General features: G+C 42.1%; 1 protein-coding gene across 3 annotated transcripts; it reads right to left on the bottom strand.

The window, feature by feature from the left end:
• Window positions 1-41072: 41072 nt before the first annotated feature.
• Window positions 41073-114783, bottom strand: LOC147900226 (sodium/hydrogen exchanger 1-like). Of its 3 annotated transcripts, none has more exons than XM_087377560.1 (15): window positions 114763-114783; window positions 113913-114544; window positions 113642-113760; window positions 88209-88306; window positions 88062-88118; window positions 87914-87960; window positions 87629-87823; window positions 87079-87125; window positions 75659-75725; window positions 75441-75541; window positions 47603-47704; window positions 42212-42350; window positions 42022-42084; window positions 41785-41868; window positions 41073-41580 (listed from the first exon to the last, which is right to left on the bottom strand). In XM_087377560.1, exons 2-15 carry the CDS (start codon window positions 114102-114104, stop codon window positions 41269-41271), a joined length of 1623 nt encoding a protein of 540 aa, XP_087233686.1. In that variant the 5' UTR covers window positions 114105-114544; window positions 114763-114783; the 3' UTR covers window positions 41073-41268. The 3 variants fall into 3 exon arrangements, with proteins under 3 accessions (XP_087233686.1, XP_087233687.1, XP_087233685.1); XM_087377561.1 differs by lacking the exon at window positions 114763-114783 and having other exon boundaries at window positions 113913-114050; window positions 114313-114713; XM_087377559.1 differs by lacking the exon at window positions 114763-114783 and having other exon boundaries at window positions 113913-114713.
• Between the last annotated feature and the right edge of the window lie 15496 nt (window positions 114784-130279).

Genomic DNA, 130279 nt, shown 5'->3' with positions numbered 1-130279 from the left:
AGGAGTCTCACTTGCAACTTTCTCACATACACAATGGGGGAATGTACACAAAGGTGGAGGCTGAAAACAGTTTTCCTCTTCTTAGTTGTGTAAGCCAAAAGAACTCTAAGTACAAAAGAATAGGTGAACCCTATATGTGGGTCTCAAACCAAACTCAGCTAACTAAGGTGACATACTAATTGAGCCATAACTAGAGTACATAAAGATAGCTGTCATCCAGCTATTATTCATGAGTGGTGTACCAACCGCATTTGCAGCTAACAAGTCAGTGGCATAAATGCACAATGATCACTCTGGCATATCACGAGTGGAGCTTGATATCTCAACACTCCCTCTCGAGCTCAATCCCAACTCCTGCACAACAAGCAGGTCTCTGAACTTGCGCACCTTCTTTGCACCCAATGCCTTTGTGAATATGTCAGCTACTTGATCCTTTGTACTGACATGAACTAGATCAATAAAACCTACTGATAATGCACCTCAATGTGCTTTTTTCTACTTCAGTCCAAAAACCACTAGAAAGACTTGCATTGGAAAGCATGCATTGCAACCTTTCTTGAATGGTACGGTTCATCTTTTCTGCAACTGGATTTTGCTCTGGAGTACGAGGGGATGTGAGCTCCCTCTTAATCCCACATGTATCACAGAAATGCTGAAAGTCATGAGAAAGATACTCTCCACCATTGTCAGTCCGTAAGCATTTAAGCGTTCTACCTGACTGATTCTCAACCAAGGCCAACCATTTTTGAAATACCTAAAACACATCACTCTTCCGAGCTATTGCATAAGCCCACACTTTCCTAGTTGCATCATCAATGAATGTCACATAGTATTCAGCCCCGCCTAATGACTTATGTAAGCATGGGACCACATACGTCTGAATGCACCAAATCAAGCTTTTCAAACTCTTTCTTTCCCCTTCTTTTATGGGCTGATTTAATCTGCTTCCCATAGAGACAGTGCTCACAAAATTCAAAATCAGAGAAACTCAAATGCGGTACATAACCCAAACGACATAAGAGTTTCATTCCATTTTGGCTCATGTGCCCCAACCTGCAATGCCACAAAGAAGTGCTTGGCTACTCGATTATTGCAACATGATCAAATACCCCTAATACATGTAAGGGATACAAAGTCCCACACTTGGCACCCCTGGCCAAAAGCATAGAGCCCTTCTGAATTTTCCAACTCTGAAAGCCAAAAGTGTGAAAACCAACATCATCTAGCTGACCCACTGAAATAAGACTCTTGGTCAGCCCTTATCCTTTTGCTCTCTTTTTAGCTTGTAGCAATCCTTTTTCATATGGCCCTTCTTACCACAATGGTAACACTCAATGTTCCGTGCCCTGGATTTGCTACGAGACTTCCCTGTTTCTTGGGACTTCCCCCTGAACTGTGATCTGCCCCTTTGCACATTTAAGGCTGCATCCTGCTTTTTGCCATCCATAGACTTCCGTCTAATCTCCTCGGCCAACAAGCTACCCACAACATCATCAAATTTCAGTACTCCACCTGGTACAGAGTTACTGACAGCTGTACGGAAGGTATCCCATGAGGATGGCAATGAACATAAGAGAAATATTGCCTTAGTCTTCGCATCAAAATTCATCTTCTGAGCCTGAAGCTGGCTGAAAATAATATTGAATTTATTCAAGTGAGAAGCAATGGAGACCCCTTCCTTCATCTGCAGCTCAAACAACCTCTTCATGAGGTAAACTTTATTAAAGGGTTTTCCTTCTCATAAGTAGCACACAGTTTCTTCCACAAATCTTCCGTAGTCTGCTCATTTACTACTGTGAAATAAACTGACTCTGCAAGATGAAGTCTAATAGTAGACTTTACTAATGCATTCAACTCATTCCAATCATCCTCAAACATATCTGCAAGCTTAAGTTCAATACCTGCCAAGGGTTTAATCTGCTTCTTTTGAATAAGCACATCCCTTATTTGTTCTTTCCACAAAGAAAAGTTTGTCCCATCAAACTTTTTAATGTTGAAAAACTCATTTTCAGACATGGAAGAGGATGCCATGATGCAAATGAAACAAAATCCCAAATGCTAGTGCATACAAGAGAGAATCACACTAAATACCAAGTGTACCCAAATGTGTATGCCACAATAGAGTGAAATATCACCGAAACTCGTGTCTCAAAGCATCCAAAGATGCATCTAACTCATGTGCATATACTATGCATCCATATGAGCAAATCTGGCCCAAAAGAAAATGCCAATAAGTGCCAAATGACTCAAGCATAAACACCGTCCACTGGCATATGCATCAATAATATCTCATCTAAGAGAGCATAGCACTATCAGTGCATCACCTGCAATGTGTCAAAGCTGTCCCTCAGCTTAAAATAGCATCCATGTGCAAAGCGTCCATAAAAAATAGCATCCCACAAGGCAATTTGAGCCTATCAGCGCATCCAATAAGGACCGCAATGCATCTAAATGGCCTATAAATCATCCACTATAACCCAATGCACACCACGAATGAGCGCACATTGCTCAAACTGCAACCAGAGTGCTCTGCATAAGGTATGCTCAGGAAATCATGGTCCCACACTGATGACCGCTATTGAAAATAGAACCTGAGATGCCTCAAAACATGGGCGCCATTGCATAATCGGACTCAGCAAGAAAATTTACAAATATCTCTCTTCTGCCAGAACTCCAAAATCCCAACCAATGAGTGAGAAATGAGAGTCAACACTTATCCACTGCCATGTGGCATAAATCTAAGGTTTCAAAATCTTAGAATGAAAAATGCATAACACAGAGACGAAATCGAATACACAGAGATCTATAACTCTGAAAATACTCCACCAAATCTTGCAAGAACTAATAGGCAGGGGTTTTTGGGTGTCCGAAACGCAATGGGACAAACGGTTGTGAAAACCGTGGTCTCAATCACTGGGTCCAACACACGGATTGAAAAACGTTTTTGAAAACAGAGCTGTTTGTAAACTCCACCGGAGTGCGAATGATAAGCAATATAGAAGTTTTAGGACCTCCTGAGTCCACCGAAACTGACAGATCTACAAATGGTTGCTCCAAACTTGAGTTCCAACACCCGAGCAAAAAACGTAGAAACTGACACAGAGCCAAAAATCCAATGAAATGATCTCGGATTTAAGAATGAAGGTGTTTCCAAGCTCCTGAAGTGAAGTGGACACCAAAAGCAAGCAATAATTACCTCTACAAGTCAATACGGAGTCTCTGTCATCAAACGGAACAGGAAAAAGCTCAAAAAAACGACTTTCTTTGAAAACTCTTAACAAGCTCTCAAAACCACTTCGAAAAGCCAAAGTGACTTTTCCAAAGGTTCCTCCAAGGTCTCTGCACACTCGGATGCAAGTAAAGTCACCCACAAAGCTTCCCACAGAGCTTCTCCTTTCTCCCACAGAGCTGCTGAGCTTCAAGCATTCACACACGCTCAGCTAGATCACCCGAGCTTTGATACCAGTTGAGAGTGCTCTCAACGGAAGCAAGAACGGAAGAAGGAGAGAGAGAGAGACAGAGAGCCACACAAGTTTTGGTGGGTGTAGAACCACCCTAATCTTCTTTTTCATTCATTTATATATGTGTTTGAGTATTGTACATAACCGGGGTAAAGGCACAGTGACCTTTAACCCCTATACACAATAGGAGAATATACACAAAGATGGAGGCTAAAAATAGTTTTCCTCTTCTTAGTTGTGTAAACCAAAAGAACTCTAAGTACAAAAGAACCCTATATGTGGGTCTCAAACCAAACTCAGCTAAGGTGGCATACTAACTGAGCCACTAACTAGAGTACATAAAGATAGCTATCATCTAGCTATTATTCATGGGTGGTGTACCAACTGCATCTGCAGCTAATAAGTCGGTGACATAAATGCACAACGATCATCCTGGCATACCACGAGTGGAGCTCAATATCTCAACAGCAACATGAGGAGAGAGCCGATAGACCAAGCTACAAAGAAGTGAGGGAGTCGCGAAGTACGACCATGCTTTAAGTTGATGAGTAGGGTAGATGACTTCGGTGAGGCAAAGGGTAGACGACTTCGGTGAGGCAAAGCAAGAAGGCCAAAATGCAAGAGAGGAAGAGCGTTGAGGAAGGTGTAGAAGTAAAGCTTGTTGAAAAGAGGTGTAGCAATAGTATAGCAAGAGGGCAAAGGGAGGCCAAGGAGCCGTATGAGACTTGTAGGGAGACAAGGGCACAAGAGAAAAGATAAGAATGTGACGGATAAGGAGATCATAACTACGTAGAGGTACACACCCACTACACAATCGTGGGTGGTGGTTCCAGCATGTACTTAGGGATTTTTTAAAAGGCCCATGAATAGTATTTTGCCAAGCTAAGCCATGTTGTCCATATTTAAAACCACTTTTTGCCAAGGGGATAGATTCAAGATACAATTATAAATTAATTCTAGAATTTTTAATAATCATGAAAAAAACCAAGTTCAGTCACAGTAGCCTTATACAAAAGCAATTGCTATGAGATACCAAAGTAAAAAATTAAAACACATCTTGTGTATGTTTGAACATATGTCATTATTAAATTAATAAATTGTTATCAGATCCCCATTAGAATTAACTATGGTACCATCACCTTAAACATAAGTATTAGTATGTGTAAATGTGTAAAAGAGTGGAGAGAGAACAAGATAAAGAGAAAGAAAAAAAACAAGAGAGAAAGAGAGACACAGAGACAGAGAGAGAGAGAGAGAGAGAGAGAGAGAGAGAGAGAGAGAGCTTAACCCAATCTAACAAATTAAGGGTACATAAAAAAGACAGAGTTAAAAGAAAGAAGGAGAGAGAGAGAGTGTGTGTGTGTGTGTAAATATGTGTGTGGGGGAGGGGGGGGCTGGGGAGGGACACCCCCAACCTAAAGGATAAGACCACATGGTAAGGAGTAAGCCCACCATGTGGAACTTACTCGCCACCTATGTAATAAAAAGGTTGACACTCTTTACTGTGATAAAGTACATAAGTGGTACTTGTGTTGGCATAATAGCCCATTTCCATTCACTATAAGAGTGTTTTCATGTGTTTTGCACAAGAAATATAGTAGTTAGCATCGAAGATAAGGGCCAATCTTTGATCTTAATAGGTCACTGATCCAACACTCGATAACCTTTCAAGAATCGACTGATTAATGAAAGATTGAGTTGGATAAGCATACTAGTACATTCACTATATATAATCGATAATCTCCCAAGAATCGACTGATTAATAAAAGATTAGAATTAGACAAGAATGCAAAACAACTCATCGAGCCCAAATACAGTAACCTTATCAACAATCGGTTGATTAATGAGAGGTTTAGTTGGACTATATAAAGCAAATCAATAAAAGTAGAGGGAGTAATAACTAAACTAAATCATGATTGTATGATACTAGTCCACCTAGTAGGAAAAACGAATTTGTGTTTGCATTTAAAAATTCCTTCAAGAATGAACCATACAATCATATTTAGACTAGAGATTACTCAATCTAATAATAAATTGCTACTTGGAAAAAATAATAGAATTGATTGCATCATTGCATTACAATGATTTACCAAATGGTATTTATAATAGTTTTGCTGGAGTCATTAGGTCTTTTTGTCAATTAATGGAGTGGTAAACTATACCCGCCAACCAACCAGACAAAAAATCATATTTAGAAAATTATGATATTTGTGTGGGCGGCCAAGTATCCACACATCCCCCACACTCTTGTTATCGATGTCAGTTAATTTGCAAAATAAGCATTAACTATCCAAGCACTAAAGATTTGAAAAATCACATTCATCTTAAGTATGTGCTACACATTGAGCATTGAAGTGGGGGAATCAAGACTACTTGTCACACTAGAAGAATTCCAAGTGTACAAATAGACTAGACAGTAATATATATATTCTATTATACATTATTTCAATGGAATGATTCTAAACCAGATTGAAAGGTTAAAGAAGGAACAACCATAAAGAATAAATTACTAGGACTGAAGAAATTTTATTTTTATAGAAAAATTAAAAAAACTCAATTTAAAATTTAATGAGAAATGGATCCCTAGGAAGCATAAATCTAATTCTAGCTGAGTGTGTGTGTATATATATATTTATTTATTATGGAGTAAGTAAATCTGTGAAATCCAAACTATTCTAATTATCATTAGAATAAACCTTGTAATCTAATCTAAATTAAGATTACGCATATATATATATATATATATATAAAGTAAGATTATGCATTATATATAAAGGCTATTGACACATAAGCAAACCTATCAAAATATAAAAATATACATAAGTCTTTAATTATATGTATATATATAAGGTTCTACTAAACATATGTATAAGTCTCTATATATGCATATATATAAGACTCTATATATACGTATATATAAGTCTCTATATATACGTAACTATGTAAGTATCTATTTATACGTAAAGAGAAAAAAAGCCCAAGCCAAGCTATGTAAAGCAATCATCAAGTCGAAAGTGTTGATCAGATCCATCCAAAGTTGTGGGAACCAAACGTACTAATAAGCCAAGAAAGCACACCGTCTGATAGCACACGAGCTGCCGTTGATACAAGCAATGCCTCTCATAAACATTCCATTGACAAGAAGAGCCAGTTATTACAAGAAACCGTGGAAGATCACACAATCCCAGAGAGCAAGTGAGAGCCGATTGTGGCAAGAAGGGCTACGGTGGCACACATAGTGTCAATCGTAACTACTACGACCAGTAAAAAGAAGTGTTGTCTGCACACAAAGCAAAACATGACACAATACAATACAAATCAATTAATAAAATATAAGAATTATGGATTTTTCAAGTTGATGTAGAATAAGGATGATAGCACTAAGATTTGAATGAAACTCCAGTTTATATACAACAAGCAAGTATGTATCTTTCTATGTTTTGTAAGTTTAAGAACAAGAAAAGAATGTCTAGAATCTGTGCTTCTTATTTAGAAAATTTTAAAAATAAATTATGCTAACTTTTGAGAATTCAAAGTGAGTCAATCCCCATCAACATCGTTGTACAAAATGTTACGACTTATATAACTAGGAAAATAACTTCTCGTCCTAACAACTAGATTTATTGAACATTAGCGACAGCCAAGTTTGCTTCCATAATAATTTAAGTATGCATATCATACCATCATGAATGGTACTTGTAAGACAATGACTTTACAAAGGTCATGCATGATAAGCCCTTTTATACTACTTAAATATGAAGTAGGCTTTATCCATCAATGAAATCTAAATAAATTAGAATCACAAACCACCCTTCTAAAGACAATAGCTCCTTTCATCCCCTACCAAAAACAAGCCTCCAAAGATACCACAACAAAGCCTCTCCCAAAAGATGGAGCTTTCTCTTGTGTATTCATGAGATATATAATTATTGTGTCTAAGTTTAAGATGTGCTATTTTACAGCTCAAGGCGTCATTAGAGGCAATTATCCTCAACTTCAGTTAATTTTAATCTAAAGTTTAGCTTTTATCATCGACGTGATTACCATTGCTTTCACTCTTGATTACATATGACCTAATGACCTTTGGCCACATTGACTCTCCGCTAGATTCTTGCTGCTTGCCCGTCCAACCAAAAAAAGAAAAAACCTTGCTCCTCTCGCTACATCTTCTCATACATGCTCCACTTCACAAGTTCTCCACTCCTCTTTCCTCTCTCTGCCCTTTTCCCTCTTACACAGCTCCTATTAGCAAGGTGGTTGACACAATCCCCCTCCACCATTTGCCCACTCCTCTTCTCTCCCTCTGCCCTTCCTCCTCACACAGCTCCTATTTTCTTTTGCAGGGCTGAGTATATTACTGAAAAACCCGAGAATACAATGAACAGGGAACGGCCAAGAGGCCAAGCACTTCCAACAAGTTCCGTTATGAAATGGAGTTACCGAGGACGTCAGCGAGCATGAAACCCATCAAGAACAAGCACGAAGAAAAGATACAACAAGGATTATGGACTACCCAGGTTTCCCTTGTGCATGTTGCCTTACGTTGTCCTTCAAAACAAAACTAATTAGGTTAATCCCTACAGAGAAACAATTCCCTGGGCGGCTGGCAACTGATCTGCCTCCGGCCTGTCCAGTAGCCGCTTCCTTATGGTACGCATCCGACATGTCCGAAGAACTACTACTACAAGGGTTCTGGTTAGTATTCGCTCCACTGCGTTCCTACAGGGGACGACGTGTACCTCCGTCATTGCTACCTGTGCGGGCGTCGAGCTCTTGCCTTTTGCAAAATCTTTGAGTCCAGGGTCCGGAGCAAGGGGAGCCGATTGAGGAGGACACTCGGACAAAACAACAATTTTAGCCTTACCTTTACGGCCAACCACTCTCCACTGTTCATCATCCTGCATAGCTTTACCTTCATCAGAACTTGAGATCTGTGCCTGAGCCAAGGTTGCGTGACCTCCAGGCTCCAAAATCGGCGATGGCTACCTCTGATGCTTCTTCGGTGTCGACCCTTCGTCTGCATGTGTTTCCATCGATTCGATCTCTTTGCCATCTTAACATTTTCTGCACGACGGGCAGTTTCTGACGAAGTGAGAGGTCTCCTTGTAGTAGATGTAGCACGCTTCAGGAAAGGCACCAAAGCGGACTTTGCAAAAGGGACTCCACTGATGTTGTGCCGGCTCCTCGGGTGCCTTGCCACCAGAACCTCCCTCAACTTCATCAATGCGTTTGTCTACCTCCTTCTCTTCTCCGGGGTCAGTCTCACCTGACATGGAGGTCTTGTCAGTGTCCTCCTCTATCAGCTCACAACATCTCGGGCGCTTTGCCCGAAGTCTCGAGACTCGCCCCTGACCGGAAGGAGGACCCGCGTTCATGCACAGAGTTCAAGACCTCTCCAAGCTCCTATTCCAAGACTAAATAGTAACTACCAATGACACATTGATTCATGGTATTTACTCCAGCCACCAAGTCATCGACTTCCAAGACAAACCAATTGATGTCGCACCAAGTGAAGGTTTCTCACCCATTATCATTTTCAAAGACACGCACTCCAAAGAGCTGTCATTCCCAACACTTTACTATGGCTCGCCAAGAAACTACCAACATCCCCGAATGCACTTCATACGAACGAATTGCACAGCACGAGCTAACTAATGCCGACACCAAGTTTGTTTGTTTCATAGAAAATGTATTCTTCAAAAGACAATGAAAGTCTTGGGTAGCTACATGCTCTCTTCCACGTGGGTTTGAATGCGGAAAGGACAGCTCCAAGGGAATTCATTGCAAGCAAGCCAAGCTACGACATACACAAACATTGAGAGGCTATTACAATCGAACATAGGCTTCTGTGACTTCACACGCCTACGCACATCACAAAAATAAGCTAAAGAATAACTTGTTCGCGATGGTCAAACAACTAGGACCTCCTTGTTTTCTTATCACTCTTTCCGCAGTAGCTGAGAAATTGCTTGACTGCCTTTGTGCTCTCCACCCAGGTGGTTTTGGCATTGCTATTGCAACCCCTGCTCAAATTTGAGAATTGATTCGTTCAAACCCTATTGCCACCTCACGGTATTATGTCTACAAATTTCAAGCATTGAAACACTTGCTTAAAAATGATCCTTCAATATTGGGCAAAGGTGACTGATTACTTTTTCGTCACAAAATTCCAAAACAGGGGGAGCCAGCATGATAATGGGCTTGTTTGGATTGACAAAGCCCCAATCTATGGAAATGCAACAGCAGCTAAGATCGAGGCTTTTGTCGACAACATTACAACAGACAACTCACTACTTTGACCTAAGCACATTGATATTCAAATGCACAAGCATAAGAAAACTTGCAAAAAAAAGAACAAAGCTTGCCGCTTTGGTTTCCCATGTGCTCCGATGCATTGTACCTATGGACGACACCACAAAAAAGAAAAGGCACAAACAAGCCCACGCCAAAAGTGTCAGAGCAATGGAAGACACGACAATGTTGTCACTTGACTTCGACGAATTTCTCAACAAATTAGACCCCACAGAAGAAGAGTACTTGCTTACTTTAAGATCTCACATATCACAACCTACACTTATTTTAAGAAGGAGACCAAAAAATGTTGATACAAATCATTTCAACCCGATGTTGTCACGACTTTGGGGAGCAAACACAGATATACAGTTCATTCACATGGCTCTGCAGCATATTGCACCTCCTACATGATGAAAGTTGACAGTGCAACAACAACAACAATACACAAAGCAATGGAATCTTGCTTGTCTGATTATACTCCTACAAATGAAAGAATACGCAAAGTGGGCAACACAATTTTGAACACTCAACACATTAGTGCACAACAAGCAATATACCTATGTCTATCGTTGCCATTAACAAGCACACCACGAGAATTCTCTTACATTAACACAAGCAAATTCAAAGAGCACATTTTCTTGATTAAAAGGAAATCACAACTACAAAAACTTGACCCAAAAATCTTGGACATATTCTTCGATGACATTATTACAAAGTACTTAAAATGCAAAGATGATTTGAAACATATTTGCCTTGCAACATTCGCAAGCAAATATATGTCACCCTCTAAAAAGCAAGACAAAATACGAAAAGGCACGATAATCAGGTTGAACAATTACAACAAGACAAAAGATCCGAAAAATCACTATAGAGAATAATGCCTACTATATTTGTTGTTCGACCAAGAAGAGCATAAGCTAGATGAAACCCTTCCGACTTGGCATGACATGTACTTAAAGCACAAAGCCACAACAGACAAGGAAAAGTTTCCATACAACAAATTTAACAAGCTATGCTGCGAAGCCATTATCAACACCTCGCAATCACCAAGTTCATCAACAAGCCAAAGTGCTCTACAATCAAGCTACAAGTACGACATAGGAAAGGACATGGACTGGCAAGACTTACACATTGCTCTTGATCGTGCAAGCTTTGTTGTGCCACTACAATCACTATGATGTATCGAGCGCCGAAGCAGCATGCGTTATACTTTTAGCATACACTGGGAAAGCCGCTCGTAACATTGGCAAGAATACAATTCACTCAACTTTGTACTTGCCTTTGCTTACCTCAAACTACCTGCCCCTCACCGATGAAAAACTATAAGCTCTATCAACAACATACAAGGACCTTGAGCTTATTGTATTCGATGAAATTTCACTTGTAGGGAAGAACACATTCATAGCTACAAAGATTCAAATGCGCGAAATAAAGCACAACCACTACGAATCCTTTGGAGGAGTTGATGTCTTACTCTGTGGAGACTTGTGCTAATCAAAAGACGCATGGGTCTTCTCAACCAAACCAAAGCAAATACCATCCACTTGGGCAAATCATGTTCTTTACTATGAATTGACCAAGCCAATGCACCAACATAACTCTCCTTAGACATCCTAAACATGACATTGCATCGAATCAAGCTTTTTAAGCTCTGTCCTTCCCCTTCTTTTATGGGATGATTTAGTCTGCCTCCCATAGAGACAATGCTCACAAATTTCAAAATAAAAAAAAATCAAATGCAATACGTAACCCAAATGGCATACGAGTTTCATTCCATTCTGGCTCATGTGCCCCAACCAACAATGCCATAAAGAAGTACATGGATGCTTGGTTATTGTAACAACATGATCAAACACCCCTGATACATGTAAGGGATACAATGTCCCACACTTGGCATCTCTTGCCAAAACCATAGAGCCCTTCTGAATTTTCCAACTCTGAAAGCAAAAGGTGTTCTGAAAACCAGCATCATCTAGTTGACCCACTGAAATGAGACTCTTGGTCAGCTTAGGCACATGTCTCACCTTTTTTAAAACAAAAGTAGACCTATTTGCAAAAGAAAACCTTATGTCACCTACTCCCACTATGTCACATGCATAGCACACAACTTGTCTTTCCACTTGTTGAGAGACCACGCATTTCCTGCGACTACAACGGCTACCTCTACAAACTAGCCCGACCAGTCGGCCCATCTATAGGCCTGCATCTCTATAGCCAGTGCCTCCATAGTTTGCTCCATGCCCGGCTCCTACAGACTGCAACGACCTTGAACTTATAGCAACCTCCAAACATAGCAGCAACGGCGACCAGACGAGTAGCTGCTTTCAAGGCAATCTTCATGGGTTGCAGCTCGATTGCACCTCACAGTGATGCTCACAAGCAATAAACGGCTTCCAGCTAGGAAAATACACAGGAGATAGATGCACCAATTACTTAGTCATCTATAAAAAAGTTTGATGAAGAAGAGCAATAATTACCAGAAGCACCCTGAGAAGAACTACAGCAACCCAGACGGTCTACTAGGGAAAGCAGACCTCTAGCCAGATTGACATATGCTCAGAAAGGCAAAGCAATTCAAGTTGAAACCAGTAACTATTCTCTTATGACTACCATCATGGCTACAGAAGAGCTAGTGGACTTTGAAGATGCGACTGACAAGCTAGAATGGAAAACTGCTATGAATGAAGAAATGGAAGCCTTGTACAAGAATAATACTTGGGAATTATGCGGCCTTCCACCAGGAAAGAAGGACATAGCAAACAAATGGGTATACAAAATGAAGTACAATCCAGATGGAAGTATTGAAAGATACAAAGCCAGACTAGTTGCAAAAGGATTTGCACAGTAATACGAAGGACATAGCAAACAAATGGGTATACAAAATGAAGTACAATCCAGATGGAAGTATTGAAAGATACAAAGCCAGACTAGTTGCAAAAGGATTTGCACAGCAATACGATCAAGATTATGATGAGACTTATGCTCTAGTAGCAAAGATGGATTCCTTGATATCACTAGCGACACTCAGTAGATGGAATGTGTATCAGCTCGATGTCAAGAATGCATTTCTTAATGGTTACTTAGATTACTTAGATGACAAAGTCTACATGCAACAACCAGCAGGTTATGTTAAACCAAGAAAGGAGAATCAGGTTTGCCATCTTAAGAAAAGTCTCTATGGCTTAAAGCAAGCACCCAAAAGTTGGTACAATAGCTATATGGCTCAGAAGACTATTATCAAAAATAGATTACTTTGACGAATCAAAGCCAACACCAATATACTGTGATAATCAATCGGCTTAAGCATTGACCAAGAAATTTATCACTCCACGACAAAGCACATTGATGTCAAAAAGCACTTCATCAAAGAAAAAGTGTTACTTGGTGACATGACACTATAGCATTGTGATAGCAAAGAAAATGTTGCAGACATCTTTACCAAACCAATCGGTAAAGAGATTTTTGAGAAACACCAACAAGCTCTTGGTTTGACGTAGAGAAAGGACATTCCCATTAAAGGGGTGTGATGGAATGTAATACTCAGTCCTTCGATTCCCTAGAATCATCATCCAAAGGGAAGGCCTACTTCATGATGTTGATCTTGAGGAAAGGTGTTGAGAGACCACGCTCAACATCATGTGATCATATGTGCATATCACTAACCCAATAGAGTGCTATAAAGGAAAGGGTTAGATGCCCTAACCCTAACCCTAAATGGGTTTGTATATATTCTACATTTTCAACCAAATCTAGTGTACAGTTAGTCCTTTGTGATGTGCTCTCTAGCTATGCCCTCTCTCTCTCCCCTCTTCATATTTTGTCACCACTGTCATAAGTGGAGAACCAATCCCTATGGGAAGTAACATAGAATGAAGCACCAAAATCCAAAATCCAATCCTAGGAATATGCATCATCTGAAGTGGTAAGCAACTTTTTAGCTAGACTAGACATGAAGAAAACGTCATTGTCGCTATTATCCTGTTACCAAGAAGGTAATAGTAAGTCGCGATGTGGTCTTCTTAGAATAGCCGCATCAATTGGAGGAGGATGCTTCCTTCCCAAACAACCAGGACCAGGATATCCATCCAGTACAACCACCAACATCAGACTGAGCTCCCCCAACGGTGCTTGGGAGGATTTAAGATAAAGAAGAGGAAGAAGAGCCTGTAGAACCACAAGGGCAACAGCCATTCCCGAAGTGGGTAAAGCAGCTTTTGGACGGCAGCGAACCTCCAGCCATTGAGGAGGAACCATCCGAACACCGCCGGTCCAAGAGATTAGAGGAGCAAAGAAGGGCGCAAGAACACTTGGTCAACTATGCTTTGATGACAGAGGTGATCTGTGCTGAAGAACCCAAGTGTCTTGAAGAGGCACAAGGTGATGATAGGTGGATGGAGGCTATGCAGTCGGAGTATGGCTCCATAATGAAGAATAACACTTAGGACCTTGTGGATCGACCACCAAAACAAAAGGTAATCGGCACCAAGTGGGTGTACAAGACCAAGTACAAGTCTGATGGCATGTTGGATAAGTACAAGGCTCGGCTCATGGCAAAAGGATTCGCACAAGTACATGGTTTTGATTATCAGGATACCTTTGCTCCCACTGCTCGACTAACCACAATTCGTAGTGTTTTGGCTTTAGCAGCACAGGGAAGTTGGCCCGTGTTTTAGATGGATGTAAAATTCGCCTTTCTGAATGGTGATCTCAAGGAGGAGGTATACGTGGAACAACCACCAGGTTTTGTGATCCTCGGTTCAGAAGGTAAAGTCTATAAACTGAAGAAGGCACTTTACGGGCTGAAACAGGCCCCACGAGCATGGTACTAGCGGATTGATGCCTACTTTCTACAAAACGGGTTCAGGAGGAGCCCATCTGCTGCAAATTTGTATCTCTACAAAGAAGGAGGCAGGTGTATGATCGTGGTCCTTTATGTGGACGACCTTGTCATAATAGGGAACCATGAAGAAAAGATCTCACAGACAAAGCAGTTGCTAGGAAGAGAGTTTGAAATGACAGATACATTTCTATTTGGGGATTGAAGTTTGGCAAGAGCCAAAAGAGATCTTCATCTCACAGCTGAAGTATGCTGGAGAGATACTCAAGGCATTTGGCATGGCTGAGCGCAAGACAGTTGGCACCCCTATGGAGGTTGATGTGAAGCTCTCAAACGGATTCATCACCACTGGTGGACAAAGTGAAGTATAGAAGGCTTGTGGGCAGTTTGATTTACTTGTGCAACACGCGGTCGGACATCAACTTTGCGACTGGTGTACTAAGCAGGTTTTCCAATAAGCCCCGGGAGAACCATTGGAGGGCAGGGATGCGGGTGCTGAAATACATCAAAGGCACACTTGATTATGACATCACCTATACCAAGGGCAACATCTTGACCGGATTCTGTGACTCGGATTGGGTAGGAGACGTGGATAGTAGGAGATCAGTGACAGGTTACTATTTCTCACTTGGATCTGGAGCTGTGTCATGGGTCAGCAAGAAACAACCCAGAGTTGCTCTTTCTTCTACCGAGGCTGAGTACAAATCAGCATGTTTTTCTTCTTGTGAGGCAGTATGGTTGAGGAGGATTCTAGGGGACATGGGTGCAGTGTAGAACAAGCCTATGCAGTTATCATGTGACAATCAAAGTTGCATGGCAATTGCCAAGAACCCTATGTTCCACGCTCGCACAAAACACATTGAGATTCAATATCACTTTGTACGCGAGCTCATCATGGGCGGACCGGGTCAATCACCCAATTGGGTCTAACTGACTATGACTAGTGGCTATATAAGAGCAAGCCCGTGAAGCCCATATTCACCATTGGCTACAGCAACCTTGATTCCTTAGCAGCCTCCGTCCTCTACTGTTTCCAGCGTGCCATCGAAGCTTCTCTCACAGGAGCGCACGGCTGGGAGGCAACGCCATCTATTGTATCAATTTTACAGTAATCAAATTTTTTATTCTCCATACTATCTGCTTTTCTCTCTTGCATACGAGATCCTGCTATCTGTTGAGCACAGAAGTTGTATTGTTTTCTTACAACTTCCACCAGGTGCAAAGTTACTGACAGCTATATAGAAGGTATCCCATGAGGATGGCAATGAACACAAGAGGAATATTGCCTTAGTCTCTGCATCAAAATTCATCTTCTAAGCCTGAAGCTAGTTGAAAATAATATTGAATTCATTCATGTGAGAAGCAATGGAGACCCCTTCCTTCATCTACAGCTCAAACAACCTCTTCATGAGGTAAACTTTATTAGAGGCAGTTTCCTTATCATAGGTGGTACATAATTTCTTCTCGGGAGGTTCACCTTACAAAATTTTATTGTACCACATGCATTCAAGAGCAGGGCTATTTTAATTCAACTTTTTGAAAAAATTAAATAGGATTACACTAATAGGAGGGGTTTTTAATTTAATCTTACTAAAAAATCAATTAGTTCACAAGTAAAGAGGGGTTATTTTATTAAGGGGAAAATTTTAGTTGAGGGGTTTTTTAAATAGCCTTGAACACACGTGATACATATGGTTTCTTAGTAGTGCATCCCCTAAGAATTTCTTCCACAAATCTTCTTCCACAAATCTTCTGTAGTCTGCTCATTTACTACTGTGAAATAAATTGACTCTGCAAGATGAAGTCTAATAGTTGTGGGGGTTAAAGGTCACTGTGCCTTTACCCCAGTTATGTGCAATACTCAAACACATATATAAATGAATGAAAAAGAAGATTAGGGTGATTCTGCACCCACCAAAACTTGTGTGGCTCTCTGTTTCTCTCTTACTCCCTCTTCCGTTCTTGCTTCCGTTGAGAGCACTCTCAACTGGTATCAGAGCTCGGGTGATCTAGCTGAGCGTGCGTCAATACCTGGAAGCTCAACAGCTCTGTGGGAGGAAGGAGAAGCTCTGTGGGAAGCTTTGTGGGCGACTTTACTTGCATCCGAGTGTACAGAGACCTTGGAGGAACCTTTGGAAAAGTCCCCTCGCTTTGCGAAGTGGTTTTGAGAGCCTGTTAAGTGTTTTCAAAGAAAAAGTCGTTTTTTGAGCTTTTTCCTGTTCCATTCGATAACAGAGACTCCGTATTGACTTGTAGAGGCAACTATTGCTTGCTTTTGGTGTCCACTTCACTTCAGGAGCTTGGAAACACCTTCATTCTTGAATCTGGGATCATTTCATTGGATTTTTGACTCACTGTGTCAGTTTCTGCGTTTTTCTACCCGGGTGTTGGAACTCAAGTTTGGAGTAACCATTTGCAGATCTGTCAGTTTCGGTGGAGTCAAGAGGTCCTAAAACTTCTATGTTGCTCATCATTCGCACTCCAGTGGAGTTTACAAACAACTCTATTTCCAAAAACGTTTTTCACTCCGTGTGTTGGACCCAGTGATTGAGACCACGGTTTCCAAAACTATATGTCCCATTGTATTCCAGGCGCCCAAAAACCCCTACCTGTCAGTTCTTACGCGATTCGGTGGAGGATTTTTAGAGTTATAGATCTCTGTGTATTCGATTTCATCTCTTTGTTATGCATTTTTCATTCTAAGGTTTTGAAACCTTAGATTTATGCCACATGGCAGTGGATAAGTGTTGACTCCCATTTCTCACTCATCGGTTGGGATTTTGGAGTTCCGGCAGAAGAGAGATATTTGCAGATTTTCTTGCTGAGTCCGATTATGCAATGGCGCCCATGTTTTGAGGCATCTCAGGTTCTATTTTCAAAAGTGGTCATTACCGTGGGACTATGATTTCTTGAGCATACCTTATGCAGATCACTCTGGTCGCAGTTTAAGCAGTGTTCAAAAGAAGCAGATTAAACCCTTGGCAGGGATTGAAGCTAAGCCTGCAAATATATTTGAGGATGATTGGAATGAGTTGGATGCATTAGCAAAATCTACTATTAGACTTCATCTTGCAGAGTCAGTTTATTTCATAGTAGTAAATGAGCAGACTACGGAAGATTTGTGGAAGAAACTGTGTGCCACTTGTGAAAAGGAAACTGCCTCTAATAAAGTTTTACTCATGAAGAGGTTGTTTGAGTTGCAGATGAAGGAAGGGGTCTCCATTGCTTCTCACTTGAATGAATTCAATATTATTTTCAGCCAGCTTCAGGCTTAGAAGATGAATTTTGATGCGGAGACTAAGGCAATATTTCTCTTATGTTCATTGCGATCCTCATGGGATACCTTCCGTACAGCTGTCAGTAACTCTGCACCTAGTGGAGTACTGAAATTTGATGATGTTGTGGGTAGCTTGTTGGCCGAGGAGATTAAACGGAAGTCTATGGATGGCAACAAGTAGGATGCAGCCTTAAATGTGCAAAGGGGTAGATCACAGTTCAGGGGGAAGTCCCAAGAAAGAGGGAAGTCTCATAGCAAATCCAGGCCACGGAACATTGAGTGTTACCACTGTGGCAAGAAGGGCCATATGAAAAAGGATTGCTACAAGCTGAAAAGAGAGCAAAAGGATAAGAAAAAGAATGCAAATTGGGGTGCAAATCAAAAGGAAGAGAGTCCAAGGGAGGACAAAGGAAAAGTGAAGATCGAGGAGATCAATGCAATCACACATGATAGTGACAAGGACGTTCTCTTTATGTCTAGTTTATCTGCAGAGTTGCTTACCACTTCAGATGATGCATATTCCCAGGGTTGGATTTTGTATTTTGGTGCTTCATTCCATGTTACTCCCCATAGGGAATGGTTCTCCACTTATGACAGTGGAAAGACAGGTTGTGTGCATCTTGGAAATGACTATGCATGTGACATAGTGGGAGTAGGTGACATAAAGTTTTCTTTTGTAAATGGGTCTACATTTATTTTGAAACATGTGAGACATGTGCCTTAGTTGACCAAGAGTCTTATTTCAGTGGGTCAGCTAGATGATGCTGGTTTTCACACCACTTTTGGGTTTCAGAGTTGGAAAATTTAGAAGGGCTCTATGCTTTTGGCCAGGGGTGCCAAGTGTGGGACTTTGTATCCCTTACATGTATCAGGGGTGTTTGATCATGTTGTTGCAATAACCGAGCAGCCAAGCACTTCTTTGTTGCATTGCAGGTTGGGGCACATGAGCCAAAATGGAATGAAACTCTTATGCCGTTTGGGTTATGTACCGCATTTGAGTTTCTCTAATTTTGAATTTTGTGAGCATTGTCTCTATGGGAAGCAGACTAAATCAACCCATAAAAGAAGGGGAAAGAAAGAGTTTGAAAAGCTTGATTTGGTGCATTCAGACGTATGTGGTCCCATGCCTACACGGTCATTAGGCGGGGCTAAATACTATGTGACATTCATTGATGATGCAACTAGGAATGTGTGCCCGGCTTATGCTATAGCTCAGAAGAGTGATGTGTTCAAGGTATTTCAGAAATGGCTGGCCTTGGTTGAGAATCATTCAGGTAGAACACTTAAATGCTTACGGACTGACAATGGTGGAGAGTATCTCTCTCATGACTTTCAGCATTTCTGTGATACACGTGGGATTAAGATGGAGCTCACATCCCCTCGTACTCCAAAGCAAAATCTAGTTGCAAAAAAGATGAACCATACCATTCAAGAAAGGTTGCAATGCATGCTTTCCAATGCAAGTCTTTCTGGTGGTTTTTGGGCTAAGGCAATGAAGACTGCAGTGCATGTGATCAATAGATCACCTAGTAAGAGTTTAGATGGTGGTATTCCTGAAGAGGCATGGAGTGGCAAGAAGCCCTCTTACTCTCATTTGTGTATATTTGGGTGTGAGGCATATGCACATGTGCCAAAAGAGCTTCGAAAGAAGCTAGATCCTAAGTCTAGGAAATGCATCTTTCTAGGTTATGGTGAAAGTGGAGAGATGGGCTATCGTCTCTGGGATCCAGAAGCAAAGAAGATCATACGCAACCATGATGTAGTCTTCAATGATAAGAAGATGCATAAGGCACCCATGAGGGATGTGGAAATGAGGAGAATCACTTTCCAGGATGTGAATCCACCTGCATATATTGATAGACAGCAAGCTGTCCATGCACCAAATGTGCAAGAAATGGTACCACCAAGTACTCCCACAGGTATACAATCAAGGGTAGATGATGGATCATCTATTGGTGGAAATGATGAGCCAAATGTGGCTGATATGCAAGTGGGACAGCAAGTTGAAATGTCCCTGAGAAGATCATCTAGAGTGTCTAGACCGCCTAATACGTTTGTTCCAGGGGTAGACTATGTGATGCTTACTGATTGCGGGGAGCCTTCTTGCTACAGAAAGGCTATGATGTGCGAGGATCAATGCAAGTGGGAGTATGCTATGCAATCAGAGATGAGTTCACTTATGAAGAATAAGACTTGGGACTTGGTTTCTTTGCCACATGGAAAGAAAGCATTGCCATGTAAATGGGTGCTTTGAAGAAAAGGGCAAAGAGCATTTAGTTTGCAAGCTGAAGAAGAGTATCTATGGTCTTAAGCAAGTACCTAGAGAATGGTATCAGAAGTTTGATGCTTTCATTCGGTCCCAGGTTTTAGAAGGAGTGAAATTGATCACTACCTCTACACTAAAAGGGCTAAGGATAATAGCCTGATAATCTTGGCACTATATGCATGTAACTTGGCCTTTAATGCATCTACCTCATAAGTATTCTTGCTAGCCAATAGCATATCATCCAAGGCCTTTGATATGAAGGATTTGGGACTTGCAGGTCATATTCTTGGTATGCGCATCATGCATGATCGGAGTAGGAAACTCCCTTGGCTTTCACAAAAAGAGTATGTTACAAAAGTATTACAGCGTTTCAATATGGAGGGGGGGGAGGCAGTGAGTATTCCATTGCCTCCATATGTGAAACTGAGTCATACAGATAGTCCCAAATCAGATGAGGAAAGGGCCATGATGGCCAAGGTTCCTTATGCATCAGCAGTTGGGAGTCTTATGTATGCTATGATAGCTACTAGACCAGACATTGCATTTGCAGTGGGAGTTGTTAGCCGATATATGGCTAATCCAGGAAAGAGGCATTGGGAGGCAGTTAAGTGCATCATGAGGTACATGAAGGGTACCAAGGAGATGTGCATCTGCTTTGGTAAAGGAGACATATGTGTACTTGGGTACACAGATTCAGACTATGCAGGCCATGTGGATAGTAGGAGATCCACTTCTGGTTATGTGTTCACCTTTGCAGGTGGTGCAGTGTCGTGGATGTCTCGCGCACAGAAGGACGTTGTAAACAAAACTGATGCCAAGTTGTTGCACTCCCATGCCATAGTACAAGACCAAAAGTGATGAGGAAAAGTTTCCAAGCTGCCCTTGCAGAGGATGCACTATGGAGCCTCAAAAGCTTTGCCATGAGAGGAAGATAAGTTACTGAAAGAGTACCTTCTAAAGAACTGAAACTTAGCCAGAGCGCCCAAGCTGGATATGGCTCCCTGCAGGCTACACTCGCCCTCCAACCGTGCTCAGGAACCTAATTCTACCGAGTCTAAGAGAAAGACATCTCCATGGATAGCACCTCGCCTCTGAAAAGAAGCTCCTTGAGAGAAGGGGAAGAGAAGCGTGGAAAAATCCTCATATGCTTGCACTTGGCAAGGCCTCAATTCTGTAAAGCACTGGCCTCCTCTTGATTCAGTTCATTTTCTCCTTGTTCCGAATCAATCTTATTTTTGCACAGCTTCCCATGTGCCTACAAGCTTACATCAAACCAATGACGTGACAAAAATCCTTGTGCAATTCATACTCATTTTGCTTGTGAGGCAAAGAAAGCTCATACGATGATGATGAGCATCATTTTAGGTGTCTATATGGCAAACACATATTTGTGTAGAAGAGGTGTGAGGATCAAGAAGTTCAATTCAATTCAAATGCTATTCATGTGATTGATATCCTTGTCTCCATACTTGAGCATAACATTATAAACATGTGATTTCTATTCCTAATTTTTCTCTCTTCTTCCATCCCTCGAGCATCCCTCTTTTCCATTTTATTTAGTTGCTACTCCTTTTCTAATCTCATCTTGAGAGGATATAATCAATCAATATACTGATATCAAAGTAGGTTGTAGTGAGATTGAAATCTACCACTCAACCAGCACCCATGAGCTTATATTAATAATGTTGAGGATAGTTGCTGCTACCCATTAGCTTATATCAAGAATGTTAACGGTAGCTATATTACTATAATATGTGCACTAGACGCAAAAGGATGTTCTTAAAGACCTTAAATGGATGACAAAATAAAGAGGAAACTTTGCCCACTGGGAAATTTAACAAATGAAGCTCAAAGAATATACTTATGACCCAAAATGATTAGCAATTTTGAGTAAAATTTATGGTCCACAATAATTGTTGGATGGAGTATATTAGCATTGTAGTGGCTCCAAACGAGGTAGCAAATGATATTTAGGCGAATTAAGAGCTTGAGTGGATCTAGAACTAGGAAATAAGGGTTATGACACTCATAACTTCTTCTTAGATGTTCAAACATATAAAAAAACCAAAAGAGAAAGATTTAGAAGTCTAACACCTCTACCTTATGATATTTGAAGACACTCACCCTGTGAGATTTCATGACCATAGGAGCCACCAATTTTGTTCTTCACTCGAAGGGAAATTCTTCCATCGTAGCTTTATGGACCTCATTCAATCGAAAATTGTGTTAAGGAACTTTACAAATCCTTTAGATGTCAAATACAAGGTTGCAAAGTTTCTTGCTTCTTCTTTAGAGAAGGATAGATGTTATGGGGGTCCATAATCTCATCAAAGGTCAAAAGCCAAATATGCCTCAAGGCTCCTTTTCTTGCATTTCTTTTTGACTTTAAACTACACCGCTACTCGAATGGGAGCTTGAAAGAAGCATCTTATCAATTATGGAAGATGAGGGTGATAGATAGCTTAGCATCTGTAGGGGTGGGGCTCTAAGAAGGGTTGGAGAGCAAAGAGAAACAACATGTGGGTAAAATTGTAGAGGTATCAAAAAAGGGTGTTCGGATGGGTGGTGCAATTAGAGTATTGAGTGCCAAGGAGGCTTATAATAAGTAGAAGATCATTGAGGGTTGTGGAAGTTCCGTGGCAATGAAAGAGCTATTGTAGTTATAGTTACTACTTGGGAAAGGTTGATAAATGGAGTTTATGGGAGGAGCACTACTAAGGAACTGATGTTGGAGGAGAAGCAAGCATGCCAGAAGAAAAAGAAGAGAAATGAGAGATGTAGGTGGTGATCTTTGAATGTCATGATGTGGGATGCATTGGATACTTCTACATAGGATTGTTTGAAATGGATTGCATTGGCAAAGCAAAAGCACAAGGTAGAACAAGCACAAAGAGGATCATGGTTTTTAGGATAATGTGGTTGCTTAATGATGCAATATAGTTTTGAGGGTTTCTTTTAGCTTCCCTTTAATTAGCTTACATGAATGTGTCTTTATGCTCAAAATTCATAGATTAGATGTGTAAGATTTGGAGGAGAAAAGGAGTGTAGAATGGTAAATGGTAAATGCTAGATGCCCTCGTGGTGGCAAAGTATGCCACCCATGGGTCCATGCACTAGTATATCTTTGAAGGAATACCAATCCAAATATGTTTAGAAAAACTTTTTGAATCAAATAGCATAAAAGTTTATGAAAATTGGCTGAAATTGGCAAATTTTCATTCCGAGGGACTTGGTATTTACATTTCTTGAATGAAGCATGGACAAGGCTTATAAATATTTAAATTAGGGGCTGTTTGAAAAAATACAACATTCTTGAAGTAGTAAATCTACAAAGGGGGTGTTTTAAAAAATACAACATTTCTTATGGGGTCATTATGTACACATCATTGGAACTTGGAGATGGGCCTAGAGTGACCAAAGTGCACTGGTTCTACAAAGCAACCGACCACGCTTCTAGATTGACCACTAGGTCTAGAATTTGATACATTTCTTTTGGAGGAGGGCATAGAGTAACCAAAGGGCACTAGTTCTATAGAGTAACCAACTCTTCTAGGTCCATAGTTTGATACACTTCTCTGGAGATGGGGCATAGAGAGACCTCTAGTTCTATAAAACTAAAGAGGGGGCTGATATGTGTTGTGAAGAAGTGAGAGGCTAATTAGGTCCCACTTTTGTTGTAAAGAATTGTAAGGTATTGAGTCTTACCTACTTTGCCCAAATCTCTTTTACAAATGTTAAATTACACAGTTCTGTGGAACAAAGAATAGAGAGTACACAGCAACGAACAATATTTTCCTTCAATACTGATGTAGTACAGATGATGGCTCCGTCCACCCATGCACTCCCACAGTGGAGCTTAGATGGCGATCTAGATAGATAATAGGTGAAGAGCTACTAGCTAGATCTGATCTAGTCTAAAGTGCAATGGACTAGGGAGGTCGCCTCTTTATAGCTATGAGGGCGGTAGTCAAATCAATGTAGTCAGTGGAACCGACCATTCAACCTAGTCGGTGGAGCCGACCAATCAACCTAGTCGGTGGAACTGACTAGTCATCCATGGAATATTCAAGGAATATTCCCTATACCATCGCCTCGGGGGCTCTCTGTGGGGGTTAAAGGACACTGTGCCTTAACCCCGGTTATGTACAATACTTAAACACATATATAAATGAATGAAAAAGAAGATTAGGGTGGTCCTGCACCCACCAAACTTGTGTGGCTCTCTGTTTCTCTCTCTCCTTCTTCCCTTCTTGCTTTCGTGTTGTGGGGGTTAAAGGTCACTGTGCCTTAACCCCGGTTATGTACAATACTCAAACACATATATAAATGAATGAAAAAGAAGATTAGGGTGGTTCTGCACCCACCAAAACTTGTGTGGCTCTCTGTCTCTCTCTCTCGCTCTCTCTCCCTCTTCCGTTCTTGCTTCCATTGAGAGCACTCTCAACTGGTATCAGAGCCCGAGTGATCTAGCTGAGCGTGCGTGAATGCTTGGAAGCTCAGCAGCTCTATGGGAGGAAGGAGAAGCTCTGTGGGAAGCTTTGTGGGTGACTTTACTTGCATCCCAGTGTGCAGAGACCTTGGAGGAACCTTTGGAAAAGTCACTTTGGCTTTGCGAAGTGGTTTTGAGAGCCTGTTAAGAGCTTTCAAAGAAAAAGTCGTTTTTTGAGCTTTTCCCTATTCCGTTCGATGACAGAGACTCCATATTGACTTGTAGAGGCAACTATTGCTTGCTTTTGGTGTCCACTTCACTTCAGGAGCTTGGAAACACCTTCATTCTTGAATCTGGGATCATTTCATTGGATTTCCAACTCACTGTGTCAGTTCCTGCGTTTTTTGCCTGGGTGTTGGAACTCAAGTTTGGAGCAACCATTTGCAGATCTGTCAGTTTCGGTGGACTCATGAGGTCCTAAAACTTCTATGTTGCTCATCATTCGCACTCCGGTGGAGTTTACAGATAGCTCTGTTTCCAAAAACGTTTTTCAGTCCGTGTGTTGGACCCAGTGATTGAGACCACGGTTTCCAAAATCGTCTGTCCCACTACGTTCCGGATGCCCAAAAACCCCTACCTATCAGTTCTTGCATGATTCGGTGGAGGATTTTCAGAGTTATAAATCTCTGTGTATTCGATTTTGTCTCTCTGTTATGCATTTTTCATACTAAGGTTTTTAAACCTTAGATTTATGCCACATGGTAGTGGATAAGTGTTGACTCCCATTTCTCACTCATCGGTTGGGATTTTGGAGTTCTGGCAGAAGAGAGATATTTGCATATTTTCTTGCTGATTCCAATTATGCAATGGCGCCCATGTTTTGAGGCATCTCAGGTTTTATTTTCAGTAGCGCTCATTACCGTGGGACTATGATTTCTTGAGCATACCTTATGCAGATCACTCTGGTTGCAGTTGTGCACTCATTCGTGGTGTGCATTGGGTTGCAGTGGATGATTTATAGGCCATTTGGATGCATTGCGGTCCTTATTGGATGCGCTGATAGGCCCAAATTACCTTGTGGGATGCTATCTTTTATGGACGCTTTGCACATGGATGCTATTTTAAGCTGAGGGACAGCTTTGACACATTGCAGGTGATGCACTGATAGTGCTATGCTCTCTTGGATGAGATATTATTGATGCATATGCCAGTGGACGGTGTTTATGCTTGAGTCATTTGGCACTTATTGGCATTTCCTTTTGGGCCAGATTTGCTCATATGGATGCATAGTATATGCACATGAGTCAGATGCATCTTTTGATGCTTTGAGCTTTGAGTTTTGGTGATATTTCACTCTATTGTGGCATACACATTTGGGTGCACTTGGTATTTGGTGTGATTCTCTCTTGCAGGCACTAGCATTTGGGATTTTGCTTTATTTGCATCATGGCATCCTCTTCCATGCCTGAAAAGGAGTTTTTCAGCATTAAAAAGTTTGATGGAACAAACTTTTCTTTGTGGAAAGAACAGATAAGGGATGTGCTTATTCAAAAGAAGCAGATTAAACCCTTGGCAGGGATTGAAGCTAAGCCTGCAAATATGTCTGAGGATGATTGGAATGAGTTGGATGCATTAGCAAAGTCTACTATTAGACTTCATCTTGCAAAGTCAGTTTATTTCACAGTAGTAAATGAGCAGACCGGAAGATTTGTGGAAGAAACTATGTGCCACTTATGAAAAGGAAACTGCCTCTAATAAAGTTTACCTCATGAAGAGGTTGTTTGAGCTGCAAATGAAGGAAGGGGTCTCCATTGCTTCTCACTTGAATGAATTCAATATTATTTTCAGCCAGCTTCAGGCTCAGAAAATGAATTTTGATGCGGAGACTAAGGCAATATTTCTCTTATGTTCATTGCCATCCTCATGGGATACCTTCCGTACAGCTGTCAGTAACTCTGCACCTGGTGGAGTACTGAAATTTGATGATGTTGTGGATAGCTTGTTGGCTGAGGAGATTAGACGAAAGTCTATGGATGGCAACAAGTAGGATGCAGCCTTAAATGTGCAAAGGGGCAGATCACAATTTAGGGGGAAGTCCCAAGAAAGAGGGAAGTCTCGTAGCAAATCCAGGACACGGAACATTGAGTGTTACCATTGTGGCAAGAAGGGCCATATGAAAAAGGATTGCTACAAGCTGAAAAGAGAGCAAAAGGATAAGAAAAAGAATGCAAATTGGGTTGCAAATCAAAAGGAAGAGAGTCCAAGGGAGGACAAAGGAAAAGTGAAGATCGAGGAGATCAATGCAGTCACACATGATAGTGACAATGATGTTCTCTTCATGTCTACTTTATCTGCAGAGTTGCTTACCACTTCAGATGATGCATATTCCCAGGATTGGATTTTGGATTCTGGTGCTTCATTCCATGTTACTCCCCATAGGGAATGGTTCTCCACTTATGATAGTGGAAAGACAGGTTGTGTGCATCTTGGAAATGACTATGCATGTGACATAGTGGGAGCAGGTGACATAAAGTTTTCTTTTGCAAATGGCTCTGCATTTGTTTTGAAACATGTGAGACATGTGCCTAAGTTGACCAAGAGTCTTATTTCAGTGGGTCAGCTAGATGATGCTAGTTTTCACACCACTTTTGGCTTTCAAAGTTGGAAAATTCAATAGGCTCTATGCTTTTGGCTAGGGGTGCCAAGTGTGGGACTTTGTATCCCTTACATGTATCAGGGGTATTTGATCATGTTGTTGCAATAACCGAGCAGCCAAGCACTTCTTTATGGCATTGCAGGTTGGGGCACATGAGCCAGAATGGAATGAAACTCTTATGCCATTTGGGCTATGTACCGCATTTGAGTTTCTCTAATTTTGTATTTTGTGAGCACTGTCTCTATGTGAAGCAAACTAAATCAGCCCATAAAAGAAGGGGAAAGAAAGAGTTTGAAATGCTTGATTTGGTGCATTCAGACGTATGTGGTCCCATGCCTACACGGTCATTAGGCGGGGCTGAATACTATGTGACATTCATTGATGATGCAACTAGGAAAGTGTGGGCTTATGCTATAGCTCGGAAGAGTGATGTGTTCCAGGTATTTCAGAAATGGCTGGCCTTGGTTGAGAATCGGTCAGGTAGAACGCTTAAATGCCTACGGACTGACAATGGTGGAGAGTATCTCTCTCATGACTTTCAGCATTTCTGTGATACTCGTGGGATTAAGAGGGAGCTTACATCCCCTCGTACTCCAGAGCAAAATCCAGTTGCAGAAAAGATGAACCGTACCATTCAAGAAAGGTTGCATTGCATGCTTTCCAATGCAAGTCTTTCTGGTGGTTTTTGGGCTGAGGCAATGAAGACTGCAGTGCATGTGATCAATAGATCACCTAGTAAGAGTTTGGATGGTGGTATTCCTGAAGAGGCATGGAGTGGAAAGAAGCCCTCTTACTCTCATTTGTGTATATTTGGGTGTGAGGCATATGCACATATGCCAAAAGAGCTTCGAAAGAAGCTAGATCCTAAGTCTAGGAAATGCATCTTTCTAGGTTATGGTGAAAGTGGAGAGATGGGCTATCGTCTCTGGGATCCAGAAGCAAAGAAGATCATATGCAGCCATGATGTGGTCTTCAATGAGAAGAAGATGCATAAGGCACCCATGAGGGATGTGGAAATGAGGAGAATCACTTTCCAGGATGTGAATCCACCTGCCTATGTTGATAGACAGCAAGCTGTCCATGCACCAAATGTGCAAGAAATGCTACCACCAAGTACTCCCACAGGTATACAATCAAGGGTAGATGATGGATCATCTATTAGTGGAAATGATGAGCCAAATGTGGCTGATATGCAAGTGGGACAGCAAGCTGAAATGCCCTTGAGAAGATCATCTAGAGTGTCTAGACCGCCTGATAGGTTTGTTCCAGGGGTAGACTATGTGATGCTTACTGATTGCGAGGAGCCTTCTTGCTATAGAGAGGCTATAATGCATGAGGATCAACGCAAGTGGGAGTATGCTATGCAATCAGAGATGAGTTCACTTATGAAGAATAAGACTTGGGACTTGGTTTCTTTGCCACATGGAAAGAAATCATTGCCATGTAAATGGGTCTACAAAGTGAAGGTCACAGGTGATGATGTGCCTAGGTACAAGGACCGTTTGGTTGCTAAAGGGTTCAAGCAAGAGAAGGGTGTGGACTTTGATGAGATATTCTCTCTGGTTGTGAAGATGACCACACTTAGATGCATGCTTGGACTAGTGGCATCAGAGGATATGGAGCTTATGCAGATGGATGTCAAGACAGCATTCTTGCATGGGGATTTGCATGAGGAAATTTACATGGTGCAGCCGGAAGGCTTTGAAGAGAAGGGCAAAGAGCATTTAGTTTGCAAGCTGAAAAAGAGTCTCTATGGTCTTCAGCAAGCACCTAGAGAATGGTATCAGAAGTTTGATGCTTTCATTCGGTCCCAGGGTTTTAGAAGGAGTGAAATTGATCACTGCCTCTACACTAAAAGGGCTAAGGATAATAGCCTGATAATCTTGGCAATATATGTGGATGATATGCTATTGGCTAGCAAGAATACTTATGAGCTAGATGCATTAAAGGCCAAGTTGCATGAGGCCTTTGATATGAAGGATTTGAGACTTGCAGGTCATATTCTTGGTATGCGCATCACGCGTGATCGGAGTAGAAAACTCCTTTGGCTTTCACAAAAAGAGTATGTTACAAAAGTATTACAGCGTTTCAATATGGAGGGGGGGAAGGCAGTGAGTACTCCATTGCCTCCATATGTGAAACTGAGTCATACAGATAGTCCCAAATCAGATGAGGAAAGGGCCATGATGGCCAAGGTTCCTTATGCATCAGCAGTTGGGAGTCTTATGTATGCTATGATAGCTACTAGACCAGACATTGCATTTGCAGTGGGAGTTGTTAGCCGGTATATGGCTAATCCAAGAAAGAGGCATTGGGAGGCAGTTAAGTGCATCATGAGGTACATGAAGGGTACCAAGGAGATGTGCATCTGCTTTGGTAAAGGAGACATGCGTATACTTGGGTACACAGATTCAGACTATGCAGGGCATGTGGATAGTAGGAGATCCACTTCTGGTTATGTGTTCACCTTTGCAAGTGGTGCAGTGTCGTGGATGTCTCGCGCACAAAAGTGCGTTGCTTTGTCTACCACAGAGGCTGAGTATGTTGCAGCCACAGAGGGTTGCAAGGAGGCTATATGGCTTGATCGGCTAGTGGGAGATTTGGGGATTCATACAGGTGTACCGACATTGCATAGTGATTCCATGAGTGCTATTCACCTAGCACGGAATCCGGTCTTTCATGCAAAGACCAAACACATTGAGGTCAGGTACCATTTCATGAGGGAGGTACTTGAGGACAAGCGCATAGAGCTTGTCAAGGTTCATACAGATGATAACCCTGTAGATATGCTGACGAAGAGTCTACCTAGTCAGCGGTTTGAGTATTGTCGTGTATTGATGGGCATTGGATAGTATGCTCACTAGTTATTCTCCCTTAAAGGCACATTGTCCTTTAAGTGGGAGGTTGTGGGGGTTAAAGGTCACTGTGCCTTAACCCCGGTTATGTACAATACTCAAACACATATATAAATGAATGAAAAAGAAGATTAGGGTGGTTCTGCACCCACCAAAACTTGTGTGGCTCTCTGTCTCTCTATCTCGCTCTCGCTCTCTCTCCCTCTTCCGTTCTTGCTTCCGTTGAGAGCACTCTCACTCTCCCCCCCAAACCCCCACCAAGGGGGCTGCTGGTGGCCCCCAGACCTAGAAAGAGCAAGGGGCTCCCATACAATCACCTTTCTACCATCAACAGTCTCATTGATAGACCTCATCTGACATGCAAGTCAGGATCCTACTATCTAGTGTCCCGGGCTCACACATGGCTTCTCCTCATATGGGGCCCTTACAACTTGAGCACCTTGGACCACTGGTGGATACCAAGAGGGTGGGGCATTGAGCATATCTTACAACAAACCCTAGAACCATCCATTACCAATCACAAAGATTGCTATCATCACCTTAGGAATATTCACCATAGAGAACAAGCATCAAATGAGTAGAAGGTCAAATGAGTAGATGGAAAAGCACTCTAGTGAGAAAATAGATTATAATTGACATGATTCTTACCCCAAATTCTTTGGAATGTTGACTTTAAAAATGGTTGCCATCACTAATAAACATGACTCTTACCCGAAATAATTGATGACAAATTAAATGGTTGCCGTCACTAATAGACATGACTCTTACCCCATGTGTTCATCCACAATGGTTGCTATCACTAATCCAAAGTCTCAAGGACTCTTAATCAATATTCATATATAGAGGAAGCATCAAATGGGTAGCTTCTCCTCTTTTTTTTTGGCGAGGAAAACCAACAAAATTGTATTTATAAGAGAGATAATATACATAAAAGGAAAAGTTATGCATCTCCAAGTAGAGGACAAGACCTACTCAGCTTAGCAAAGCTATTAACCTATACTGTTCATGTTTCCTACCAAAATACAGTAGAGTCTCCCTCACATCCTTGGTAAACTCGTGAGTATTTACAATTTCAGGAGAGACTTTCCGGAAGACCACTTCGTTTCTGTACGTCCAAATGTACCACATGACCAAGCCTCTAATTAGCTGCCACACTTCATAGAGTGTATCGTTACGAGAACCTTTATCTTTCTTACCCTTCATTTTTTTATATAAGTAAAATTTTATTTTCCTATACAATTCCACACCTAACCACTCAACTTAACCATTTACCTTAGACACTCTTGAACATACCCATACTTCATAGAGTGTATCTTTATGAGCACTATAGTAGTTACCCTTCTATATTGTTCTAGCTCACATGAGGATTGACCTAACTTAGGACCACCCATTAAGTGACATTAGAATGGGCCCTTGAAGTTGGCTATTGTAGACTAATACATTGATCAAGAGCTAGAGTTGGCCTATGTAGCTAGTGATCACTCTAAAACAACAAGCAATTTCCAAAAATGTCAAGAAGACTAAGCTTGTTACAATTTCCAAGCTTGCATGGGATGCTACCTTTGACAAACAAAGTATAAAGTTTCTAAATTAGAGATTGGTCTCATGAATAACATTTTGTAAGAACACAAATACTTTGGATTGGTAATGGCTACAAATGAGACAGCTTGCAACATAACCTTGATGAAGTGTTATCCAATGCAAATGGTAAATCACCTTGAGCTAATGTAACCCAATGTGTAAAACAAAAAGAATATCAATGACGTGCAAATGCAATGGACTGACTGTAGTATAAATTATTCATCTCACACAAGTACATGCTATTGGATATTGTGTTGATATCAAGAATGCTTTAGGCTTATAAAAATTATAAAAATAGAACAATGATATAATATACCTATTAAACTAATGGACTCACAAAATAATATTGTATCAAATACGAATCAACATTGAGAGGCACCAACTAAACAAAATACATAGACATAAATCACAAATACAAGGCCAAGATGAGCTAGACTAGCCTTTTCTAATTAGATCTAGTCATGCGAGGGTTGTTATCATAATGACACACACTATCATGTGTTTGTGTGTGTGTGTGTGTGTGTGTGTGTGTGTGTGTATGTGTGTGTGTGTGTGTGTGTATGTGTGTGTGTGTGTGTGTGTGTAGTCGGTATTAATCTTGAAGAATGTGTCAGAGAGTTAAGAAAGGCCTTAGTCAAGCACAAATTTCCAATGCAAAATCTAGATTACAGTACTTTATTTCATAGAATTGTGTGGTGCATGTGCGTGCGTGTGTGCATGTGTGTGTATGTGTGTGCGTGCATGCACATGTGTGTGTGTGTGTGTGCATGCACGTGCATGTACGTGTGCATGTGTGCATGTGTGTGTGTGTGTGTCCATGTGCGTGTGCATCTACATCTACATCTATGTTTGCATGTGCATGTGCATGTGCATGTGCATGTGCGAGTGTGTATGTGTGTGTGTGCGTGTGTGTGTGTGTGTGTGTGTGTGTGTGTGTGTGTGTGTGTGTGTGCATGTGCATGTGCACGTGTGTGTGTGTACATGCAACATCATACATGTATGTGTATGTGCATGTGCATGTGCATGTGTATGTGGATGTGTATGTGTATGTGTATGTGTATGTGTATGTGTATGTGTATGTGTATGTGTATGTGTATGTGTGTGGATAAAAAATTTATTACACGTTTGGGTGGATAAAAATTTATTTATTACACGTTTGTTCATACAACCAATAGTTGGTACAAAAGTGTAAAAAATAGTAACGCTGGTGTAGTCCTGACAAGCATCTCATTTACTAAAGTAGAGAATTTGCATACCTGCCACCATCCAACAAGAAAACATGATAAGAACCAGGCTAACTTAAGTTGGGAAGACAGGTGTCATAAACACTCCTCCCTTATTATCGGGGTCACAATAAATTAGAAGCTTAGCCATAAACTTCACCAGCACGATGTAGAAAATTAAATGAAAAAATATGGGTATGTTCAAGAGTGTATAAGGTAGATGGTTAGGTTGAGTGGTAAGGTGTGGAATTGTATAGGAAAAGAAAATTTTACTTATATGAAAAAATGGAGGGTAAGAACAATTACTTGGGGTAATTAATAAACAAAAATAATTTTTACACTTGGGAAATATAAAGGGGAGAATGAGGTGAACCAAGTTTGGAAGGACCCCTTACTTGGAAAGAAGAGGTGGGAGAAGAGATTGGAGGAAAAGGGCCAGTTACACAGATTTCTCAAACCATTTAACTTATGTCCGAATTATATACATGACATTGGACTCATAGGCCAAGTAGCTAGCCTTATTTTGTAAAGATTAGGATCTTCTAGAAGAAAGTAAAGTACAAGAATATACAAACAAAATTAAGAAATAACATTTAAAACATGTAGAGAGAAGAAGTTAAAAATGGAGCAACCATAGGTTTGAGACACAACCATAGGTTCGAGAAAGGGAGAGCCTAGAAGTTGTAGCAAAAAGTAAGACGGGTTTCCACCAAAAGGGACTAACATAGGTTCAAGAAGGATAGGAAAAAAACCATATTGAAAGGTAATTTAATAGAGAAGTGATTAAAGAGTTTTTTAATAGGGGGGGGTTAAGAATATGGAAAATAAAAAAATAAAATACCGAAAAAAGTAAAGGTATAGAAGACCTGATAGTCCTTTAGTGGGCGTGGATGTGGCGTTGCGAGTCGAATCGGTACATTTAGTACCGTAAGCTTGGAGGCTTGAGCCTTGTAGCTTGAGCCTTGAAGGCTGGAGCTTTGAAGTAGGGCAAGCATTATGGTCGAAGTTTGGAAGCACGTACACAGGGGCGTGGAGATGGATATTAAGGAAGCGGAGGGCACTGGACTCTAGATAGTCTGGAGGCGATATTAAGGAAGCGAAGGGAACTAGACTCTAGACAATCTGCAACATCACTGCAATGGGTGTTATAGGTCAGCTAGTGTAGGTTGTAGCCAGGCGAGCACTGTGGAGGAACATGATGCCAGGCAAAGAGCAGGAACCAGAGGATTTCAAGGCGGTGTGGCTCACGATTTTAGAGTAGCCTAGGCAGTGGCCATAGACCACCTATGCACCGAGGTCGAGCTTTGAGGAGGGTATTCATGGAAGATTTAGTCTATATAAATAGGGGAGGGTCAGTCAGGGAGACAGTCGGGACTTGAGAGTTGGGCGGAAGTGAAAACCTTGGGAGGCGGGGGTACCTATCCTAAAGCCACATGTTGATGTGAAAAAAAATGCTGTGGGGAAAATTAGGAGTAACTAATCTAGGGGAACTTAGTTTACTTGAGCTTGATGAGGTTAGGGAACTAGGAATTTTACTAAGCTATTATAGTTAATTAGGTAGAGTTAGTAAAAATTTTAGGATATTTAGAATGCAAGAATTAAGCGTAAGTATATATATATAGAGAGAGAAGGTAGACTAGGATATAACCAGAGTAATTAAAAACAAAAAGTAGATTAAAGAAAGGGGGTCTTAGAGGAAAAGATTGAAAAAAAAAAAGGGAAGGGCATAATACTAAACAAATAAATTAAAGAAAATTAAAAGGAAAAAATGAAGATTTGAAATTTTATTTTAAAGAAAACTAAAAAGGAAAATTGAAGCGAAATTAGGGAATATTTAAAATTTTTTTAAAAACCCAAGAGAGAGAGAGACGAAAAGAGAGAGAGAGACACACACACACACACAAAGAGAGAGAGAGAGAGAGAGAGAGAGAGAGAGAGAGAGAGGAAGCGAGATAGAGAGAGAAAGGGGGGCCAGGGTCTGCTTCCCAACAAAAGAGGAATGTGAAGAAGAATGTGTGTGTGTGTGTGTGTGTGTGTGTGTGAGAGAGAGAGAGAGAGAGAAGGGGACCACGGTCTAAACAAAAGGGAGGAGGTGTAGGAAGTGTGTGTGTGTGTGGGGGGGGGGGGGGGGGGGAGAAATATAGGAAGTGTGTGTGTGTGTGTGTGTGTGTGTGTGTGTGTGAATGTGAACATGAAGGTGAAGGTGGATCTGAATGTGAATGTGGACGTGTGCATGTACATGTACGTGTACGTGTATATGTATATGTATATGTATATGTACGTATATATGCATATGTATGTAGATGTAAATGTAAATGTATATGTAGATGTAGATGTAGATGTAGATGTAGACATAGATGTAGAGCAAGTACACAAAAATGAATTAAGGAGGAATTAAGTTGATGTATATGTAGATGTAGATGTAGATGTAAATGTATATGTAGATGTAGATGTAGATGTAGATGTAGATGTAGATGTAGATGTAGATGTAGATGTAGATGTAGACCAAGTACACAAAAATGAATTAACGTTATTTCATGTTGAATATAGGAGATCTTTCATCTACTCAATCATTCTAATTCAAGAGGGTGGTATATAATCCAAGTTGCTACCTAAAGTAAATCATCTTTTGAAGATAGAGACGTGGATATGAAGATACATCATAAGGACCAAAATTCCTTTCAAGATTTGGAACACTTCGGTAGAGGAGAAAAGCAACCACACAGAGAGAGAGAAAGAGAGAGAGAGAGAGATGGGAAAATATGTATAGTTCCATTTCATTCCAATTACAAATGTGAATACAAAGACTCCTTATATAAGGCTTACATGTTGTAGGTGTAGTGTAGGTGGCCATTGATTAAAGAAGAAAATTTCAAAATTAAACTTTAATTAATAAGTAAATAGCTCAATTTTTGGCACAAGATAGTCAGTGACAACCTTTGGAGTCTTACTACTTGGCATATGGTTTGATTATAGTCTTTCCCTTTTCAATTGATGGATCCATCGTGAAGGTAAGAAGTTTCTAGAATTTTGCTTTATGGTCTTGAGCACCTTCAAATTCTTTTGAAGCACTTTTTCCACAACATTTCCTAATCCACATCTAATTCACTCATTGTTACCTTTGTATCTTTTTTTTTTTTTTCAAGAAAGAGAATCATGACCATGAGGATAAATAAACCCCCTCAAAATAAGGTGGAAAACAACCAAGGATGAGGCTGAAAGTGCCACCTCAACCCTATAAGAGTCTCAGAGAAGAAAGGAGAATCCTTCCATTCCCTGAAGAAAGAAGCCCTCCTAGCTGAGGCTACACGGGAGTCTCTCTACATACTCGTCCATACAGCCATCAAGGTATGTATGGTATATGTCCAAATACTAGCCAATGTGTGCGAGGGATGAACCTAAGTTCCCTCCAATGCCTCTGTGCATCTAGCTCTCTAGATATGCCAGGTTGCTATGCTCGCTAGAATCTCCCAAGAGGTATCCACAGAAGCATGTATAGATGCAAAAGAAAGGTGTGGTATCACATTCAAAAAAATATTGAGACCCCCTTCCTGTGTAGGGGGATGAGGATCTCCCAAGCCACCCTGGCTAACGCATCTACTGTGCCATCAAACCCACTCCAAAGAAATTTTTTGATCGGTCTCCTGAGCTAAATGATGCAATCCCTAGAATGGCACTAGCAAGAATAAACAAATCAGCAGGCCATGGCCAAGAGGACCTGGTTGACTACCACAACTCTAGAGGCAAGATCCAGCTTAGCTGAGCTCCAAAAAAGGAGCTTCCTCCTAATGCTCTCCAACACGGGAGCAAACTGCTGCGTGGAAGAAATATCCAAACCGACCTGGCAGCCCAAATACCTGACTGGCACACCCCTCTGAACCCAAGTGAATCCCTCCCCTAGCCCTACAATAGTCCTACACATAAACACACACACACACACGCTTTTCATCCTACTCATACCCCCTCCACACATACACATGAGTTTACACACTCTAGCCAGCCAGCAGTCCAACGTCCTTGACAAGTCCTAATCCATTCCTCATGTGAATTTAATGAGAAAAAATTTCTTCTAAGGTCATTTGGGAGTTAAAACTCATGCGATTTCCCTTCTTCCCCTATCCCTACTCATTCCCCCCTTGCTTATGGTTTTACAAACAATGTATGCCACCCTATGGACTTATGAAAGAAACCTATGGGTTTTAACGGTTTATAAGAACTCATAGATTTGAACATTACTTAAGATTCTTTCAAATAGACCAAAAGTTGGGAAAGGATGTCATTCTTGGCCTAATATGTGGTGCATATGGAGTATGTTATATCCGTGAGAGCATGAGGATCTGCAGGCGCTTCACCTGTGTCCACTCTCTATCTCTGACATGTCAGGTCCCCAACAAGGGCTGCCATACATACCAGCTGGTCGGACCAAGGAGTCGAAGAGAAGAGCCTTGGTCCGAGGTTCCTGGAAGTGGTAGTGGAAGCATTGTCTCTCTAGCCGAGCTAGTGAGGCGTATCCCCTACTCAGTCTGGCCTGCATCGCTAGTCTCATCATGAAGATCGGGCCAGAGAAGATGACCCCCAAGTAAGTGTATGAGGATATGATCTCAACTGGTGACCCACTAAAAGTAAATTGCTTCCGTTGCATGTTTGCTTGAGAGGTGTTAAAGATCATGACCTTGGTCTTGCCAAGGTTGACCTCCAAATCATGGGATAAACAAAAAGCCTACAGTGCATCCAGGTGTCGCTGAAGGCCCTCGGGTGTGGACAACAAGAGTGCCACGTCATCTGCATAAAGAAGAATCCTGATGATGATCCCGGCAAGTGAGCAACTGGTCCCTTCGGAAGCCCCCATGAAAGTCTCAAGCTCATCGATGTAGAGACCAAATAGGGTTGGTGATAAGGGACAACCCTGTTTGACCCCTATGGTACTCAAGATCTCATCTGTCCAACCTGCGCTTGTCCGAACTCGGCCTAAGACTCTCTCATAAAGTGCCATGACTGCCCAGATGATCTCCTGATCAAATCCCAGTGTCTGTAGGTGTGTGATGAGACAAGCTCAAGGTACTCTGTCAAAGGCTTTGCGAAAATCCACAAAGCAGCAATATACCCTCTCCTTCCGTGATCTCCCCTCCTCAATGACACTCCTAAGTGTGAGTATGTGATCCATAGTCCCATGGTCTCGCCTGAAACCGGAATGACCCTCTGCTCTGAGCCCTCTCATCTCTGCGAACACGCTGACCGATGCATCTAATACAGCTGCATAGATCTTGGACATCACATGTCCAATCATGATAGTCCTGTAGTTACTCAGGTCCATGGGATCCCCTGCCTTGTGGATAGGCAAACGTCATTGAATAGCTTTGCTAGGATCGGGGCTAACGTGTCGATCCCATATGTGATAAACTCAGTGCATAGCTCCTCGTGATCCTTAGCTCGGCCATTATGCAATTTCAATGTCGCGTCCTTGACTCCCCCTCTGGTGAACAATGTGCAAGTGGTGGGGCGAGGTGTGTGTGTGAGATCAGGAGTGGGCTGGTGTGGGACATCATAAAGATGGTATGCATACATGTGCTAGACTCTCATGTCGGTGAGGGGTGATCGAGACCTACGCTCAGGAATCTCCTCCAAAAATCCTTAGAGTTGCTGCTGTACAAGATGTTCAGCAGTTGCTCCTCATTTCGACGAAGAAATGCCTACTTCTTCCAATGTACGAGATATCGGTACTTACGTACTGTGTCTGGTGTGTTCGGGAGGTGACATCTGGTTTCAAGTCGGAGTTGTCGACGATAAGCCTTGCACTCTGCATCGTACCAGTTGTTGCAAGGTACAGAACTAAGAGGTGGTGGTCTAGTGGACCGTGTGGTGTGGGGAAAGATTTGGAGGACAGCCTCGTGGAGTGTGTGACTGTCAAGGCAGCACGGTCCTCTATGAGTGGTATGTGATCGATGTAGGTTACGAGTCTATTTAGGCGTCCAGAGTAGGTAGGGGAGTGGCTGTGATCAAAGTGTATGTCGTGGTAGGTGTCGTTCTTCCTATGTGGTGTGTGTGGTGTGGCTAAGCGTGGGGTGGCGATAGTGAAGAATAGGTGTGTGATCAGCTCTTGGAGGGAGTGGTGCTACGGTGAAGTTGGTGATACATGCAGGTAGGGGATCCCATGATGTAATCTACTACACTAGCGCCCCCTCACGTGTGGGAAGCAAGTAAAACCACCTAAGGAGGGCCATAGGTCAAGCCCGTTGTAGATGATGAGATCATGCATCTTGGCCAAATCAAGGAGCGCATGTCCATATGGTGTAACAAGCCTGTGTCGGTCCGATGAGATCCTGGTCATACCTACTACGTCTAGTTCCATGTCTGATAGCATGATAGAGTCGTCTCGGAAGTCCAGGAGTGGTGTCTGGCGCATGCTCGTCCTGGTGTTGAAGTCCCCAACAAGGAGAACTTCCCCGCGGGCTGAAAGGTCTGGGATATCCTGATGTAAGGGTGCATATGGCGATGTCTCACCCTCATCTCGTGCCACTTTGGCGAAGTGGGATGTGTCTGACGGGAAGTAGCATATTGCTATGAAAAGGTCACGAGTGGCTGTGGGTCAGATCCGGATCCACATGAATCGGGAGTGCACGTCCTTCCTCTCAATGGAGATAGCTCTAGTGAGGGAAGACCTGTACAATACTGCGACCTCGCCTGATCCTTGAACTCCTCCTGTATCCAGCGAGGAGAGAGACTACACTCGCCATTTTTGCACAGGCTTGCCAAAAGAACCACACCTTCCTAACTCTAACATGCTTATATTCTATTTAAAATATATAGATTTGCATGTGCGCCACATTTTAGCAATTTTTTTAATAAACGATTTTATTATTTTCTACATGCATAAAGTTGGTTGATTTGTTGCTAATAAAAACTTTACGGAATCCTCTTTGCACTTAAAGTTGCAATGGTCATAAGATATTTAAGTATTATGGCATTCATATGTTAAGCTAAGTATATACCTTTTAAGTATCATGGCATTCATATGTTAAGCTATGTATATACCTCACCAAATATTTATCTTAAATCCTTCACTGGTATAGTCCTCGTATCTCATAAAAGACTGGGAAGGCACATAGAAAATGCTCCTTCATCTCGATCTCCTCCATCTCGCATAGTGTGTAAGTCCTTTGCTCTCCGGGTATGCCTGCAGCTCTCCCTGCCTCAATCCGCAGTTGATGTGATGAGACTTGCAACTCACCAATGGTGACCCTCAGTGCATGTGAAACTCTCCTGTCCTCTAGATACTGAGGTCTAATGAAAAGACCGGGCTCTGAGACCCTGATATTTGTGGGGAACTCCCCTAGATGTATGGAGTTTAAGGAGGTCCAACTGTATGATACGGTTGATCTCATCTCGTGGGATCATCTTGGGTGGTGCATCCTATACTGAAAAGGGAGAAGTCTGTCCAAAAGGTACGTCAACCTGCCTGCACCTATACATTTGCAAATTAAGGCGCATGCCTTGCTTAGAGGGATTGTAAACCTTACAATCTTGGATGGCATCAACTTTCCTTATCAGAATAACCAATAGTCCTCCAAAGGCAAACACACCAAATTGGAAGTTCTTTCTCATGTCATCCATTGTGTAGACACAAGAAGTCCTTGTACAATGTCACAAAGGTATCGCCCTAGAAGCAAAGGGGGGAGGCCTACACATGCTCCTGTCCTCGTCATCAAGTACCTTCTCATTTGGAGGAATAATATTTCCTCAAGAACTACTATCATGCTCTCATGGCAAGAAGCCCTACAACATCTGGACCTTGAAATCAAATCTTGATCAAACTCGAGTTCAATCTAGCTAGACCTCCAAAAACATTCAGGTCACCATGATTCGCACATCTTTACTATATTGCATGACTAGAGCTCCATCGACTGTTCAATTATACAGAGACGTGTTCTCAGCACGCTTCCAAGAGATATGTAAGAACAATCCTCCAAACAATCAAGGACAGGCCTTGCCTGTATCTCTGATACAAGAACACTGTCATATTTCGGTATCAAGGTTTACCATACAAAGACCACAAACTATATCCAATGCAATCCAACACAACTTCATGCTAAACACTGTTCATGAAAAGGAACAAAAAAAGTTCAATCACCAGTTGGAAGAGGAACAAAATACAACTGGTGAGTATACATAGTAATCCAGCTTGTTAAAAATGCTGAACTCTAAACAAATGTGAGTCGTGACAAGAATTTGCTCAGAAAATCGAATCAGATGGATCACTATACTTCTAGAGTTGCCGAGTTTTACATCTCATGAATCCTAAACTCTAAACAAACGGGACAAGAATTTGCTGAGAAAATAAAAGTAAAATATTATAGCAAATACAAGATCTCACCGTTGTCATCAAACTCACTCAGTCCGGGGTTCTTGCCTCGAAAGTATTTTCAACCCCTCTTCCACCAAACATGGGTCGCATGTAAGCATCATCAAACTTTCTCCAAAAATAATGTACAGTTGAAGTGGGAGCCCTCAAGAGCATATGTAAACTGCTGGATCTTGCTGGTATATTGTGGTCTGCCAGAGAATTCTCCCCTAATAGTGGAGCGAGAGATTCCTCGCTGTCAAACAAATCCTTAGGAGAAGATGGGGCTGAACCATCAGCATCCATCCTGAGATGATGAGGCAGTACCCATTGTACCAAGGGCTTTGTTAACATTCCGAATACCTAAAAAGTCACTCTTAAAATTACTTCAGAAGGCTCTGTTAAAACTGTAACTTTCACAATTGCAGCTTGCATAAGAATCTGTGCCCCCCCCCGCCCCCTTCCCCCCCCACACACACAAAAACCCCAACAACAATATAATAATAATAATAAATTGAAGCAATTAGAAATATTTGTTCTTGCAAATCTGACGAGAGTTTTGAATACCACTGTGCTGAAGACAACCACAATAATAGTGGTAGTGATCAAAGTAGCATGGACAGGACTCTTAGTTGTACCAGACACAGTAAACTGCAAATGAGAAAATTGGGAAAGTCAATCTTTCAATGAAAGCTCACAAAGTAAACCTGTTTTATGGGAAAGATACATGCCACAAAAGCAATTGCATAATCACAACAATGCAGCCACAAATAACTGATATAAACCTCAACATTGGACACCTACTTGATTATAAGCAAGGGCAATAGAAACTGCACCCCTCATCAGGCCAGACCACCAAATAATCACCTGTTAAAATCGTCATCAGTTCAAGCATATTACAACCTTTAAAATACCCATTTTATTTTATCCTTGTTAAATAGTTACTCTCTTTAAGCCATAAACACTCCAAATAATGCCTTTAAAAGAGTCATACCTGGTGACGAAAGCTGATTCTTGTACCTGGGGTTCGCCGTATGCAGTTTGAAAGAGCAGATAACAGGAATACAAATGCTGCTCGTCCCAAAATAGTTAAGAAAATAAGTGCTGCTGATAGTGCTGCAGATGTTGAAGGTCTGCATGCAACACAAACACAATCAAACTGCATAAGACCCAAAAGCACCAACTTATCAGGAAGTAAGTAGTGTACTGCAAAGCTTCCCCAGCCCCACGCACCCCCGCCCCCCTTTAAGAAAACAAACAAACAAACATTTTCAGAAAAGATCTTTCTTATAATTAAAACATGACATCCAGCTGTATCAGATGTGCTCCAAAGGGATCTCTCACCTTGGTCACTATGTAGCAATTATGGCTATTCCCATGAACAGAAAAATATTCGCAATGCCATGATAAAGTTACCGAATGAATGCTCTTGAATGTGAGTCACAGAAAATGGTCATGTATGATCTAGCACTATTCTATAGGAGGCTATCGGTTACCATGTATGAGGGTTTCTTTCCTCCTTCCTTTACGTATGTTTTCTTTTACAGCTTTCCACCATGACAGTCCTAGTGGTTTTACTTTTAGAGGTCATGTTAAACTCAGGTTGTTTTCATACTATATAGAAGGATACTTTTCTTTTCTAAAATAAGACACTCTTTTTTGTTTTAATGTAGAAAATATTGTGTGTTTTCAAAAAGATATCAGTCAACCTGAAGAAAAACGAATACCATAGGACGAGCCATTGGGCAATATCCACTTAATACACTATAACAGGAGGATGCCAAAATCTCTCTATGATTTGTCTTACAGCCTGGGAATTACTTGCCATACCTTTCGGCATATCATGTAGATTTTCCATCTGTTATGTTACTAGTTTATGCTCCGGTTGTGTATTCTCTGAAACACGCATCCAAGATTACTTCCCATGTTAATTATTCAAAAAGTTTGCTTGCCCACTTGCAACCATTTCACATATTAATGTCCTGCTCTTGGCCTCCACACTACCCTTTTAGAATTATCTTTGCTTAAAAGACTTTGCACTTATAACCTTAATTTGCTTTCATAGTTAGACACCAACATACTAAGATCTCTGTTTTGTATCTCTGTGTTGGTTTTCTGTTTCTTCAAAATCTGGGTCACATGAACACATGGACTGCCACATGCAGTAAACCGATTCTTGGGTGTAACACAATCTTGTCAATTTTCATTATCCAAACTGGAGATTGAATCTTCTTATTTAATTCATTTAGCTTGATTATGATCTGCACACATTTTTAAATCCCATTCTAAACATGCAAAAAAGGGGAGATAGTCTACACACAGCTCAAGCTCATGAATCTCCTTCATTCATTATAGGATGCCAGTGTATCTTACAACCACCTTACACTCTGCATACACACATTTTACAAGGAGAGTCCTTAAGCCTATTTACACTCATTCTTTAAAGATTCTACGTCATCAACTACACTCTATAACCAATATACCCTTGGTGTCTATACATCAACAACCTCCCCCTCAAGCTCAACATGAAACTTGGTAAAGATATCTGCAATCTGAGCATCTGTCGTGACATATCTCATGTCAATCTCTCCACTTATCACCTTCTCTCTGATGTAGTGATAGTGGACCTCTTTGTGTTTAGTCCTTGCATGGTAAATGGGATTCTTGGCCAGTATTATAGTACTTATGTTGTCACAGTATATCACACCTGGACCATCAATGCATACACCTCACTCATCAAGAAGTAATCTCATCCAAGTTTATTTACATGCTGCTATGGCAGCCCCTCTATACTCAGTTTCCATGCTAGACAATGTAACCGTGGGTTGCTTTTTGCTTCTCCAACTGATCACACCACTTCCAAGAGAAAATGCATACCCACTAGTTGATCTCCTATCATCAATACTGCCAGTCCAATCTGCATCTGTATACCCATGCAAGCACATTCCTCCCTTCATCACCACTTATGTCTTCAACCAAGTCGATCACGCCAAATAATTTTATCTCTATTTCTATGCCCAACAAACCTATATCATCAGGGTCTATACTACTTAAGACTTGATCCTCTAATTTGCTCTCTTCAATAATATGATGTGATACACGATCCCCATCTTCTTTCCCAATAGTTTGATCTCCACCTTTCTCTATTACATTGTCATTATTTCCACCTTCTTCTCAGCCCATATTGTGATCTTCATCTTCTCCCCTAGATCCATCAACCATCAACCAGGTCCATTGGCATCAACTAGATCCATATTGTGATATTCATATTCTTCCCTAGATCCATTGGCATCAATGAGAAAGTCTTCACACTATCAACCCTTTCTTCAAGCTAAGATGGTGGGCCTGTCATATCCATACTTGAAGGTCATACACCTGTCTTGTAGTGGGATCATAGCATTTATACCCTTTTCTTTCAGTGGGGGTATCCCAAAAAACACACATTTTATAGCTCTTAGCTCCATCTTCTTTCTTACTTCATCGGGCACATGTACCTAATAGACGCAGCCAAATACTTTCAAATATGCCAAGGTTGGCTTATACCCATAAAGCTTCTCATAGGGTGTCATCCCATGTATGGCATCACTAGGAGTCCTATTAATTATGTGCACCGTTGTGCGCACTGCTTCAGCTCAATAAGTCAATGGCATATGCATTTCATCCATCATGGCTCTAGACATGTCCCCAATCACTCTATTTTTCCTTTCTGAAATAGAATTTTGTTGTTGAATGTACCTACATGTAACCCATCTCTTTATGTCTTGACTATACAAGAACTCATCAAACTCATAAGACATGTACTCTCCACCATAATCCGTGTGAAAGCATTCTATTGGGCACCCAAGCTCCTTCTTAATCATTTTTTTCTATTGACACTTTAAAAGAATCACTCTTTGCTTTCAAAAAGTATACCCATATCATGCGGTAGAAATCATCTATAAAGGTCATGTAATACATTGCTCCTCCTAGGGTTACATTATCCGCAGGACCCCAAATACCAGAGTGAACTATTTCCTAAGGATATTTACTAATTCTCCCTCTCTTTGTAAATGGCAAGTGTGTTTTCTTGGATTGGTGGATGTAAGGTTGGTTTCTTAAACCTTTGTGCCCCCAATTCACAAGGGGACCGTGTCCTTTTTTGAAAGGAGTTGCTTTCTTGGTCATGTACTACAGAGTCTTGGATCATTGGGGGTGATTTCAACATGGTTGAAATGTCCACCGACAAAAGAGGTGGTAGGGAAGGTGGTTTACATTCCCTAGACCAAGCAGCCTGAGACGTCTTCCTTTTTCAGTACAGTGGCAGAGATGCTTGGCATGATGATGCTTTTCACACTCACCCGCATTCATTCCTGTTTTCTTGGTCGAACAGGAGGTTGCAGATGCCTATCCATGCACGGATCGACAGATTTTATGTGGATGATCAGTCTGGACAAAGGTGGGACAGTATGCATTACACTCAGGGTGTCCACTTCAGATCACTTTCCAGTTGTTATGTATGTTTCAGATCCTCATGTGAGGAGTCGCTATGCCAGTATCAGGATTCCAGATGCATTCTATGCAGAGGAGGGCCTCATAGAGGCAGTTTTGCAGATTTGGGTATCTCGCATGCATGATGGTCTGCTTTCCCCGTCAGATATAGCAGCAGCGCTGTCAGATATTAGCGACTTTTATCATTCAGTTGCTCAATTCAAGAGAGGTGAGATCCTCAGGCAAGAGATAGGTATCCGCCAGCAGTTGGCTACTCTTTAGAGGAAAGAGCAGAAGAGGCCTACAAATGCTTGGGTTCTTGAGCGCCTTGCTACAGCAAGGGCTCAACAACAGTCATTGTTGGATCAGAGAGCACAGTATGCCTTTCATGCCAGATTGTCATTTTGGACTCAGAAGGGAGGTAGGGTCAACAAGAAGTTCTTCTCTACTCTTGGCCCCAGACATAGTAGGGAGAGCGTTTCACAGTTTGTTGACTCAGACGGAGTTTTACAGACAAATCCAGATACCGTCTTGCAGGTAGCTACAGATTTCTATGCCTCCCTTCTTACAGCAGATTCCGACACTCAGGCCAGAGATGATGCTCGAGTTGTTATTTGGCAACACTTACCTATGTTGGTGACTGGAGATATGATAGTCTCACTTGATGCACCATTCACCAACATAGAGTTCAGGACTACTCTCTCTACCCTTCACAAGGGCAAGTACCCTAGGCCAAGATGGGCTTACACGCTCTTTCTTTATTTCATATTGGGATCAGATTGGGGATCACATTACCTCAGCCCCTGCAGAGTGTTTGGGACTCAGGTGAAATGCCAGTCTCACTTACTGAGGGCCTCATTCATTTAGTGTCGCAGCAGAGACCGATCACTTTGTTGGGCACCTTATATAAAATCCTAGCAAAAGCAATCAGCCTACGGCCCTTTCTTCCATATCTTATACATGATACACAGACGGGTTTTGTGCATGGAAGGAGTATCTTCAATAATATTTTCTCATTTTGGGAGGCTTCTGAATGGGCTTTGAGAAAGCTTATGATAGAGTAGACTGGGGTTTTCTAGAGGGTACCCTCGCTCACTTTGTATTCACAGATGCATGGATCAGAGGGTGTCATCTCTCTACAGATCAGCCCATAGCCAGGTTCTCATTGGTGGAGTCAGGGGAGACAAGTTTTAGATTACCAGATCGGTCCGTCAAGGATGCCCTTTAGCCCCCTTTCTCTTTTTATTTGTGGCCGAAGCTGTGAGCTACTACCTTAAAGCTCAAGCTGATATTATCGGACTGAGTCTTTCGTTGAGGACTTATGAGCTTTTGGATAGCGAGTTGGCAGATGATACAGGTGTTTTTTTGGATGCCACACCACATACACTCACCTCTCTCAGGACAGCCTTGGATTTGTTTTGCAATGTAGCAGGGGTCCATACTTTAGTCTATTTAAACTCATACTTTAAAGATTCCACCTCATCAACTCTCTACTCTATATAACCATATACCCATCGTGTCTTTGCATCAACATGGTCATGCCTTGATAATTTTCTTATTACCTTGTTTTGTCAATTGCAAATTCTTGTGTGACATGGTACTAGAAGATATACCTTGAACTAATGAAACAAACCAGGTAGGTGAAAACAATGATGGAAACAATTTTGGAATACCGTAGATGATAAGAAAGAAATTGTGTAATGGAGCTGTATATCCAAAAGATTCTAGATACGACTTGCCACTTTGTGATAATACAAACAAAAAGTTAAACATGGAAACAGTTTGAAACTTCAACCAAATAAGGACAATAGTCAATTGAGGACTTTGAAACAAACTATAACTCTCAATACAATATGTATAAAATTAAAGCTTGTGTATGGTGCATTTTAGCAAATAAACATAAATAATGTTGACTTACCCCATATATGTCAATTTCCACTTATCTTTGTCCAATGCATCCATACCAACATATAAAAAAATGAACGTTTCAGCAATGAACGACATGGTTGCAAAGGCATGCCTGCATACAATGTTTAAGAGTTTTAGTCCCCTGTCAATATGCCAAATACTGCCCTATGTTATCTCTTTGAAAATCAACTATATTCATGCGTTATGGACTAACAAACAGAATTTAAGATAAGGAGGAAAGAAAAACAAAGAGGCAGGAAGAAAGTGAACTAGAAAATTTTAAAAACTAAGCATATCTTGGTACACAAAAGAAGTGTTCAAACATGTAACGATGACCATGTCTATATAGCAAAATATTTCCTTTATACAATACCACACCAGAGTTTGGGTGAGGCAAATTTCCAGAAGAACCCACTGAGAAAACGGGCTGATTGATGATCGATGATCAGATAGCAGAGGAAATAGACATCAAGCGATGACTAAGTTTAGTTGGAGAGGGCCGACGCTGAACATCAACTGGAGGAGCTTGGCAAGGTAGGGAGCAAGGTTAGGAGACATGCTTAGATATGCAGAGGAGGCGCACGTTTAGGTACACAGTTTGGGAAACATCTCTACATGGAAATCACCATTCTAGAGCCTCCTGCACACCAAAATAGGCTAGGCCTTGCTAATATAGACGCTAGTACATAAATTAGCCTGAGTTCTAGGAAAGCCAGCCCCTAACCATCTATAGCCGTCCTCTATAAATAGGCTTTAAATGGCTAAATTTGTCTATGCGCATTGCATTCAGGCTAGTCCTCTGTATTCAGCACTCGCTCTCTTATACTGATTTGGTGGTAGTCCCTCTGTAACCTCTATGTGTATATACCCACAATGCAATTGTTTCAAAACTACCTATAATCGTTACAGAACAGCTCAACCTCGCCTCACACATTTTCAGTCTGGCATGGTCCGACAAAGTCTTAATCCATGATTGTTTGACATAGTCCTATCCCATTCTTGTCCAACGTGGTCAACCTGTCCACTATATCATTTCCATGGATGTGTTTGTGTATCAGTGTGGAAGGTTTGCTACTCTTTGTTGTTTCTCCAGCAGCCCATCATTTGACATTGACGGCCTATTGGTCTTGAAATGCACCAATTTTCCCCTAGCCGCTATTCATTCAACATCCTAGTGAATGAGTTGAGGGAATAGATGAGCTTGTTGGCTGAACATGGTAGGATAGTCCACTTGTTATATAAGGGGACAGGTACAAGTTACATCGATGCTACTTTGTTCTTAAAAGTTTTTGATGTTTTTCTTATTTTTGTCTTTATCTCTAGTACAATTTTATAACGTGTCCTTTTGTATAAGAATTATCTCTTCTTCTAGATAGCTTTGAACACTTAGCATTTTGCCTTCTCTTCTTGTTTTGTCCCCTCTCTCTTTGTGGACATCTTTTCCAAGGAGATAGTAGGACAACTTTTGGTAAGGTCAGAGGCCCACAGTTTGGTGGGCGGACCTCTCTTTTGTATTGTGTCCGGTTATGGATGAAAATATATTTTGTTGGTTCCATATCTCTAGTCTATTTACTGGCTTGCACACACGCTTATGGTTGGGAAGCACACATAAGTAAAGAAGTTTTGGATTCCATAGTTAACAATTTTGCATGTGATTCCTGGGATGCTCTTCTAGATCCCTAAGTCTGCGTGCTCCCATAGAGCTTGAGTTGGATTTGTTATTGTTCTTGCAAACATACCTCCAAGCTATCCCTCCTAGATAGCCACATGTGAGGATGTGAGTGATCCTATGATCTTTCCACCTTGCTGACGTGGAAGATAGCCAAGGTTGAAGCCTCCCTTTGAGCTATATCTGCAGCATATCAGCCTCTTTGGTCCTTCTTACTGAAGGCCCAAGGCATGCCCTTCTACTGCTTAAAATTGCTGTCCAGTATCTCTCTAAGGATTTTTTGACTTCTTCTAGGCTCTCCATAGTGCCCTCCAAAAAGAGTGCCATGTCATTTGTAAGCTCTGGGTCCAATAGATCCTCCTCCTAATGCATCAAGAGCCGTAACCTTGTGAGGCCTATTGCCTGAGAATGTAGAAAATAGCCCAAAGAATCTACCACAAAAAGAAAGAGGAAGGGAGTGATAGGTTGACCTCTATCATACTAAATGGGAAACTGCAAAGGCCTCCCTTGTGCAAACTCTAATAAGCATTTGCCTGGTTCTTCCTACATACATGGCCAAGACCCATAAAATCCACCTGTCTAAAAAATCCATCCTTTGAATGGCTCCATCCAAAAGAGATCACTCCACCTTGTCATAAGACTTCTTGAGATCCAAAAGAAGGTTTAGAATAGGTTGAGACTCCCCTTGAGTCTAATCCACTACCTCCCAAAAGGTGAGGATGTTGCCTAGAAGGTTATGATCCTATAAAACCCGTCTACATGTCAATGATAATGTCAATAAGGTGCACCTTACCTTATCCAACTCTAAATTTGCTATGTATGAAATGGAATTCTTTAAAACATGTCTTATCTATCTTTGTCCTACCCCCCCCCCCCGCCCCCCCTTTGCCTTCCTCTTTTGTGAAATACCCTTCTTGAGAAACCATCCTTCAATCAAGAGTTGAGACGTCCATAGATACAAAGATCCTTGAGTCCAGATTTTCTTGAGCCTCTGTACACTTAGTCCCTTGTGCCACAAAACACACCTCCAAGCTATCCTTCCAGACAATTATATGTGAGGCAATGAATGCCTAGAAGACTTGACCTCCTTTGTTGCCCTGATGTGCAGCCAATGATGAGGCCCAAGCTTCTCCTATTCCTTGTATTTTTGTACCTTGTTGTCCGGGATGACAGCCAAGGGTGCAACCCTTCCCAAAGCCCTTTCTCTCCAGATCCTTGCCACCTTTCTCAGCCTTGTGGAAGCCCTTCTTGCTAGCCGTGTACTACTCCAACTGTACTCCTTGGAAGATGCTACACTGAATGCCCAAATGGCTCTACTCGCTTCCAAACTCCTTGCTACCCTAGAGGATAGCAATAGGATCACCTCCCTTGTCCATGTCATGGTCCTTGAGGCAAGCTCCCTGTAGCTCTAATTTGCTCCTCAAATGGACTCCTAGTGAGTGAGTTATGAGGCTCCAAAGGCCCCTTTATATAGGGAAATCCCCCTCCAACAAAAGTGACTAGCCAGCCCTAAATGGGTTGAGTTTTTCTAGCATTTTAGCCGATTGGGGCCTAGCCCCTTGGTTTATAAAAGCCAATCTGGTTGGCTAGCTTGGACCAACCCAACCAGATGCCTTATCAGCCGACTGGCCATGTTGCATATAGCCAGTGGCCCAGCCCCCCATTAGGGTCTTCTTAAAGGCCATATACCTGCCCATGTACTTTTTCTTGTTTTTTGAAGTGTCCTTTTCGTGCTCAAAGTTGTCCTTGTTGGGCTTGCCTTTGCCAGGATTACCCTTCCCCTTATTGAAAGCGACTTTGTCTTTTGCCAACAATGCCTTGTCATCATCTTTATTATAAAACTCCCAAGTGTCCTCCTGCAGCAATAAGGGATCCAGTTCCTTGAAAGTTAGAGGCTTGTTTCTCTATCCTACTGTCATAGTAGTTATGAAGCCCGTGAAACTCCTTGGCAGCATCCCAAGTACCAACAAGGCCAACTAGCTTTTGTCAACCTTCTGACCAACTGATGTCAATTGATCTCTCACCATTTTCACCTTCATAAGACGGTCATGGACCATATCTTCATCCACTTTCACCTTCATGAGATGGTCATGGATTGTATCTCCTTAATCCATGCTCATACTGAACAAGAACAACTGATGATTTAGAGCTAAGATCTGGGATGCGTTGTTTGTCTTGTACAAATCCTTTAGAGTGGCTCATGCCTCAACTAACATATCCACCACTTGGATACCGGGCCCCAACTAAACTTAGTCACCTCTTGATAACTATTCCCTCTGTTGTCTGCTTCAGCCATCATCAATCAGCCCCTTCTTTTAAACTTTTGTCATAGATTCTCCCAGAGATTTGCCTAACCCCAAATTTGGTCTGACTTCTAGTAATGGAGTTGGTATCCCTACTCCCATGGGTATCCACTTCCACACATGTCGGAGCATGTGGATACTTCTATTAGGCAACTCAGAATTTGCATTCTCAATTTCAGAATCAAGCTTCACAAATACATGTGTTGCAAAATCAGCTTCCACTGCTATGATGGTGCTCAGGTTGAGTCTGAAGCAAGAAGATGAAATGATAGAATTAGCATTGTTAGAACATGAAGCCAAGTTGAGTTAGTTTGGTGTGTTCTGGTGAATTCTAGTGTGGCCTAGTTCCTACCGCTAGCAGTTCAAAATTGGGGTCCTCTAAATATGCCTATCAAAGTCGTGTGAGCTCTCCAAGAAAGAATGGTTGTATGTTGGACATATCATCACCATTGATGGTATTCATATATACCCTAAAAAGAAGGTTTGGTAGTTAATGAATTTTGCATATGGTATTTAGGATTCACTCAAAATTTTCTAGACATTTATCTGTAAGTATGCACACTACCACTCTCTAACCTTTTGAAAGGTCATAAGACGAGTTTTGTATAAGAAAATTAGGTACAAACCCGTGGTTGGACAAGTGATTTGGATGCATCCTTTAAGGAGATAGAGGATGCAATGACCACTGTTCAACTGTTGTATGGATAGGATCCACATAAACCATTCACAATTGAGACTGATGCCAACAAGGGACAATTTTTTTCGAAAATTAAGACCTGCGACTCCTTGAGTCAAAAGCTAATATCATATGCATGAGAAACAACTTTATGCTGTCGTCCATGCTTTAAAGCAGTAGAGACATTACCTTATGGATGTCTCGATAACACATCCATCTCTACTTTGTAATGCTTCGAAAGTACGTGGTTCAAAAACAAGATAGTTTGAGCTTATGCAAGACTTTCATTTCAAAATATGTTACCAAAGGGCTTCCACTAATGTGGTGGCACATCCCTTGAGTCACATTGGATATGTGAATATAGTATATTCCATGAGATCCATTCTAATGTCTTTTTTTGCCTTAAAGGCCGTATGTGCTTGATCGACATTGCAGTCATCTTTCAAGGAAGTCCAAGTTAAAGCATGCCCAATGAACAAATGGTGCAAGTGCACGGGTAAAGAAATATAAGATCCGTACTACTCTATTTGGAGTGGTCTTTTGTTCTCAAAGGGTAAATTTGTGTGCCAAATGTTTAAGACATGAGGAAAAAGTTCATTTGAGTGTCATGGCACCTCTTGTGTTGGACATCCTAGTATACAATGAAAGCCAAGTAGGATTTCTATTGGCCAAAGATGTGGATTGATATTAAAGTGTATGTTAGGGAATGTCAGCAATGCCAAGTAAATAAGACGAAATGCCTACAACAAGATGGCTTCCTGAATCCTTGGAAAGCTGAGTATAGGTTCATCTAATCATCCTGAATTAGGTGGTGGAGATATGGAGCTTGTGCATTAGATCCTTGACCAAATGCTGCAAGTGTATCTCTCTCGCAAGCAATTTGATCGGCAAAAGTACCTTCAGGTGGTGAATCACATATAATAGTGCAAGACATTCTACAAATAAGTTAAGTCCATTCGTATTCTTGTATGAATTTTAGTTGGTCTACGAAACATCGAGTTCAAGATGCTGCTGATGTTTTGCAATTGCAATAGAAATTGTTGCAATTTGCAAGTAAGACCTTTCGCACCGCTCAGGATAAAGCTTAGTTCTATGCAAATCAAAAGCACTTGCCTCTAAAGATTTTGGAGCATTACAAAATGGTGAAGTTAACAAGCTATCAACACATTATTAAGAGGCCTTATTTTTCCATTCATGCAATCAATAACATTGCCTATGAGCTAGAGTTAGCTTCTAGTGTGAGGATAACACCTTGTTTCTCATATAAAAAAGGTGATAGGTGCCGCTGATAGTTTTGTTTTCACTGAGGAGCTTGCGACTAGTATACATCCTCATGAACCAAAAGCAATGCTAGATTATAGTGAAAGACCTTTGAGGAATAAGATAGTTTACAATCTTCTTATGAAATGGAAGGGTAGGATTAGTAATGAGCTTCTAGTAGAGTGTCACATTCGTGTAGCGCCAAATTGTTGATTTCCTGCCCAAATTTTGCTAGTGTAAGGTGTCTTGTGATGGGAGAAATGGTATGGCCCCAAGTCATAGAATGCTAGCAATAGGATGGGGGGTTAGGTCCAAGCAGTGGTCCCATTTAAAGGGGTTCAGGCTATCTTTTTGTCCCAAATTCAGGAGTACAGGTGCCCTTAAGTTCGGGATGCCCCTTGTAAGGTCTCTATATATGAGCTGAGGGCTTATTTGTGGGCTACAGCAAGCCTAGGCCTAGTTTGGTCAAACACCTAGATTAGACTCCTATGGTATGGGATACATGGGTTGTGGCTATGGACATGGCTTGGTGCTTGGCAACCCTTAGGATAGGAGGTTTCTGGATTTATGGCTAGGTGGAAAGTTCACCAATGTCCCTAGGATACTCTTGCTAAGGCTTGGTGGTTTGTAGATGTTTTATCCAACATTTCACACTATGCCCTATCTATGTGCAGGTTTCAATAAAAGCTATTGGAATATGAAGCCAAAGTGAGTCTAAAATGGGTCTAGGAGTGGCTTTATAGTCTAGTGAGTCCTAAACATGCCACGTGTCATATTGGGAGATATCCCATAGACATTGTGACTTTCTAGAGTCTAGTGGCACACTATATAATGTTGTACTTGTCTATTGTCTAATATATCGGTCAACATCAAGCTCTTTGGTATCATTAGAGTACTTGTCCATTGCTTTCATTTTCTTTCCATTTCATTTCCATTATGCTCCTTTCCATTCCTATTGTTAGCTTGCTTGTCTCCTTACTACTATGATCTTTCATGTGGTATCAGAGCCATGTTCTTAGTCTTGCTCTCTCTTTCCCTTTTCCTTCCAAGAGGTTGAGGTGAGGGAGGCCAATGAAGCTACTCTACCTCCTGGAAGGTTGCCTTCTTCTCTCCTTCCTTGAGTTCTCTCCTCCACGCCATGATCTGCCACCTCTCTTCTCCTTCCTTCTGCTACATCTTTCTGTGACCTGCGGACGATGTGACGCTTCTATCCGGATCTCGAAGCAAAATCACCGCTTTGTGTCTTCAGCAAAGTTGTAGAGGACCTTGAGTACTACAAATTTCGTTTTTGCATCATTGCAATCCAAGTTTTCTGTGAAAAGTTACAGCCCTTGCAACAAGTGACGAAATTTATTTCTGCGCGCGAATTTTGTTCTTGAGCTCAATGATTTGACAGCCCAAGCATGATGCAACCAGCTCAACATGGAGCTGTCCATCCTCTTCATCATTTACCTCTGCTCCAGCCCGCCATTTGCTCCTTCTGCCCGACATTCTCTTGGAGCTGCTGCTCACAAGTTGGTGCCCGTAATTCTCTTGGAGCTGTTGTCCTTCTACTTCTGTCTGTCATGAAGAAGTTCCAGACTTGCTCTAGCTCATGAAGAACTATCAAGGTGATCTTTCCATAGTTACACTTGCTGTCCACGCTGCCCCTATCTTCTCTGCGTGTCACTTGATGTGAGCTCTTGACATTACATTGCGGTGACTCCTTCACGTGACTACTCCAAACTTTGGTGAAGTTTTTCCGAGCTAGATGTGAGTTCTCCGATACTACTCCGACACACTCTACTACAGTGATCTCTCTGATTAGTGCATTACATCGAGCTTGATGTAGACCACTCCACATCAACAAGTGACTTCTTCAGCATTGCTTATTCGATCGGTGCCTGAGGTACTTCGCATTGATTGACTTGTGGCCTCTTCTGATCTTTCCTCTACAAGGCTGCGAACTGTTGGCGAACACCAATCTCTTGTCTAAGAATCTCACATCTCCTGGTACTCACAACCAGATAGTAAAAGTCACTAATATCGGTGAGGGAATGTGCCAAATGTGATTGGAAAGACACTCCACCCTGCAATCGAGAAACCTAGATCTACAAAGCTGCCTCTGTGAGGTCCTCCTCTGCATAAAGGGCATCAAGAATCCTAGTACTGGCCGATCAACCTCTTGAGTGTGGCTCAGAAATCATCAGCACCACCGAAAAGTGGTCCAAAGTAGAAACCCTAGGGGCAATGTAAATTGAACCTCCTCTATCCAAGGCCCAATCGTCAACATAGAAACGGTCAATCCGTGCATGGATAGGCATCTGCAGTCTCCTCTTCAACCAAGAAAACAGGAGTGACTGTGACTGAGTGTGACAGGCATCATCAAACCAAGCATCTCTGCCACTGAAACTGAAGAGGAATGCATCCCAAGCTGCCCTCTCCAAGGAGTGGAGGCCACCCTCTCTACATTCTTTTTTATCTGAGGGCAACTCCACCATGTTGAAGTCTCCTCCAATGACCCACGAATCTGCAATGGGGACCCAGGAGAGCAACTCATTCCAGAACAAGACACGATCCCCTCTATTATTGGGGGCATAGAGGTTGAGGAATCCAACCTTACGTCGCCAAATCAAAAGAAGAATCCATTGGGAGGGGAAGATAACACCCTATCCAACAACTGGGGGGAGAAAAGAGTCCAACACTGAAATGCATGTACCTCCCCTGGTGCCCAAAGCAGGTGACCCAAAAGTGTGGCTTGAAAGCAATTTACCTGACTTTGTGCAATCTCTATCATCCAGCTTGTGCTCCTGACTGAATTAAGACATCAATGGAGCCACCAGTAACCACTGGATGAAGCTGATTCTTGATCAGCTGTCTACGGTGACGATGAGGGATGCCACCAAGTCCCTGTATGTTCCAACTAACAATCCTCATCGACGAGAGGAAGTAGCATAAAACGTCTTACCCAACCTAGTGACAGAAACAAACCCCTCAATAATGGGGAAAGACCTCCTACTCAATGAGCGAGGGAGGGAGCCAAGTGGAGGAAAATCCACAGGGGAAAAAACTCGTCCACCTGAGGAAGAAGACACCCTGTTAGCAGGAACCCCAACCACCGTCTCACCAAAAGTGGAGGGAACAAAGTCCTCCTCCGGCAAGTCAGTGAGATATGCCCAAAAGAGTTCCTGCAAACCAAACTAGGAGTGCAAAGAATCCCTTTAGGAGAAGCAGATCAATCCAAGAGGGGAGCTGAGGGAAGGGGCTGCTCTGAAATGCCAAGATCCTGACAAGCTGCGGAGGCCTCTCTAGCCAGAGAAAAACCTACCTGGCCAAGTGGAGGAGCCAGGGCTGCAACCGGAGCACTAGCGTCCCGAACCAAGTGATGTGCAAACATCACAGCCCGTCCCCTTTGAGGCATAAGAGAAAGAGAAGGCCAGCTGAGCCAAGGATCAAGCTTGGAGACAAGTTGTTCAAGTTCAACAAATACAAAAGCGAGGATCAGCCCGAAGTTCTACAGGCATGGATACAAAATATATATGTTGATAAGACACGATATTTGAAGATTTCTCTTTGATGGACATGTCTTCGATGTGGTCTTTTGGATTCTTCTTGAATTCTTTTTGAAAACTCCTCTTCTTTGGGTCGTGCTTGCGGGAGAAGATAGCTTCTTCTGAATCTTTAGTGCCACAAGAATAGTGTTCTCCAAAGTCACGAGGTTGATGATGTTGACTTCGTTTAAAAGCAAAGGTAATACTTCGAAGAGTGTGGCCACAATTCCTATAAGTCTCCCCAAAAGAAAGTGCCAAAGCCAACAACAACAAGGAGGTGTTGAAGAAGGAACCGGCAGTCCACAACATGGAAACTCCTCACAAAAAGCTAAGGACTTATCAACCCATAGTTTACTCAAAACCCCAAGTAAAAGCTCTTTTTAACACACTTTCTGCTTGATGATGGTGCACCACATAACCTTATATCCTATGAGTTACCACAAAGTCTGAACATAGCTACTGAAGGAGAAACAAATCTCAAGAGGCAATTGGTGCTTTCAAGTGTCACGAAGAAAAGATGAACCCTCTTATTGGCAAACTCGGGTTTCGCATTCAAGGGCATCTTGATAACGTATCTTTTATGATTGCTCCAATCCAAAGTCCTAATGGTATACGTGAAATGCATTGGCATAAGCAAGTCAATCCTTTAATTGATTACGCAAAGGATATCCTGACCGTTCAACACAAGGGTCGAGATGTAAGCATTTCATCTGAAGTTTCAAGAAATACTATTCCTATGGCAAATCATTCACCAAATGTTAGAAAAGGAATATGCTATGTCCTTATTTATGTTTCTGAAAAAGAAGTTCTAGAAGAGATTTCTACAAATCCACTTAGTCAAGATAGACTCTTCTATTGGCTAGACACGAAGAACGACACTATTGTTTCATTTCAGCAGAATGTATATCATGTCAAAAGGCAAAGTATGATAGAGGAAAATTCAAAGGACTGATCTAGAAAAACCATGGGTGCATATTACCATGGGATTCATTCCACGACTAAGCAAGGACATGACATGATTTGGACCAGAGTGGATAGGTTTAGTAAGCAAGATCATTTCATTCCATGTCGGAAACAATCAAAGGCTCTTGAAGCTGCACACCTATTTACTAGATACATCTTTAGACACCATGAAATACCCAAATTTATAGTTTTCGATAGAGATACTAATACAAGTAAATTTGTTTATTTTTCCAAAAAGATTACTTCATTAAGTTTGAATGAAAACCGCAAGAGCAAGCTCTAATGCGGGAGACATCATGCCATGCATAATTTAAAAAAACAGCTCAAAAGAGCTAATAAAGATCCAAGGTGGAGGCTGAAAAAGCCACCTCAACCCTGAAGGAGACTTAGAGAAGAAAGGAGATGCTCTCCAAACTCTAAAAGGAGTCTCTCTCCTGGATGTAGCTGCTCTGGAGGATCCCTGCATGCTCGCCCAAATGGCCGCCAATGTGTGTATAGTATTCGTCCATATATTGGCCATAGACTGGGAAGGGTGAACCTGGGAACCCTCCATCGCCTTCGTACATCCGGCCCTCCTACAAGTAATTTTTGGCAAGCATTGTTTGAAAATCTTGGAACCATTCAAGTTTTTATTTGGCTTTTCATCCTCAAATTGAGGGCCAAAGTGAGATTACTAATAGCACCTTACTTGATCTACTCAAAATCTATGTACATGACCAACAGACCATGTGCAAAAAGTATCTTCCCATAGTAGATTCTTTTACAATAATACCATGCGTTCTTCTACGAGAAAACTCCTTTTCAAATTATTTTATGGTAGGTCCTTAACAACTCCATTTACGCAAACTAAGAAGCATGATGTTCAAATGACATTAGCTCTTTATCTTGATAAAATCTTCTGATCAACTTGTAGAGGATGTGACTCTACTTATGCCAACGTCCGCACAGCCATCGAAAAGGATCAGGAAAAACAAAGGATAGCTGCAAATAAAAGATAGAAGGCCTTTGAGATCAAGGAAGGCCAATGGGTTTTACTAAAGTTGGAAAAAGCCAAACTGAAAACCAAGTTGGGATAAAAGAAGACCCTATTAGAACACAGTATTGGAGGTTATAAATCAAGTTTCAGGTCGACTGGATCTCTAACGACATTAGAAGATACATGTCTTCAATGACAGTTTGATCAAACACTATGTTGGGGATATTTCTCATGACTCGGTCTATGATGATCCACGAGAAGTAGAGGATAATGAGATAATTTTGGTTCTAGAACAGATAGTCTTCCATGACTTCATGATGGGAAGACGAGGAAAAGTTACAAAACACTATCCCTTGAAGCTCAAGCATTTCCATCTAAGATGCTAAATGGATGGAAAGAGCAATGTTCAAGAGCTTTCTGACGTTCTTGATGCTTGTGAGGAAGCATCTCAGTTGAGATCAATAGAATAAAAGAAAGAGAGGGAAAGTCTCTTCTCTTCACAACATATCCACTTAAATTCGTGCAACATTTGGGGCTTTTGTTCAATTTGCCCCTTTCTAGTTGCAATTTCAGGTCTATTTTGGGGCTTTTGTGTTGGAGAAGCAATTTTGGAGATTTCACACTGCCTTTCTTGAAGTGTTTTGCAGCACTTTTGGCAGATTCTGGAGAGTTTTTGATGCTTGGACAAATTTCTGACAGTGCAAGTGCAGAAGTCTGAGTTGCATTTACAACCAGTGCTTGGCTGTGTTTTTTGGGAGTTGTGCATTTCATTCCCAGTAAGGGAATTCAGTTTTGTATCTGCTAAAATCTCTTTCTCAGATATGGCCCAGCAAAATCAGAATGATTTCCCGTTCGGTGGTCTTTCACAGGAAGACAAGTTGGATGGTACCAACTACTCCCTATGGAGTTTTATGGTACGCAATATTCTGATTTCTCGCAATTTATGGGATTATGTGAATGGGGATGAGATCCGACCAGCAGGTATGGCACCTAATACCCCTCCCCAGCAAGGAGGTGGAAGAGGTCGTGCACAGGGTGCAGTTGCAGAGGACAGGTTGTTGGTGCAGCTGTAGCCACTACTCCAGAACAAAAGAGATGGGATTCACGGGATGCCTTAGCTTTGTCATGCATCTCTCTTTTAGTGAAAAGATTTATCATTCCGCATATCCAGTCGTGTAAGACCTCGAAGGCAGCGTGGGATATCTTAGAAAGCATGTATGCAGCCCGGAATGATGCAAGGGTATCTTTCTTGAAAAGAGAGTTAAGTAATACACATATGGAAGAGGGTGACTTCATGTCAGTCCACCTCACAAAGCTACAGGATCTCAGAGAGCAATTATTGAACATTGATGAGATTATTCCTGATTCAGAGATGATTACCACCACTCTGAATTCTCTTCCTGAGACTTATCTCAGCTTTCATACCTCACTGAACTTATCATTGAGGGGGGGTGCAAATCCTCTCACTTTTCATGAGTTTGTTGGGGTAAAGGCACTGGCCACCCTATGTAAATAGTACTTTATGTTGTACTTTAGTGTAGGACACTTAAGTACACTAAGTACACATTTGTACTTAGATGTACTTAAGGGTTACTACCTTATCCATAATATATATGTGTGTACTTGGGGAGGTACCACTCACTCATTGTGATTATCCCCACTAGTGTGTGTGTGCAGTGAGTCTCCCTACTCCCTACTCTCTCCCTCACAATCTATCAACTGGTATCAGAGCCAACGGGCTCTCTCCCTTCCTTTCATCCTCACGGGCTTTCTCTCTCTCTCTCGCAGCCAACGGGCTGGAACAGCGTCGTATTCCGGATTCTCCTTCTCTCTCAGCCAACGGGCTGGAACAGAGAGCTCCTGCTCTCTCATCGCGATGGCAAAGGCGCTGGCACACGCGATGGCAAAGGCGCTGGCACACGCGTAGACAAAGGCGTTGGCACACGCGTAGACAGCGCGAGAAAGGAGCGGGAGAGGCGTGGGCGGCATACGCGTAGACAGCGCGAATCGAGAGCGGGTCAGCGAGCTGCAAGGCCGAGCGGGATAGGCGTGGGCGAGCTGCAGCGCGCGGCCCAGCGAGCACAGCTGCAAGGACGATAGTCGTCGGCCAAGCCGTCGCCTCCTTCAGCCATACGCCTTCCACCTTCTCTCGTCCTCGATTGTTCCATCGATGCCGTGGCAGTGTTGGTCTGCCCACCTTTCGGGCGCAGTCGCTGAGTAGGCCTGGAACTTCCCGCCGCGGGCATATCATCAGGAGTTCAGACTCGATAAATTTTGTGCAAAATGAACGCCTTGCAGGTAGACTTTTCGGTCCGGAAGAAGAGTCAGGATGGTGGGACGAAAAATGCGTATTTCATCCGATTGTCGTGAAAGACCCATGCTCATCAGCGTGGAGAATGTACTACTATGGACGAGAAGGAGATTCGTGGCACTCGGGAGTGAGCCGTGCGTTGATTTCCAGCGGGCACACTTCTCTGTGCACCAACGAATCAGCAATTTTCTGTGTATTCCAACATTTGGCACGTTTTCCTGCGCAGCATTTTGCGGCACAGCAAAGTACTGCAAATGCATGTACAGGTGCTACTGTGGCAGGGCATCACTCAACTCTGAGGCTTATCTTATGCCGCAAACAGAGTTGAGACAGGTTATTCACTTGGCCAGTGAAGGGTGACACTGTGTATGCATTGTCACTTGCAATGTGTATGCTTGATACTTGGACAGAAACACATGCTTTTGTCAGGAATGTGACCCACACATGCAGTGGATGCAGGCAATTACCTTTCTCTTTGGGAGATTGTGAAGAATTTCACAGATAAATGCATTTCTAGAGCACATGCAGTGCTAAAATTTGGGGCTTTACACTTGTTCCAGTATATTTCAATTTGGGGGAAGCTAATGCTCTGCTCATTCGACATTGGAATCCATGCAGTGTAAATTGTGACAAATTTCTCAGAAATCCCGGTTCAAACAAGGGGCTTTTGTTGGCTTCCAGTCCTATACTGTATAGTGCAGTATCAGGCCTGTTTCAAGTAAATAAACGTCACTTTAAAATCAGGTTTTTTGGGGGAACCGTGCCACATGCAGGCCTGAAGATTGTACGACAATTTTGGGACTGTCATAACGCAGATTTCAAGTCTGTACTTGCTGTTATATCAGCATTGTATGCCTCGATATTGATCTCTATAGTTGCTGGGCTGTTTTGTACGCTGTTTTAGTACAGCTGTACCGCATTTTATGCGCTCTGGAAGTGAAAAACAGGTTGTTATACTGTTTCTGCAGCACGTGGGAAAAGTGGTTTATGCCACATAAACAGTAAGGGAATTATCTTGAAGCTTCCGCTTGTGGGAGATTATTTATTTGTGCGTGATTGCACATTCATTCAGGGAGTCAGGCGGTTCCATTGAGGAACATGAGTTCCGGTAGCGACGTGTCGTCCTTGTTTCAGATAAAGAAGCTCGAAGGAGCTAAAAATTACGACATATGGAGGACACAATGCTACAATGTGCTGATGCAGAAGGACCAGTACAAGCCTATAAAGGAGAAGGGTGTTAAGCCCCCCAACGTTACTGATGAGCAGTGGAAGAAGATGGACGGCTTGGCCAGGTCGACCATTATGCTTACAGTTGTTGATTCACTGGTTGTAGGCATCAGGGATGAACCTACTGCGTGGAAGATGTGGCAACGTCTTGAGGATACTTATGCCAAGAAAAGTGCCACGGGAAAAGCTTACTGGCTAAAAAAGCTTGTTGGTCTTCAAATGAAGGAGGGGACAGCTATGTCCACTCATATTATTGAGTTTAACAGCATATTCAGCCAGGTGATCAACCAGGGGTTGAAGCTCGATGATGAGCTGAAAGCTACACTCATCCTATGTTCTCTACCTGAGTCATGGGACACATTCAGGACTTCTACCAGCAACTCAAAAGCCATTCTGTTATTTGCAGATGTGGAGAGTGCTCTTCTACAGGAAGAGATGAACAGAAAGAACAATGCTATTGGGAAGTCAAATGCTTTGAATGCACGCAGCAGGTCCAAAACACATGGAAAAGACAAAGAAAGAGAGAGGAGCAAGTCCCGCTCTAAGAGTGATCTTGTATGCAACTATTGTGGCAAGAAGGGACATATTGAGAAAAAGTGTTTTCAAAAGAAGAATGACCAGAGAGCCAAAGAAGGCAAGGCTCAAGGCAGTCTAAGGGCAAAGAAAAAGAGGAGCTGAATGTTACTTATGTTAGTGACAGTGACAGTGGACATGAGATATGTTTCACCTCTTCACTGGAGGCTCATACACTTCATGCTGGTGATGGATCAGATATGTTTTCCTGGATTATAGATTCAGGTGCTTCCTTTCATGTGACATCCTACAGAAATCTGTTTGTCAAATATGCAGGAGGGCAAAAGGGAGTTGTCTTTCTTGGTGATAACCATGCATGTTCTATCATTGGCATAGGTGATGTCAGGCTTGTTCTTGAAAATGGCCAGCAGTTAATGCTCAAAGGGGTCAGGCATGTTCCTGAGGTGAAGAAAAACTTGATTTCCACAGGGTTGTTGGATGACGATGGTTATCATACCACCTTTGGCAGTCAGAAATGGAAAATCAGCAAAGGGGCAATGGCTATTGCCAGGGGTCCTAAGGTTGATACTTTGTACTCACTTCATGCTGGACATTGTCCGCATTCTGATGTAAATGCCACCGAGCTGCCAAAGATTTCATTGTGGCATAGCCGGCTTGGCCATATGAGTATTAAGGGAATGGAGCAATTGGCTCATTTTGGTTACTTGCCGAGTCTAAAATATTCAGATTTAAAGAAATGTGAATTTTGTCTCTACGGTCGTCAAGTACAAATACCTCATAAGAGAAGGTCAGATCAGAAATTACAGCTCTTGGAGCTAGTACATACAGATGTGTGTGAGATGCCTACACTCTCTTTAGGAGGTTCAAAGTACATACTGTCATTCATAGATGACGCCACCCGCAAAGTGTGGGTTTACACTCTCAGAAAGAAGAGTGATACGTTCAAGGCTTTCACTAAGTTTGTTGCACTGGTCGAAAATGAGACAGGCAAAAAACTGAAAGCCTTACGATCTGACAATGGTGGAGAGTATTTGTCCAAAGAATTTCAAGAATTCTGTGAGGCAAAGGGTATTCAAAGGGTGTTGTCTGCACCATATGATCCTCCACAGAATGGTACAGCTGAAAAAATGTTCAGGACCATTCAAGAGAAAGTCAGATCCATGTTGTCACATGCTGCACTGCCCCACACATTTTGGGCTGAAGCTGTAAAGACAGCTGTGCACCTTATTAACAGGTCACCAAACAAGAGACTATGTGGCGGTGTGCCTGAACAGGCATGGACGGGCAAGCCTCCGTCTTACAAACACCTACGGGTCTTTGGTTGTGTCGCGTATGTGCATGTACGCAGGGAGGACAGAACTAAACTGGATCCAAAGTCTCTTAAATGCATATTCCTAGGTTACGGTGACAAAGGTGAGATGGGCTACAGGATTTGGGATCCCAAGAACAGAAAACTTATACGCAGCAATGATGTCGTGTTTGATGAAACCATCATGTTCAAGGAACCTGTTGTACAGCAGGGACCTTTAAAAGTAACTATTGATGATAACAGGCATCATGGGCAACACGAACAGGCTGTAAATCAGCCACAACAGCAGCATAACCAGCCATTTAATGATGCTGCAGCAGGTCCTAATGGACAGCCAGGTATGGCAGAAGACATCCCAATGGATGAAGCACAGTTAGGTGATCTTCCTGACATGCAAATGCAGCCAGGAGACATGGGACAGCCACCTTATCTGGGTGATGAACAGGCTGGACAGCCAGCTCAAGACGATGGTCATTGGGTTAGAAGGTCAACTAGACCGACGCGGCAGCCAGAAAGATTTGTTCCAGGCATTGATTATTTGATGCTCACTGATTGTGGAGAGCCTTCATGCTACAGAGAGGCTAGGCAGAGGGCAGACAAGGTTCAATGGGATCTTGCTATGAAGGCTGAAATGGACAGCCTTCACAAGAATGGCACTTGGGAATTGGTATCCTTGCCTACTGGTAAGAAGGTACTGCCATGCAAATGGGTTTATCGACTTAAGGTCACACCTGGTGAAAAGCCAAGGCATAAAGCCAGACTGGTTGCAAAGGGGTTCAAGCAGGAATATGGTGTTGACTTTGACGAGATATTCTCTCCTGTTGTTAAGATGACAACACTCAGAACTGTATTAGCATTGGTTGCACATGCAGATATGGACTTGGTCCAAATGGATGTCAAGACAGCATTTCTTCATGGTGATTTACATGAGGAAATTTTTATGCAGCAGCCAGAGGGTTTTACAGTGAAGGGCAAAGAGAAGCTTGTATGCAAACTAAAGAAAAGTCTTTATGGTCTAAAGCAGGCACCCAGGGAATGGTATCATAAGTTTGATACATTCATGCGAACCCAGGGTTACAGGAGAAGTGACATTGATCACTGCTTGTATACCAAGAAAGCTTCAGATGGCAGTTTACTTATCCTCATTTTGTATGTGGATGACATGTTAATTGCTGGAAAATCTCATAATGAGATGAATGCCTTGAAAAAGAGATTGCACCAGACCTTTGATATGAAAGATCTTGGTGATGCCAACCATATATTGGATATGCGGATACTTCGGGATCGGGAAAAGCGGTTGCTATACTTGTCTCAGAAGGAATATATTGGCAAGGTCTTGCAGAGATTTCACATGGAGGGGGGGAAGAGTATTGGTACTCCATTGCCTCCTTATGTGAAAATCAGTGCTTTGGACAGCCCTCAGACAGATGCTGAAAAAGCTGAGATGTCAAAGATTCCGTATGCATCAGCATGTGGCAGTCTCATGTATGCTATGGTTGCAACCAGGCTCGATATTGCGTTTGCAGTGGGAGTGGTTAGCAGATACATGGCTAAACCTGGCAAAAAGCATTGGAATGCAGTAAAAGGTGTCATGAGATACCTGAAGGGTACACAGGACTTGTGTATATGTTTCGGCAGTCAAGATGCAAAAGTGCAAGGTTATACAGACTCTGATTATGCCGGTCACCCTGAAACCCGGAAGTCTACTACCGGATACGTTTTCACTTTCACTGGAGGTGCAGTGTCGTGGGTATCTAGAATGCAGCAATGCGTTGCATTGTCTACCACAGAAGCAGAATATATTGCAGCCACTGAGGCATGCAAGGAGGCTATATGGCTATCTCGGTTAGTGGCAGATTTGGGTTATCCATTGGAGATTCCATTGTTGCATTGTGACAGTCAGAGTGCCATACAGTTGGCACGTAATCCTGTCTTTCATGCAAAGACGAAGCACATAGATGTGAAATATCACTTCATCAGGGAGGTGCTTGAAAACAAGCAAATTAAGCTTGTTAAGGTGCATACAGATGACAATCCGGCAGATCTGTTAACCAAAGGGTTAGCTGCAGAGAGGTTTGCACACTGCAGATCTCTTATGGGTATTGGTTGAGGCCAATATTCTTTCTCTCCTTGAGGGCACACTGCCTTTAAGTGGGAGGTTGTTGGGGTAAAGGCACTGGCCACCCTATGTAAATAGTACTTTATGTTGTACTTTAGTGTAGGACACTTAAGTACACTAAGTACACATTTGTACTTAGATGTACTTAAGGGTTACTACCTTATCCATAATATATATGTGTGTACTTGGGGAGGTACCACTCACTCATTGTGATTATCCCCACTAGTGTGTGTGTGCAGTGAGTCTCCCTACTCCCTACTCTCTCCCTCACAATCTATCAGAGTTGATAGGACTTCTGCTTCAAGAAGAGCAGACCAGGAAAAACTTGGCTTCACGTGCAGAGGTGAACAAGCTATGCTCTCAAAGTTCAAGTCTAAAGGAAAGGGAGAGGCAAAGACATCAGTAAATCAGCCTTCCAATGGGTCAGGACAGCCTTCACAAAAGGCTAAGAATGATGCAAGTAAGCCCAAGAAGAAGGGTTTTTGTCATTACTGCAAAAAGCCAGGTCATCACATTACAGAATGCAGGAAAAGGCTTGCAAAAGAGAAGAAAAAAAGCTCTGGTATGGCTGTTTCAGATTCAGCTCCTCATGCATCTGACAGTGGGGATGCTGCAGCCAACTTTGTTGGACAGGATTATGCCTTTTTATCTTGCATTTCAGATTCTAGGCTGGCTACTCCAGATGCTCGGGATAGTACAACCACTTGTAATGATGATACATATGCCTTTTTGACTTGCAGTTATGATCCTTCCATGGATGCATCAGCTTTCAGTGTCAATGAAGCACTCAATACTTGGTATTTTGACGGCGGTGCCTCCAAGCATAGGAAGTGTCTCTTCACTTCCTTACATCCACCTCCCGTTGGTAAGAAAGTCACTTGTGCCAACAACTCGTCATATTCAGTACGTGGTACAGGAGAAGTTGAGCTTATCGCCATTGATGGCTCAGTTTTCAGACTTTCAGATGTCTTGTATGTGCCTGGTATCACCAAGAATCTCCTTTCAGTGTCCACTCTTAACAGGGCTGGATTTCAGGTCATCTTTGAGGATGACAAATGTGTTGTCTGAGACAGAGAAAATGATTATGCCTTGAGATTATCTGGTACTCTGCTGCGTGGGCTTTTTCAGCTTGATCTTTTTTAAAAAAGAGCAGCCCATGCTCTTGCAGTTTCTACTCCTACTGTTGCCATGCAGAATGCAGAGTTATGGCATGCCAGATATGGCCACATGCATTACAATAGCTTGATGACACTTCGGAAGCACTCTATGGTTAATGCATTGCCACCTCTTAAGATACCTCCTCCACATGCCTGTGAAGGGTGCATTTTAGGCAAGATGCATAGATTCCCCTTCAAAAAGGATGGTTCAGTTAAAGCTGTCCGAAAATTACAGCTTATACACAGTGATGTCTGTGGTCCCATGAAGACTCCATCATTGGGTGGTCATCTCTACTTTGTTACTTTTATTGATGATTCCAATTTCACTTGGGTCTTTGGGCTGAAGTGCAAATCAGAAGTGTTCATGGTGTTTAAACACTTTTCAGCCATGGTTGAAAATGAATTTGGACTCAAGATACAAACATTGCGCACAGATAGAGGTGGGGAATACTTGTCTGCAGATTTTGATGCTTTTCTGAAAGGCAAGGGTATTGTGCATCAGCTCACAGTGAGGCTGACCCCTCAGCAAAATGGCAAAGCTGAGAGGAAAAATAGAACTCTTATGGAGATGGACAGATGTATGCTGAAAAGCAAACACATGCCTCACAAATTCTGGCTTGAAGGTCTAATGTGTGCCAACTACATCTTAAATCGGTCTCCCACTAAGGCTTTGAAAACAAAAACTCCCTATGTGGGAGAAAGCCTTCAGTGGATCATTTCCGTGTCTTTGGATGCCTTGCATATGCTCATGTGCCAGTTGAATTTCGGCATAAGTTGTCAGATAAGGCAATTAAGTGCATATTTGTTGGGTACAGTGCAGAAAGCAAGGGGTACCGTCTCTACAATCTTGCTACACGCAAGATCATTGTCAGTAGAGATGTGATATTTGCAGAAAATTCAGCTCATACTCAGGCTGAATCTCATATGCCTTCTTCTTCATAGGATGTTTTTGAGGGGTTGCTACCCATTGCCTTGGGTTCCCCTGCTAATATTTCTGATGCAAATCAGAATTTACAGCCACCTCCCGATGCTCCAGTTCAGCCACAGGATGTCTTGCCACCTTCACAGGCAGTGGAACAGGTGGTTCAGCAAGAAATTGCAGACATACATGCAGCAAAAACAGTCCCAAACTGGCTGTTACAGACTCTTAGGGAGAGTAAGATTAATGCTCCATTACCTGGCAGGACTCGTAGTGCAGTAAGGCACATGGAAGGTGCTAATTCAGTGGAATCAGCATATGCAGGTACTCTTCTCGATGAGGAGGAGCCTGCAACATTCGAAGAAGCAAAGGACAATGTGCATTGGATGAATGCCATACACGATAAATTGCAGTCCATTCAGAAAAATCAGACTTGGGATGTCGTAGACTTGCCACCAGGTAAACATGCCATTGGTACGCAATGGGTTTTCAAGGTGAAACGGAAGTCAGATGGCTCCATTGACAGATACAAGGCAAGGCTGGTTGCCAAAGGCTATGCTCAGAAAAAGGGCATAGATTATGAGGAGACTTTTGCTCCTACATCCCGGATGACCACCATCCAATCTGTTATTGCAATGGCTGCACATTTTTAGTGGAATGTTCATCAGTTGGACATTAAAACAGCCTTCTAAATGGAGACTTGTTGGAAGAGTTTTATGTCAAACAACCTCCAGGCTTTGAAATTTCAGGAAATGCACTTCAGGTATGCAAGCTGAATAAAGCTTTGTATGGGTTGAAACAGGCCCCTCATGCATGGTATGCCAAGATTCATGCCTTTTTGACCAGCAAGGGGCTGCACAATAGTCCTACTGAGAGCACCCTCTAGATCAAGAAGGATGGGGGGGAAATTTTAGTCATCATTCTTTATGTCGATGACTTACTGCTCACAGGATCCAATGAAGATAATATTGCAGATTTCAAAGCTGATTTGCAGACCAACTTTGACATGTCAGATTTGGGGCTGCTTCACTTTTATTTGGGGATCCAGTTCTCTCAAGAGAGACGTGGCACTATTATGTCTCAGTCCAAGTATGTGCAGAAACTCTTGGACAGATTTAACATGCATGATTGTAAGCCCATAGCCACTCCCATGGAGCCGGGGCTGAAACTCACAATGCATTATGCAGGAGAATCAGTTGATGCCACATTTTACAGTCAGGCTGTTGGATGCCTCATTTATCTCTGCAACACTAGACCTAATATTCAGTTTGCAGTATCTCAGGTGAGCAGGTATATGCACAGCCCAAAAACTATGCATTGGCAGGCAGTTAAGCGCATCTTCCGTTATTTGCAGGGCACGAAGTCTTTTGGCTTGTTATTTCCCAGGGGGGGTAACTTGCAGATGCATGCCTACAGTGATTCAGATTGGGCTGGTGATTATGACACTAGGCAATCCACTAGTGGCAATTGTTTCTTTTTTGGTAAAGCTTGCATTTCTTGGCTGAGCAAGAAACAATCTACAGTGGCTACCTCATCATGTGAAGCTGAGTACAGGGCAGCTTTCACAGCAACAGTTGAATGTGTCTCGCTGCGTCGTCTATTTGCTGATCTTCATCTGTCATTGGAGGGTCCTTCTCCAATTCTCACTGATAATCAGAGTGCCATTGCAGTGGCAAAGAATCCAGTGTTTCATGCTCGCACGAAGCACATTGAGGTTCACTATCACTACGTCAGAGAGAAGTTGCATGCAGGAGAGATCAGTATGATCTTTGTGTCCACACATGACAATGTTGCAGATATTTTCACCAAAGCACTTCCACGTGAAAAGTTTGAGGCATTTCGTAGTGCCCTGAACTTATATCTGTTTGGTGATTAATCATCCTTGTACATGACATTGACACTGCAGGGGGGTGTTAGAATTATAGATATAATTCAGCAGTGACCAATGTAATTTAATAAGCTAGTTAGGGGCACTTTTCCCTCTTTAAGAGGTTTTTCCCCCAAATCGCAGTAGTCCACTAACTATGGTTAGTGACTACTAAGGTTTTGTCACTAGGACAAAACCTTATCTCACTCCTTCAGTTGTATCTCTCTCACTCTCATCTATTTTGCAACTAAGCTTTCAGCTCTCACTCTCTCCTGCTTCTTGCTCTCATTTTCTCTCTCTCTCCCATTCTCACATCATCTACATCCAGCACAGCTTCTTTGGGTCAGACTACAGACAGACAATAGACTGCTACAGCCCCTCCTGCTATTCCCATAGCATCAACGGAAGAGCAGAAGAAGTTTGACCACCGCAGTGCCCAAGCAATGTTTTTTATTGCCACAAATGTGAAGAGGCACATTATGACGACTATCAAGTCATGCAAGGACGCAAAGGCAGCATGGGAAAGATTGGCAAACATGTATCATGTTAAGAATAAGGCAAGGGCCATTGCCTTGATAAATCAGCTCAAGGATCTCGAGATGCAGGAAGGCCAGGCCATCACTGATCATATTGCCAGGATCACTGCTCTACATGATCAGCTCGCAAGTATTGATGAGGAAATACAAGACAAGAAGCTCGTCTCTATTACTCTCAATAGCTTAGCGCCCTCATATGGCACATTTTTTGTCACTTCATTGACCATTGTTCTCAGGGCAGCCCCACTCTCGTTCGATTAGTTAGTTGGGCTTTTGTTGCAAGAAGAGGAGAGATGCTCAAATTTTGCCAAAGCCTCTCGTCAGGGTGAGCAAGCGCTTGCCATGGGTGGAAAGGGCAAATTTCAGAAAAAGTTTGAGCCAAAACACAGCCATACAACTCAGCCCAAGGAGGGGAATTCAAGAAGTTCAAGCAAAAATTAAAAAAAGGACAAATGCAATTATTGCAAGAAGCCAGGGCATTACATCGCAGAGTGTCTGAAAAGGATTGCCAATGAAAAGAAGAGGCAAAGGGACAGCTCTAGCAGTAATTTTGTTGCCCCCACTAAAACTCGTGCTTCAGATGCACATGGTGAAGCTCATCTTGCCCAAGGTGATAGAGATTTTGTGTTTGCTGCATTTAATGAGAAGATGGATACCAGGGGGGATTTGAATGCTAAAAATCAATCAGGGGATGCTTCCCTTGTTGCAAGTGATACATGGTATATCGACAGTGGTGCTACTAAGCACATGACTCCTCGCCAGAAGTGGTTTGAGAGCATCACACCTATTCATGGCAGACAAGTTACCTGTGCCAATGATGCTTCTCAAGACATCATTGGAGTTGGGCACATTCCCATTCAGCTTGATAATGGGAAAGTTAAGTATATCCGAGATGTTTGGTATGTTCCAGATTTGAGGCAAAATCTGATTTCAGTTTCAAACATTGCCCATGTGATATCAACATATGTTGGTCGGATTTCAGGATAACCAATGCACGATCAAGGATCCAAAGAAAGGGTATGAGCTTGTACCAGCAGGCACATATGACAGAGGCTTATACAAGCTTGATGCTCAACTTTATAATCAGAAGGTATTGGCTGTAGCAAACACTTCCCAGGCTGATTTATGGCATGCCAGGTTTGGACATGTCCATCACAAGGCATTGTCCTACTTGTATAACAATAATATGACTCAGGGAATGCCAAAATTACAGCAACCAGCAAATGAAGTGTGTGAGCGGTGTGCACTTGGCAAATTGCATCGCTTGCCATTCAGAGTAAACAAGGCAAGAATTGGGTCAAGGCAACCAGAGTGTTGCAGATAGTGCACAATGATGTATGTGGCCCCATGACTATTCCCACACATAGAGGAGCAAGGTACTTTGTGACCTTTATAGATGACTTCTCCAGGTTCACTTGGCTTTTTCTCACGAAGGAAAAATCTGAGGTGTTCTATTGGTTTCAGGAGTTCAAAGCTATGGCTGAGAACCAAACCAATTCTAGAATTGGAACACTCAACTCAGATAGAGGGGGAGAGTACATGTCACATGCATTCCAGGGATTTTTGAAGCAACATGGGATTAAACATCACTTGACATGCCCTTACACACCACAACAGAATCCACTCCGTGAGAGGAAGAATCGTACTCTCATGGAAATGACGAGATGCATGCTGAAATTCAAGAGAGTCTCAAAGGAGAAGCAGTTGTGACAGCTACTTATAGTTAGAACAGATGCCCTTTCCAAGCTTTGGTTAATGTGACTCCATTTGAGGCTTTGTATGGCTTTAAGCCAAAGGTTAGTCATTTCAGAGTTTTTGGCTCAATGGCATATGCTTTGGTTCCAGGTGCACATCGGACAAAGCTTGATGACAAGAGTGTCAAATGCATTTTCGTGGGATATAGCACTGAAAGCAAGGGATTTAGGCTTTATAATCCCACTATCAGGAAGGTAATAATCAGCAGAGATGTTCTCTTTGCTCAGAATGAGTGCATGCAGCCCGCTAGTGCAGACTTGCCACCATATGATGACACCCCTTTGGACATCATCCAGTTTGAGGATGATGAGACGGAGTCTCTTGATGCTTCCCCTTCTACTTCTCATAGTTCAGATGGCTTGCCACATGTTGAGGATGGCTCTCCCTCAAATGTTTCAGATTTGCAGCCAATTAATGAGAATAGACCACCTCATGTTTGGAGGCATTATCAACGTCATGAGGCCACTAAAGATGTTGATGCAGCCCCAAGTGGTATAGCAAAGAAATCTATTCCACGTTGGGCAAGGTTGACCATTCAAGATGCTAAGGATCAGCCTACTTTAGGGAAAACCAGGGCCAGTACTCATAAAAATCAGAAAAAGGTCAATTTTGCTTTGATGACCTCACTGATGAAAGCTGAAAATGAGCCGCAGAGCTCCATAGATACTCAGCATAATCTGGCATGGTAGAAAGCTATGGAAACTGAGATTAAATCCATTGAGAAGAATGCCATATGGGACTTGGTTGATGTGCCCATTGAGAAAAATGTAGTTGGTACGAAATAGATTTATAAGGTGAAATACCATTCATATGGCACAGTTGAGAAATACAAAGCACGTTTGGTTGCCAAGGGGTATGCACAAGAGGAGGGGATAGATTATGAGGAGACATTTGCTCCAGTGGCCAAGATGACCACCATTCGTTCTGTCATCTCTCTTGCTGCGTTTTATGGTTGGTCAGTGTACCAGATGGATGTCAAGACCGCTTTCCTCAATGGAGATCTTAAAGAGGAGGTCTATGTACATCAGCCCCAAGGTTTTGAGGTGAAGGGACAAGAGCGCAAGGTATGCAAGCTCAGGAAGGCTCTATATGGGCTGAAGCAAGCACCTCGTGCGTGGTATCAGAAGATACATCAGTTTTTGCTGTCCAAGGCTTCGTAAATACTCATACAGAGCCAAATCTATATGTTCTGTAGCAAAAATCAGAATTGGTCATGTTGGTACTATATGTGGATGACATTATACTCACTGACAGCTTTTGAGCCAGTTCATGCATTGTCCCACGATCACACATTGGAATGCAGCAAAGAGGGTTCTCAGATATGTCCATGGCACTCTCTCTCTTGGCTTGCATTATGCTTCAGATTGTGATCTAAAGCTGAATGGTTTCACCGACTCATATTGGTCAGGGGACATTGACGACAGACGGTCCACTACTCGCTATTGCTTCTCATTGGGTTCAGCCTATATCTCATGGCTCAGTAAGAAGCAAGAGCAAGTCTCTCTTTCCTCTAGTGAAGTAGAGTACAAAGCTGCAAATTCAGCCACTACGGAGTTAATGTGGTTAAGGAAGCTTTTGCATGACTTGCATCATGCACAGGATGGCGAAGCAAACTCTATCTTCTGTGACAGCCAGATTTGCATTGCCATAGCCAACAATCTTGTCTTTCATGCTCGCATGAAACACATTGAAAATCATTATCATTATGTACGGGATTGTATTTCTGATGGCTTCATTGATCTCAACTATTGTCCATCTGAGGACAATGTGGCGGATATCTTCACCAAAGCCCGGCTTGGGAATCAGAGAAATTCTCACAATGTCAAGGGGGGTTGTAAAGTAATTCACAATGACATTGTTTTCATGTACTCCCATAGGTTGCATATCTATCTGGATGAATTTGTGCAACCATGGTACTTAAGGTACTGCAAGGTACACCTGAGATGTTTCCAGGGTACTTTCAGCCATATCTTTGAGGGGGGATTTATAAGAGATTACAAAGATATGGTGGTGTAGGCATAAAGTCAACCCTATGGTTGACCAGTAGTACTTGGGTACTATATATACCAAGTACTTGTATTGTTTCATTTGAACATTTCTATTGGAGCTTTCTTGTGTGTGTTCTGGCTCACTTGTGTTCACAACCTGTCTCCACTTTATTCCTACATGCATATGGGATATTGCAAATATTTGGGACCCTTTTCCTACACCTTTAATAGATCATCACGTGACTTGGAATGGCCCTTGAGGTAGGATTCTCCCTTGTGAAGAAGTCTATGATCTATATTGTCGGATGAGTATGCTTCTAAGTTGTGTGATCTTAAACACAAAAAACACGCATGTCTATGGCCTCACAAATCCAACCTGCTCCATCCTTGTAAGATCCACCCCTCAAAAGGCACCTACGTAGAGCACTACTGGAGTGATATCAGTGCTGCAAATTCTGGAAGGATGATATCAAGGGAGTGCATTCCTTCCTTCAGATCGCGTGAGAGAGCATCTGAATCCAAGAGCAGATAGCTTTTATCCTAGAGCCATAGGTAGAATCGTTTGCTAACCAAACATACAGATGAAGCCCCCTACCCAACGGTATTGATCCTATTTTAGCAATCGATCAGTTGTGCTCTCACAAATTACCCAACAAGTTTCATGGCTTTTATTGGTAAATTATCCAAAGAATGAGGCCTCTTGCAAGCCACAAAAGGTGCATATACACATATAACTATCGTAAGCGTACCTTGTAGTTATCCTTGAGCTCTCTGTCACATTGTGCCATGTGTAATGGGACATCACAATACCGCAAAAGAACACAGTAAGTATCCCACTCCAATTAAGTAGCTGCAACAAAGTGGCTTCTTTAGTTAAACTGACATGATATATCCTAGTTATATAAATAAGTTTCCTATGCCATCCAAAAGAATACCAAATAAAAAAACAATTTCATAAAGTAATTACCTCGGATAGCATATAAGAAAAGTAAGGCATGAGCATCATGATTGCTATTTCTCGATCAGTTGAATGCCTGCACAAATGAGTAAAATATCAATGCACATTTGATACTCTCTACATCATGTGAAGCACTCAATATTGGATAACAAAATGTGTACTAGATACTAGATCTTGAATGTCATCCGAACATTTGTTCTTTCAAAGAAAAAAAGATATAACTGATCGTCAAAGGAAAATAACCATAGAGTAAAAACTAGCAGCTAGCTAGAGTAATAAACCAATGAGGTGGTGTGTAATGCAACATCGTATCACACTGACAAAACAAAAGAGGATGGCCAATCTATCTCTAGCAATGTGGGAATCTCATAAACATCTGATCTATTGATAGAACTTGTGAAAATTATCTACAACCAAAATCTTATTAGCCCCCACTCGATTCCCCAACACTTGTCCTTTAGAGGATGTTACTAGAGATTGTCTCTAAAGGTAACTATCTCTAAAAGAGATAAGGATGGATCCACTTCGGATCAATGTGGATGATGCAGCTAACACAATTATTCAACTAAGTGACTATGGATTGACCCCCAAAAGTGACAAAAGTGTGTGCATGTATTTGTCAACGAATTGCGTAGCCCAGTTCCTGCTGCTCCTCTGTTTGCTGACTTGCTGGATGCTGAAATGAGGCAAGAGCCTCTGCATTTATAGGCCCCAAGGCATGGCAAAAATACCGACCAGTCTGTCCCAATCTGGCCAACTGGACAGACCAGGTTGGCTGGCCCAACCGACCTGGTTGGCTCAGCCCAACCAGCCCTTTAAGGGCTCCAAAAACCGGGGCCTTTTGCCCCACACTTCTAGGGCCTTTGGCCCTCCAATCAAGGTAGGGGCCCAGCCTATATATGGCATGCCTACTGCCCACTGACAGCCCCAATTTGCTGCTCCACCAGGCCTGCTGGTTCTGCCCTCTGCCAGGCTCTTCCCAGCCACGTGTCCTGCGCCGTACTGCCCTGTACATCTTGCTGTCCTGACCCGCCTGTACCACGCCATCATCAGGGTCTGTTGCAGGCCCTTCACCTGCCCACTACCCTCGTCATATGGCTTGCCATGCTGACGCCATCTGCAGGTCGCAATCCTGTGAGGTGCTGCCCATGTGGCAGCCCCCTCTCTTTCTTCTCTCTTGGGCACATCCTGCCCTAGGTCTCCCTCCCCCACGCACCCCTCATTTGGGGGCTTACAGATGGGGAGGTGACCTTTCCAACAAGTGGCTCCCCATTCTTCTCGAAGTCCCCCACAAGGTTGAGGTGGCACTTTAGCGGATTTTCTCTAGCTTTCTTATAGGCGTTTGATTTCACACTATTTGGGTATTTGTTTTCTCATGCCTCGCATGATGTACTTTTCCATTGAACTTTGTTATCGGAGTTTCTTTCATACTTAATTGAAGTGTTTTCTTTGGCAAACAAAAAACAAACTAGTGCCTCTGGTGAAATCCCGGTTACAGTTCGATGCTTCTAACAAATCACAATTTGCCTAAAGCATGCAAAGCCCTAGAAATATGATCCCTTTTGATGAATAAATCCTTAAATTATAGCAACAATTTGTGCTAGGGTGAATCTGGAGCACAAACTGAAAAACTACCGTCACAGTTATAGGATGGAGAAGAAACTGCAAGAGAAGTTCGGCATAGAGTGAATCTAGCAAAATGCAAGGTAGAAGGATGCCTTTACCAAATCATACACAGATTGCTTGAAACGGGTGCTCGAAATATGCACCACAGGCTGTGGATGCAAGTAAACTAGCAATTCAATTCGCTATAGAGAAGAAAATCATATCGCAATTCTCCAGGAGTGCCTTGGCGAAAACATAGCCAGATTCCTGGAACTGATTCGCAATATGCTGGGATTCACACACGGACTACATAGGTGGGGGTGGAATAGCAAGAAGCTGATTTATCTTTCAAAAGCAAGCTCCAAATTTCCACAAAACAGCATGTGAGAATGAAAAGAAACAAGCATGCATTCAATCTAAACATAGAACACTTAGAAAACTAAAAATAAACCAGAAAGCTAAAATATAGCTTTTATTTTGATTAGAGTAATCATATGTCAATCTAGACAAATAATTCTTGCCTACTGGATTGGGATTAGGATAAGCAATTTAAATAAATAGTATCTTAATATTTTGGTAAAGTTTGTGCCCCTCTTAGACAACTAAGTTTTGACCAAACTAAAACTAACGGTTAGTAGTGGTTGGTTTTAAATTGAAAACAATCAAATTATCGGTTTTGGAGATTACACCCAACTCTTGGTTTAATCCTATCTAATCTCATGCTATGCTTGTAAAAACCCAACATTATCACCTAGCACACCAAGGCCGATACTAGAAATTCACAGTGTATAAATCCTATAAATGAGTATGGAAACTTAGTGGATGTGCGGAGCAATCCCAGTCTCGTAAGGTAGATAACAACCAATCTTGCAAGTTGTAGATTAACTTCATATAGAGGCTGGAGTCCACCCCATGCACTAGCCCCAACATCTATAGCCTCTATATGGGGTGGAGCCCCAACATCTATAGCCCCATGCACTTCAGTTGTTGTGGCTACCCTTGCAAAAGGTGCCACCACCATAGCATGATGTATAACTCATGTAAAAACCATAGAAAAAGAAGAGATCTATGTAATGGCAATGACCATTCCACTGGTTTTGATGATGATAACCTGAAAACCTATAATAAAGAACCCACACAAACAGTCACACGTGTAATCAGTAACATGTGCACAATTTTAAATAAACAAATGCTTATTCTTTGAAAATGTATCTTTTATGGTACTATGATTTCAACTTCATCAATAATCTCTGGCTGAGGTTCATCCAAGAATGATGTGAGTGTAGGTCCCTCATAACGCTTTAATGGATTGACATGAAAAGCATATGGATCCTCCAATGAGGTGGTAACAAGAAACATCATTGATCCTATGCTCAAACTGAAAAGGACCAAAACATCGTAAAGCAAGCTTGGTTACCTGCCTTTGTTTTAAGCCTTTCTTTATGGAATCTCAGCAATCCAGTCAGCTTCTTTATACACTGTTGCCCTCCTCGTTTATTAGCAGACGTTTTGGTGTTCTTGTGATTAATGATGTGCTTTCTTACATAATCATATGCACTTTACCCTTGGCCTCTCTTGTGGCAACTAATAGAGAAAAGTTACTTTTTGTCTTGTAAACAACCTAGAAATAACTTTCAAATAGGCTCACCCAAGTAAAGGGTTTTACCTTTCCCTCATATGCTATGAAGGCCATCTTTTTGAGCATGCTCACATGAAGTTTATCTATGATCTACTTCGATGACTCTTGAACTTGTTGATGAGCTCCATAAGAAACACTGTTGGTGCTTGGGAAGCTTCCTTCCTAAGCTAGTTCTTTTCTTATTCTCCAATTATTTATGATGTTCTCCATATAATATGTTTCTAGAACTATGCATGTACAAATAGGAACGTAGCATGTCCACTTGGCATCTAAGCATGTGCATATGACGGTCAACAACAATAGTATGCTCTAATTGGCATCTCTAAATGGGTGCCCATCAAAATAACCAGGTAGAGCACTCTACTGTGAGACCCTACATAAGCTGATTTGTGCCGAGTCGAGCTTTGGCAGGATGGTGTTTCCATTGATTTGTTCAATTATCAAAATTTAAAATAGCCAAACGATTAAAATACTATTTAATCAAATTACTAATCCTACTCCCAACCTTTTAGGCTAGAATATTGTCTGAATTGGCATATAATTACTCTAACTGGTGTTTAGATTGGGGATGTATGCTTGTTTCTTTTTATTCTTCCATGCCGTTTGAGAGACCACTTGTGCAGCCCACGTGTGAATTCCTACTTTTTTATATATTGTGAATTGCTTCTAGCAGCATTTCTAGACGTCGATTGCAGGTGTCAAGGCACTTCTGGAGAATTGCGATTTGATTTGTTGTAAATTCAGTCACTAGTTTACTTGCATCCACAACAAGTGCATGTTCCACCTGTTTCAAGAAATCTACTTGTCCTTCATGAATTTCACTTTGTGTAGTAAGCCTTTTGCCTTGCATATTTCTATATTCATTGTGTGCCAGCCTTCTCTTGTAGTTTCTACTCTGCCCTATAATTGTAAAGGATAATTTTTCCAATTTGTGCTCCAAATTGTTGCAGGGATATTTCTACAATTTGAAAATTTATGCATTAGCTAGGATTAAGTTTTTAGGGCTTCTCGTGCCTCAAGCAAATTGTGATTTGTTAGAAGCATCAAATTTCACCGGAGGCACCACTACTAGACGATTTCACTTTCTATAGTGTTTTTCTAACGGTTCTTGGTTGTGGTATTGAGATATTGACAAGATTGAAGTGGTAAGTGTCTGTTTCAGTGTCTATGTAGAACATTATCTTCTATCCCAAGGGAACGGATTCAAGAAGCATATAAGAGCGCACTTCTTGTCACCAAATTTCGAGAGGCATATGTTTGTTGAATGGGACAGTTTTAAGCCAAAAAAAGGGAGAGTCTGTAAGAAACAATATAGGTGGATTTTGGGGTACCATGCTAGAAGCCAGAAAGCATATAAGAGAGCACTTCTTGTCACCAACTTTCGAGAGGCATATGTTTGTTAAATGGAACAATTTTAAGTAAAGAATGGGAGAGTCTGTGTAAGAGACTATAAGATGGATTTTGGGGTATTGGTCACACAAAGTGAGCAGTACCAAAAAAATTTTAATGGTTTGTCTAAGAGTATCCAGAGAGAAGTCTCATGCTGCGATGTAATATACCTGAAGAAAATAATTTCTTTGGCAAATAGAGTTGAAGGAACGAGGACTAATGGAGGAAAGTTTGGCATGAGAAGAGGTAGACTAAAATTCAGAAGAAAGAGGGACGGGACATTCTTCTTGTGAAATATAAAGTACAACTTTTCTTGTTTATCTAATAGTGTTGTAGCATCAAGTACTATTTTTTTATTATTGTTGCGGTATCACGTAAAAAGGAGTGTTTCAGTATTCGTGTTTATCTATTAGTGTTGTTGTATCAAGTAGAAAGAAGACAGAGAAAGTCATTTTCTTACACAAAGCCATTTTCACAAAAAATAGAGATAAAACAGTGCAATGTTTGTCAATGTGTTTGTCAATATGGCCCTTAAGGGGTCCCCTTTAGGAGCAAGGTCCATATTGACAAACACTTTGAAAAACATTTATCATGTGTTTGTCAATATTGACCTTGCTCCTAATGGAGACCCCTCAAGGTCCATATTGACAAACACCATATATTGATATAGTATTGAGATTGACATAGATCAGCAAAATAAACCAAGTTTATTTTCAGAATTTTGAACCAAATGCTGAAATTCAGGGGGCATGGGGAGTAGCAGTATCAAGTGTGATGGAGCCTTCTCCTTCAGTGCTAGCCTTTGTCACGGCGGAGTGCCGTCAGAAACTCGGTATGAAGATGGATGCTCAAGTATATGTGGGTGTGTGGTTTGTGTGTGTGAGAGAATATGATTATTGTCAAGAGGGCATGAGTTTGTACTTGCGTGATATAGGACCCTAGAAAACTAAAGGGCAAAGCATGGGAAGTGGATGTGCAAGTTTCCCCCCTAGGGAATTGTGCCTTGGGGGTAAATGAGAGGTTTAGGCACAGAGGGGTCAAAGAACTTAGGATCCAAAGTTGGCCATTGGTTTGGCTTTTAAAAGGTCCCACTAGAGAAGGCAAGGGGCAAATGAAGGGGGAATGCCACGTGGAATTTTCCCATGCCCTGATGCATTTGGCAAGGTTGCCTGGGAATCTCTTGGAAGAAAAGAGATCACGTAAGGCAAGAGGCATCTGGTCGACAGGAGAAGGGAGGAATCTGTTGTTGCACCTAGTGGCGTGCGGAAGGGCAGCATGAGGAGCACGGGGGTGTACGACTGAGCAAAGTGCTGGCTGTACTTTGGTGTACGGATCCTTGTGCAATGGTACAGAACTGCTATGCAGCAAGTCAACACGGGTTGCTGGCTATACGGATGGGCTGTACGGAATTGCAAACATATCATTTACCTAGTTGAGTACCACTTGTGGGCATATGTGATGTACAGTTAAAAATACTTAGCAGGTTGTACGATTTGCACAGCCTTTGTATGGGAGCTACCCATGGCTAGCTGTACGGATATTTGTTGACATGGCAACATTTCGAATTCCTTCTCCTTTGGTTGTGACCGGTTTGAGAGGGCCTAGTTGGCAGGGTGGTCCACCGTGAATGCTTGAGGTTGTGAACGGACCAATTACGCTCTTTCCCATTGCTTAGGTATTTCAGTGAATCTATGGACACCTGTGGTAGTAAGGGGAGTTGTGTGAGCCCATTTGGGCTGCTAAGTCTTATGCATGCGTTTGAACAAAAAGGAATGCCTATTGTCACTGGGAGAGAGAGCAGCAGGGTTATTCCTTGGGTTATTGAGGCCTACTGGAGTGTAAAGCATTGTTAATGGATGCTAGCTATGTGTCCATGCTTTATCCATGTTCTAAGAAGGTGAATGGTTAAGTGAACACTTGGGTCCATTGTGTGACCACGCATTGGTTGCTAGCAACAATCCTAGGTTGAGTATAAGACTTTTGGAACTGAAATGGATGCTCTTTTGCTATGCTTGATGGAGGACTCTTCTAGTAGTGATTACGGTATGGTTTTCCCCAAGAAATAGTGTAAATGCAGGTAGTGGTTGTTGCTAAGTAGATGACACATCATTGGTATAGCCTCGTTGCTGAGTAGGCAAGGGTTGGGAATCCATGCTTGGGATGGAGGGTATCCCTGGAACCCCGAGAGGGATGGTACAGGTGTGACTGCCATAGTGTTTGTTGTATTGTGATGCCAGGTTCTCTTATGGGAAACAAGTTGATGCATCAGGATATGTGCGACCCATAGGGTGAGAGACTATTGGTCATGGCAGTCCTAGACTGTGGAAAAGCTCCCGTGTGAGCTTTCTTTTTCTGCTGTGAGTAGATAGTTAGCTTTTGGGCACTAGTGACAACTATTGGGAATTGTGTGGCCAAGTGGTTACTAGGCTGAGTGCAATCAATCTAGAACAAAGATGGATGCTTATTGCCAGGTTTAGCGAGAGCAATGAATATTAGAGGTATGTGAATGCCTAATGGGATGTGGAATGCCCCAGATGTAAGAAAGAATGTATCCCTTATGGAGCCTGGAAGTTAGGACCTCTCACTTAATTAAAGAAATACCGAAAGGGACGCCAAGGTTTGGGGCCAATCTGTGTCTTTGTTTCTTAGCAAGGGCACTCTAGCTCCCAGTCTGCTAGTTGTATATTTGCTGAGTTGTTATTGTAATAGTGTTGGCTGGTTACTTGTTAGTTTTACTGCCCTTTAAATTTATTGAATTCTGGTTTCACTTATACTTTTGTCTACACCCATCATTGGGTGCTGATGATGTTGGTCGGGCTGTCATAGTAGCTAGTCCTTGCTATGCATATGGTTTCAACCTTATGAGTGACTATCATGAGATTGAAACTGCGCTATGTGTTGTGTTTCTAGACGATGAGTTGGGGCATGTTCCTGGATTCATCTAGATATACGTGATGGAGCTTATAAATATCTGGACTGCAATTTTGAAATTTGAGGGGACAAAAACCAGTATGTTCCTGCAATTTTATTTTATTTTTCAGGAAAAATACTTCTATTAAGTATGAAAGAAAACCGCGTGAGCAAGCTCAAAGTGGAAATACATCATGCTGGGCATGAGGGAAAACACTCTAGCAGAGTAAATCAAAAACCAGTATGTTCTGCAATTTTGAAATTTGAGAGGACCAAAAGACTGCAATTTTGAAAATTCAGAGGACAAAAAGCAGTTGTGGTTTAGAGGATGAGTTGACTCTCTTGGCATAGTTCTAGATTCAGATCTCAAAGGAGCTTCAGGAACTTTTCGTGACTTGACGAGTTCTTCACTTGTTCCAACTGGTAGCAAGCTGAGAATTCATCTTCTAGAGTATACGAGATATATTACGCGTGTCAGAAACCCCAACAGCTAAAAATTTGAACAACAAAAATCTGAAATTTTGTACAATTGGATATACTCTAGTGTTACATATTCTATCACCTTAGCAGACATGCTAATTCTTCGAATTTTTGTCCAAGTGGTGATCAACCATGCAACTATATCGAAATATCTTACGTAGGTGTAGAAGCCCCAACGGTTAAACATTTGATCAACAAAAATCCGAATTGGATATATCCTAGTCTTACAAAGGTATATGTATCTATGTATACACACACACTTCTTTTTTGGGGAAGAGGGGGGGGGATTTTTATGCTTTATATTAGAGAGTAGCTTCCCCTGAAAGGGCAGCTGAAAAGATATCAGCAGAAGATCTCACTATATGCGTGCGCACACACACACGCGCACGTGCACACACGCACATGTGTGTGTGTGTGTGTGTGTGTGTGTGTGTGCGTGTTGAAAATATAAATATATATACATATATATACTACTGAAAAAGATGTCTTAAAGGGTGAACAAGTCACAACAAGAAAAAACCCAAAAGCAGGTTCAAGAGCTAATGGAAAAAGGATGGATTCATTCTAGCAACTAAACGTTCTACTCTCCAATATTACAAAAGAATGTGTTTGGGAGAATGTGTGTGGATTATAGATCCTTGAAGAAGATGAAAATCAAGAACAAGGTTTCAATTCCATGCATAGATGAGATTTTTGACAGCTTAAGGGAAGCATGAATGGTCAGTTGGATCGACCTGAAAAGTGGTTATCATCAAGTGCGGTTACTACCATAGGATATTCATAAGACAACTTTTTGTACTTCGTAAGTTTGTATGAATATTTTGTTGCTCCTTTTGGATTAAGAAATGCTCCCGCTATCTTTAATTGATTGAAAAGAAAGAAAGAAAGAAAGTTTATTAAGGTCTACTAAAGATCGATGGGTAAATGAAATTGATAGAAAACCTGATACAATGGAACAAAAGGGTGGAGCTACTAAACGTGCATCCTAACCCATGCTAGAGAACTGTGTAGGACATAGTCAATGTCACCATGGTCAATATAATACAATACAGCACACACGCGGCATGAAACGTCAAGGCAAGCCTGGTGACAAATCTAGGCTGTGCAGGCAAAAAACCCATGATAGATCGATATCTACTATCTGGAAGTGTGTCCGCGGCTACTATCGTGATCTCTTGGCAACGGCTCTACACTAGCAAGCACCACAGTAAGCCCAGTCGGTTGTATCCTAGGTCTAAACACAGATGAGATGTCAACGAGTGTGATATGTGCATCTGTCCTCTGTCCAGTGTGTAGCGTCCTCTATCGAGTGTATCGCATCTGCGTCTCAAGGTCTCTGTCTCGGCTACTATCTGTGATCATGGGCTAGTGTGCTCTGGCTTGAAGAACTCCGTGATCACACTTTGAGATGGGTCTGTGAATCTTTCAAAAGCATCAATCTTTTGTGGGAACATTCCTCGATGATATTTATCTTAAGCAAGAAAGCTGAAGGAGCATACAAAGCACTTAAAAGTGGTATTTCACCTTCTAAAGAAGAATCAATTATTTATTATTGCCAAGAAGAGTACCTTCTTATCTGAGATATATTTTCTTGGTCGGAGGGAGAGATTAAGATGGATCCAGATACGTTGAAAGTTTTCCTTTAATGGCCTGATCTTCAGCACGTGCATGAAGCTAGAGCAGTTCTTATTTAATTATCAAATTCAGCATATGCTAGTTAAAGAAATTAATGCAATTACAGTAGCTCATCATGTGGGGCTAGCTATTCTGAAGGTTGCATATAAGGATGATCCTTAGTTTTTCACAGATTTTGACAGATTGTCGGCAATGGGCACAAAGATTATTATTTACGTGATGGGATCTTTGGAATCAAAACCACGTTTGTGTTTTCAAAAATTTAAGGTAGAAGATCATTGATGAAAGCCATAATACACCATGCAATCGACATACGATTTTGTCTCCCACCTTGGCACAATTGGAGCATCATTTTTATTGGCCTTGGCTTCAAAAAGATGTCTTTTGTTATGTTACATCTTGTCTGATATGTCAAAAGGAAAAGTTAAACAGGTCAAAACCACAAGGTTTATTGTAGCCATTTCCGGTTCTAGAGGCACCTTGGGAGTTCCCAAGTCAATTGTTTCAGATCATGATAGTAAGTTCGCTAGCAATTTTTGACAAGTATTATTTGATAATTCTTTCTTTCATTCCCAATTAGATGGCCAAAGTGAGGTAGCAAGCAAAGTATTATTGGAGCTATTGAGGAGCTATGCATATGATCACCCACATCTTTGGGTACTTACCCATGGTAGAATTTGCCTACAATCATACAGTTCATTCATCTACAAGTAAAGCATCGTCTATAATTATTTACGGTTAGCCTTTAGCTTGTAATGCGCACAAAAGATGAAGTTTTACAACTATAAGTTTATTGAAGATAAAAAATCAGCAGATGAAATGATTACTCTACTTTCCTTATAGGATATCTAGATGGAAGATTTTCACTTGGGGAACTTTTCCCAAGATATGAAGATTGATTCCTTCAAGGGTAAATGCAACATGATCACCTTTACTCAAAAATTTCAAAGTTGTCGATGAAGGGACCATGTGGACGTTACATCCCTTGATGGTAATCGTCCTATATTTTCAACACTAATGGTTGGTGTGGACATCGTGTTGACAAAACAAGTACCAGAAGTTGGTAAAAGTAGTAATACTTTCCACCTATGGTTGGTTAAGCACCTGTAGTTGGTGCAATGCAGGGAAAGAAGTAGAAAAAGTATACCATAGTAGATGGTTATCTAGTATATTGCACCAAGAACAGAAGTAGAAATAGAAAAAATATACCATACTAGATGGATAACTATCTCAAGGGTAAAATTTGTAGTCCGTATAATAAAGACCCTAGGCACCCGCTTTTAAACAATTGTAATATAGTCTGAGCATGGAATCCAAAAGACTCATGACATGACCGTTGCCAAATTCATGCTGGAAACCATCTTTTATTGCAAAAAAGAAACAAGTGATAGCATACATCTTGTATGATATGCAAACGATTTGTTTAGGCCAAACTGCCTGAATACTACATGCATGAATATTGCACTACTATCTGCAGGCATTGATCCTCTTCTTTAAAATGCCTCGGATTACCAACGAAATTTTGAGGGTAAGTTGTTTTCCATCCAAGAGGTAAAGGGATCATGTGTCCCAATTAGGTCAATAAGTGAAATAGATGGGAGTGCTTTCTAATTTCTTTCAAATCATGGCATGCTATTTTCTTGATTAGAATGTGATCGTTCCTTCCCATTCAAAAACCAAAAGACTAACACGATCCCCACACAACCAATTGAGCAACAAGACGACGAAGCATCCACCCTGATCAAGCATCCATTCTTTAAAAAAGTAATACCTGCCAACATACAGCTTTTTGATGATGAAGGCACTAAGCAAACCTACCTGCCAAAACAAAAGAAATTAAATGTACATTATAACAAATTAGCAGCAAGAAAGGCTTTTCTTTTACACCATCTAAACAACAAGAAGAGAACTTGATCATGCTAAATGATACTCTCGCATTGATATGCAGCCATTACTAGTAATTTGATCAGCTTGTAAGAAACTAAATATATCAAACGGAAACTGGTACCCACAAATTCCATCTTAGTCCATTGGAATTCACCTCATTATCATATCATGTAGGGAGCTTCTATTACTTTGTCAAAATAAGACACTAATCTAAAAGCCTCTCTAGTTTTCCAAGTTTCAGTCTAATTTCATCAATTTCTGATTCCAGTAGAATCCTCTCCAGCTTCCTCCTTTTGAATGTTGAATCTTTTCAAATTAAAAGTGCCATACGTTCCATTCAAAAAATAGGAGGAGAAAACATCTGGTAACAATTTCTGAAGCGGGATATGGAGTAGCAGTAAGCACGAAAAAAAGAAAGTGCAGTTCTAACTTACACTTATCCCAAGAACTGTACTTGTGGAGAAAAGGAATAAGAACTTTCCCACTAATGAAAGTATCGTCGTTGCACTTATCTCCGAAAAATCAAGATCCTGAACAGCATTGAATAGCACAATAGAGGAAGCATCATTCATGACACCTTCTCCAAATACCAAGCTGTAAAGAAGAGGGGTCTCATCTTGATTCAAAACCTGCAGTAAAATCCAGACCGTACAAGATTTAGACTTGGATTATAGCAAAAGTTCAACTAGAGTGAAAATTTCCTTGATGAACAAACTTACTTGCAATGTGCAGACGGAGTCTGTAGCAGAAAATATAACTCCAAGAGCTGTCAGATGGACAGTTTACACTCACTTAAGCTTGTCTAAAAACTTCCATTAGAGGAACAGGAATATAATAAAAACAAGCATAGGACCCCGAAAGGCTTACCCATATAGTCTGTGGATGATAATGGAAGATCCACAGCTGGAAATATAAAATTGCAACCTGCACCAGAGATTTTGGAAAAATTAGATTAATTGCATCAAATACAAATCAATTCTGCCAGTAAAACCCACTTTAAGATATGGTACTCACCTACAGTAATAATAGTGAATGAGATAAAAACACCGATCACTCCAAAGAGCATTATGGCAACAAAATTCTGGAAGAACTGTTTCTTCTTGACCTGGAATCTAAATGCATGATCATACAAAAAGGAGTTGGTAAGTATATTGTGTAATTTTGTTCTCTATGTATGCATTGAAAAATATATGCCGTAATGCCTGAAACAAAAGCATCAGAAGATGAATTAAATAACCCTCCCTCCTAGGTGTAGCACCTCGCAGCACCACCTCGGCTGGACCTACTTCACGATCTACTGCACATCCTACCACTTCTCGCGCTAACACGGCCAGGACCATTGGCACATCCTATTCTAGTCGTCCCCTGTTGGGTGCCAGTTAGAGTTCCTGAGCCAGTTCCACATCAAGAGGCTACTGATGGCACCACGGACCCTTCCTTACAGGTAGGAGATATTCCTATTGTCACGAGGGCGTGATTTCTAGTGCATACATGTTGACCTGCATGTGGGTAGGACCTTGGGAAAACAAAGAGCTAGGTCATGGGTTGCTCGATGTGCTAGAACCTTAGCATTTGTGCCTTGGGGGCAAATGAAAGGTCTAGGGTCAAGAGGGGCCCAAAGAACCTTAGGATTTTTAAGTTGGTCATTGGTGGGCTTTTAAAAAGGCCCCACTAGAGGGGGGCCTAGGGGCAAATGAAGGCCCTTGGGGGCATCCCAAGGCATGGGCTGCCACGTGGCAAGCCCATGCAAAACCATTTTGTCAAGGAAAACCTTGGAAGCCTCCATAATGGACAAAAGTCGACGGATGATCACGTTAAGGGTCACAAACGGGATCTCATGGGAGGATGCGTGCGGCCAGGCGGGAGCAATCGGTGACGGTATGACGGTACGGAGTGTAATTAATAGATGTGTGCAACCGTACAGAGCTTTCGGTCGATATTGGTATGGAATCGTACAGCTGGTCGTACGGACTGCCGTACGATTCGTTCATTCCCTGCAAGAGATGAAGGCCGTGCACGGATTTTTGTACGGACTTCCAAAGGTGGCACACGGTGCTTCTGGCTGCAGCTGAAGGTTCTCCCATGGTTCTCGTGTCAAAGCTAATACTTATGCATAAATCTGCCGTACAATTTACATGGGCTTGTGAAGGAGCTGGTGTTGGCCTATTACTCACCTAACGTAAGCTATTTGCAGAGACTTTGGGCTACGTGTACAAGCATTTGGGTCAAGGGTGCTTGGTGTAGCTAACTATGTGGCCATGTGAACATACAAACTACCAGGAAGTTGTGAATTGGCTCGTGGAAGAGCTTCGGATGAACTCCGAGCTGGTAGAGGGTTCACACATGCTCTCTTGTGTTTGTTCGTGAGCATTGGGCTGGTTTTTTTGAAGAGACTTGCTTGGCAAGATGATCATAATGAATGCTTGCAGAGGTTGTTCGTGCTTCTAAGCACCGTGGGCAGTTCAATTATGCTTTCACCCATTGTTTGGGTATTCCAGTGAGTCACTCGACACTTGGGGAGCGTGTGGCCTTGTTTGGGCTGCTAGTAATCACTCTCAGGTTAAATGCAGGTGTTTGCACTGTGAATGGATGACTATGGTCACATGGGTGTGAGAGCAGAGCCCCGCAAGGCTAATGTGTTCGTAATATTGATGCCTATTGAGTGTGGGAAGAGCATTGAATGTGAGCGGGCTCGAATTCATTGTGTATCCTATTTGCTGGCTTTGGCAAGTAACATGTTTCGTGCCAGAATATGTTTTTGGGTTCTCTAGGAGATGGGTCACATGCAGGCACTGATTGCTAGGCAAACGGCACATCTTTGGTACAGCCTCGTTGCTGAGTAGGTAGGGGTCGGAAAATACATGCTTGGAATGGAAAGTATCCCTGGAACCCCGAGAGGGATGGTACAAGTGTGACTGCCATTGTGTTTGCTATATTGTGATGCTAGATCTCTTTTGGGAAACAAGTTATTGTATCAAGATATGTGCGACCCATAGGGTGAGAGACTATTGGTCATGGCAGTCCTGGACAGTGGAGAAAGCTATGGTATGCTTTCTTTCTTTGCTTTGAGAAGATGGATGAATAATTGAGAACTGGTGACAACTATGGGGAGCTGTGTGGCCAAGTGTGGTTACTAGTGACAGTTTTGGGCTGTGTGCAAGCTTCTTGGACTAGGGATGGAGGCCTATTGCCAGGAGTGGTGAGAGCAGTGTGAATAGTAAAGGCTAAGCAGGGTATATGGATGCCCAATGGGATGTGGAATGCCCCAGTTGTAAGAAGGAATGTATCTTTTTGTAGCCTGGAATTCTGGGTCTCTCACTTAATTAAAGAAATACCGAAAGGGGCGCCAAGATTTGGGGCCAATCTCTGTCTTTTTCTTGGTGCAGGGGCACTCTAGCTCCCAATCTGCTGGTAATACTTTTGCTGAATTGTAGTTTTATTGCCCTCTGATTTATTGAAGGCCGGTTTCACCTGTCCTAGTTCCTAGTGCTGATGAGGTTGCTCTTGTCCCCTCTGTGAAGGAGCTTCCATCTATGCAGCAATTTGTTGCCGAAACCCGTGCCATACTCCATGCTAATGCTACTTATATGGCCGAGCTTCATCAGCGCCAGACCGAGCTTCATCAGCGCCCCCCTTTCTCTTTTGCTCCTCTTGACAGAGGCTCCACCTTCCGTAGGGATCCTCCGCACACCTGTGCCAGATGCATCACTCAGGAATTCTTTTGCAGTCCTGGCAGACATGGCAGAGTTTGAGTTAGAGGATTTTGTACCCTCTACCTTTGGGGAGCAGGCTGTTTAGATCACCATGGATAGAGATTCCCCTTCTGCAGGTGTGGGAGTGCTTTCCCCAGTTGACTTCCCTAGGAGGAATTTTTTCCAGGAGAGGGATGTCTCCGCTACCAGGTCGGGTAAGGTTTTGCATCCGGCCTCTTCCTCTCGCTGATGAGGATTGTCAGTTGGAATGTTCATGGCCTCGGAGGTCTACTTCACTGCCGCCGTAGGTAGTTGATTCGTAACCAAGTTCATCCAGGTGTTACTGGGGGCTCCATTGATATTCTTATGATTCAAGAACACAAACTACATGTCAGGGATTGTGCCAAGTCGGGTAAGCTTCTCTCAGACCATACTTTTTGGTCAGCCGCCTTGGACACCAAGGGAGGTACTTGCATTTCTGTTTCTTCTTTGATGCTCTCCTTGGTGATTGGACATGGGATCATAGTTCCCTCTAGAGCTCAATGGATCATTCTTTTGATTGGTGAGCGTAAGGTTGGTTTCTTAAACCTCTATGCCCCCCATTCAAGAGGGGACCATGTCCTTTTATGAAAGGAGCTGCTTTCTTGGTCTTGCATTGTAGAGTCTTGGATCATTGGGGGTGATTTCAACATGGTTGAAATGCCCACAAACAAAAGAGAAGGTAGGGAAGGTGGTATCCACTCCCTAGAGAGAGAAGCCTGGGATGCCGTCCATTTTCAGTATAGTGGCAAAGATGCTTGGCATGATGATGCTTTCCACAGTCAACCACAGTCACTCCCATTTTCTTGGTCGAACAGGAGGTTGCAGATGCCTATCCATGCACGGATTAACATATTTTATGTGGATGATTGGGCTCTGGAGATGGGCTCTGGAGATATGATAGTCTCACTTGATGCACAGGTTTCAGATTACCAGATCGGTCCGTCGGGGATGCCGTTTAGCCCCCTTTTCTTTTTATTTGTGGCCGACGCTATGAGCTATTACCTTACAACTCAAGCTGATATTATAGGGCTGAGTCTTCCATTGGGGCAGGAGGATGAGCTATTGGATAGTGAGTTGGCAGATGACACGGCTGGATGCCACACCACAGACACTCACCTCGTTCAGGACAACCTTGGATTTGTTTTGCACTGTAGGAAGGGATCATATTAATTGGAACAAATCCAATGGCTTTTGGATTAGTGATGAGGACACTCTAGACTGGGGGATTGACATAGGATTTACTTGGATTCAGAGGGGTGTTTCCATCAGGTACCTAGGATACCAGGTTGGAGTGGGCATCTCTCCAGCACAGCAGTCTGCTCCCGTGTGGAGAGCATCAGGAGGAAACACATTTTTTGGAGTTCTGTCAGACTTGACCTTGCATCCAGAGTAGTGGTTGTGAACCAGGTATTATTGGCTACTGCCTGGTTCATTTGCTCATGTTGGTGCAGATCTAGTGGTTGTATCTCTAAGGTCATGAGACCTATTAGAAACTTCCTAGGGAGTGGGTTACATGGAACCTCAGATGTGTAGCCAGGCTACTTGGGAGACCCTCATTCTTCCCACGGGGAAAGGAGGTCTCAATATTATTGATCCGCGAACTTGCAGTGTATGGCCTTGCTCTGCAAGTTTGTGGTGAGAAGATCAATGCCTGGGCAGAAGCCTTGGAAAGATTTTTTCTTACACAGCATTTAGTCTTGTACACCATCTCATGGGGGAGATTGGATGGACATCTCGAGATGGATTTTTACTTCAGCCCATCTTGGATCTCCCTCTTCCCCTCTCATGGCTTCCATTTTGGGACAGCTTCAGAGACACTCTACGGAGAGTTCCACCCTCCTCTTGCGAAGAAATAGACAGGCATCTAGTTATGTGGAATGACTCTATATTGGATCAGCATGGCAGATTGAGAGGGAAAGAAACAGGGAGAAGAGCAAAGGGGGAGAGAGTGAGAGAGTGAGAGACTCAAATGTGCGGGTGTGAAGTGATGAGCCACACCACAAACTCATTAGTTTTATTAGGATTAGGTTTTACCCTATGACTGTCTTAAGACAGTCATAGATGTCCTATCTTTAATAAAGGGGTGGCAATGTGCCTTTACCCCAACAACCTCCCACCTAAAGGCCAATGTGCCTAAAGGGGAGAAAAGAATAAAAATTACAGCAGTAAGTACTGTATACAAGACCATAAAATAAGAATGGTCTTATCCTAATCCCATGATGTGGCGGCAATGTGCAAACCGCTCTGTAGGCAAGCTCTTAGTGAGCAAATCTGTAGGATTATCATCAGTATGCACCTTCACAAGCTCAAGTCGCTTGTCTTCCAGTACCTCCCTGATGAAATGATATTTCACATCTATGTGCTTGGTCTTCTGATGAAAGACCGGATTCTTTGCCAACATGATAGCACTCTGACTATCACAATGCAAAACTGGCATATCTCCTGTAATGCCCAAGTCTCCCACCAGCCGAGTAAGCCATATTGCTTCCTTGCAAGCCTCAGTGGCTGCAACATATTCAGCTTCAGTAGTTGACAGTGCAACACATTTCTGCAACCGAGATACCCATGATATAGCACCTCCTGCAAATGTGAAAATATAACCGGTAGTAGACTTCCGGTTATCTGCATTCCCTGCATAGTCTGAATTTGTAAAACCATGCACCAATGCATCCTGCCTACCATAGCATATGCACAAGTCTTTGGTACCCTTGAGATACCTCAAGACACCTTTCACTGCTTCCCAGTGCCGCTTGCCTGGATTTGCCATATACCTGCTGATGACTCCCACCGCAAAAGCAATATCCGGACGAGTGGCAACCATGGCATACATCAAAGAACCAACTGCAGATGCATACGGAACCTTGGCCATCTCAGCCTTATCATCATCTGATCTGGGGCTGTCCTTACTGCTGAGTTTTAAATGTAGAGGCAACGGGGTACTAATAGACTTCCCCCCCTCCATTTTAAACCGCTGCAGTACTTTGTCAATGTACTCCTTCTGTGACAGAAACAAAAGTCCCTTGGACCTGTCACGAGTAATCCGCATGCCAAGAATATGATTTGCATCACCCAAGTCTTTCATGTCAAAAGACTTATGCAGTTGTTTCTTCAAAGCACTAATCTCATGCTGAGATTTACTGGCAATAAGCATGTCATCCACATATAGAATGAGTAGCATCAAACTGCCATCCTTTGCCCGTTTGGTGTACAAGCAATGATCGGTCTCACACCTATGATACCCTTGGGACTGCATGAAGGCATCAAACTTCTTGTACCATTCTCTTGGCGCCTGCTTGAGTCCATACAAGCTCCTCTTGAGCTTACACACAAGCTGCTCTTTCCCTTTAACAGCATATCCCTCTAGCTGACTCATATAGATCTCATCATGGAGATCTCCGTGAAGAAAGACTGTCTTCACATCCATCTGACATAAATCCATGTCGTCATGAGCAACAAGAGCTAACACTGCTCTCAAAGTAGTCATCTTGACTACAGGGGAAAAGATCTCATCAAAGTCAATGCCCTTCTCCTGCTTAAATCCCTTGGCAACCAATCTGGCCTTATACCTCGGTAAGGCATTTGAATCCACTTTGACTTTGTAAACCCACTTGCATGGCAAAACCTTTCTGCCTGCAGGTAGCTGCACCAAGTCCCATGTATCATTTTGAAGTAGGGAGTCCATTTCTGACTGCATGGCTTTCTCCCACTTCTTTTTCTCTGTTCTTCCCATAGCTTCCTTGAAGCTGGAAGGCTCACCACAATCTGTCAGCATGATATAATCAGCCACATTATTGGCTCCTGGAACAAACCTGGCAGGAGGCCGTTGTACACGGGTGCTCCTCCTAACAAAATGTTCCGGATTACGCTGCTGTCCAGCCTGTTCGTCATGCATGACGGGTGGCTGTGCCACCATATCTGGCTGTTCTACAGCCCCATCTGCTGGCATATCCAGTGGTGCATCATTGGCAAAATTATCTGGCTGATTTTCAGCCTGTATACCCTCTTGAACAGGGTTATCTGCAGCAGCCTGCTGCTGCATATAAATGGGCATTCTTTGCTGTCCAACATCATCATAAATAACCCTCCTGTATTCCACAGGTTGCACGGGTTCCTTGTGTACACTATCCTCTTTAAAGATGACATCATTGCTGTGTATAATCTTCCGTTTAACAGGATCCCATAACCTGTACCCCATTTCACCTTCGTCACCATAACCCATAAAGATGCATCTGATAGACTTTGGATCCAGTTTGGTGCGCAGTTCTTTGCGTACATGAGCAAAGCACTCGCAGCCAAATACACGTAAGTGCTTATATGAAGGTGGCTTGCCAGACCACACCTCCTCTGGCACTTTCAACTCCAAAGCCTTGTTTGGCGACCTGTTAATAATGTGAACTGCTGTTTGCACGGCTTCTGCCCAAAAGCCATGGGGTAATGCAGCATAAGACAACATACATCGAACCTTCTCCTGAATAGTTCGATTCATCCGCTCACTTGCACCATTTTGAGATGCATTATGAGGGGCTGTGAGTTCCTGTTTGATGCCCTTAGCTTCGCAAAACTGCACAAAGGCATGTGACAGATACTCACCCCCATTATCGGATCTGAGGCATTTCAGCCTACGACCTGTCCGATTCTCAACCTGAGCGACAAACTTCTTGAAAGCATCTAAGGCATCACCCTTATGTTTCAAGAAATAGACCCACACTTTGCGTGTGGCATCATCAATGAAAGTAATAAAATATTTTGCACCCCCTAGTGATAACTGTGGCATCTCACACAAATCAGTGTGCACTAGATCAAGCGGTGCTCTATTCTGGGGAGTTCTCCTCTTATGAGGAGTCACAGAATGCTTGCCAAATATGCAATGATCACAAGTAGGCAAATCTGAAAAAGAAAGAGACGGCAGATAACCCAAATGTGACAGTTCTTGCATTCCTTTAACAGACATGTGTCCCAACCGGCTATGCCACAATGAAACCTTTGGCAGCTCGGTTATGGCAACAACATGATTACCCACACTGGAAACATAAAGAGGGTACAAGGTATCACTCTTAAAACCCTCAGCCACTACAGCCTGGCCATCAGTAATCACCCATTTGGAATCCCCAAATGTGGTGTGGTAACCACTGTCATCCAATAAGCCAGTGCTAATCAGATTTTTCTTGATTTGCGGCACATGGCGAACACCATCAAGCATAAATATGCGTCCATCAGGGAATACTATCTGTATACTGCCAATCCCTGCAATCTGACATGCATAGTTGTTCCCAAGATGAACAACTCCATAAGTACCTGTGTAGGAAGTAAACCACTCCCTATGAGGAGTAACATGAAAAGAAGCACCTGAGTCCAAGAGCCAGGTGTGCATGTCATGGCCATCAATAACCAAAGCATGTGCTATTACAGCAGAAGAGCATAAAACATCATGTATGTCACTGTCACTGTCCTCTGCTGCAACATTCACTGCATCCAAGTCATCTGCCTTGGCCTTGCCTTTGCCTTTGCTTCCATTGCCTGCATCCTTTGTTTCAGCCTTCTTGGCTTTCTGATCCCTGTATGAACTTGAAGCACTTAGACTTCACATGTCCCTTCTTGCCACAATAAAAGCATTCAATATCCTTTTTGCCACGGGACTGACTGCGGGATTTGGACTTACTAGCAGATCTCCCCTTCTGCTGAGTCCTGCCTCTATCCTGTACCTGCAAGGCATTTGAAGACTTGCTGCTCGCATTATTCTTCCTGCTCATCTCCTCCATAAGAAGAGAGCTCTCTACATCAGCATACATAAGAGTGACATTCGAATTTGACAGGGTGGTCTTGAAAGTGTCTTAACTCTCAGGGAGGGTACACAGCAAGAAAGTAGCCTTGAACTCCTCATCAAGGTTCAATCCCTGTGCAATAAGCTGTGTAAAGATGGCATTGAACTCACTCAAGTGTGAGGTCATAGCTGTACCTTCCTTCATGCGAAGATCAACCAGCTTCTTCAACCAATAAACCTTACTGGCTGAGCTCTTTTGGGCATATAACTCTTCTAGCCTCTGCCATAGGCCATAAGAGGTCTTTTCAGCTTGAACATTGAACACAAGAGTATCAGAAATAGTGAGCATGATAGCTGCCCTTGCGGACAAATCAAGCTCTTCCCAGTCATCATTTGTCATGTCAGATGGCTTGACACCCTTCACCCTTATGGGCTTAGAAATCTTCTTTAACAGAAGTACATTCAAACACTGTTCTGCCCATAATGCATAATTGTGTGCCCCTTCCAACTTCTTTATGTTCAGAATTGATGATTCACTTCCCCCTGATGCCATATCAGATAAGGAAAGTACCTGACTCCCTGTAAGTCAAGAAAGACTGAATAAAATTCTGATTTCTCAGAAAAAACCTGCTCTATCAAGAGCCAGGAGCACTCACAATAGTGCTGTTTTTTACTGTCAAAAAATCTGCAGCAAAACAGAAAATTCCCCCCAGTTACTGTACCTTCTGAAACACTGTACCGTGCTCAAATAGGCATAAAAACAGTAATTTCAGAATGCTGCAGCTGCTCCACAAGTGCTTTAACAGTGCATAAACAGCTGACAAAGCACAAACACTGCTGTCCTGATCACTTCTCCCACCTCAGATGAGGTATTGCACTGATTTAATATGCATAAACCACTTGGCATACACCAAAAAAAAAAAAAAAAATCTGACACTTCAGCCTGTCACAAAACCTGCAACAGAAAATGGGATAAATCCCAAGCAATCACCCTTCTGCCAAGGGGATAAAATGCATCTGAAGATCTCTGTCGGTAACCCAAGTGCTCTCAAACAAAATCTGGGCAAAAGCCCCTTGATCTGACACCTGAACCAAGTGAAGAACACCTCAACACTGAGGTAGCATGCAATGTGAAAATCTATCTGACAAAATCAACCAACAGTGTAATGCAAATACTGCCCTGTGTAGAAAAGACATACACAGATCCCAACGTACAAACACTCAATGAGGAACCTTTTGAGCACTGTCAACGATGGACAGTTAGGGACTGAGTAAACTCGATGCGCCCTGGCCAAGCGTGGCTCAACTGAAGTTCTCTGAGTGTTGCACAAGAGAAATGTGACCTGCATGAAAATGTCACCTCCACACTGCGGAAATCGAGGCAAATGTGTGCTCTCTGGCACCACACTACCTCAAGGCATACAAAGCATCAACTGCCAGGCAAAAGCCCTGTGATCTGCTCACCCGGAAACTGAGATTCAAGCCCAGTAAAAGCATAAAAGTCCTCTGCAAAATCAAGGCATTTCCTTCACGAAAACAGATAACTGTGCAATCAACCACACACTGTGGTTCTCTTCACCTCAAGCACGAGGTAAATGAAGGTACTTGCTGTACTTTCAAGAAAACACAGTTTTGAGAACTGAAAGATGATCCTGAATGAAGAGCAGAGAGCTCTTTCTTCTTCTTTTTCTTCCAAAAAAAAAAAATTCTGTGCCTGCTGTACTTCCTGTACCTGCGCACATGTGCAGGGTACGGAATCCCAGAAGAGAATTTTTTTTTCGAAAGTTCTTCCTTGATGCACGTCCTGTACCTGCGCAATGTACGTCCGTACGGTACGGCTCCTGTACGGCGTCCGTACAGCAGGTACGAATGGCCGTACCTGGGCGCGCGCTGCGCGCTCTGGCTCTGCGCAGCCTGGTGCTGTGCGATGCATGCACTGGCTGCCCCTGCACAGCTAGCAGCAGCTAGCTGCTACTGTAGCTTTAGCTACGTGAGCAGCTGCGCTGCTCGTGCTGCCCCGCTCGCCGCCGCCCGTGCTCGCGCTGCCCCGCTCGCCTCCGCCCTTGCTCGCGCTGCGCTGCCGTTGCTGCCCGCAGATCTGCGACTGCTGTCCGTACGGATGTACGGACGACGTACGTCCGTACACCTGCGCGCCGCCTCTGTTGTCACGCTGGCCCGCGATGCACCCTCACTGCCCCACTGCAGCCCGTGCTGCCTGCGCAATTCCAAGCTCCGCCACGCTGCGTGAGGGCACGAGTCTCGAGGGGGTAGAGGACAGGAGTGGAGAGGGAGAGATGAAGGCTCTGATACCAGTTGAGAGGGAAAGAAACAGGGAGAAGAGCAAAGGGGGAGAGAGTGAGAGAGAGTGAGAGACTCAAATGTGCGGGTGTGAAGTGATGAGCCACACCACAAACTCATTAGTTTTATTAGGATTAGGTTTTACCCTATGACTGTCTTAAGACAGTCATAGATGTCCTATCTTTAATAAAGGGGTGGCAATGTGCCTTTACCCCAACACAGATCACTCAAAATGTCATATTATATGCAGTGGTCTAGATGGGAGAGGGGACCTGCTTCCACAGTAGGTGCCTGGAAGGATTTTAGGAAGCTTCCAGAGGATCAAAGACTCTTATAGGTTGGCCGCCTCAAAGAGAGTTGTCACATGCACCCGTGCACTTGGGTGCAAAGTGACACACTGACTACATAAACAAGTGCGTAATAGTTCCCTAATAGGAGATTTTGTTGTATGTTGTGACTCCTTTGTGAGCCCTTGTCCAGGGACAGTCAGGCACAAGCTACGTAAGTCAGTCTCTTAGCCTTAGGTCAAGTCAGAAGATCAGTCCTTGTTCACTAGTACCCACTGGAGAACCATGGGGTAGTGTTTATGTCTTAGGTTTAGGGATAGGTTTAGGTCCAGCCTAGGATAGGTGAGAGTGCTCTCAACGGAAGCAAGAACGGAAGAGGGAGAGAGAGAAACAGAGAGCCACACAAGTTTTGGTGGGTGCAGAACATCCTAATCTTCTTTTCCATTCATTTATATATGTGTTTGAGTATTGTACATAACCGGGGTAAAGGCACAGTGACCTTTAACCCCCACAACCTCCCACTTAAAGGACAATGTGCCTTTAAGGGAGAACAACCAGTGAGCATACTATCCAATGCCCATCAATACACGACAATACTCAAACCGCTGACTAGGTAGACTCTTCGTCAGCATATCTCTAGGGTTATCATTTGTATGAACCTTGACAAGCTCTATGCGCTTGTCCTCAAGTACCTCCCTGATGAAATGGTACCTGACCTCAATGTATTTGGTCTTTGCATGAAAGACTGGATTCGGTGCTAGCTGAATAGCACTCATGGAATCACTATGCAATGTCGGTACACCTATATGAATCCCCAAATCTCCCACTAGCCGATCAAGCCATATAGCCTCCTTGCAACCCTCTGTGGCTGCAACATACTTGGCCTCTGTGGTAGACAAAGCAACGCACTTCTGTGCGCGAGACATCCACGACACTGCACCACCTACAAAGGTGAACACATAACCAGAAGTGGATCTCCTACTATCCACATGCCCTGCATAGTCTGAATCTGTGTATCCAAGTACAGGCATGTCTCCTCTACCAAAGCAGATGCACATCTCTTTGGTACCCTTCATGTACCTCATGATGCATTTAACTGCCTCCCAATGCTTCTTTCCTGGATTAGCCACATACCGGCTAACAACTCCCACTGCAAATGCAATGTCTGGTCTAGTAGCTATCATAGCATACATAAGACTCCCAACTGCTAATGCATAAGGAACCTTGGCCATCATGGCCCTTTCCTCATCTGATTTGGGACTATCTGTATGACTCAGTTTCACATATGGAGGCAATGGAGTACTCACTGCCTTCCCCCCCTCCATATTGAAACGCTGCAATACTTTTGTAACACACTCTTTTTGTGGAAGCCAAAGGAGTTTCCTACTCTGATCACGCGTGATGTGCATACCAAGAATATGCCCTGCAAGTCCCAAATCCTTCATATCAAAGGCCTCATGCAACTTGGCCTTTAATGCATCTAGCTCATAAGTATTCTTGCTAGCCAATAGCATATCATCCACATATAGTGCCAAGATTATCAGGCTATTATCCTTAGCCCTTTTAGTGTAGAGGCAGTGATCAATTTCACTCCTTCTAAAACCCTGGGACCGAATGAAAGCATCAAACTTCTGATACCATTCTCTAGGCGCTTACTTAAGACCATAGAGACTCTTCTTCAGCTTGCAAACTAAATGCTCTTTGCCCTTTTCTTCAAAGCCTTCCGGCTGCACCATATAAATTTCCTCATGCAAATCCCCATGCAAGAAAGCTGTCTTGATATCCATCTGCATAAGCTCCATATCCTCTAATGCCACTAGTCCAAGCATGCATCTAAGTGTGGTCATCTTCACAACCGGAGAGAATATCTCATCAAAGTCCACACCCTTCTCTTGCTTGAACCCTTTAGTGACCAAACGGGCCTTGTACCTAGGCACATCATCACCTGTGACCTTCATCTTGTAGACCCATTTACATGGCAATGCTTTCTTTCCATGTGGCAAAGAAACCAAGTCCCAAGTCTTATTCTTCATAAGTGAACTCATCTCTGATTGCATAGCATACACCCACTTGCGTTGATCCTCGTGCATCATAGCCTTTCTGTAGCAAGGAGGCTCCCCGCAATCAGTAAGCATCACATAGTCTACCCCTGGAACAAACCTATCAGGCGGTCTAGACACTCTAGATGATCTTCTCAAGGGCATTTCAGCTTGCTGTCCCACCTGCATATCAGCCACATTTGGCTCATCATTTCCACCAATAGATGATCCATCATCTACCCTTGATTGTATACCTGTGGGAGTACTTGGTGGTACCATTTCTTGCACATTTGGTGCATGGACAGCTTGCTGTCTATCAACATATGCAGGTGGATTCACATCCTGGAAAGTGATTCTCCTCATTTCCACAGCCCTCATGGGTGCCTTATGCATCTTCTTCTCATTAAAGACTACATCATGGCTGCGGATGATCTTCTTTGCTTCTGGATCCCAAAGACGATAGCCCATCTCTCCACTTTCACCAAACCCAGAAAGATGCATTTCCTAGACTCCCATAAATGGCGGCCTAGGGAGGGGTGCAAGGTAGCCTATAAAGGCAGTCCTTCCCCTGCCATTCTCTTAACTTGTTCCAGCCGTGAGGGGATCCAAAAGGGCTCCTACCTAAACCCTATTCCTAAACCTAACACAGAAACACTACCCTATGGTTCTCTAGTGGGTACTAGTGAACAAGGACCGATCTTCCGACTTGACCTAAGGTTGAGAGACTGACTTATGTGGCTTGTGCCTGACTGTCCCTGGACAAGGGCTCACAAAGGGATCATGGCATATGACAAAATCTCCTATTAGGGAACTATTACGCACTTGTCGATGTAGCCAGTGTGTCACTTTGCACCCAAGTGCACGGGTGCATGTGACATTCCCTCCTTAACTTGGTAGTAGGTTCATTGCTTCCAAGTAGTCTGCCAATATCTAGGGAAACTCCTGGAAAAAATCTTCGTCCAACCACACTGCTTCATGGGTACCTCGATCACGGAACTTGGTGTAAAACTCTTGGATCCTATGTCCTGACCCATGCTTGAATTTATGAAGAAGGATCTTTTCTGGCTGCAAAACTTCGGCTTTATCAAGAACTTCAAGTTGTGCTCGTCGGAAATCTCTGAAAAAGGAGATCCAAAATATGGCTTCAACTAAGCTACATGAAGCACATTGTGCATAGTCCAACTGTCTGGAAGGCGTAACTTCATTGAGACATCGTTAATCTTCTGAATAATAGGGAATGGTCCGAAGCTCCTGAAGGATAGCTTAGGGCATCGCTTGTCCACTTGCTTCGATCTTTGCTTGATAATAGGTAAATACACCCATTGCCCCTCTTTATACTCGACATCTCAGTTGGATTTGTTAGCCTGGTGCGTATACGATGCTTGAGCTTTGGCGATGCGTCTTTTCACGGACTCCGTAATCTCTGCCATTGATTCCGTAGAGTGAGGTAAACCGCCGTCCAAATGCTGCTTCATAAGGTGTGCGACCAATACTTGAAGAATAGGTATTGTTCCGAATGGCCTGCACGAGCGGAAGAAACTACTCCAACTTTCCTTGAGCATCGTGACAATATAATTTCAAAATATCAAATGCCATACCATTATACTTTTCCCTCTCGCCGTTCGATTGCGGAAGGAAAACGCTGGATTTCTGCAGCTTAGTACCAAAATTATCAAACAAGGCTTGCCAAAAGTTAGACATAAACTTGGAGTCCGTGTCGCATGTGATGGTCTTTGGCAACCCTCCAATGGGATACCAATACTTGATAAACAAGCGAGTTACATCTTCAGCGCTGGCCGTTTGTTTGCAGGTAATAAGCATACAATATTTACTAAAGCGACAAACAATAGTAAGACATTGAGTATTACGCATACCTACGAATGCTGGAAGTGGCCCCACGAAATCCATACCTATGTTATGAAAAGGACCATCGGGGATTGACAATTACATAAGTAAGCCTGCCGCTTTCTTGTGGGAAGTCTTAACCTTTTGGTATACGTCCTTCTGCATCTTTGGCCAATAGAAATAGTGCTCTAACTTCTCCAAAGTCTTGTTGATACCTCTGTGACCACTGGTAAGGGCGTCATGGGCATCATGAAGAAGCAACTGCCGTTTGTCTTTGAGTACACATAATCTTTTCTTATAGAAAAGCCAACTGTCCTCTAATGAGTAATGGCCTGGAGCAAGCATCATGGCAAACTGGAACTGCATGCCAAATTCTGCTGACTCCACGTACTGTGCCTTCATGCTATCAAGATCCTTTCCTTTGATTTCGAGCATAGTGGCTTGCTCAATGGTCTGGATGGAACCTTTCTTACTGAGAACGTCTGCAACGGGGTTGTTTTTGCCCGAAACATACTCCATCATTCCCCCAAACTGCTGGAATATCTGGCTCCACCATTGCTGTCGATCGCTCCATTGTGCACTAGGCATTGTCTGAAGCCACATAAGGGCTTGGTGATGTGTCTTAACCGTGAAAGTCCGTCCGTATAGGAAAGGCTTCCAATGTTTTAATGCCTGGATGACATCGAGGAGCTCTCTATCATACGCTGAATAGTTCTAAGTTGGGGTGGCAGATCATCTCGGAGCATGATGTCTTGGAACTTTGGAGTAGATCCACCATTGCTTTCCCCATCGGAGGAGCAGCTTGAACTGTAGTGATTTGGCACTGGACATAGACAAGTGCACACATGGCACCCTTGCGGGCGGCGCAGCCTGCTTGAATATGCAAGATTAACAGAATCCTTGGTATGCTCCAATCGCCGCGTATCACAACGGGCTCAGGTAAACCTTCCACAATGGTAAAGGTGTCTTGCCGCCAATCAGGCGTCAGTACATGCTCATGGAACCACTGAATCCCGAGGATCATGTCACACCCCATCAAAGGAGTCAAAATAAAATCCCGCGTAAACATGGCCTTTTGAACTGAAAAAGTGAAATGGATGGCCTTATGCGGGATGTGTGTGCGCAAGCCGGGCGTGAACCGTCCACTGCAAGCTCATGAGGCACCAAGGTGAACCCCACTGTCTTGGCAAGTTGAGGGGAGATTGCATCTTCTGAACTCCCCATATCGAATAGGACAATAAACTGATGCCCATTAGTTGTGCTGTACGCTCAAATGAGCGCCTTCTTTTGATTTGAGAAATCGCCCTCCTTCTTACCTTGAAAGACCACCATGGGAACGACGTTCAAAGCAGGGAAGACGGCATTCGTAGGTGAGGATGGAGGCGGGGGCTGGAAGTGCCAATACATTGGCGACGGATGAAGTAGGCGCTTTCGCACCTTTTCGGCAAGCCGCTTCGGACAATCCTTCTTGCCATGCCCCACGATGTGGTGGCAATGAAAGCAACGATGTTCTTGGTGGTACCGCTTCTGCTCGTCGCGCTGTAGATAGCCTCCCGTAATGCTTGCTTTAGCCTTCTCATCCGGAGTCATCTTGGACTTAGACTCCTCCTTTTGACCATAAGCCTGGCCGTATTTCTTTTGGAACTGGTTGTCCTTCTTCTGATCCTTACCCACTGTGTTGTTTGGCTGCTGCGGGGCTTTGGAATCTTTCTGGACCTGCTTGGGCTGGCCCCCGTTTAGGATCATCTCCTGGTTCTGTGCGAGAGTCAACGCCCACTCGTAATCCGGCGGGTGGAAGTTCCAAATGGTATAATGGATGTTGGTGTCCAACCCTCGAATGAATTGCTTCATCTTCGCGCTCTACGCCAATCCTAACTGCTGCGCCAGCGTGATGACCTTGTTACTATATGTCAACACAAGCAAACCATTCTGGGAGAGACGAGAAAAATCATCCTCCAGGTTAAGCATATATTGGGGCGGGAGAAAACGGGCTTTGAGGTCGACCACAAATGTTGCCCAAACGAAATTCGTCTTAAATGTCATTGGGTCAGTATGCTTACTAGCCCAATGTTGCCACTAGGTCACCGCCTCACCCGTAAGATAAGGGGTTGCGAGGTGGACTTTGTCTTGCTCATCTTGAATCCACGCTAATGGAAAATGAGCTACAAACTGATGAATAAATTGCAAAATTACTGAATGGCCACACTTACCATCATACTTAACAAAATTTGGAGTGGACCGAGTGAGTGGTGTTACCTTTGTCGATGACGAAGCTATGACGGTGACGGTTGCTACACTCAAACTTGCCTGCATAGCGGCTACCATATGTTTGTGTTGGAGAAGAATCGCCTCTCGATCTAGCTTTTGTTGCCTCTCTGCCTGGGCAAGCTCTGCCCGTCGCAATGCCTTCTCATTTTTGGGTTCCTCACGCATCAACAAGAGCAGTTTTTCAAAATCTATGGTTGTTCTTCGAGTTGCTGTAGGAAGACCCGATTCTGCTCTAGAAGGTTCGCCATCACTTCTTGAGCACTTGGCGGAAGCGTATTCTGTTGGTAGTCTTTCTCCTCTTCAAAGTCTTCAAGGTTGAGTCCTTTTCCTAACCCTTCCATGGCGCTTGATTGTGTGTCCTTTCCGGATCTCAATACAACCATACACTCGCGGTAGTCAAGCTGGATACAGACTGAAGCTCTCATACCAATGTAATATGCAACGGTAATTTGATCGTGTAATTCACAGCAAGACCTTTTTTAAACCTTTGGTGAGAAATTAGCGTTGTTTACCATAGAGTGAGAAAGGAGATGAGGATAGAGAGAGAGTAGAGTTGACAACTGATTGGGTCCCTGTACCCACTGAGGGCCCCCTCCCCCTCCCCCAACCAGGGGAGAATTTGCTTTATACTTGGAGAACTGAGAAATACAAAGAACACTCTTCGAGGGAGCACGGAAACACACTTTTAAAGAGCTCACTGTGCACACGTATAGCAGACCCAAAGACCTGAGAGGCAACGTCGACCAATACCGAGACCTTGATGCTGTCCACACTAATGATGTAGGATACTTCTGCAAGGCAAGGGAGAGTCCACTGGATTGCTGGGTTATTGTGTGAGTGAGAGAGTAAAATCTAGGAGTGATAGATCCTATAAGAGAGTTGAGAGATGACTGAAATAAAGAGCTGAAAATGAGCTGTGTAAAACTGTAAGAGATAACTGAAAAGAGCTGCTGAGACAGACCCCAAACCTTACTCCATTTGCTCTCCCGAATTCCTGTCTGATGCGCTGTGTGAACACCTTCCCAGAGGGCTGAATTGATGCCAAAGGCTGAGGCTGGTCAGAGGGCCACTGGGGGTGAGTGTCAGGCTGTTCAGAGGGGGCTGAGGAGGAGCTATAGGAGGCTGAAGTGCTGGGAGAACTGAGTGAGGAAAGAGGGCCTGGAGGCCCCCTATTTATAGGGCTTTTGGGGCTGGTTGGCTGGTCCCTTGGCCTCTTAAAGGCAGCCATTAATGGCAGCCCTAGGCCCCATAAAGGCAGCACTAGGTCCCATAAAGGCAGCCCTAGGCCCCATAAATGGCAGCCTAGGGAGGGGTGCAGGGTAGCCTATAAAGGCAGCCCTTCCCCTACCATTCTCTTCACTTGTTCCAGCCTTGAGGGGGCCCAGAAGGGCTCCTATTGTGGGGGTTAAAGGTCACTGTGCCTTTACCCCGGTTATGTACAATACTCAAACACATATGTAAATGAATGAAAAAGAAGATTAGGGTGTTCTGCACCCACCAAAACTTGTGTGGCTCTCTGTTTCTCTCTCTCCGTCTTCCGTTCTTGCTTCTGTTGAGAGCACTCTCAACTGGTATCAGAGCCCGGGTGATCTAGCTGAGCGTGCGTGAATGCTTGAAGCTCAGCAGCTCTGTGGGAGGAAGGAGAAGCTCTGTGGGAAGCTTTGTGGGTGACTTTACTTGCATCCGAGTGTGTAGAGACCTTGGAGGAACCTTTGGAAAAGTCAGTTTGGTTTTGCGAAGTGGTTTTGAGAGCCTGTTAAGTGTTTTCAAAGAAAAAGTCTTTTTTTGAGCATTTCCCTGTTCCGTTCGATGACAGAGACTCCGTATTGACTTGTAGAGGCAACTATTGCTTGATTTTGGTGTCCACTTCACTTCAAGAGCTTGGAAGCACCTTCATTCTTGAATCTAGAATCATTTCATTGGATTTCTGACTCACTGTGTCAGTTTCTTCGTTTTTCTGCCCAGGTGTTGGAACTCAAGTTTGGAGCAACCATTTGCAGATCTGTCAGTTCCGGTGGACTCAGGAGGTCCTAAAACTTCTATGTTGCTCATCATTCGCACTCCAGTGGAGTTTACAAACAACTCTGTTTTCAAAAACGTTTTTTAGTCCGTGTGTTGGACCCAGTGATTGAGACCACGGTTTCCAAAACCGTCTGTCCCATTGCGTTCCGGATGCCCAAAAACCCCTACCTGTCAGTTCTTACGCGATTCGGTGGAGGATTTTCAAAGTTATAGATCTCTGTGTATTCGATTTCGTCTCTCTGTTATGCATTTTTCATTCTAAGGTTTTGAAACCTTAGATTTATGCCACATGGCAGTGGATAAGTGTTGACTCTCATTTCTCACTCATCGGTTGGGATTTTGGAGTTCCGGCAGAAGAGAGATATTTGCAGATTTTCTTGCTGAGTCTGATTATGCGATGGCGCCCATGTTTTGAGGCATCTCAGGTTCTATTTTCAGTAGCGATCATTACCGTGGGACTATGATTTCTTGAGCATACCTTATGCAGATCACTCTGGTTGTACTTTGAGCAATGTGCGCTCATTCGTGGTGTGCATTGGGTTGCAGTGGATGATTTATAGGCTATTTGGATGCATTGCGGTCCTTATTGGATGCGCTGATAGGTCCAAATTGCCTTGTGGGATGCTATTTTTATAGACACTTTGCACATGGATGCTATTTTATGCTGAGGGACAGCTTTGACACATTGCAGGTGATGCACTAATAGTGCTATGCTCTCTTGGATGAGATATTATTAATGCATATGCCAGTGGACGGTGTTTATGCTTGAGTCATTTGGCACTTATTGGCATTTTGGATTGCCATTGCAGTTGGCATTTTCTTTTGAACCAGATTTGCTCATATGGATGCATAGTATATGCACATGAGTCAGATGCATCTTTTGATGCTTTGAGCTTTGAGTTTTGGTGATATTTCACTCTATTGTGGCATACACATTTGGGTGCACCTAGTATTTAGTGTGATTCTCTCTTACAGGTACTAGCATTTGGGATTTTGTTTCATTTGCATCATGGCATCCTCTTCCATGTCTGAAAAGGAGTTTTTCAGCATTAAAAAGTTTGATGGGGCAAACTTTTCTTTGTGGAAAGAACAAATAAGGGATGTGCTTATTCAAAAGAAGCAGATTAAACTCTTTGCAGGGATTGAAGCTAAACCTACAAATATGTCTAAGGATGATTGGAATGAGTTGGATACATTAGCAAAATCTACTATTAGAGTTCGTCTTGCAGAGTCAGTTTATTTCATAGTAGTAAATGAGCAGACTACGGAAGATTTGTGGAAAAAACTGTGCCACTTATGAAAAGGAAACTGCCTCTAATAAAGTTTACCTCATGAAGCAGATGAAGGAAGGGGTCTCCATTGCTTCTCACTTGAATTAATTCAATATTATTTTCAGCCAGCTTCAGGCTCAGAAGATGAATTTTGATGCGGAGACTAAGGCAATATTTCTCTTATGTACATTGTCATCCTCATGGGATACCTTCCGTACAGCTGCCAGTAACTCTGCACCTGGTGGAGTACTAAAATTTGATGATGTTGTGGGTAGCTTATTGGCCGAGGAGATTAGGCGGAAGTCTATGGACGGCAACAAGCAGGAGGCAACCTTAAATGTGCAAAGGGGCAGTCAGGGGGAAGTCCCAAGAAAGAGGGAAGTCTCGTAGCAAATCCAGTGCACGGAACATTGAGTGTTACCACTGTGGCAAGAAGGGTCATATGAAAAAGGATTGCTACAAGCTGAAAAGAGAGCAAAAGGATAAGAAAAAGAATGCAAATTGGAGTGCAAATCAAAAGGAAGAGAGTCCAAGGGAGGACAAAGGAAAAGTGAAGATCGAGGAGATCAATGGAGTCACACATGATAGTGACAATGACGTTCTCTTCATGTCTAGTTTATCTGCAGAGTTGCTTACCACTTCAGATGATGCATATTCCCAGGATTGGATTTTGGATTCTGGTGCTTCATTCCATGTTACTCCCCATAGGGAATGGTTCTCCACTTATGACAGTGGAAAGACAGGTTGTGTGCATCTTGGAAATGAGGTGACATAAAGTTTTCTTTTGCAAACCACTTCTGGCTTTCAGAGTTGGAAAATCCAGAAGGACTCTATGCTTTTGGCCAGGGGTGCCAAGTGTGGGACTTTGTATCCCTTACATGTATCAGGGGTATTTGATCATGTTGTTGCAATAACTGAGCAGCCAAGAACTTCTTTGTGGCATTGCAGGTTGGGGCACATGAGCCAGAATGGAATGAAACTCTTATGCCGTTTGGGTTATGTACCACATTTGAGTTTCTCTGATTTTGAATTTTGTGAGCACTGTCTCTATGGGAAGCAGACTAAATCAGCCCATAAAAGAAGGGGAAAGAAAGAGTTTGAAAAGCTTGATTTGGTGCATTCAGACGTATGTGGTCCCATGCCTACACGGTCATTAGGCGGGGCTGAATACTATGTGACATTCATTGATGACGCAACTAGGAAAGTGTGGGCTTATGCTATAGCTTGGAAGAGTAATGTGTTCCAGATATTTCAGAAATGGCTGGCCTTGGTTGAGAATCAGTCAGGTAGAACGCTTAAATGCCTAGGGACTGACAATGGTGGAGAGTATCTCTCTCATGACTTTCAGCATTTCTGTGATACACGTGGGATTAAGAGGGAGCTCACATCCCCTCGTACTCCAAAACAAAATCCAGTTGCAGAAAAGATGAACCGTACCATTCAAGAAAGGTTGCAATGCATGCTTTCCAATGCAAGTCTTTCTGGTGGTTTTTGGGCTGAGGCAATGAAGACTGCAGTGCATGTGATCAATAGATCACCTAGTAAGAGTTTGGATGGTGGTATTCCTGAAGAGGCATGGAGTGGCAAGAAGCCCTCTTACTCTCATTTGCGTATATTTGGGTGTGAGGCATATGCACATGTGCCAAAAGAGCTTCGAAAGAAGCTAGATCCTAGCCTAGGGCTGCCATTAATGGCTGCCTTTATGGGGCCAAGGGACCAGCCAACCAGCCCCAAAAGCCCTATAAATAGGGGGTCTCTAGGCCCTCTTTCCTCATTCAATTCTCCCAGCACTTCAGCCTCCTAAAGCTCCTCCTCAGCCCCCTCTAAACAGCCTCACACTCACCCCCAGTGGCCTCTGACCAGCCTTAGCCTTTGGCATCACTTCGCCCTCTGGGAAGGTGTTCATGTAGCGCATCAGACGGGGAGTCGGGACAGCGAACGGAGTAAGGTTTGGGGTCTGTTTCAGCAGCTCTTTTCAGTTATCTCTTACAGTTTTACACAGCTCATTCTCAGCTCTTTATTTCAGTCATCTCTCAACTCTATTATAGGATCTATCAATCCTAGCTTTCACTCTCTCACTCATGTAGTAACCTTGCATTCCGTGGACAGCACAAGCCTCTCCCTTGCCTTGCAGAAGCGTCCTACATCATCAATGTGGACAGCATCAAGGTCTCGGTATTGGTCAGCGTTGCCTCTCATGTCTTTGGGTCTGCTATACGTGTGCATAGTGAGCTCTTCAAAAGTGTGTTTCCGTGCTCTCTCAAAGAGTGTTCTTTGTATTTCTCAGTTCTCCAAGTATAAAGCAAATTCTCCCTTGGTTGGGGGAGGTGCACCTCAATGGGTACAGGGACCCAATCGGTTGTCGACTCTACTCTCTCTCTACCCTCATCTCCTTTCTCTCTCTATGGTAAACAATGCTAATTCCTTGCTAAAGGTTTAAAGAAGGTCTTGCTGTGAATTACACGATCACATTACTTGCAGAAGCGTCCTACATCATCAGTGTGGATTGCTAGCATCAAGGTCTCGATATTGGTTGGCGTCGCCTCTCAAATCTTTGGGTCTACTATACGTGTGCATAGTGAGCTCTTTAGAAGTGCGTTTCTGTGCTCTCTCGAAGAGTGTTCTTTGTATTTCTCAGTTCTCCAAGTATAAACCAAATTCTCCCTGGTTGGGGGAATGGGCCCTCAGTGGGTACAGGGACCCAATCGGTTGTCGACTCTACTCTCTCTCTACCCTCATCTCCTTTCTCTCTCTATGGTAAACAACGCTAATTCCTCACTAAAGGTTTAAAGAAGGTCTTGCTGTGAATTACACGATCAGATTACCGTTGCATATTACCGTTGCATGTTATAGGAGTACAGTCAGGATGCAGCAGATAGAGGCAGCCATACCAGCAGAGTGGATAGATACCCAATCACAAAGTCCACCTGGTTGAGAACATTCACGGGACTGGTATGCCTTTATAGGTTATTGCCTTGCAGGATGCACATGAGAAGACCCTTGTCTTTGATGTTCAGTCGGGAGACAGACTTCTTAGATCTTCAGATGATATTCTTTTCGAGGTTGCTTTCTAGCCTGTTAGGATTGCAGGTTACATGAAGTGGGGCACGGACTCACAGTGGTATCTTGATCCTGACCCTGTTCTCTTGGAACTTTGGTCTTGGAGACTCTGGTTACATGGTGGTTCCCCCATTAGATTCTTGCAGTCGGATCTAGAGGAGTGGGAATGGATTGAGGAAGGGTACCGAGAGAAGAGCATCCCCTTCTTTCGTTTACACAGTCAGAAACGACTTCTCAGATCTTCATATGATATTCTTTTCGAGGTTGCTCTCTAGCCTGTTAGGATTGCAGGCATGAAGTGGGGCATGGACTCACAGTGGTATCTTGATCCTGACCCTGTTCTCCTGGAACTTGGGTCTTGAAGACTCTGGTTATATGGTGGTTTCCCCATTAGGTTCTTGCAGTGGGATCCAGAGGAGTGGGAATGGATTGAGGAAGGGCACCGAGAGAAGAGCATCCCCTTCTTTCGTTACATAGTCAGAAATTCCACGAGATTCCAGCTTAGCAGTAGAGGTTGGAGAATTCTGCAGAGGTGCAAAAAAACTTTTAGAAAAAACTCTGGTTAACTTCACTGCCTTGCGATGAAACCAAGGCATTCCCAAAACTACATCATGATGTTTAAGAGGGGAAATGAAGAAATCCTCATGATCTTATACATGAAGACCGAGCTTCCCAATCAAGGGAGTAACTGGCACAGGGTCCCCATAGAACATCTGGTCAGCATCAAGGGCCCTGCCCAACTCTTCCGTCTTTATTCCCAGCGTTACGGCTAAAACTTTTGAGATGAAATTGTTTGTAGCCCCTAGATCAAACAATATGAGCGCCTGCTGGTCTCTTATCTTGCTCAAAGAAAGTAGCAACTCTCTTTCCTCTAGATTTGTCACTTTGCCCAAAACGTCCGATATTGCTAAAGCCTTTGACATGGTGCAATGGGATTTCATCTCACAAACCATGAAGGTTCTAGGATTTAGGGAAAAAATGCAGCATCTCATTTATTGGTTATAAGCGTTTTTTCTCACCGCAAAACACTAAAAGGGATCTTTCTTGCCTCATGCGTGCATTACCTCTATGACACACCTTACGAGACATGGCACGGACGCAAACCAGAAATTTCTCATATGTGGGTGTTTGGGTGATTGGTTTATGCTCATGTGCCATCTCAGATGAGGCATAAGCTTGAAGACAAAGGTGTAAAATGCATATTCATTGGTTACAACACAGAGAGCAAGGGATACAGGTTGTATCAACCCACCACGGGCAAGGTCATTGTCAGTAGAGATGTTATCTACGCTGAAAATGTGCCTTTACCTTGGCTGGAATGCAAAAGACATCCTACTGTTGATGCCTCAGATGTCTTTGATACATTGTTGCCTCTCTTTCACTCGCCTATAGATATAGAGCAGCGAGTGCAGAGTGTTGTGCCATATACTGCTCATAGAAGGGTAGCTAGCGCTGTAGATTACAGATTTTCTACCCCATGTTCTTGCCCATAACGACATTGACCTTTAACTTTTTTCTGAGATAAGTACGCTTTGCATTGCTGCATCATTGTCCCTTGGTGAAGACAATTTCTCATGTACTTTGATCTTGATACTACAATCAGAAATTGTAGTCCTTTCTATGAGCTAAGCATGGAAGCCACAACTCTTTAAAAACATAATCCATGCTCATACATTGTTGAAATTAGCGTGCCAAGTATCAACAGGGGTTATCTAAGCCACACAGATACTAAATAAAGGATATAGTACGAAGAGAAGCTATATGCTCCCTATTAGTCCATGTTTATCATCTCTTTCAGGAACTGCATCAACTCAACTACGTTGGACAATTTCAGCTTAGTACAACAGTTGAAAATTACTCACCCAGCATTGAAAATTATCGGTGGCAGAAGATAGTAGAAGAAAAGATCTTCATCGAATTGCAAAACGTGTGAGTTCTGGCCCTTGCTAAAAGCGAAAACGATAGTGCCAGCAGCGAGTCCCTGCAGAACAATTAATCATGGATAAACTATGCAAGAAGTATTCTCCAAATGGCACTCACACTCCAATGATGCTCAATTCGCTTGTTGACATTTGCTATACTTGCTCTTAGCAACAAATCGGAGAGTTAACGTAACCGGTACAGGATACTCACAAGGAAAAGCGACGTGATTGATTCATTCACCCATCGGTTCGTATGGAGAAGGTGTCCTATTAACATGGAGAATAAAAGTAGAGCGACTGTCGCGCAGATGGCCGCCACGAGGCTTGGATTTTCTGTGAGCAACATCGCCTGCTCATGAAGTAGAACTTTGAGCGTACGCTTCGCTCCAATCATCGACTCCATCTTGCACACTAAGCTCACACTACTCCAAGAGCAGAAACCACTGTCGAGATTCACAATGCAAGAACGCGGAGGGGAGACGTAACGTTCAACCCATGGCGACAAATATCTAAGGAGTAGGAGCACGAGCTTGCAAAATCAAGCAGCTATTCAGAGTCGAATGAACGTTCGACCATGGCGCAGAACGTAAAAGTAAATCGGTGAACTATACATTATGAGTTTGTCGATCGTCAAACGAATTGAGACGTCGCAAAGCAATTGCGTAGGGGAAAGCAAGCGGAGAGCTGAAAGCCAAAATTGAGAATCCTGGATTGAAGCAACAAGATGAAGCGATATCCAGTTGCTGTGAAGAAAGCTAGATATGGCAAATCCGATGCTGATCCAAGGAAGAATCTTTTGCCGGTTTTGCGGCAAGTTTCAACCACAGGAATACGGGATTGCTCCTGCAAGGAAGCGAATTGCGAGGCTAAATCTCGGCAAGAGAGACAGGAAAGCATGCAATTCGAAAGCGAATTGAAAGATTGTAGATGTGCGATGGGATCAGCGAGCGAAGGTGCGTGGGGAAAGATTGTCGATGTGCGATGGATGTAAGAAGAAAGATGATCGCGAGAAGCAAACAGAAATTAAAAAATCGAGCAGAAAACAAAAGCAGGATAGAGACCGTGAAAGATCACTGGCGAGGACGACGCAGCGTCCAGACTCTTCGGGTTTCCATTAGCTACTTAACCCTCCTCATTAGCACCTTAATTACCCCCCTTAACCTTGCCCGCACAAAATAGCTTGTTCGCTCACCGCCTATCACCTCCCGCCGCGTGTCGTCTTACGGTCGGTTTTACCCCTGCCGCGTCATCGGGCCTTCCACATCAGCACGGCCCTTTTTGCTTCTCTTCGCACACAACGGGGAAAAGAATATACATACAAGCAAATGTAAGTAAAGTATCCATAGCCGTGATGATGGGTGCCGATCTTTTGCTACCGGGTCGTGCCCCTTTTCAACACCGTCTTTCACCATAACTTACACCTCGAATCCACTGCTTGTTCGACAATCTTTATGCACCACAACCCGGCCACTCACCAGCTCGACTTCAAATGTAAGTGGCTCTTGGTTTGCACCTTGTCAAGTCCAATCATGATTATTCCAAGTAAAAGTATAGTAAAAAAACTACTTTGAAAGAGAGAATTTAACAAGGCCCCATGTTGTCAAGTCCAACCATGATTATGCCAAGTACAAGTATAGTAAAAGGTGGACAAAAACTACTTTAAAATAAGAACTTAAAGGCCCCCATGATCTTCTTCTAGATCATAGGTCTCTCTCTCTCTCTCTCTCTCTCTCTCTCTCGATTCACTAGGTATAGTCTTTTTCCTTTTTTTAAAATACTCATAGTAACAAAGCTTGGAAAGATGCAGGCTACCCCATCATGAAATAGACATCCTAACAAGCCCCATCATTTGCCTTGAGGCCTTGTCCCCCCCCTCCCTCTCTCTCTCTCTCTCTCTCTCTCTCTCTCTCTCTCTCTCTCTCTATCTATCTATCTATCTACTTCGCCTCTCTCTGTCTATCTATCTACTTCGCCATCCATATGCTCCACACACACATAGAGACACACATACACATACACATACCTCTACTTTACCAACCACATCATATTCAAGGCTATATACACACACGCGCGCGCATGAGCTCACAAATGCAAACATGCACGCCACTTAGGTAGAATTGACTCCATCTTGTTTCCTCAATGATTTACTCATGTACATATAAGTTTTGCATGCTACACTACTAGAACTTCAAACTATCGTATTCAAGGCTCCAATGTACTTTGGATCAAATCTATGGTATACACTTGAATTCTATGTCTCAACGTCATGATTGGGTTGTGTGTAGCATTAGCCTTCAAGCATAGAGAAAAAAGTATATGTCAAATTGGAGTTTTCTTAAAGAGTCGTGAATCTCCAAGGGGAAAATAGAAGGAGCTTGAAAGTACGACAATATCACTAATATTACTCTATTATCTCAACAGCTAATACCCACTCTACATCATAATACTTCAATTGCATAATATAAAAAAGAGAAGCAATTCAATCTACCAAAGTTATACTTTTTTGGCTTGCCCTGAGGGGTAGACTTAGCAACGGCGGCAATTCGGCAAAGCCAAAAATCGGATTATTTGGTATTTTTTTGGTCTTGAAATTTTGATTGGTCCACGTGTACTATTGAAGTGCCACTTAAATACCTCTACATGTCAATGCATGCAAAACAATCACAAATATCTCTCCCGTCTCTCTCGTCCACACAGTTTTTGTTTGTTTCTTTGCCGAAATCCGTGATGTAGCCCTCCCGTCGATGCGCGCAAGCTTCTTCCTCTTGTCGTCCAATTGTCCATGGTGTGCTTTGTTGGTACTCTCCTCCTGTCGATGGAAAATTAATGCTATACAATCAATGGTCTAGTGGCAATCCTGGATGCATCCTTCCATCGTCGGATTAATCTACGAATTTTCCATGCTGCATCGCAATCAAACTTGTGGTCTGCTTCTGATTCGTATAAGAGGATGTCGTTATTTCCCTTTTTCGTTCGGGTTTCTACTCATTCTGATTCCTATAGGAGGATTTAATCAATCTGTGCATTGAATTGAGGAAGGTTTCGGCAAATTTCGGACGTTGGTTAACAAGGCTTCATTTGGCGCCGTCCACCCTGGCGAGAATTAAGATTGATTAATACGATATTAGCCGTGCGGAATCTAACGTGTTCTTCGTGTTGGCTAGCGCGAAAACCTTGCAACGTTGCAACTAATACATTTATATCTATATAAGGGATTAGAATTGCATGTTTCATATTGTTTTCTGCATCTTCGTCGTAGTCCTGCGAATAAGTGAAATGGCCCGTTCGACCAATGACATGGATACAGATAGCTCTGCTTTTGTGAGAGGTTTGAAGAGAAGTTTGTCGTTGCTGACGTATTTTGCTTGATTTTTTCTACGTCTTTCATTATTTCTTTCATTCTTCTATCTCACAACTTCTTGTCGATTGCAGGACTTGAGAAGGTTTGTCCAAACATATTGCAATCTGGTTGTACAATCTGGTTGTACTCTAGTCCTTGCAAAACTGTGCGCTTTTGAGGAAACACAAAAACTCGAAACTTCATCGAATGCAATCGAAGGTATGTGCATGTCACCGTGTTTGTAGCGATGTTGACGGTGGCCACTGGTAGCAATACTATAGTAACGTTTGAAAATAAGGTTTGGAAAAATGAGCAAGTGACTCAATTCTAGCATGCACACAGTACGCCCTCTCCTCTTCTACACAGAGTCATGCTTTCTCGTCCTTTGAAACGCAGATTGTTGACTGTGGTTTCTTTTGTCTTCTCTGCTCTCAATTGTGTAGACTCTTCCTTGCTCAACAAGTCCTACAAGGATCATTGTTTGCAGAGGCTGTCCTCACTTGGGCACACAGACTGTATAACGTTCAGTCCATCTTTTCATTTTATATTGAGGCCATCTCCAAACACGTAACTCTATCTTCTAATTACCATTTTCAATTTATATTGAGGCCATGTCTTAACTTCTGCGAAACATGTAACTCTATCTTCTAATTACCGTGCTTGCTTTCCTACATGCTTTCTCTCTTAAGTTTTCGTGCCTTCTCTTTTAATGTGTCACTGTTTTAGCTGAAATTGAGGTGTCCCTTTAGTTTTTAATCAGAACATAGTGTATTAGATTTCGGTAAACTGCAATTACATTTTCATATGAGTTTGTATTTTTTTTTCAGAACATAGTGTATTAGATTTCAGTAAACTGCAATTATAGTTTCATATGAATCTGTATTTTTTTTTTCTTTTTGAAAAGAGTTTGTTGATTAGATAGTGTGTGTTAGGGTTGCATGCTTCTTCCATGTGTTCTTATGCCGAAAATAATGCTTCTCCTCCTAGTCCAAGGTCTACTCCAATGGTGTTAGGTACTTCAAGCAAGTTGCCAAGAGAGAATTTTTCAAAGAATTCTCCAATCAAGAAAACGCCACGATGATCGTTGAAGAGCTCTTTCCTAGAAGCAGCTCAAGAAGCTTATGCACAAGGTAAATGCATGAATTTCTTTTCATATTTTAATCTTAAATTCAAAATAGTGTTTGATTAGGTTTTTTGTTTTCTTTTGTGTAGTGAAGAACCTACTTCATGATAACCCGGACTATGTTAGTTTTAAGTCCACGATAACCTCGGTAGTGAAATGGACTTCATCAAAAAAATCAAAACATGAGGAGCGAAAAATTGCCTAACCCAAAAAAGAGAAAGTTGATGTTATTGTGATAGATTAGTTAGGATAATGTAATTTCGCAAGATTCTACATGTTCCCATTAGACCATATTTGAAAGACTTGCTTATTATTGCATATGAAGAAGTTTTATATTTCATATGTTATATTATTTCATTTGTGTTTTTTTATTAATAACAATCATTATGAACATATTATTTAAATTTGAAGGTCTAAAAAACATAGAAAATGTATAAGTAATTAGATTGAAATTTTGTTGAATCTTTCTTTGTTAATATTTTAGAATTTGAAAGTGATGTGAAAGATATAGAAATTCCAATTGCAAAAAATTTATTTTACTCATAATACATTGAGAGGAAATAGCATCTCATTATTTTAAATATTTGTCTTTGTAGCAAGTAAGCAATTGATATGCAAGGAAGACAATGATGAGGCTAATTCTCATAGTGAGCTTAAAATTGCAAATAACTTGCACCCGCCACCTCATTCTTTCCCATTGAATACTAAAGCAATCATTCCATCCAAGGATAACTTTGTAGGGGGGGAAATTCATTGGTATCTCTTACCATTACACAATTGTCAGATTGTACTCCTCAGAGATTCGTATTTGAGGGGAAATTGCTTTGTAAGTATGAAACTTACGAGGTATTAAATCATAAGTACCAACCTCCTAGAAAGGGGATTTTACCGATAAGCTTTTCTCACACATTGTTACTTTGCTAATTCCTTCCACATACATAGACCAATTTGTAAATTTTTTGCAAGTTGGCGAATTCTATAGGATAGAAGGTGCAAGCGTTGTATTGAAAGGTGGAACTGAGGGTGGGACATCTAGATTTTCTTTGCTTCTTGATGCTACTACATGCATCATACGAGGAGAGCATTTTGAAGGCAATCTTCGTTTGGAACCCGATCATACCCTCTGCACTTATGTCAATTGGGCTTTAGAGATGATTAACTTTGGGAAGCACAACATAGCAAGTGTGACGGGGACAGTTGCAATTGTCATCATCAAAATTGCAAATGAAGAAGGAATGGCCGATCAAATAATTGTTGCAAATGGACCACGTGATCAAGACAGAGCTGCATTAAGTCCATAGTGTTAATTTGATTTGTTTCCCAAATGCAAAGTTATCATTGAAAATTTGACCTAAGTTCCATCACTTTTGTTTTGTAGCTATCCTTTGTGAATGAAAGGAAACCTACACTTAACTTGTACAAGAATTTCATGATGAAGGCCTTGTTATGTACATCTTGAAAAACATATCTTTCTTGAAGGCGAAGAATACCATCTGTGTTTTTTATATTACTATTTTGGCTAAGGTTCCTGGTGGTCCTACAAAAGATAATTTAAAAGAAGCTTTCTCTAGCCAAGTTTCTCGTCTTGGCTACAAAACAAAGGTACCTACTCCACCACTAAGTTTGTCCTTCATTGTACGTTCAACAATAACCAATCTTGTCTTCTCCAAATTATAGATATTAGGAATATTGTGCTTCACCAATGTCAATGCAAATCTTGTGGAGCATATGTGTGAGACTTGTGGAGGTTTGTGTGTGAGCAAAAATCCTCTACACCCGTTTTGCTATTCTTGCAAAAGTCCTGAACCAATTTTGCAAGTCCCCATCCTTAGGGGGATATTGTTCAACGCAATGGAGAATAAGTACCCATTCGTATTAAAGGCACCTATGTAGACCTTGTACTTGCATTGGACATGCCTTTCCTTCAAATGTACGAGGAGGATTTGATGATGGCGAGAATCAAGCTTAAAACATGCAATCCAGCTGGAAGCTTCACTATTAATAGTTATGGTGCTGTTATAGCATTTGAGCCCTATGCATGAAATATTTGTAAACTTTCATAATACATTTTCTTCCATTGTATATTCCTTGCTTTGTTGATTTCAATCTACTCTTGAGCAATTGATTTTCCTTGAACCATTACTCACATCATGGATATTCAATTGCTACTTCAAAAAAAACAATTAATGAAAAACCATAATTTTAATGCAAAGTACCATCTCAACACAAATGTTCTTATATACGTTTCAAAATTCTTTCCAAACCTAAGTTATGAGCAATTGTTGTCAACTTTATTTGAAAACATTGTTTCTAATATTCAAGGTTCAAGCAATCCATGGATTGTATTTCTAACAATAACTAATGAATCATTGCTCACAATGGAAAAAGTTAACAAACTTATTCAAAATTCTTCAACATCCATTGCACTAGTCATTGACATTTTGCAATGATTTCATTCCATTTTTGGTACTCCATTTGCTTTGTTATGCTATGATGGAATTAAACTTCAACGTAAAACTACTATGGGTTCATGCAAACCAATGAATAGAAACAATTTGCTATTAGATCAATCAAATGGTGTTTCTAGAATCATTCCTTTAATTTGTTTGCCTCAAAAACATTCCTATACATTGTGGTCCAAAGAACATGAAAATCAATTGGAAGAAGTAATCCTTCAAAATCCAACTTTGCCTACAAAAGACATTGCTTTACTGCTTTCAAACATGTTTGTTGAAAGCAAGTATTCAATGCAAACAATTCTAAATAAAATTTACAAATTTAGAAGAATGTTTTTTGCACCAACAAGTGTCCTTGCAACACAAACACATGGTGAGGATGTTGCAACAATTGGCAAAGCATTCATTCCTCGCAAAAGGAAATGCAACGAAGACATGCACTTACAAAAACACATTGGATACTCCGTCTTTTCTGTGTGTTTGTTGTAGTACATTAAAGTTTCGTTTAAAACGTAAAAAAGCCAAAAAAGATATGATGATATTCTTGCAAGGCAATGGAATCAACATAGCTTCAATTTCTCATGAAAATCATTTGTTGTGCTCTATGTGTTGGAAATATGTTAGACAACAAAAGCTTCCTCTAATGAATAAAAAGAATGTTCAAATGGTTCCAATAAAAGCACACACAAGCAAGTTGAACTATGTTGAAGCTTGATTGATTTCTATTAGGATACCATTTGCACAAATTAGAGAATTGGCTTATGAAGGGCAATATGGTCTACGTGGAAGCGTTGTAAATGTTTTTGTTGATGTTGATAGAGCACAACAAGTTTTGCCAAGGTTCATGGGACAAAATGATACTGTAGGAGTCGCTATCAAGCGAAAACTATCGTATAAACATAGTTACATGAGTGGGGTTGTTCGCCCCACATTAACTATGCTAGCATTAAAAGAGTTGCTCCATACACCTTTCTACGAACAAAATTATGTGAAAGTCAATGTTCTTTGGGAAAAACACATACAAAAAATTCAAGAGTTAGAGACTTTGAATGAGGATATCCAGCAAGACAATGAAACACAAGAGGAGAACATCGCTACAGACACTTCCGTCCATGGAATCTATGCAAGCCAACAAGTGGTGGACTTTGAAGACAAAACCATTGTTGTAGCACCGTCGGAAGGCTTTTCTCCCTTAAGCATTTTCAAAGATAAACATTGTGAGGAGCTAGCCTATCCAAGGCTATTCTTTGGTCAACAAGAAACTACAATATACCTGATCGTACATCATATCAAGATATAGCATCCTAGGAGCTAACAAATTCCGATCGGCGATTCGCACTATCTATCGATAATCTGTTCTTTAAAACAATGAAAATATTAGTACATCAAGTTCTTTCATCTTCTTGGGTGCGTATGTGAAAGGGCCAAACAAAAGGGAAAATTTTGAAAGTTAAGGATGCACTTTTGGACACAAATATAGAAAAACTCTTGCAATGAAACATAGGATTTCGAGACTTTGCTCATTTGAGAACATCCATTGACTACAAATTCTATCTCAAGAAAAATTTATTCGCAATGTTGAGACAACTAGGACCTCCATGTTTCTTCATGACACTATCATCAGCATAAAAACTTTGGGAACCACTACTCTAATGTTTATGGAAGCTAACCCCTTCAAATGGAAACACAAATGAAACAATTTTGGTGATATTCGCGAGTTGATTCAATCTGATCCCGTGACAACAGCTCAATATTATGTTAACAAATTCAAAGCATTCAAAACATCGCTTCAGAAGGACAAGTCCATTTTAGGCAAGATAAAAGACTTCTTCTTTGTAACGGAATTCCAAAATAGAGGAAGCCAACACGATCATGGCCTTCTTTGGGTTGAAGAGGCTCCAATATTTGGAATTTCACCAAACCATGTCATAGAAAACTTTGTGGACACACATATCTCTATAGACAAATTTCCACTTCAGAAGAAAGACATACAAACTCACAGACATAAAAAAACATGCTATAAAAACAAGAAAAAGTGCAGATTTGGCTTCCCACGTCCACCAATGAGAACAACGAAAATTTTAGAACCACTTCACGATAACCCTAAAAACACTTTTCTAAGAAAGACCATGAAAAACATCACTTCAATGTTATTGGAGGAAAAAACAATGTCACTAGACTGCCACTCGTTCTTAGAAAGTTTAAAAATTACAGAGGACGATTATGTCCTAGCAATACGTTCATCTATTTCACAATGAACTCTATTTTTGAGAAGGCATCCAAAAGACATTTAAACTATGTCCAAACTATGGGAAGCAAATACAGATGTACAATTTATATTAAACCCACATGGGGCGGCAACAAATTGTACATCATACATAACAAAAATGGACAAGGACACCACTAAAGTAGTTAAAATAGCACTCACGCAAAGTATTTCCACTAATGCTTTGGCAAATGAGAGAATACGAAGAGTCAGGAATGCAATCTTGTGAATACACAACACATAAGCTCTCAACAAGTAGTATATCTCATGCTATCATTGCCCCTAAATCTTCAACAAGACAATTTCAATATATTAACACAAATCCCCCCAATAAATGAACATACTGGCTCAAACGTTGAGAGCAACTACAAACACTTGATCCAGAAAGCACCGAAATCTGTTTTGATGATGTTTGCTAAATACATAAAACATTAAAACAACCTTCGTAACATTTGTTTTGCAACTTTTGTTAGTGAATACACAATCTCACCTTCAAAGACACAAAAGAGAAAGAAGAACAAAATCATTCGCTATAATAATTACAGTGCTGTTATTGATCCTGAAAAATCACTACAGAAAATTGTGTACACTATTCCTTCCATAACATGAAGTTGAGCTAAAACTTGAAGATAGTAATTGTACATGGCATGACATGTACACAGATAACAAAGAAATTATAGAATACAATAGAAAACAATTTAACAAAATCATTCCACAATTTCCCACAAAATCAAGTAATACCTCAAAAAACTCTTCCTCAAACAGTAGGTCCACATTCAACAATGTTGAAAAATATGACATTGCAATCGATATGCAAGGTCTTCCCAAATCAACAACAAAACAACAAACTTCATTTCTATCATACAAGATGATAAGTAACCATGATGACTACTTATCCTTGAGAAAGCTTAATGATGAGCAACGTATGATTCTCGAGGACACTATGTTGAAAAAAAGGTGCGACCCTACTATCCCACACCATATAATTTTGACAAGGAATGCCGGGACAGGCAAAACATTTGTCTTGCTACTCATAGTCCAAGCACTTCTATGCCATTACTCACACAAACAAAACACAAACTTGGACTTGCCGAAAATTCTTTTGCTTGCATACACAGGGAAAGCTGCGTTCAACATTGGAGAGACTACAATACATGCTGCTCTACATTTACACTAATGGCATCTCATTACACTAGTCTATCTTTCGAGAAGTTGCAAGAATTATCTCAACTATACAAAAACCTTGAGGTTGTTGTTTTTGATGAAGTATCACTCATAGGACACAACACTATGGTTGCAGCAGACATGCGTCTCCATGAGATAATGTTGAATAATATCCACAGTACTCATTGTGAAGAGTTGTTTGTTGAATTCTTAAAAATCCCATCTGCTCCATTGACTAAGCCATCTTGGATGTCTAGGTTACCAGAACACATTTTAACTATCATCCCTGGCTTCAGGTTTAAGGTTTGGTGTAATCCAGCTGTGTTTTTTGGGCTTGTTGGAATTGCTATTGTTTTGCTACATGTTTTGTTTCTTTTATCAGTTGCTTTAAATATGTGTGGTTCTTCTGGTAGTACTTTGAAAACTTCTTCATTGTGAGCGTCTTTTGTATTGTTTGTGTAAAAAAGTGTGGGACATGTTCTTTATGTTGTGGTTGACGATGATATTTTTTGTTAAGGTAAGAGATATCTTCAAGAGTGTGTTCTCCAACCCTTATTCTATTGAGTATGTCTATGAATGTAATGTTTTGTTGACACATGGGGGTTGTTAATTCATAGAGGAGGACATTTTCTTGCCAAAATGATGATATTGTTGTAGAATTAAAAGGTTTCTCCATGAAAATCCAAGCGTCTTTTGTAGGACTAGCTTGGCACAAATCTCTACAAAGAATGACATCAAGTCCTCCAAAAGGTTGTAGATGATTGTGTACCCAAACACAGGAAAAAGAGCATGATACAACAATACCAACCCCTACAACAGTTACGTTCCACCTCAGTGGACACCTATACAAGCAATTACAAGGGAATTCCAAATTGGGAAAAATTACTTAAACACCGTCTTAAGATATCAATTCCCCATACAACCAGTTGCTGCTAGAACAATCCATCGTTCGCAAGGATTGTCTATGGATTTTCTTGCTTTTAACCCAACATCCATTAAGTCCCATGGACTTACATACACAGCTCTATTGTGCGTACGCAATCCAAGTAACCTTTTCCTCATCAAACCAATCCTAAAGCACATAAAAGTTGACAATAATGTCCTGCTAGAAATTAAAAGACTTAAGGAACACTGACAATGGTAAACAAAACAAATTCATTTCAATTCCAAAACAATAACAACAATGACAATACAATCACTTAACACAAGATCATTAACATCACACTATGAAGACACATTCCATGACAAAAGCATGCTAAATGCAACAATCTTATGTCTCCAAGCATTGCATTCCAATGAAAACAATCAATTGACATATCCAGGATTTACATCTTTGCTAAAAAACAACGGAGTTGGAATTGCGACATGTTATAAAAAAGAAGTCTTGGAACTACACAAATATATCAATGAAAGAGGTTGCGAATGCTATCTCACAATATTCAAAACAAGACAACAATCCCACATTGCTATAATTAACGTGTACAAAGGACAAACAACACCACATTCAATTCTAGTGTCCATAATCCACAAACTACTTATTCAAGTTAAAAATGACATTCCCATTACAATAATCGGTGACTTCAACATTCACTACGACCCAACCAAAGCTACCTCAATAATACTTGACTCATACATGGCAAAAAAAAAATTCTTACAGTTGATTCAAGAACCTACAATAATTTTGGAAACACAATTGACCACATATGGTCAAACACACAAAATAAACAAACCAAGGCCGGCACTAATTACATTTATTGGCCAGACCACTCTCTTATTTACCAATACATTGACCTCCATAAAGGGCAAGCCTTTTGAATGTAATTCACCTTGTTGAAATTAAGGAGTTTTGCAAATATTGGAAACATTTTTTCAATTATAGACAGGTGAGGTAGATTTTTTAAAACAACTTTATGTATTCTAATTTAAATGAAATAATTAATTCACATATATTGGATTGTTTGACTTAAACATTATTTATACAGTTGATGAACATAACTATGAGCCATCTATTTCTTTCCTTGAGTCTATAAAAAAAAAAACTTCACAAGTAAGCCATTGTTAAACAAAACTTAGCGACTTGAGCAATTGTTAGCACACTTACAAATTAGTCTGTCATGTCAAGTTTGTGTACCTAAGGCCATCATGCTTAGCTAGTTTTTTTCATGGACTCATTCATTATTTTACAAGGTCATGCTTTGTTCCCCTTGCTCTTCATTTCCTACATCTCTTTTTGAATTAGTTCATCATATTTTGCAACTAGTCTTTTGGATGGAAGTGCTCTTTGCACTTATCCTCAACTTAATTTATCTAGATTTGTGGATTCTTTTAATTCCAAAATTGACAATGGAGTGAAATTGTAATAGAAGGTGGCATGAAGGGTTACAAAGAACTTGGCAGCAATATGATTATAATGTGTAGGCCCCCCAACCAAACATGAGCATCACAGTGTATGCTATGACTGGAATGCTTGAGAGTGCATATATATAGCTATCAAAGATTGTATGAAGTCTTTAATGCCTAAAAGAGTCTCCTTGTGAAGTGTACCTTTGCAAATTGGACTACATGCAAGGCCTCCTTAAGAGAGCTTCCCCCCAAAGTTATGTACCCAAAGGGTCTTTTAATAAAAAATTGATTTGGTACAACCACTTAGCCAATTGTCTCGTATAGTTTGCTCTATAAGACAATGCCAACAATGTTAATAACATATGTTTGATACCTATAAATTTATGGTTGTCAATTGAGCTCTCGTGGAAAAATTTACAAAATTCAAAATTATATCTCAAAGCCTTGGAAAAAATGTTTTTAACACTAAAATATAGCCAAAGGGTGATCCCAGATGAGGATTGAGTTGGTAAGCCCATTTGAAAAATTGTGTTGACCCTTTTTGTCCTTGTCAAAGAGCTTTTAGTAGGCATACATTGTTTATTTGTATATTATTGTGGTATCTTAAATATGACCAAGCCTACTGAGACACCTTATGAGAGCATTCATCCACTATAGGCTTGGTGCAAATTAGATGCAAGCTCTTGTTGTTAATAGGGGATTGCCGGTCTAAATACTTCTTCTAGGTAGTAAAGAGAAAGCAAGAGTGGGATCTAATCGAAAATTTCTTGAACTGTGAAGGTAATATGGTCAGTGGATTTTGGCATGTGGCTGATGTCTTCTCAATGCAACCATGGGGGAGGAAATAGTACAAGATGATCAATGGCTCGCTGCAATGGAGGAGCTCTTTGACAAGGTGAACCCCAAGATTTCCAACTATGTGTGTCAGGTGCTCAACAAACTGTTCTAAGCAGCAGCAACTGAAGAGTTAAGGGTGGATCTTTTTGCAACGGATAATGATAAGGCCCTATTAAATGGCTTCCCGCCGTCGATCGATTCTTCCAAGAGTTGTGGGATTGCATGGGTGAAGACCTTATAGCTGCGAATGCAGCAGTGGACATGGGATTTCTTTCTATAGACGTCAGGCTATGACGAATTCAGTAGTGGATAGGGGATTTCTTTTTGCAGACCTTAATTTTGGCCTTGTCAAATGAGACAACAATGCATGAAGGTGGGAGACTCGCACCCCATAACAATGCTAAACACTACCTATAAGGTCATTGTGCCAAAGCACTGCTGTTGTGATAATCAGGAATGTGTGTACCAAGATTGTGGACCAAGGGATTGAGAACCATTTTCCTTCATGCTAGATTTGCATGGAAGCTTCTCCATTTATCTAGTTTCTTCTGGAATTTGTGCAGCACCCAGCCCCACCTTTGCTTCATTGTGACATCAAATCCCATTGGTATCCCCAAGAGTCTAAAAATTGTACCTTTTTGTAACTTCTTGCATCCTAGTTGTTAAAGGACCCCCTAATCTTCCCCACTAAGTGTGGCATACCCTGTTTTGGAGTGGTTAATAGATGAGCCTGAGGCTTGATAGAACATCTCTAGACAATCCATTACAAAATGACATCTTGATCAATGTTTCTAGGAGTCAAGGTAGTGTCATCAGCAAACTGCTGGCATAGCAATTATTTACCATTACTAAGTTCAATCCCTTTAAGAGCTGCCTCCTGTATTTGACTTCTAAGGAGCCATCCTAGAGAGTTTGCAACAATTGCAAATAAAAGAGGAGCTAGAGGACACCCTTGTTTGATTAACCTTTTGAGAAAAAAAGAGTCACTCATAATGCCATTAACATTGACCCTAGCAGTAGCATTGGTGAGTAACAGCTTAACACTAGAAACAAAGGAGGGGCCCATACCCATATCTTGAAGAGATTGTATGATAAAATCCCATACCAACCTGTCATAAGCTTTATCAAAGTCCACCTTAAGAAAACAAATATCTTGTTTGGTCTCTTTAGCATACTCACACCTTTCCTAGATATGTTGATGATAGCTTCCAAAAGGTGACATCCCTTGATGAACCCTTTTTGTTCTAGTAGTATCCAATCCTTCATTTTGCTTTGAATCCTTAAAGCTAACGCTTTGGCAAAAATCTTGTAGCTATAGTTTAACATTGTGAGGGGTCTTCAATTTTTTAATTCATCCTTAGAGCCTTCCTTAGGGATCAGTTTTATAATTCCTCCATTTGACACTTTCCTGCCAGAGGTGTAAAACGTAAGGCCCAATTAGTTTCCAAAAGGATTTGTAAAACTCAATGGGAAGATCATCTTCTCCTGGAGTCTTCCCATCAGCCATAACATTTACAGCTTCTTTCAGCTCTTCAAGATTGAAGGGTCTTTGTAAATAGGGGAGGTCAAAGGATTTAACTTCTTTATCCCTTATTATTTGGCAGAGTTGTCTTGCCCTTTGGGTGTCCTCATTAGGAGGGGAGGTGTTAGAAAGTAGATCCTTGAAGTGATTCATTCCTTGAGCCCTTATCTGAGCCCTTTTTTTTCTAGCTGATCTTAAAATAATATGAGAATCCTTGATTGCCAATTCCCAAGCTTGAGATGTTGATGTGTGCTGAGAGAAAGCTCTATGCCAGGCAACCTTAATTAGTTTCCGTACACTCTTAAGTTGAAAGAGTTTAGGGTCAGCTTGAACCAGGATGGACTCCTCTCCCCAGGTCCAAAATCACATCTTAGTGAGACAGGCTTGTGATCTGACAAGCTTAGAGAAGAGTATGTTACAACTCTCAGAGAAAGCTATTTGTTAAAGAGATTTTGGGAAATATAGAATCTATCAAGTCTAGCCTCCGTTCTATCATCCTCTATCTGACTGTTGCACCAAGTAAACTCTCTGTTATTACTGACATCCACCATCTGCTAGTGCTCTTTACATTCTTCCTAAGCAATAATTCAGATCCTCTGATGCATGTGCCCATTCCCTTCCATCTGTGTGCTTTGCTCTCTATCATATTGAAATCTCCCATTATTATGCAATTGCCTTCTGCGTATTGCAAGGATTCCCATATGTCACATATAAAAGTTGAGTTTAAACAATTTCATCAAAACAAATGCCATGGGTGGCAACAAGTCGCAACATGGTGAAGCTATTATACTTTTCCATTGCACAATAACATAGGTAGCATAGGTGTTGGATCCAATATTGAAAATGTTCTAATTGTATCCGACATTCAATAGGTTAGTCAAGATTAAATCAAATATAAATATACACACATACATACATGCATGCATGCATGCATGCATATAAGTACACACATAGACCTAATCTATCTCCTCGAGGGAGTGATGCCAACTACCCTGCCAAGAGCTGAGGAATCAAAGAGTGTTGGAGGTGCTACTGCTCCCTACTCCCAAAGTTGCTCCTCATCGCCATAGCCTCCCCTCCCTCCCTTCCATCTCGCCTCGCCACTCCTCGTCCGCCTCCCCGTACCTTCTCCTCTTGTTGTGCCATTCAGCCCCCCGCACCTCTTTTAAACCCCCTCGCTCCTCTTGATGTCCCCCCTGCACCTTCTCCCCCACCCCCACACCTTCTCCTCCCCCGCTTCTCTTCCAGTTACCCTCCCCTCCTTCTCCATTTGCCCCCCCCCCCCCCCGCTCCCTTCCCCACCTCTGCCCCCTTCGCCTCTCCTCCCTCCCCCTCGTGCACTTTCCTCTTCTCCCCCATTGGCTTATCTTTCCCCCCACCCCTTGTTTTCTTTCTCCCCTCCTTGCCGTGCCATTTCCCCACTGTCCTGCCCCCCTTTTCTACAGCCTCTGCTGGTCATTTTGCTACTATGGAGACCACCCATGAGTAGTGTGGGTGGTGTTTTTGTGGAGCTACATAGCCCCCCGC

This window comes from Dipteris shenzhenensis, chromosome 7 (assembly GCF_047967505.1).
Source record: "Dipteris shenzhenensis isolate YYH24624 ecotype China chromosome 7, Dip_SZ_1.0, whole genome shotgun sequence".
In the NCBI taxonomy this organism is placed as follows: Eukaryota; Viridiplantae; Streptophyta; class Polypodiopsida; order Gleicheniales; family Dipteridaceae; genus Dipteris; species Dipteris shenzhenensis.
The sequence above is the reverse complement of the archived record's forward strand: the minus strand, read 5'-3'. Positions and strand labels throughout refer to the sequence as shown.

Coding starts and splice junctions, on each gene's coding strand:
- LOC147900226 (XM_087377560.1), bottom strand. CDS start 114,104: ATGGAGTCGATGATTGGAGCGAAGCGTACGCTCAAAGTTCTACTTCAT. Junction 88,119..88,208: donor ATTCACTATTATTACTGTAG/GTGAGTACCATA, acceptor TCTCTGGTGCAG/GTTGCAATTTTATATTTCCA. Junction 87,961..88,061: donor ATCATCCACAGACTATATGG/GTAAGCCTTTCG, acceptor TCCATCTGACAG/CTCTTGGAGTTATATTTTCT.